Consider the following 144,179-nt stretch of genomic DNA (forward strand, 5'->3'; position numbering starts at 1 on the left):
TCTTGATTTGACTAGACATGGTGAAAGGGTTTTTCTTCACCAATGGCCGAATTCTGTGGACTATAGCTGGCTCCCATGGACCTCCAGGCTTATTGGTGATGCTGAGCTTGCCAGTTAATTCTTTCGTTTTAAGAAAGTTTCAAACTGTTGTTTTGGCCAGTCACAGTGTTTTTGCTACCTCTCTGGTGGGTTTATTTTGCTTTTTTCAGACTAATGACGGCCTCTTTCACTTGCATATACATCTCTTTGGACCTAGAGTTGTTCCAATGAACAGCTACCAAATGCAAATGTAACACTCAGAACCAACTCCAGACCTTTATCTGCATGATTTGTCATGGACTAATGAGGGAACAGGTCATACCTGGCCATGAAACTGTTTGTCAGCCATTTATCCCATCATTTATGACTAACCAAAAATGGGGGTGGGTATATAAAAAGGTCTGCAATTTATAAATTGTCAATGCTACACTTTTGTCAAACCCCTTGAATTAAAGATGAACATCATGAGTGTTTCATTTCAGATTCAGCGTGGTGGTGTACAGAGGCTAAATGCAAAAGGATTACAGTATACCTGTCCCAATACATATGCGCATAACTGTACCTCATACTGTGCTGTAAAGTCAAACTTATAACAATAAACTAAAGTAAAAAAAGAAACAAAACACTGATCTGAGTCAAATCCCAACACATATCACCGCTGAACCAATTTCATGACAGCTACATCCACTGATGAAGACCATGACATGCAGCTGAAAGAAAAATACGTGTTCTATATGTGTTCTTATATTATAAATTGTACAAATTACAATCATAGAAATGCTATGAATATAATAAATTAAAAAAGAAGAAAATGAAATATCTTACAAATAAATTAAATAACTTTAAGTGCCTTGCTCAAGGGCACATCAGCTGGCTAATGGAGGGAGAGAAAAGTGATTCATTACTTCACGCATCCGGTAACAAGCTGCATTGCCAACCTCTACCACGGCTGCCCCGACTGCTGCAGCTCAGAAACTGTGGACTGCTTCAGCTCGGCAGGAAGGAGGACCAATGCAGTGCGAATCAGAAGCAGTTATGGGCTGGGTTTCCGACTGAATGACTTGCAGGCTGGAAAACATGCTGCTGGTTGGCTTACGTGAAGGCTGGAAATCAGGATAGGATGCAAGATAAATTGGCAGAGACAAAAGGGAACATTTGGACTTAACACAACAGCAGTAAAGTGGACAGTAACAAAAAAAAAAAACAAAAAAAAACAAAAAACCAATATCTAGAGCACTGATTTATTTTTTATGACTTAAGACTTTTACTCCACTTCATTTCAATGAACATTCCTGTTACATATTACTTTGAAGGATAGCTTTTTAGTGAGCAGATCAATTTTTTTTTTGTTGTATCTGCAGTCCATATTTGAGATTTTTGAAGTAATGAAATTTTCATACTGTTTAAATGTTTTCTCTGTTTACTGAACACAAACTGCAGACAAAAAAAAAACCCCATTCCAATCCTAGAAATATTTCAAAGTACGTAAACCTTTAATTCCAAATGTACACTTTAAGCAAAGTTTTCTGTGCCTGTAGTAGCTGAAGTCATTATGACATGGTTGCTCAAGTTAAATGACTTTTCCATGGAATTTTATGGATTCTTGGGACCAGATTCTGTGTGAATCTACTGCTGACACACACTAATAGCTAGCTGGGATTATCTACAGCCAGAGGCACCTATACTCATTCAAGTAATGAAGTGATGCACTTTGTCCACCACTGATAAATGTACCAAGGTGGGAAGGCTAATGTGGGACAAGCAGTCACAGAAGTGGGGAAATACACAAAGGAAGGGAGTAAAATCACAGAAATAAGAAGAGAGTCTTTCAAACCAAAACAGGATGGAAAGATGAGTGACATAAAACAAATAAATAAAGATAACCTAAGGAGCTGGGTATAGGACATTAAGCAGTGTTGTGACACTGGTGACCTGTCTAGGATGTACCCTGTTTCTCATTCAGTGTGTGCTGGGACAAACTCCAGCTCTCCACATCCTGGAACAGGACAAATGGGTGTGGAACGTCATGGAGGAATTTCAAATCCGGAGTACAATCAAACTGACTATCAAACAGCTGAGTATTACTGAGAAAAAGCAGAAGATTTAGAAGATTTATGGAGAAAATCAGCTGTACACTGTGCACTCTGGATCACAGGCATACAGTTCAACAGGACTATGATGGGAAGACGGCAGCGAAAGGGCAGCGAGAGGTTGTCAGAACAAGTAGAACTGAATATCCATTAAAACTGAGATGCAAAAGAGAAAATGTTGCTGAGAGTAACTGATTAGTGTCCACAATGTACAGTATAGTGATGCTGACTGGGGATGAGGAGCAGATGTTTGGGCAGATTCCTGGGTCAGCCGATGAGATAAGGTGGGAAATGAAATAGCGATGGCTCGAGGACATCTGTGCAGGTCTGGAATGACAGGAGAGGTTAGTATGCACAATATATTAATCAGATGAGAGAGAGAGACAAGCTGAAAAGTGAAGACAGGAAGATGGAGCAGCTGTTGCCATGACGGCAGACACTAATTTTGATTCTAAATTATTTTCTTTATTTTTTTTTTTTTCAGCTACAAAAATGTCTCTGTCAAAGTTTAAGGTAATGGCTTCTTTGCCATTTACAGGGAGTTTATGACATTTTTATTTATCAGTAGTTTTTCAATTTATTTGAAACATGAACTAATTATCAGAATGAGAGAAATCCTGGTGGCCAGGCACATGGTAAGACCCAGAGGTATTCAGCTGCTATTAAATATGGCTCTGTCATTTTAATGTGGAAAAGTTTTGGTCTGTTCAGTCCACAAAGTGCCGGAACAGTTTGTTCCTCTGGAATCTGAAAGTAAATAAACAAAAGTCGATAGGATCACTGTTGGTAATGAGCGCATCCAGCAGCAAGGTTCTGTTATGCTTCCCACAGAGACAAACCTTGCAGGAATCTGATAAAAGTCCTCCACTCACGTCCCTTCAGCCAGCTTCTACTCCGATCAACTGTTACCCTCGTCGTGGATTTCAGTCTTATTTTTGCTTTTTTTTTTTTTTAAGCTTTTATTGGCACTTTATTAAAGAATTTTGAATGCACAACTCACATGGCAACTATGTGCTACACGGAACCATGAGTAAGCAAGTTTCCTGCCAAAACCTTACAACAACTGCCTGCCGAGGTAAATTAATTCTATTAAAACATTTATACTTCAAATATTAGTTTAATATTATCCCCCTGTGGTATTTTATTTTTGTGTGTGTGTGCGTGTGATTTCTCTGTCTACCTTTTATATGGTTAAGGTGATTTCACTGTGACTGAAACAGCTGCTCAATGAATCAACATCATCTAGAGATAATATCATATGCGTATTCTAGCTACTTTCATGAGAAAAGGGTTGGCAGAGTTCAGTTCAGTTTATTTATATAGCGCCAAGTCACAACAGCAGTTGTCTCACGACACTTTCCAATTAAAGCAGGTCTGCACCAAACTCTTTAATTAAATTGTACTACAGAGAACCCAACATTCTCCCTTGAGCAAGCACTTGGCGACAGTGGCTTTTAGAAGGCAGAAACCTCGGAGCAGACCCCGGCTCAAGATGGCCGGCCATCTGCCTTGACCGGTTGGGTTGAGAGAGAGGGAAGGATAGAGAGAGAGGGGGGGGCGTGAGAGAAGGAGTAATCGCAGTGAGTTTTGAGCAGGACCGCAGCAGGAGGTCCAACCACGATCCATGGGAACCTGTTTTATCTACATCACCCTGATCCGCTGCATAAAACTCCTACCAAATCCATATTTCTGCAGAATACTGAACACAAAGGGCCATTCCACTCTATCATAGGCTTTTTCGGAAACCAGCGTACATGCTGCCGCTGAGTGAGGGAGCTTTGCAGCACGCTGAATGAGACCGAGCCATTTTCTCGTATTATCAGATGAATATCGGCTTTTCATAAAATCTGTCTGGGTAGCATGTATAAACTTTCCAGTTCCATGGAATAATCTTCTCACAATAATTTTGGCTTGAATCCTATTGTCTATGTTTGCTCATGATATTGGATGATAATGGTTCCATAGTGGGTCTTTTTTATGTATTAGAGTTAGATATAGTTATCTGTTTTCAAATGATGTTTGGTGTACCTGTAGAAGCAGAGCGGATAGATCCTCGCTGAATGTTTGGTAGAGCATAACATCCATCAGGCTGTGGAAATTTATTTTTAGCAAACAAGTTCATCCCTTCTGTTATTTCTCCTATAGTTATAGAATTTTTCAGTGCATTGTTTTCCTCCTCTGACAGGCATGGAAGCTTAATATTATTTAGGAATTCTTCTATTAGTTCAGAGTTACCATTACTGTCAGTCTAACACAGATTTTCATAAAAGTTTGTAAAGCTTTTATTGATTCGATCTGTCGATGGCTGCAGTTTACGTTGCATCAGCGGCCTCTCAGCACTCCTGAGCGGCCATTGTTAAAAATGTATGCAGGGATTCCAACATTATCTATATATAATAACTACTAATTCTTTATTGCAATTCCTTGTTCCACAATACTGCTGTAAATAGTAAATAACTGAGGTTATTTTCATAAAACATTAATGCTGGTGTAAATCTGTAATATGGTAGCCGTGGGCACACTCACACACCGTGAGAGTGAAAGGAGGAGAGTTGAGGAGTTTCTTCTGCTCACCAAGTTTCTGTTTGCCAGCAGAAACAGAAGCGAAGCTACACCCACACCTGTCGGGCCTGTTGGCCTGGTCAATCCAGGTGTTGTGCCAAAAAAGTCATGGTATTGTTTCTATACATCTGAAGGCTGCTCTTATCTGGATCACAACATGAAAATACACAATACAATATAAAAGCTTGGCCGTGTATTTTTGTGAAACTTTCTCATGATCAAGCAATTGCAGTTGTTATAGGAGCTTAGTCTACTACAAGCTACTGAGGGGTTTGACCCCGGAGCGACCTATCTGACACGTTAAGTTGTCCAAATTTTCTTTCTAGATCAGGAATGAGTCCGCACGTCTCCATCGACTGTTCCATCGTTCGAGGTTTATTCTCGGTGCAACAAAAAATGTGTCCATTCATCCTCCAACATACAACACCTGTGCCTTCGCGGTCAAAAACCGTTTGCCCTTCCGGGGTCACACAACACCTGCGGCCCCAGATTTCCCGTATGGCCTGAATGACCACAGCGCCCCCTATGGTACCCACAACAAATACAGTCACCCTGCTTCCCCATGACATTGCATTTGGCTCCTACAGCAATTGTGGGCCAAAGAAGCACTGTGAATAAGGAGTTAATGTGGTTCCAGTGTGATAGTATAGCAGTGATGGTTCCTGCAACATTTGATGGTAAGTCTTCACTTATAACAAACATTATTATGAATGTTAAAGCAGGAAATGAGTTTTCAAACTAATTAATTAATTTATATTTTAGCTTTTTTTTTTTTATTCTGTTCAAACTGCCTTCAGCATTGACTAGACTGTCCCTCACTGTCCCTCAGAATTAAAACTTTTTAAAAAATGTTTTGACACTGTAGCCAGTCTCTATTTATCTTTGTGAGACAACATTGCAGTAACCCTTACAATGACCTTTAACATTCCGCACAACTTTTCACTATTGAGTTTTGTTCATGTGTCTTTCTTCCAGCGTTGAATACTCGATAAGGTGCTCATTGTACTGCGATGTACGGCAGGAGTGAATAAGAAATATGTGCTGGGGGGGAGGTTGAGGGTAAGATTTCTATTAACCTCTAAGAAAGGTATGACTCACTTGAATTTCTACGCCTGACCTTAACCAGATGTGTTAAGATGAGTCTAAAGAGCTGGGAAATGTTTTTCATTTCATGAAAATGCATACAGATGGTAATTTCACTGAGCAATAACTTCCTTTCAGCCTTCATAAACCCCTGATAAACAACACGAGTCAAACAGCAGAGTTTATGTCTTCCATCACTTGCGCCCTGCCTTGACCATTTCATTGATCCAGATTGAGTGATATATTTCCCAGTGAAAGATGACCACCTTGTTTACGTTTTGATGAGCCTTTGGATTGGGACTTGTGGGTAATTAAGTCTTGAAATACAGACCTCATGGGAGGAGTTTCCTCCGTTTGGAGCCAGTACTGTGTCTGGGTCATGGTGACTTGGTAAATGTTTCTGTACAGTTAGCCACAGATTGTCACTGCTTTGGGTTCATGGTCCATCATGAATATTCTCCAAGCAGTCTTTGCTGTTGATTAGACACTCACGTACTCACATTGTACCACATTCAATCAAACACTGGATGTTTAATGCTTTTTTAATTATGAAAGTGTTTGATTTGACCATGTTATTTGATTTGAGTTCGGCAAAGTTTGTTGAAGTACGTCTTGAATTAGCAAATCACATCTGCAGATGTCTCACTGATTTGAATGTACTGAAACTATATGATTCCTATAATGAAGACGTGCTGTATTGGGCCTACTTATTTTATACTTTGTGTGTGCATTACTGTTTTACTGTATTAACGGTAGTGGACAACTTTGTCACATGGAGCGGGAAAAACCACCTACAGCTCAATGTGACAAAGACCAAGGAACTGGTGGTGGACCTGAGGAGGACTAAGGCTCCAGTGACCCCTATCAACATCAAAGGGGACACTGTGGAGGTGGTGGAGGAGTACCAATACCTGGGGGTGTACTTGAACCACAAACTGGACTGGTGCAAGAACGTGGACACTGTTTACAGAAAGGTCCAGAGCCGCCTCTATTTTCTGAGGCTGCTGAGGTCCTTCAACATCTGCAGGACGATGCTGAGGATGTTCTATGAGTCGGTGGTGTCCAGTGCCATCACATATGCTGTTGCCTGCTGGGGCAGCTGCCTGAGGGTGAGGGACACCAACAGACTCAATAGAATCATTAAGAAGGCCAGCCATGTTGTGGGAGAGGAACTGGACTCTCTGACAGTGGTGTCTGAGAGGAGGATGTTGTCCAAAATAAGAACTATACTGGACTTTCCCTCTCACCCTCTCCACAATGTGCTGATCAGCTACAGGAGCTCGTTCAGCAACAGACTCATACTCCCACGATGCACCACAGAGCGACACAGGAAATCATTCCTGCCTGTCACCATCAAACTGTTAAACTCTGCACTGTGACCGACACACACACTCACTTTATATATACAATGTATATATTGGTTTTTTAGACATGTACATACCTGCATTTTAAATTTTCTTAAAAAACTTGAATACACTTGTAAATACCTGTACTTTGAGATTTTAGTTTTTTGTTTATCCTATCCTTATTTGTTTATCCTATTTTTATACTCCGCACTTTTCTCCTTTCTTGGTCGGGAATACTGCATGTGCAATGTCTGTAAGTACAAGAATTTCCCTTCAGGGATAAATAAAGGAATTTCTGATTCTCTGATTCTCTAACAACTATAGATACATTTCAGTCTGATAAACTGAGGCACCATTACAGTGCATCGTCTCGTCTGGCTTTCCTGCACTAATCCAGGTCTGGGTTGCGGGAGCAGCAGCAGTCTCAGTTGGAAAGCCCACACTGTTTTCTCCCCGGCCACTTCCACCAGCTTGTCTAGGGGGGACAAAGCGTTCCCAGGCCAGGCGAGAGGTATAACCCCTCCATCATGTCCTGGGTCCACCCCGGGCTCTCCTCCCAGCTGGATATGCCCGAAACAACCCCCCCGGGAGACGTCCAAGAGGCAACCTGGCCAGATGCCCAAACCACCTCAACTGGCTCCTCTAAATTTTTTAATAGCTTGCTTTATAAATACTGGAAATGAATCTTGACACCACTGAAATCACATTTTTAGAAATATTAAGAAAATATTTTTTTTTCTCAATAAAATATATTTTGATTGCACCCAAGTTCTATTTCTACATAATACTGATTTTAAAATATTGTATTAATGATGTGGAAGTAGTACAACATAAAAAGTGCTTGACAGTGTGTGTCTGTCACTGTAACTCCCAGGCGAGAGTCAGAGGAAGGAAGTTGGCTATCGTGACTGAATGTAATGTGAGCAAAACTTTAAGCTGAAGTGGGAACTGGGAAATTAATGACCAATTATTCATTCAACCAAGCTGGTAACTAACATGCAGCCGGTCATTAGTTTTCTGAAGCTGGTAATAGTGTTCCAAGTCTAGTTAGATTAGCAACTGACTTCCATCATCATCTTTGGTCAAGTGGAATCAGCTGTATGTGGACTGTCACCGCCACCAACTATACCAAAATAGGAATCATTCCAGATTCTTTCAGTAAGTCTGTTTTCTATTATTATTATTATTATTGTTTTGTATGTCGTGTGTGTGCACAAAAATATCTTGACTTCAAAATATGTTGTAGACCGTAGTCTCCATTCCAGACTGTTCCGATTATCTCGGGAACCCATTACGAGATGCACCCATCACATTTAAGCCTGTGCAGTGGAGCTCAGCCGTCAAGTTGCCTTTTCCTACCTGAGAGTTATGAAGATCAGCATACAGCCCGGATGATTATGCCTGAGAAGGCAGGGTTCTCCTGCAGACAGGCCTTCAGATCTGCATTGGACATGTTGTGCTACCCGGGCCTAAAGAGAAGTCTGAAAAAGCTCAGTAATGCTGTGCTCACTGAGAGCTACAATAATCATAAAATTCATTAAAATTAACAGCGTTTCATCATCATATTAAAAGAAAAATCCTTCCTTCGAAATGCATTCGCTGCTGTCAAAATGGTTGCATATAAATGTAAGACTGGGATTGAAAGATGACTGGGACTGACAGAGGATGCATGAGTAAATTAGGCCTGAGAGGGACGCAAGGTTGGCAGCAGACCCTTTCATGTGAGGCTGATACCCAGGCTTGATTCCCCCTTCTCAAGCGGCTGCAGCGACCCTACCCAGGGTGCGTACAGGTAGATTTATAGGTGTGTATTAAGAGGTTAAGGCGTAGCAACACAGCCAATGCATGTAGTTGCTGTAGCTACCACCACATGCTCAACTTGATGCATTGTCACACTAGCGGAGAGCAGAAGTCACAGAGAGTAAGATTTAATTTTGAAATAAAAAAAAAAGACAATTGTAATTTTCTTTTATGTTAATGATGATTGAAATACAACATGGCAATTATTTCAACCCCTTTTCCTCCGACATGTTTATTGGGAGAAATCAGGTTAAGGCAAGAAGTTGACTTTGACGTGATGACTCTAAAACATATACAACAGGTCAGTAATTACACCTCACTTTCATATTGTTTAGCCAAAGTGAGCATATTTTAAATGTATGACTGATATGCCACTGCGGCTGAACGTGTTTTCTCCTTCCTTTCATTTCTGTTTTTGATCCGGCGTTGCATGAGAGAACAGGCTGTTATGAGGCAGAACGCAGTTTCCCTGACTGTGGCAATTTGTCTGAATAATTTAAGAGTCTACTGCTTGTGCGGAAAAACAATTTCCCCATCTGCAGTACTTCACAAGTACATGTGGAGAAAACTAAGAGAGTTAACTAAATCTACAAAAGTTAATCCCGTCACTGGTAATCAGGTCATACTGGTGACCGGTTAGAGCAAAGTTGTGTCGAAATCTGAAGTGAACGACACACTTGGTGAACTGAACACTAAAATATATTGCGATATATTGCATGTACATCTTTGGTGGTGGTTTATTCCTGCTTAATATCGTATGTGGCTGCATGGATCTGTGTGGTTTGGAGATAAGATGAGTTTGATCCAGGGGCTTTAAATTTTTTTTAAAGCTTTTTAAAGCTAACCCTAGCTCTCTAAGATCGAAAACATCTTTTTCTTCTTGTTCTTTGACTTGAGATTGTTGAGCTTCGCTGACTTCACGAGTGAAGTTAAAGGCACCACGTGTCCAGTAGTTAAACTTTTAAAATGTTTCGATTTACATTAGGAGACAATGTTTACGATTTTTTTTGATGAACTTGGTTATGTACTTCCTGTTTGAGCTTTATTTTTGTAGGTAAAAACCGTCAGACCCAAATTACAGAATTACTGAGAGCTAAAGTGTTCTTTTTAAGTCTTTAAGAATTTTTAAGCTGATGGGCACCCACATTAGGACTGCAACAAACGTCCTCATCTGTGGGATGTCTTGTTGGTGAAAAGAGGAAAGAAAAATATTCAGGCTACCTACCAGGGGAACTTCTCAAAAATTTCTCTCAATTAAAGAGTTTCCGTTTCATCGCTGTAACAATCACGAGTACACAATCTGTCCTACTCCTCTCCCTCTCTCTCCTTCTTCTCTCCATTCTTCTCACACCTTCTTTGCACACAGAAAAATGTTTTATGAGGCTAAGAATATCTGATTAAAGCAAAGCATCAAAGAGGAGGGCAGGACAGCAGCTGACCTTTGCACAGTGGCTATTGGTCCACCTCTTCACCTGGTTCTTCCTCTCTCTCTATCTATGCTCACTCCATTTTGTCTTTTCTTTTTCCCTCCCCATCTGCCTCTTTGTGCTGTCAGCACAAACAAAACATGAGAACCTGGCTGTTTTGATGAAAAACAAAACAAAACAACAAAAAAAAGTATATAAAAATCGACGTTTCTTCTTTTCAATAAACTGAAAAAGCGCTTTAGTATAGCAAACATTATTTCCCCCCTGCCTTTAAACGCATCAGAACAACAACAACAACAACAGAACGAACAGAGAAAGAAGCACTGAGACGAGGCCTGTCCACAGCACAGGAGAGAGAAACAAAGCGTGACTGTAAATGACAGAAGAAACACAGAGGCGTCTCACGTTGAGCTGGAACGAACAAAATGAACCAAATATAAATGCAACACTCTTTTCTTTTCTTTTCACAAGTTGGTTTGAAAGATCTTTTCTAAGCTTACTGATTTCTCTCAGAATTCAAGGACAAACCCGTTCAAATCCGTGTTAGTGAAGTCAATCATCCACCCGCCCATTTGTGGCATATTACGATATGATACGACATTAAACATCGTGATTAGTGCACGCTTATGCTTTGGACTGGAAAGACTTTTGCGTCTTAGCCTGCAATACCTACTGCTCAAATGAATTGTGCAGTGCATTCTGCTGCAAATAATACACTCTCACAGTGGATAGAAATACCACAAACACCCACTAACATCTGGCTTTTGTTATCAGTTGGAAAGGGTGCGGTTGGCATTCATCAAAATGACTTCGGTCAAATTACTGTTGCAGTAGTCATGGCGATTTACCCCGTCCAGCTCCGGTCGACTGTGATGGAAACATGTCATCCAGGTGGTCACGCTAATTATCGCATCTTTACCGGTGCGGCTCTGTGACGCGCGTCGAATTCGAGCACGGCAGCTTGTAAAAACTTCTCCGTAATCCTCCGCTCAAGCTGCACTCAATCGTCATTCAGCCAGTGTTGAGTTAGAAACAAAAAGTAACAAGTGTAACCGTCACCGCTGCAAACTGTGGATCGCTCATTAGATCATTTCCGCCATCAGCTCCGGGAAGAAAACAGTGTGTTTAATTCCCAGTAAAACTAAAGTTTAACCTGTGGGTGAGGCCTGATGAAGCGTATGAACCTCGCTTTGTGCTGTCGCCTGTTCTGCAGCAAATAAAACAAACAGGAAGGCAAACTTGCCTTCCTGTAATGGGAAAGTAGTCAGTTGCCTATTGTAGTATTGGTCATATACTATCGTGTATATTATGATATTGCGTAATTTATCCAGTGGCTGTATTGGATGTGGGTGTACATTTACTTCCCTTTCTCCTCTCTGTCTCTCCTCTGTCCTTCCTCCCTTGCGTCCTTCCTGTCTCTGTGACGACGAGGGACGTGTTGGCGCCAGATGGCATTCGGGAAGCACAAGTGGCTCCTGATGGGGCACATGGAAACGCTGGTCCCATTAATTGTCGCCTGGTCACCTGCACGCACAGAGGACACACAGGTGGGAAGAGGAGAGAGGAAAGACAAGAATCACAGATGACAAGGGAAAGAGGAAAGAGGATGGTCATAAGACGGAGCTGTGGCAACACCACGGGGAAACTGATTCACGGCAGCGGCGGAGCGCGATACAGCAAAGATGACATATGAGTAATGAGACAGATGATTTGAGGGGGGGGGGGACTCTGAAGGTGCAGTGACTTTTATTGTCCTTCACGTGGAACACAGAGGCCTCTGGTCAGCTGATGGGTGTCTGAAGTAACAACAACGATGACAAAAAAGTCAGCACGCTGAGGAAGACAAGTAAAGACGGAATGCAATCATCTACATTACAAACTGTGTTTACTGACAGCAGTTTTACAAAGTGTTCCTAAGCCCATGCAGGAACATCCTTTAGACATTCATGTGGATCCTCGCCCAGTCCTTACTGATGAACGACTGAGCCCGGGGACGCCCCTTTCATACCCAGTCACGATACTGTCACCTGGTACCAATGAGCCTGTTTACCAAACACACTCTTTTATTGCTCCTTCCTCTGTGTCCATTGCAGACATTTTTTCCCTTCATCACATATATATTACAATATGTTGTGCAATGGAGACATGTTGGCTTTGATGCATTTCTCATATAAGACTGACTGGTTTAGCTGCTCCTGAACAAACAGAGCACAGATAAGGTGAAAGAGAGATAAAGAGTGGTCAAATATACTATTACTATGTAGAAAGTCACGTAGCTGATTCATGACTGTTCTCTCAAGTATCTTGGAGAGAAATGGAAGGTTAGATATTGGTCTATAGTTGTTTAAAACTTCTGGGTCAAGTGTGTGCTTTTTAAGAGAGGTTTGACTGCAGCTACTTTAAAGGACTGGGGTACATAGCCTGTTATCAGGGACAGACTGATCATGTCTAATAGACAGGTGTTACACGTTTCAAATGAGAACAGGCAAGAATATGTTACATTGGTGCACTAACATTAGGAAAATGTCTGACAGTCATGAGCTGAATATCGTTGTCTCCCTTATTATCATTACAGGCTTGTGGCAGATTAGTGTTCCTGCTAAATTGCTTTTTTGTTAGGAAGAAAAAGTCTCAGAAACAGTCAGCTATTATAGAAAATGTAATTCAAACCAACTCCTACACACTAAAATGCAAACTCTGATATAAAACTTCTAAAAACTGTCTAAACACTCCACTGTGATCTACACTGTATTTAAAGGCTCAAACATGCCCTCATGAGTGCGGTCCTTCAAGCTGCATTCAAGAGAGCTGCATTCAAGCAGCTAAAAAGAGCTCTTCAGCTGATAGTTAAAAGATTGTTTGTTACATGTCTCCATTGCTTTTTGTGCTTTTTGTTTTCTGACAAACAGATAGCCGTGACGCAGTTGCTCCATGTCTGTGTACATTAAGGTGAAAATACAGCTGATAATTCCACTCGTGAATGCTGCAGTGAACTGAAATCCAAGGCCAGGTCCAAGGTCAGGGCCAAGGCCGTCGCTGAGCTGAACATGAGCAGCTCTGCCCTCCTCAGATCAGAATTTTAATTGCAAAGATTTCCTAAATCCGGACATTCATTTAGTTGTTTTTATCGTATCTTGCAAGAACCTATGCAACTATCATCTCACAGTGTCCTTCAAATGTTGCATCTTGTAAAATAAAATATCTATTCTGAGAGCTATGGTTTATTATACCGAGGACAGGAGACTGCATTGAATTTAGACAATATCTGTCCCTGGATATCAAATATTAGCATTGCTCCTTTAATGAAATTCATTTGTGTCATTTTAGCAGAGTATTTTAGAATTTCTGGAACAAATGAATAAAAATTATCTGATAAGTTATTAAAAGATAATTCTGGTTTATCACAACTTTTCCTATTTTCTTATTTTTGTAACGTTGACCGATCTGTAAAGATAAAAGTGTATATACTGAAGTTATAACCAAATCCTTAGAATACAGGCTGTTTCAGATGATCAGAAACAAACCTCCAGATGAGACAAATTATAAGAGAGAAATCAAAGAAATATACAAACATCCATCATGGTTTACTGATGTTATGTGTTTCCACAGTTTGGCTGTGCAAGATGGATTATTAACAGCATTTCAGCATTGGCTTGTTAAGAACCTTGTCTGACTGCTCATGTTGCCACATCTGATTATAGATAAGATAGATAAGAAATTTTTTGTCTGACACGTAGTAGACGAAAAAGAAAATCTGACAAACCATATTGTTCAAAAGCTTTTTTCAGTGAACCAAAATGATACTTAAATAATAAATCAATCACAGTTGTTCCATGTCTATGTACATTAAGGTGAAAATATGACTGACAACGCTACATTCTTAGTGTTCCCCAGCAGCCATTCAGCCTCAAACCCTCAGGCCCAGGTTCCCAGCCATCAGCCCAAGTCTTGGCCTGCTAGCCTCCAGTACGCTAGCACCCAGCCTGCTCAAGCCAACTCTCACTACTATCGCTCCTGGCTTCTTATCAGTGGCCACGAGATACCAGTCCTCAGTTCTCAGTCCTCACACAGCATCTGTTTCTGGTTCCCTATTTGCGGTCCAGTGGAATTGTACTCCGGTTCCCAGTTGGCATACCAACCAACACCTGTTCCCGGTCTCTAGTTGGGACTCAGGTCGACTCCCGCTCCTTGTTGTCAGCCAACCGGCCCTGTCAAACCACAGCAGCAACCAGTGCTGGGCAACATCCAGACCTTCCAGATCATCAGTCAGCCATCTTCATCAAAATACAGCCAGACATCCAGGTCCTGCTCCAGAGTAGCTCCTTCTGCCTTGCCCGTATCCAAGCCTGCGCTATCCTGACTTGCCTTGACTTTCTTCGATCCCACATCCATTTTTCTTGCCCCTAAACCACTCTCCTGGGGTCTGTGGCTCTGACTCCTGCGCTCAGGTTGTCCAATTTAATTCTATTCAGTCTATTTATATAGCATCAATTCACAATAATCTCTTGTCACTTTCCAGTTACAGCAGGTCTAGACCAAACACTGCGTGAGGTTTCCCGCTCCACCTCTGTTCTGCCACCAGACCACCTGTCTGAGGGGTCCAACCAATCGTCTAACCAGCCCCTGAGCATGAAGCTCACAGGTATATTAATGACTGATGCAGGGAGTCCTGCTATTGTGCATTGTGGTTCACTGTCACTGTTGCTAGGACACTTACTGGAACTGAGATGTTGTTGCTGTTATGAAGTCCACCTGTGTTTTGCTGCTGTAACAAGTCAAAATGTTTGGTGTGTAACCAGCCCATTCCCATTTGAATTTGACCAAACTATTAAACTCCTTACAGCTGACTGAAAACAGTTTGTAGAAACATTCAACTAGATTTGAGTTTGGACATCGAAATATTTTGAACAAGGATGCCACAGTTACTGTGAGAGCGCTGGACTTCATCCTCACCAAAAAACTGTACATGTGTAGACTATCTCTGCAAACATGGACTATGCTCTGTTTGCACTATTGAAGTCCTATCTCATTGAAGCCAAACTCTTCACCTAAATGTCCCATGGCTTTGTGAACTGTTGTACCATGTATTATGTATTTGTTTTTGAAAACCACAGTTTAGGCTGTAATATTGCAACTGCAACATGACTGCTAATGTCTTCAAATTCTGTCCAATAAACAAGCATTCATATGAGACCAAAGAGAACAATCTGCAGGTGTGATCACACCCTACTGCATTGTTTAAAGCACAGCGTTGGCAACCCTAAATTGCAATGTCCACAGCTTGAAAGTTCACACTTGTTTACTACGATGTGGGTCTTATATTTATGATTTGTGCTTTGAGGTGATTAATATTTTCTATGAGTTATGTTAATGTACTTGAAATGAATTGAGATCTGGGCAAATTCTGATATACAAAATCCACTGGATACTTGTTTCAAAATCTCAACAGCAACAGTAATTTACAAAAATGAAAAACATAACCAGTGTTGTAATGAACCGGAATGTCCCATGAAGGAATCAAATACCTAGAATGTTATATTACTTTCAGGTGGACAGTCGAAGTGAGAAAAGCTGAAATTTAACACAGTTTGAGGTTGCCAAATTTCAAATCTGTCATGATTATCTGGTCTTTTATGCAACACTTTTCTATGTGAAGTAAAATAAATCCTGTGGACGGTCAGCCTACAACCTAGGTACATTTTCTCTCACTAAATGGGTGAGTACTAAATGCTCACTTAAGAGTTATGCAGTGAGAGAAAACCATTTCCACTGTACCTTGAACCCATCTGGAATAAAACAAAAATGGGAGCAATCAGAAAAACCTCATCTCTAAAAATATGTCAGCTATGAGCAGTAGGAGATTGAAAAGGAGGTATCTGAGGTCAGAAGGCAGAAAAGTATTCTTTTTGGCTAGGATTTTAGGTTATACAAAGCTCTTTGAGTTAAATGTTTTAGTGAGATAGCAAGCATTTGCTGATTAGCACTGAACAAAAGGAAAAAAAAAGTTTAAGATGATGATGGCACTAGACAATACAAGACAACTTTATTTGTATAGCCCATTTTTACAAGCAGTGTGTCTCAAAGGGCTTAACATAACATCAGCAACATCCTCTGCCCTTCGACCCTCACATCGACTAAGGAAAAACTCCCAGAAAAACCTTTAACAGGAAAAAATGGAAGAAACCTCAGGGTGAGCAACAGAGGAGGGATCCCTCACCCAGGACGGGCAGACGTGCAATGGATGTTGTACAGGCAGGAAAGCAGTTAACAACATGAGATATGGGATAGATGGGGGATGTTCAGTCAGGGGAGAGCTGATGGAGGCTGATGGAGGCAGCTCCTGGTGGGCAGGCTGGGCCATGAACAGGGAAAGCAGGAGCAGCAGGTTGGTTGATGAGCAGGGATGGCAGGCAGGATAGAAGCACAGGGAAGGAGGTGAATCAGAATCAGAATTCCTTTATTTATTTCTTCTTCCTCTCCCCTCATCAGATCAACACATAATTCATTATTTTATGTCACTAACTGTGTGTCCAGTTCTCCTCGTAGTTTTGTGTCTCTCCATCCCTTTCTTTCTCTCTCTGTATCTTTCTGCAGGTCTCTCTCCATCCAGATCTACATTGAACTGTGCCCTCATGTACTGTGGATAGTCGGTGAGGTTGTCCAACAGCCACATTGTAAGGTGCTGGTCCACACCTTAGTGATCCAACTTGTCCCTCAGGTTGTATGGTGCTGAAAGCACTGGAGAAATCAAAAAACATGATTCTCACAGTGCTGCCAGGCTTGTTGAGGTGAGAGAGGGTCCTGTGCAGGAGGAAGGTGCATGCATCATCCACACCATTGCCGGACTGGTAGGCGAACTGAAGTGGGTGCATTGATAAGCTCATCAAGTGGCGAAGGTGTACAAAGGCCAACCTCTCCAGGGTCTTCACGAGATGTCAGCGTAACCAGGCTGTAGCTCTTCAGGTCCTTGGGGTGCGGCGTCTTCGGCACCGGTACCACACAGGATCTTCTCCACAGCTGCGGCACTCTTGCCAGCCTCAGGCTCACGGTGAAGACGCACTCCACTACAGCTGGTCTGCACAGCACTTGAGGAGCCTGGAGATTGGACAGTGCACTGAGAGTAGGTTGCAGCAGAGATGGCTGGGGGTGTGTGTGTGAGTGGGTGGGTGGTGGGGACTGAAACTGATAAAACCTGTTAAAGAATAGGTTTAGATCATTCACCCACTTCAGGTCCCCAGCAGCATGGGAGTCGGTATCCTTGTGTGAGATGGTTTAAATTCCTTTCCAGACTCTGTTGATACTTCCTTCCTGTGGCCGGCTTTCCCCTCGAAATGCTCAGCCGTTCACAAGGACGCACAGGTCGAGGTTTCCCGCTTTGTGAAACACATGATTGTGTAAAGGGCGTTTCTACATGGGCTCAGGGACACCTCGTGAAACCGTTACTGGTAAACACTGTTTGTAAATGATTGCATTCTGTCTTTATGCTTTATACAGGGTCCCAACATTTTTTGCAACCATGGTTGTAATTTTCTTTGCAACACAGTTGACAAGTGCTAAAATTAGTAGTCAACCCTCAATTTTGTTGTTTAGCCGTCTGGCTCACTAGCCTACACTTGGCTCTGACTGTAGTTATATCTGTGTGTGTAGGTGTGGTTACAGGTTCTATGTAGTCAGGTTGGCGGTGATGATGGATCTTTGAAGGAGGCAGAGCACTTAGGAAAACAGGTTGCTGCTGCTGTGTACTCATGCTGCTTTCTATTCACGTGTTGCCACGTCCCTTTCATCTGCGGCTTTATTATCTACGTTCTCTTATTTATTTTCCACCATGGATAGAGTAATCCTCGGTAAATGTATTGCCCTTGAACATTTTGAGGTGAAGCAGACAAGTTTTTAAACACAAATGGCAGCGGCATAGAAGTGAGTGAATAAGTCATAAGAATATTTTTTATTTATTTATTTTTTTTGTTGTTGTTGCATGTTTGGTTTGAATGAAAAACTGCAGTTTTGGGCCATAAATACACACAATTAAATGTCCTACATGTGCCGCAAATGATTAGCTGATATAAAACACAACGCAGTTAGAACTAAATGTACAATAATGCAAAACTGCTTCGTAAAATGATGCCATTTTTCCCCCACACTGTTTTTCAACAAAGCTGCTGAGTCATCCTTGTTATGTCTGACACATTACTTGAAACAATGTGCAGCAGAGGGTGGATTTACACCTGATGGGTTCCATCATTGATCATTCACTTCAGGTGCTCATCTGAGAAAGTGTGTATGCGCGAGGGAACATTAGTTCCCAGCTGTATTTGTATCTTGGAGGATTAAAGATTAATGCTTTGGCCCTCTAGTACACACCGGGCTCACACACCTTATATTTTGAGAAGTTTTGTGCTGTAAGCAGAGAGGTTTTGCTAACTTTGCTAACTCTCTTCTCTTCTCTCCAGCCCTCAGGCCAGTCTGCAAACACATAAGTAAGCGATACAATTGCTGGATCTTATTTGTTGTTGTATCAGACTGTTTTAAAAAAAATTAGTCAGATTAAAAAAGTCAAATCTGCTCAGGTTTTAAGTAGTGAGGCTATATTTGCTGTATTTGTATTTCAGATGTGAATGCTGAACAGTAGCTTGTGATGAAAGATACAAGTAAAACAATTCTTTTGGTTGTGGTATTGCGTTTTTATATTTCATGAAATATGCATCCTGTTTTTTTTTTTGTTTGTTTTTTTTTTTTTAAATCCATGGCACTTTTACAAAGTCAAACACAGTGATAATACAATGGAAAGAACAACACTCATTGGACCTGACAAACGAGACAATTTGGTAAGAAGTATCAAACAAAAACCAACTGACAATATGACTGAAAAACACAGTATGACTGTGAACAGTCCCAGGTGTTATTATGTAAAAACCATCTCAGCTCCTCCAACAAGCCTGAGGGTTTACATGCAAACAGGTGATTGGTTCAATAACACTCCATAAGACTGCTTTTACTTTGAAAGGTACAAATACACTTGCTCTTGGTTTCCAGAGAGCTACGCTAGCTGTGACAAACAAACAAACAAAAATCATCATAATGTATAAGCAGTTTAACATTTTGAGAAATTCATTGATTAGTTTCCTTTCTGAGGGTGAGATGAGGTGAAGGATACTGAGAATTTCTAGAGTTCAGAGGGTAGTGTCTTTTTGAACATAAGCAGCTAATTTTAGCATGTCTTGTCCCCTAGTTACCTCGACAACCTAACGTTAGTGTCACTTTAACAGCCAGGAGTGGGCATGTTTTGGTCTAACTACATTCAGGGTTCAGGGTTAACTGCTATATCAGAGTTTAAGAAATGACTGCACACTGGTGGCTGCATACAGTTGCTTGGAACATGTGGGTTTAGTTTCGCTCAGTTTGAAACTCACTGTGCCAATTATAATCTTTGCAATCTTTGGTCAAGATATGACTCAAACAAGTATCTATTTCTAAAACCTTGCAACCTTGAAGAGGTTTTTTTTTTTTTTTTGTTAATGTTTCTCTTCGAGCATGGGTGAATAAAATAAACAAGATACAAGGTGCTCAGTAGTCAACTTAAGTGGTGTTTGTACATGTATTTTTGAACTTTGGACAGGGGCAGGCTAGCTAAGCTAAGCTAACAGACAGTCTAGACTGAACATACAGATATCCACTCAATATCCATCTTCCAATCTCACACGATTTCCCCAAAATGTTAAACCACTCTTTTAGCTGAGAAATAATTCATCAGGAGCAGGAAACTTCAGTCTTTAGTCTGAATGTGTGAGCTCTTTCATCTTTAGTTTTTTTTTCCTAATGTGACATTAAAATTTAATAATAATAAAAATAACAATAATAATAATTATTATAATAGATGGAGGAGCCATGGCGAGGTCCCCCTGCTACAGAGCTGCCTAGCACAGTAATACTGTTAAAAGACGGGGACGCATTGTGCTGTATAGGCAGACAGACAAACACAGATAGACGGAACAACACACTATAATACATTCTGGAGTAAAAAAAAAAAACAAAAACAAAAACAAAAAAGACCAAAAAACTTCATAATTGTCATCATGCAATAAAGAATAACAGCTATTTGTTTAAAAAACATGGCACATAGGTAATCATCGTCGAATCCCATTATCAGATACATATCAAATATAGAGATATTTCTTAACAAATATAAAGTTATTGCATTCTCATTATTACTTCATATAAGACACTATATGCAAGGCATACTGTGGAAATTGTCTCTACCCAAAGGGGACTGTGGGTATTGACTAGCTGATTGTCCTTCTGTTATTAAATGGCTTCTAGTTCATAAAGCCTCCCTTTTCCTGCTTTTCAGAGCTACTGGCCTGACACAAAGCGAAAGGTGATCCAGGCTTTTCTGTTGTTTTGTATCAGCATGGACCATTCACCTGTTATCGGGGAACATCCTGGTAGCACTTTATTAGAAGTGGTGCTCATGAGATACTCCACCACAGTGTTTCTCTAACACTCCCGACACAGCAACACACCGGTTCATGTGACTGCGATTCCTTTAGCGCACATCCTAATCCCATTTAAAACCCACATGATGAAATGTAACCATTTGTCATGTTTCGCTACCCCGATTTTGTTTTATGCATCAATCAATCTACGAGTCAAGGGGAGTACGACTCAAGTCTGTAGAAACGGTATGTCCTCTGTGGCTTCGAGAAAATAGTCCTGATGATGTCAAGGGCTTTCCACCTCCTTAGACCGTGTGCTACGGATTGTTTGTGCACCGTAGAACTGTTTTGTTTGTTAAATGGCGTATAGTCTGATCTGATTAATGCACCCTTTAAATGCTTGCTTCATTTTAACACCAACACTGGCGCATAAATGGGCACAAGAACATCTGCTACTTACATAACGTGAGTGTTTCAATGACTAAATGGACCTAAGTGAAGCTAGCAATGACACTTGTGCTGTGCGCCGTTTCCTGTTGGAGTTTTAGTCAGGAATGTAAAAGTTTAGCAAGAAACCCGTGTTATAAAGCAGGGACACAGACTGCTGGTGTTTATCGGGGCAATAGTCATTCAAGTTGCACCATGGGAAGCGGTATCAGGGTATCTCTGTCTCTGGTGGGTCAAAGTTGACCATTTCTGTGTCGGACTTTACGGAAGAGCAGCACTAAATGACGGTGGCGGACTACCCCTTTAACTACAAATCAGACATGCTTAGTGTTTTTCAAAGCATACAGTCAGTTTTCATTCAACGATTGATTTCATCCCTGTGAGGAAGCTGTTGGTTTCACCTCATTTCAGTGAGCTTTAAAAGCAACTTGTAGAGTTGACATGGACGTGCGTTCAGCCTAATGAACACAGCAGGGACTTAACCTATTGCCAGATTAAAAGATGCTGTGACATTCTCTAAAGTTCAGCTGCTGAACAACATGCAAAAACAACCTAAAAATCACATTTTCCTTTTCATACTGTTAGAATGTTTTTTGTTTTTCATTTTCGTGACATCGCAACATATTCTGTCATATTTTCTATCTTGTTAATTATTTTAGGAGGGAAGAGTTGCGACGTTGTGCTCTGGAAATTGCTTGTAGCTTAGGGTTGGATCAGGCTATGGTGCAACATTGGTACAGTCTATAAACTGCTCTTTTTAACACACTCGGAATTCTAACAGATTAATGACACTTTGTGAAGACCAGATCACATAAAGTGCTACCAGGTTTGTTTTGGCGAAAAGCTCGATGTGATTGGGCGAAACTGACACCTAACTGATCCTTGATCAGTGTTTCATCTCCTCTCCAGTACACTGCTGTAGACACAACAGAACCTGGGCTCTCTTAATCTTTGAACTTTTTGATTGGCTTTTGGACGAATCGTTTGGTCCGTAGTTAAAAACCGACTATTGAAGGTGGATTAGTTTCGTCTGCCCTGGCTCGGTCCATGAGCAAGGCACTAACACTGCTGAGGTTAGAGGTTCAAACACTAGGTCCATATGCGCCACACATGTTTATACGTCATGCGCTCGGGTACGGACTGTGCAGTCTTGTTTACTGGCGGCCGGAGAAGCGTCACTTAAGCGGTTCACGCCGAACAGAGAGCTCTGTCTCGGCGACGCCGATCTCTGTGCGCGAGTGTGTGCGTAAGTGTGTGAGGCCAAGGGAATTTCAAGTAATCTGTCAGACAGATGTGCTGCCAGACAAGGATGTTTTGTCCTTGTCTGCCTCTGAAATCCAGTTGGACACACACAAACATGCACAAATGCACAAAAACGCACACACACAAAGCCTCAGAGCAAGACAGAGCGAGTCATGAAATTTCCATTCCCACTTAACAGCTGTCAGAGGAGAGTTTGCTGCTGGGGCTAATGGGTAAACACTGCTGGTATGAAGTCAAATGCTTCTTAAAGGTCACACATGCACACACACTTACACACACACACACACTTCACGCTTCAGAATCTCATCCACTGAATAACACTGATCACACAAAAGCTTTCCATAGTAATAGCTTTTCCACCTCCTTGATTGTTTGACGCGCAGGTGAGGCAATAGGAATGATTGTCGGAAGACGTCACCGCCGCTTCTACTTCCTGCTCCACCACCGCCCAAAACTCACTCACCTCATGACACCCATGTCATCCCAGGAAGAGGGGAGGATACTTTGGAACATTTAACAGTTAGTGGGGGGGGAGAGGCTGGGTGGGGATACTACACATTTAGAGCAGCGGCGAGGAGGAGGCCCAACAGGAAGCACAGGCTGGGGTGCGGAGGTGAGGGAGGACAGCTCCCGGACGACTGGATGGAGGAAGTCTTGAGCTCAGAGGCGAGGAAGGCAGAAAGGGGGACGTGGGAAACCAGCGTGGGGCTGGCATAGTTGATGAGGGAATCGATCTTCTCGGCCTCCTTACTGCAGGCTTCGATCTGGAAAACACAAGAGCAGGCCGAGCACATGTAGTCGCACTTTGGCTTTAAAATATTTTTATTACAAGCTAGATTTTTTTGACTTTTAGTCTGGACGTTCACAGGTTTTAACACAGAGATGTAACAATCATTGTGCTATAGGAGTGTCATTTCCCTGTGATTCCTAAGTACATTTATAGGCATTTATTTGCTGAATTATGTGATGAGTGTGAGCCACATTAATTTAAAAAAATATGTGTATCATGTTTGTTCAGATGTCCAAATTAGTTATGACTGAGAGTGAATGTTCATGCAAATTGTTTTGTTAATTGCAACCCGGACCCAGCCGGAAAATAATTGCTCCGATTAACTGACTGCAGTTCTTTGTTCAAAATTGAATTCACGGTGAGAAAATCCTGAGGGCGTCAGAAAATGACTGAGAAATACTGATTATGAAATCACTGGAAGGCTTTCAGACTAAAACCAGACGCATTTTAGCTGTGATTTACAGACGCTCGTCGCACAAGCGCCGGCTGCATACGTACAAGGTAAACTAAGAGAAGATTAATGAAAACGACAAGCACAAAATGGCGTGGACCAACATCATTCCCACACATGAATACCTAAACACAGTACGCCACGTTTGAACTTTTTCAAAAAGGCATTAGCTCAATAATATAAACACATCGAATACAAACAGTTACTTTCTCACCTCAAATATAGACTGTAAAATCAACAGCGGAGTGAGAGTGACATCATCCATTAGTTTGTGGACTACCGCTTTGAAGCGCCAAGTCCGGCATCGTGTTTTTCAAAGCCTGGTGAGGAGACACGTTTCTGTGCTTCTACCCTGATTGGACCCGATAGAGAAACCAAGGACATGCCTTGGTAGCAACTTGTCACCCAGAAGATAGCAACAGCCTAAAGCATACTTCGCTTTATGCTCTATTGTACTCGTACTGTATAAATGAGACCATAAATACAAAATAAGATCCTTTATTAGTCCCATAACTGGGAAATTACAGAAGGAATCCTTCCAGAGATGGGAGAGTTCAAAGACCCAAAATGAACATCACGCTGTACTGAAGAAAACTTCAAACTATCGACTGAGATCATAAACTCATTATGAAAGCGCTCACTGTGGTAATACATCAAGTGAGAACCCTACTGTGGCATTAGTTATTTTAATGTGAATTGGTACTCTTCAACTGGTACCCTTTGAAAGTCCAATGGGGAACAATGGGGAAAGTGTCAGAATAGAGATTATCCATACAACTTTAAACTGTGAAGGTTACATTTTTAACGCAGGTAAGGCGACAACCTTTGTGAATGGACAAAAATTGTATTGTGTGCTTCATAATTCAGTTTTTGAATAACCTGCTGAGAGTTTCACTGAAAAAATGGTCTACACGTCCTCAGATGTGATTAACAATGTAGAATCTTTGTTTTGGCACTGGTTTCATTAACCTGAGGATAAATATTATTTTGCTTCTCGAACAAATGGGAGAAGCTGTTGCCTAGTAACAGCTAAAACTAAAAGTCTACCAGAAGAAGCTTTTATAAACCACTGAGACTCGCTACATCTTTCTTACTTGGATATCCTCTTTTTTTTTTTCCTTCAGCTGCTTTTCTGTCTAAATCTAATGTCATCTTACAATCTGCGAGAGATTGCGTCTTGCCCTGCTTTCTTTGAAATGTTTTTTGTTCCCCAAAAAGGTTGAAATTTATTTTAAAAGTTTTCCCAAACATTATTTGAATTGAATACTTTGCTTTTTCAGAATCGGGAGTCACAACAGCTATACAGTTCTAACTATCGGTCCTTATTGAGCTCTAAAATGTATTTCAGTTAGCTGGATTCTTAAAGGTAGGATTTCTATTTTGATGGAATTCTAACTCCTATCTAAAGAAATATTCAAGTTACTACACGGAGTCTTCTTCAGGTTACAGTCTCATCAGGCTTTTGCTTAGCTTGCCATGAATTTTAAGGTATAAAAGCGTAAATGATTAATTGTAAACCTTTCAATCTGACCGCTTTGGTTCATTACTGCCATGGCCTTGAGCGACAGTGAAGTTAGAAAAGAAGTGCACTTTATAAGAAACGACGGACTTGAATCAGCCCTGATAAAAAAGACGGGATTGCTGGAGTGAAGGGCAGAAATGGTTCTTTTCACGTCAACTGAAAAAGAGACCATATCGACCTATTTAAATAACTTTCACATTCCTGCAATGCGCAGACAGCAAGCAGTGAATCTGCAGAGGCACAGGCAATCCAAGGCAAGTGAAACACTGACTGAAAATCAAGTTGCACAACTCTGCTCCCCATGTGCTGTGTTTATTCCCACAATGTTTTCAGCGACATTAGCACCCTGATGAAAGCAGTGAAGCTGGAAACATGTGGGGGGGGGATTGAACCTTGCATATGGTAGGAGTGCTGTTTTCATAAAACACTGACCACATTCATCAACCTTCTGTTTATATCAACCTGGTACCAATACTAAACAGTGATGCATGTTTTATCTTCCAGGATCCTTCCAGGTTTTAATATGCAATCTGGATATCCTACCTGGACAAAGAAAACCTCATTACTGTGGGTACCGATGCATGCAGAATGCTTTGTGACGTCTGGTTCAACCTTAAAGGAGCAGTTGACCCAAAAAATGAGATTTTAGTCACAACCTACTCATCCCAATGCTGAAGGTAAGTCAGATTTAGTTTCTTAGTCCAAAGAGCATTTTTGGAGCTTCATCACCAAACAGCACTGCAGCATTCTGCTGAAAATATGAAGCAGATGGGGACTTGTTTGAGAACAACCAATAAAGAAATAATCAATCGGCAATTAACTGGATCACGCCAGATGAGCTGTGTGTTATTTTTATTTATTTAATTGTTTTGACATGTTTTTTAAACTGTTGCATGCAGCATCTCTACTATCTTCCCTCTATTAGAGCACAGCACATACAATCCTATTTTATGTACATGTATTATCTGTTTTATATATATATGAGGTATAAAAAAACAAAATATTTGTGATGTCGTAACTGTGCGCTGTCACCAGTAGTCGGCTCAGTACAGCAGCTGATGTTTGAATTCAGCTGCTGTACTATTACTCTAACTATTCCCTTCAACAAAAATGTTGCCGTTTGTTTTCCATTTTATTTTTATTCAGGTGAAAATTTTTAAGATTTTCTTCTTTCTTGTTGTTTTATTTCCTTCATGCCTTCATTTCTCTGTTACTTCCCTCCATCCCATCCTTAAATGATCCCACCACATAGTATCAGTCTATCAGCATGAACAGTGCTTTTGGCCATGAACTGATTCTGGTCTAAGATTAGATTAGATTGCTAGCAGCAGTATTTAAAAACCAGCCTGAAGACATGTCAGCTCCAGATACAATGCAGCTGTACTTGTACACTGTTCTTAACCCACTTACTGGGTGACACACATAAACCTCTCTCTATTGTAATAACTGAACACTGTCCTCAAGACTTGAGGGTGTAATATGTGTTTTTATGTCATTCACAATTGAAATTAATGAGATCACTTCTCTAAGGATACAATAAAGTTGGTCTTATGACTGAATAGCTGCCTGAGACACAAGTTTGGTTCCATCTTAGCAGCCCTGTAATGAACTGATCGCTTCATCATCAGAAAATAAGAACACTATAATAAACCAGGAAACATCTTTAATGAGTTTAATGAGAATCGTCTCATTTAACATCTTATAAAATGTTTTGTTTTTCCTTCTCAAAGTGCAAGAGGTTAAAAGACACCTCTTTTAGTATGTAAATACACAATACAGACAAAAGTATTGGGGCACTTCAAAGGGACTTTAATGACATTGCCTTCTAAATATACAGACAGCTTTGCAGCTGTAGCAGCTTTTGGAGTGTTTTTGTGGGAATTTTTGCACGTTCATGCAGTAGTGAGGTCAGGCACTGATGTTGGACCAAAAGGCCTGGCTCGCAGTCTCTGTTCAGGTTCATTCCAAACGTGTTGTTCGATGGGGTTGAGGTCAGGCGCAGTGCTAACCACTACACTGCTGTGCCACCGGACCAAAAACGATCAGACCACGGCAAACCCTTGATATTTATACTCCCGGACTATTACTCAGAAAGAAAAATGGATGAAACATTGGATGTGATTGATTAGACTAATTAAATATGTCACTGATGCTTTGTTGCATTATGGATATTTTGTCATGTGGCAAATATGTTTATTTTAAATGTGAATGCTGCATTTATCAATACTCTCTCTCACTCTATATATATATATATATATATATACATATATATATATAAATCATGACCATAAAATAAGTAGAGAGTAGCACTAGAGAGTAGAGGAGTGACAGATGTGTCTTCAGCTTCAGTTTACTGCTGTCTTTAAACATGAATATTTGTATCCAGAAGTAGCAAAGTAGATAATTAGCAGAGCTAAACATGGCTGTGTTTGGGAGAGTGTGTGCGTAGCTCTTTGTGTGTATGTGTAAAAAGCAACGGGAAGATTAAAGAGCTCCCGTAGTCAGACAAGAACTGGAATACCAACTTCCTCTGTGATTATACAACATATTTTGAATTCATATTTATGCAAATGATGGACAGATCAGATCCCGCAGTGGAGCTTATAAAAAACCAAAAAACAAACATGAGGCTGAGTGCCTTGGCCCTCACTCCACAAACGCTTTAATGTTAACGACCGCCATGCTTCTGATTCTCACCATGACGTTGAGCTCCTCTTGTATTTTTAGACTGCACCAAATTAAATCTTAAAGCAACAGTTCAGTCCAAGATCAAAAATATGTGTGCAACCTCTTACATGTAGTGCTGTTTATCCATCTAGATTGTGTTTAGACATCAGCTACAGAAATGTCTGCCTTCTCTTGAGTATAATGGAACTAGATGTCACTTCTCTTGTGCTGCACAAAGCACCAAAAAATACAACTGAAAAAAACTCAACAGCAATGTCTCTTTCCACAAATTATGAGCAGGCTTTTCAAGGTAATCCGCAGACCTTGTTGTGAGCAGTTTGATGTAGGAACTACTTTGTTTTTCCACCACATTGCTGTGCTGGTCAAAAAGCTTCTGCATCCGCTCACGGACAAACAGCTCGTCCTTGTGACGGGGTGAGATGTTAACATCGGCTGAGCTGTAACGTTAGCCAGCGTCGCTAACTTAGTTAGCTAGCTTCTTATCCATGGGTAGATGCACACACACTGCATCAACTGTGTGTGTGTGTGTGTGTGTGTGTGTGTGCATACGTTACCTGCAGTGGTGTCGGCTGCAGGTCCACTGGAGCAATAAGGACGACCAGCTCATGGTCGATGCTCAAGTAGCCAAAGACGTCGCACTGTGGCACTGAGATGTGAAGCCGCAGGATCTGCAGGACGTCGTGGACCGTCACCGGCTGGTTCTTGTTCAACTGCACACAGGGGTCAAAGGTCAAACACAGTTCAAAGTCAACTCAGATATGCAACCTTTACAGGCTGGATTCATTATTGTGCTGAACTATTGCTATTGACATACTTCCTCAGGTATTAGAAATTGCTAAAAATGCTGTTCTAAAGAGAAATTTTATTTCATAGAAATATTATGACATATTATGACATTTTTTGATTTTGCCTTTTTTTCAAGTTACATAACTATAAATTGGTATTAATGAAAATACTGACATTTAATGTCTGGGATTAAAATGAGTAAGGAGACTATTCTAGCATCAAGGAGAAAGCCACGTTTTGAGAAAACAATAACTGCATAACTCTTTACTATTACCACTTTATTTTCAACATAATCAGAGTTATGTCTTAACATTATGACTTCAGTCCTTTGCCTCAGAAAAATGTCTCTGTGTCTTTTTGAGTGTTTTCTTATTGATGATGATATTCTAAGTGCATAAGCAACAGAATCCTGAGAAAATGGAATGGAATATTAACTATAACATGTACAGCACCTGTTGGGCAGGAAAAAATTTGGGTGTGGTGGAGTGATTAATGCCCCCCCCCCATTAGCCAGCTGATGTGCCCTTGAGCAAGGCACTTAATTTGCTCACCGGGCGCTTGATGCTGCCCACTGCTCCTGTGTGTGTTTCACTGCATGTAATTTGCTGGGTGTTGCATGTGTGTGTTCAACTAAGGATGGGTCAAATGCAGAAGACAAATTCAGTGTGTGTATGTAAAAATATATATACTGTCAATAAAGCTGATTCTGATTCTTCTTCTTCTTCTTCTTCTTGTTAAACAAGTACTCCACTGATTTAGCCTCACTAACATTGTCTTGATGGACAGTTAAGATATTTTTTAGTCCACACATTCGACCCAGAATATGGTCTAGCGATGTGGAGACAGTGGCTTTGACGAAAAGACACGAGGAAGAGCTGGAGGTAGCAGAGCTGAAGATGTTGAGTTTTTCTTTGGGCGCGACCAGGCTGGATAGGATCAGCTGATGTGAGATGTTTCAGAGATAAAGTTAGAGAGGCCAGGTTGAGATGGTTTGGACATTTTCAGTGGAGGGATAGTGAATATGTTGGTCGAAGGATGCTGATGTTAGAGCTGCCAGGCAGGAGGTCTAGAGGAAGACCAAAGAGGTTTATGGATGTAGTGAAGGAGGACATGAAGGTAGTTGGTGTGAGGGAAGAGGATACACAGGATAGAGTGAGACGGAAGCAGATGATTCGCTGTGGCGACCCCTGAAAGGAACATCCGAAAGGAAAAGAATACAACGAGAATGTTGGCAGTTCAGTTAGTTCGGCCCATGCAGCCTTGAGCCTCTAGCCTGCAGCAGAAATGAGGAGCAGGCTCCATAGGTCTGGTAACCTCACTCCACTCCAACTAATCCTTTTTATTTTCTAACAAGTGGTCTTGACTCAAGTGACATCACTCGAGGACCTTTATCAGACTTCACACAGCTTCCTCTGGAGACTTATTTTTCACATAGTACACATAATATATCTCCAACACCTGGAGAAACACTTTAATGCGTCTTCTCTCTTAATAGCAAATGGCTCCAGACCTTAAGTTCTATTTCATGAGTCAAGATCAATAAATGAAGAAATGAAAGGTAACCTAATGGACAGGTGCTATAAAAGCAACCTGTTGTTGAATAAACAGGGTAGAGGGGCTCTTTGCAGGCCAAGCCGTAGCTTTAGTACAGTAACACAAGGTCCACTCATATTCTCATGTATGTAAGCAGCTGTGGATCTAATCAGCTCGGCTTGTGTTTGGTATTAAAAGGCTTAATGCTGAGTCTTACTATGATGTGCTTGTTCTGGGGATTGCAGCCAAGTTGACTAACAGCCAAAGAGGCTTTGTTGTACAATTAAGCTTATCAGAATGAGAAGCCAGTGGGACTTATTAGCTGCTAACATGTCAGCGTTTAGGCGTCAGTGGGCTCCAGGCTTTACTGCTGTTCAACAGGCTGGGCACACATCCAGGAGAGCTCAGGGGAGGCATGTGAGAGGATGCTGTGGCCAAACCACCTCTGATTAGTGTGTTATGAATGGTAAGTCAGTCAGTTTTCTTTTGGAGTATACACAAAACAGGCACAACAATTAACCCACTGACAGGTGGGGTGAATAGCACTCAATTAACAATTCTAAATCAACTACTAAGGCTTTTATCTGCTGTGGCGAAAACCAAGTTCGGATACACAACTGTATCATTATATTTTGGACTTTTCTAAGCAGAGAATGCTATTTGTTCCCATACTTTTCCAGATTCAGATTTCTTGACTTCCTGTCACGTCCACGTCACTGGCTGCTTGCATTTACCCAGTATAGCCAAAGTATGTGCAAGCAGAACAAAATGATCAACTAAAAGTAGCTCAAAACTCACAAACTCCAAAAAAATGCACCTTTTTGATACTGTATGTACCTAAACTGCTAAGCCTTTAAATATAGTCTTGACTGTAAAGTTAGCATTTTGGCAGCATTGCTTAATACTTAGTTTGCACATGCTCTGATCACCTGAAGAAGTACGAGCTGTAACCATTTACGTTATATATCAGAGGTGCTCATCGAGATGCTTATTTTGTAGTCCAGGTCTGGTTCTTACGTTGTAATGACCCTTCTATAAGCCGCTGCATGTCATCAGGTCAGCTCAGAACAATGCCTAGCTATTTTCAAGGAATTCAAAGCATGTACTGTATCATCTTTTATTATTACCCCTTTATCTATTAGCATACAGTATCAGCATTATTAGTATATGATCACTTTAACCAGGCTATGCAACACAACATGAAATTATACCCAGACAGTGTTGGGGACTCTTTAGATTTATAGCTCCCCTAAGTGGTCAACACCTGTAATTACAGCTAATATTATCAGCAGCATAAAGAACGCAAAGCTCTAAACGTTGCCTTTTTTTATTGACGACCTTTATGGTTCTCAAACTGTTCTTTGGGATCTGCACACCATTCAAAAGTGGACGGTGAATAAATGCCAACTTTGTCATGTGAATGATACACATGAAGCATTCATACCTTAGAGAAAGAGTTCATCTGCTCTTTGTTCCAGAGGATCTGCAGCATGCTGGCACATATTGGACAACAGGCTCCTGGGAAGGGGTCAGAGGCTGCAGATTAGTTCAACATGAACTCCAGAAATGCTGTGTACTCGTAAGAAAAGATCCATCAAGTGAGTAGTACTCAGTGCCCATTGTATATCAACAGCGCGCTCACCAGGCGGGGTGACAGGTCGGCAGCCTGGCGAGGACAGAGGCGGACAGGGGATCACACTGCACGCGGAGTCAGGGGCCACGTCAGACACGGCCCCCACAGCATGGCAGAGGCCCTCGTAGTCCACAGCCACACGGTCAGAGAAGGCGTCACACACCGTGTTGTAGGTCTCACCATTATGGCCACAAACTTGCTGAGGCTTCCTACAGGCATCCTGAGAAGACCCACACGTGGATATCATTAGTGTGGAGAGAACCCTCATAGTGTGATCTCGGAACAGACACAGTATTATTTTTTTATATGTGCGTTTATTGACTGAAAAATTGGTTTATTCATTCTGAAAAAAATTAGGATTAGATTCTATAAAGTTGGAACTGTGTCCATAGCAACTGCATCCACAGCAAGGTAAACTCTGTAACCTTTTCAAGATTAGTGTAGTGTTATAATTCACATTACACTGAACGTTTCCTTTCACGATGAAGTGACAGAAGATGAATGGGACTTCTTCTGTGTATACTGACACTGACATGTCCGTCCTCATTCATCTTAAGACACTCTGTTGCCACTGAGTCCACGTTAAATTCACCGAACGGCTTCCATAACAATTTCTGAATTATTTCTCAATAACAGACCATAGAGTGCTATAAATGAAAAATCAGAAAACAGTATTTAATTAAGTTGAGTATCTTCATCTGGCAAATGGCTAACAGGACTAAGAGGAATTTGTCGTACACTGTGTATAAACACAGAACTGCATCTGCACTGTAGTTGTAAGGACACTTGTTGTAAGGACCATCACTTCTCTGTACATTCCGGCTCACAGCAAGAATAAAGGTGCTGATTTTTCGTTAGAACATTACAGTGTCTGTCTGTCACATTCGGTGCTGTCCTTCATATGTGTTTTTTTTTTCTCCTCACACAGATGCATGACACAAAACAAATGAAACAAACAAACAAAAAACAAAAACAACAACAACAGCTAAGCACCTGCGAACAGCAAGGTCTGCACTTAGCACAGCTTTTTGTGTTTGTCAAGACAGCAGCCACTGAGCCTTGTCGCCTCCTGCTCTACTGAGTAACATACCTGGCAGTGGCCCATATAGGCCAGGGCTTTCCCAGCCTGCTGCAGGTGGCACAAACTGGGGTGGGACAGGCCATCAGTGTCACAGGCTGGCTCCACACTGTTCTTATCACAGGCTGCCGGCCGGCCAACACACTCGTACTGCGGGCAGTCTGACGAGTCACTCAGACACACACGATACTTCGGGATGCACCTGGAAATACACGCAACATTCCTTTATCTATATACTGCTCTCCTTTCTTATGTGAGGAGAGCAAGTGAGAGGACAAGTGATAGCACATAAATACTTCATGTGCAGGTTCATATTGTACAGTGCACATTCACTCAGTGATAGAGGTAAACAGCACACATTTAGGAGCATATCTTGGCTGCAATACAAGAAAACTTCTTTTATGCAAACACACAAAGAGACCCTGCTCTATCACCATGGCAACCACCAAGTCTCCACACAAATGTTAATGTTAATAAAAAAAAAAACATGTTAAAAAAGTGGTAACAAATTAAACATGTTTAGAGGGGATACACGCAACATGTCTCACAGTTTCATTTTGATAGACAACTAGGAATGTGAAGGATGTGCACATTCACAGCAAAACTGAACCAATCACTGAATGAAAACTGAGTTTGGGAAATTGAGCAGCAGAGTGGTGACCATGATGCCATGGAAATGTACATTACACTGAATTTGCAGTGAATAAATATGGGGGGAAATACTGAGTTTGCATCAACAGCAAATCAGAAAGCAGAGAGGCGTGACATTAATCATTAGGGTTGTGCAAGTACGCGGATGAAACGAGTATCCGCTACAGATAATGTACTTTCATGTGAGTAAAATACATCAATGTTCATACTGGTGATGAAGGAAAGTCCCCATTGGACGACAGAAGTTTATTCATTGAAGTTTATGAAAAACGTCGTAAACAGTTCTCTTACTGTCATGAGCAAAAAAGCTGATCTGAAGCTCAGTTCTGAGGCTGTTCTGTAAATAGTAGTTTTCCAAAAAACTATAGGAGCTTCTGATCTGAAATGAACTCCTTCTGGTTACTCATATGCAGTACTGGTTCAAGCACTACCCTTTCCGAGTACGGATATGGATACAAATCATTCTGTTCAGATAATAATGTACTTGCTCATCCTTACTAATTGCATCTTAAACGGAGACAAGACAAACTTAGAAAAAGGGAAGAACGCTTCAAATTTTTAAATATAAGCATTTTTAAACATTTTTTTGTACCTTGACTTTGTGCTTATTTGTATGTGATAAATAAAGTGTTTAACACATGTTAATCCACCAAAACAGCAGAGGTTAGAATACAAGCCCACAAGTTTTAGTAAGGCTAACTACAACAGGAATCAACAGGAAGTTTAGCTCGCTTTTGGTGTTTGAATATGCTAAGCCATGTTAATCTGCCTGCTGGTTCACTTGATTTGTATTCCTGACAGGGTGAACAAGCCTCCAGAACAGCATTTAGACCACGGGTGAGGGTGGATTTAGGGGGTGATGATGATCTGTGAATGAAATGACATGGCAAACCCCATACTGGCAAGGGATTTTCACTCCAGCTTACCACAATCACAGCCAACTGAAACAACAACCTGACTTGTCAGTCAGATGGGGAGGAAAGAGCTTTGCCACAGCATTGATGAGCTGGTGCTCACTGTTAACAGCAGCTACATTGATTGTACAGTTAAACCTACCTCTGGTTTCTCTGGCAGGGTTTGTTGGCGCAGGGGTTACTGAGGCGGCACAAGCCAAAGACAAACTGGTGGTCCTTGAATCCCAAACAGCGAGCCACACATGCACTGGGGTAAGTCCGTCCATTAGACGCACACACTGGAACAAAGCGGTCCGGACAACTACAGGGAAGACCTGGAGGATGGCAAGGGGGTGGCGAGGAGGAAGATGACAACAAGTATGAGGAAGAAGTGTTCATGCAATCAAAACATGGAAGACAATGACTGAGGTACGCCGTGAGCACAAGTCATTGGTTCTTTCGGTTGTGATTACATGTACACACCAAAGTAAGAGCTTTACTTATCATTACTATTATTATTAATGTAGGTAATTAAAGAAGGATTTCTGGGCAACACTCAGTGTCGTTCATGTAGGATAGCCCAGATCAAGGCCTCTGTCCCCAGTTTCAGATTTGTTTGCTGATTCAAATCAACTACTGTTGTGCCAACGAGTTCTGACAAGAGAGAAACTGTCAACCAACCAGAGCTCTGGAGGTTGGGTTAAGAGTAAAAATGGTGTGTTTATTTTACCAGCAAACACCATGACAAAAAATGTTTGTCAATGACCTTTTTCACAGTGGAAACAAGATCAAACTAAATAAAAAGTAACCATTGGAAACACGATATAAAAGACAGAATACTTAAAAAATTGCTGTTTTATTGCATAAAGCCTCACTCCACATCCTGACGTGTGTCTGCAGAATCACACACTACGGCTCCTGATCACTTAAAGCACTTTGTTCTGTATCTCTTGCTCACAAGTTGATTGAGCCGCTTGATCTTGCATTTTGTAACATTTTCTGTCAGTAATGTCACGGGGGGAGGGGTACATCCAGTGACATTTAGTGAAGAAGCACCAACAAATCAGCTGAAATCAGCTAACACAAACATCATGTCAGTCTGAATGCTTTAAGTGAAACAAAATTGCAGTTCAGGTGAAATATCAGGCCAGGCAAATCACTTAACATGCCCTGTTCAACAGTGTTCAGCTCCTCAGAGGGCTCAGACCAAACACGTCATAGTTCACCATGTTTTTGAATGCATGTTATCTGCTACACATTCAGCTAACTGTTTCTCTTTTCTTAATCTGGCTTCCCCACTCTAACCTTGAATGTCCCAAACTGCATACAACAGAAAAGGTTCCAGTGAATGAACGTTGATCAAGCTGGAATGTGGAAAGACACAGGGTTGTTTTGCAGTATGTGAGTATGAAATCCGATTGAAAGGCACCTCGTCCCATCAGGAATCTATTAAGCGACCTTTCAGTTTTTAGACTCAAAACCTGTTCGACCAAAGATACGTGAACACAAGGCATGCGACAAAACAAACACACTCAGATACACGCATACGGACCGGTGAAGTGTCTGCGGTCCTCATCGGAACTGTCGAAGCTGAGACATTCCCTTGTGGAGCAGATGGTGTCACCAGCGAAGCAGGAACAGGCGTGACATTCCACCCTGAAAGACGTCCCGTGGCCTGGCAGATTCAAACAACACATCAACAATATATGACTGCATGTTTAGGATGTAATGTTTAGGGAAGTGCACGATTAGTTCGCTAGTTGATTAAACGTTTGCTAACCGAACTGGCATACCAAAATACTCCACGTTTAAACATCAACAGAATTAGGTACAGTAATGTAGTCCCAGTAATGATGGAAATGGTGATATGGGGAACACAGTGGTCTTTAAATGAGAACCCACTGTTTTAGTGACCTAAGGATTTAGCTATGGAAAACTATTACTGGTGGATAGTTTCCATGGCTTCTGCCTAAAAGTTGGTGATTCAAGTCATCAGTCAAAAAGACCAAGAGTCGACTTATATTTTAGAATCACTGGATTTTCCTCCTCTAACTTCATCACTATAAACACAACACAAGTATGGCAGGCTTCAAAACTTTACAAACCAAGTCTTCTTTCAAGACGACCTCATCACGAAACTGTGATGAAGGTAGGAAAGGGCGATGAACGCAGAGGGGAATTCGAGGCAGGACACGGCCCATTCATGTCTGTTAGCAGCCTTGACTCGCTGCTGTTGCCTGCCAATGAAGTCGGGTAAAATACCGCTGCTACCTCCTCATCCCCAAGTGACTTCATCTGCGTGGCGTTCATGTTCTGTCCACACCAGTTCCGTCTCGTGAAACCAAAGTAAGCAGCCAAACCCTCTGTGCAGCATTCACAGTGACCATTCCTGATCTATTTTTCCATCAATTTGAAATGCAAATAAACAAGTCAATTTGATGAAGAGGAAAACTAATAAATGAATCAGGCTAATGGAATGCAAATAAGGGCTTGGTTTTATAAGGTCATTGGCAGGCACTTAACACTTAATTGATTCCATGGTCAGCGACAAAGAGCTTTAAATATTTAAAAAATGGACATGCTATACATGTTTCTTATACATGTTACTTTCTTATTTGTGGATGTTGCAAAATTAGGTCCTGTCAGGGCACATTAAAGAGCTGCAGTCACGCCAACCAAAGTTAGGAGGACTTGGACTTTAAGGCAACCGAAACCTGATTCAGACAGAATCAAATCATTCGCGCGGATCACAGTTTTATAGTTTCAGTGTGATTTACAGTGACAGGAGCTGATAAACATGCAACTATAAAGCATTAACAACAACAACAAGTCCATTGTTTTCCTTTTGCCCTAGGTTTCACTTCTCACACTTCCCACAGGCTGCCTTAAAGCTCCCCACTAACCACAGCATCACGCACTGAAAGGGCTGCAGGAAACTCTAAAAGGCACTCTCACCCTTGCCACAGTATGCTTTGCAGTGTCTGAACTTACCTTAGAAACTAAAAGCAAAGAAAGAAAAAAAGGCAGTTCTTCAGCCTTAAATTAAAAATTGAGCTTTTTTTTTTTTTGATATTATAACTTTTATCACATTTTCACTATAATTAAGAATTAGAAAATGGTCTTGCTGAACTTCCTTCAGCAAGGACTATTTCATTCTCATTACATTCTCTGCTCCGAACCCACCACAGGGTGTCTTGGAGGAAACTGCTGTGGTAATGACGAGAAATAATCACAGAAAGCAAAAAATGCTTCCTCACGACATGACTTACCTGCAGAGCAATCTCATTCAAAAGACTGACCTAGGAAGAGTGGATAATGGCAAAGCATTTATCATCCTTGGCTACCTTTTCTCCCACACTTGCTACGAACAAACCAACCATTTCAGTGATTACAATCGAAATGCGAACTGCTTGTTGAAATATAAACCTGCTGAAAAGGCAAGTCAAGTACTGCGATTTGTTTATCTTTGTTGTTAGGCAACGGAACATTAAACTGCATGACTTTTGAATTGAGTTTGGCTCCATACAAAAGAGAACAGCACGTGTCCAATTCAAACCAACCACCTGTCTTTGATAAAAGCATAGAAGCTCATTCCTCCTTTCAAGTGCAGGCGAACTGCAAAGGTATCAGAACAATAAACCTGTGAAGAACCTGAGCTGGTGAGAGAAATAGATTATTATTTCAATGGAATGGCTAAGAGACTGTGTACTGATTATAAGAAGCTCATAATGTAAAGTTTCTGAAAGTTTTGGACTCCTCCCCCCCAAGTGGCAGGTTCCATAATGAGCAATGTGTGATAATTTCCCCTCTTTTCTAAACTTGACATATCCAAATGAGAGACACTTTGACTTGGACTGTTTCATTTTTTCTGAAAAAAAAAAAACAAAAAAAAAAACTTCCTACAAATTTGAAAGATACGACAATCATGTATCATTCTACATTTAAGACATTAAAATGTTAATTTTTGTTTGTTATATTTCTACTTCAAATGTTAACAATAAGCAAATGCAAACGCGAGCAGTGTCATTAATAATAATGATCTGAAGAGGTGAAGGTGCAATAAATGTTGAGATCCTGTGTGTGAGGCACTCAGAAAATGGCAAGTGCCTGAGGGCTCCCCTGCAGAAATGTTCAACCCACACTTCATCAGATGGTGTGCCATATGTCAACAGTGTGAATTTGCATACGAACTCCAAGTAAAGATGCCTGCGGATGTGAATTCTATGAAGTTCTGCAGCTATGATTCTGCAGTATAACCAAACGTCATCTAATTATATTCAGGACATCATACATCATACACTATATAGATAGAAGTATTCCTGTGAGGTGGTTTTGCTGTGGCTGGGCTGGGCCAGGAAATCTTAATGCTTCAGCATACCAAGACATTTTGGACAATACAAAATACACAATAAAATTTGGTGTGAAAGGACCTGAGTGGTCTGCACATAGCCCTGACCTCAACCCCATCCAACACCCTCGGGATGAACTGGAATGGTGATTGTGAACCAAGCCTTTGGGTCCAACACCAGTGCCTGACCTCACTACTGAATGGGCTGCATGAATACTGGATGAACGGACAAAAAGCTGTTACAGCTGCGAAGCTGTCCACGTATTTAGAATGTAATGTCATTAAAGTCCCTGTTGGTGTAATGGATGACATAACCTGGGCAGTTTTACTGTTATAAAAACCTGTAATATGAGATAATCTTTTATATAAACCCTCACTGCTGTCAAAGCTATAGGAATTCTCCATGTGATAAAGTGGAACTTGTGCTGTTGCCTCTAAGAAGTCCTGCTTGTCTACACAGACAGAGTCTACCAATGACTCAGTGAGGTTCCTGCTCTGATCCATATGCAGCTAACTGACGTCCCTGACATGGTCTGTAGGACAGATTAAACAATTCTGCCTAAAGTGACCACCTTAGAGGGCAGCTTCAGTGCCTAGTTTGAAAAGAACCAGAATTCACTCACCTCCACTAGAACATTACTGTCTCATCTGTAAATTCACTGATGTGGTGTCTCAAGGTAATTGGTTTTGCAGATTCTGATAATATGTGTTAAAGTCAGCCAGCAGTTCACCACAGCCTTGTAACTTTTAATGAAACTAAATAGCATGCTCCAATGCTGTAATTGAGATGCTGTAGATAAATCATACTGGTCCAAATCTAATTCTCTTCTCCACAGGAGGTGATAAACCTAGTGGCTTATATCATGAGGGTCATGCAGAAATGTCAGTTCATCAATGGTGGCTTAAATTTCTCACCACTGCCATCCACATCACACACACAGGAGATTAAGTCATTAAATTAAGACTTTTTAAGATTTTTTTTTTGTCTGTAGAGGCGTGTGGAAACTCTTTGCACACGCATACAAACAGAGTGGCCTTACTCTTCCTCTGTCCTCCTACGATGCAGGGCTTGTTGATGTCCACACAGGGCATCTCCACACAGTTTTCCAGACGACCACTGGGACCGCAGGTGCAGACCTCATAACACCCAGCAGGACCAGTGCGAGTTGGCACCTGGATACGAGCGTCCTGCTGCACCAGAAACTCTGAGGCCTCGCCCAGTTTACAGCCTGAAGACACACACACACACACACACACACACACATTCAGAATGACTGCCACGCTGCAGTGCTTACACTCTAACACAAACACAGTTAAGCTGTGAACTGTGGAAGTAGCTGGTCATACCTGGGATGCAGAGGTATGGCTGACAGTTGAGCTCATCAAAGCAGCCTTTCCTGTTGACCTGGCATAAGTGGTTGCTTGGACAAGGATTGGGGTTGCATGGATGGATGACCTCCTCAACAATGTTGTTTCCAAGGGAACTGGGAGCTGGAGGGTGTGCAGAAGGAGCAGGGGTGTGTAGGTGACAGGTGGATATGGAATGACATGTAAAACGGGATTTAACACTAATCAGACAGCGTTTGATAGATGGCAGTGCATGCGACTGCAGTTCACAGCAGGTCCTTCAAACTTGCTGCATTTTTATTATTATCTTCTTTTTTTTCCTTTATTGCTATAACATGCATTACCTAAGACAGAAACACACAGCTGATTTTTTTGGGGGACGATCATTACTACACAGTGTCTTTTGTGAAAACTGTGAAACAACAAAAAAAATCACTACAACATCCCGGAACGAGCTGCCGCACTTGACGCGTGGAATTGTGTCTCTGAGAGAGAGAGACAGCATTCTGACAGAGCGAAGGGAGGTGGACTCTGTGTTTACATCGGTCATGACTGGTGCTCAAACATTGCCTTGCTGATGGACAATGTTTCCCAGATGACTTTAATGTCAAGATGCTGACCATATTATCATCATCATCTTATTTCTGGTGTTTACAGTCACCCAGATACAGATTCAAAAATTGCACACAATTAGTACCTGGGTGTATACATATACCTTTATATGTACAAGTGTATTTATTATTTTATTATTTATAATTTCCATCCCATACTATTCTACATATGAAGGGGACCACCAACCTTTTGTTGTGCCACCCAGCGTGGTACGAGGACAAGACAAGACAAGACAACTTTATTTGTATAGCCCATTTTTACAAGCAGTTTGTCTCAAAGGGCTTAACATAACATCAGCAACATCCTCTGCCCTTCGACCCTCACATCGACTAAGGAAAAACTCCCAGAAAAACCTTTAACAGGAAAAAATGGGAGAAACCTCAGGGTGATCAACAGAGGAGGGATCCCTCACCCAGGACGGGCAGACGTGCAATGGATGTTGTACAGGCAGGAAAGCAGTTAACAACAAATACATTGCACACTATGCTAGCTGTCACCCTGTTTATAATGAAATTCTATTTGTTGAAAGGCACACAGGAACTTGTTTAGCACTCACAACATAAAGCTTAGGGACTTGGATTTCACTCTGCACTTACTTTTGATTAATAAAGCAAAGTTTTTCCTCTTTTAGCTCACTGTACACTAACTGCCAAGCACCAAACAACACACACAATTAAAAGGTTGGTTACTGCTGGTTTTAAACTTGCCCTGTGTTTGTTGAATGCAGCCAAGTGTTTGGTAAAATCTTAGCCATAACTGCTTCATTAGACCATGTCTCTGTGTTCTGTGTGCCCCCTAGTGGCCACAAATAAACCTACAAGCAGATTTGGACTAAAAGCAGTATGGATACAAAATCTTGTGTGGGGTATGGGTTTTTAAAACGTTCCTTTCTTGTTACTTTATGATTTTGAAATGTCCATCTGTAACTGACCTCCTCTACATCTTCACCGCTACATGAGATAGTGACTGCGGCTCAACACTGAAGCTTCACAGACACAGACAGATGAATGAGCCCTCCTGTTCGTTGTGACTCACTGAGGTATCTGTGGAGGGGGATGCAACGTTCAGGGTCATCAATAGGCGACAGCAGCTCACAGATCCTCTCTGGGGTTTGTCCTTCATGGAAACGTTTCCTGTCCCCACACTGGGTCAGGATGTCCACACAATCTGACCTGAGGACAGATAAGAGATAACAGAACACTGCTTAAAACAAATCTATTATCAGTCAGCCAGCATAAAGTGTAACTTCTGTGTCAACAACTGTATAATTTTGAAGGTGAAAAGGGGTGTAAGCTAAGCTGGGTGCTCTGCCAACACAGCCTGAAGCTGGATGTGGACAATGTGTGATGGTGTAATATCATTCAGGACAAGTGGGAGATTAAAACTTGAGAGGAAGGTTGGATCTGACAAATGACAGAGCAAGATATATAGCCTAAGGGGCTACACAGACACACAGATACACACACACGCACACACATAGAGACGCATACACACTCCAGACATGACACAGCAGATTCTGAGTGAAGGGCAGGGCCTCCACCTGTCCATCAAAGCCCAGATATATGTATTTATGTTTTCATCAATCATTACTGACTGCACAGCTTTCTTCTGACAAGGAAGAACGAAGCGTTTATGGGAAGACCTAGGTAACTGAGGTACCACACCAAGACGCATGTAAACCACAAAAGTTATGTAGAAGACAAATAATTAAGAGCTCATTACGGCAAAATCCACAAAATGAGTCCTCTGAAGCTGATCTGTTGATCATGGATAGGTTTAACCAGGTTTATAGTGTGCAAGTACACCTACGCAAAACAAAGGTAAGTGAGCAGCTGAGCAGTTTACTCAGCAAAAACCCAAAGAATAAGCTGGCTATTGATAGAAAGGTGTCCTCTGCCAGCAGAACAGACATGTTGCTGTTGCGTAGATCCATATACTGCAGTTGTGAGTCTTGACCTGTAGAAAATACTGACTGCAGTTGTACATAATAGTTAAAAAGGTACTAGTTATTGGTTCTTATGCTCCCATTTGAAAGACATTGTTCTTTAAATGACGCAAATTAGAGAGGAAGAAAAAAAAATAATGTTATTTTGAAATAACATTATCAAGAACATTAACTGCATGTGTCTCTTCATCTTTCTCATTAGACTCTCCAGCTTCATCACATTCGAGATTCGACTCACGTGCATTATGAGTATCACCAGTTTTACTTTTCTTGAACAAGTCTGACTAGACTTCAAACAACCCTAACATAACAGGTAACATTGCAGTATGAAATATTCACTGTGGCTTTTAGTCAATAATTGATACAATGTACATGCCAGGTATGTAATGTACATCATAATGCGCATTTCTATCACTTTAATTTAATAATTTCAACAATAGAACCTGCTGCTTTCAACATTTTTTTATGGAGTACTCATCTTAAGTGTTAGTGTTGCATTTCAGTCACTGCAGGTGTGTGTGCGTGTGTGTGTTAATGTCCCAGCCAAACTATACATTGTAATATTAAGAGCATGCAATAACAAAAGTTTAACAGGGAAAATGGGAACAGATTAGTCAACATGGAGGCTTCAGACTAAAATATGACCAAATACAGGCATGTGAGAAAATTAGGACACCCCATTAAATAATCAGCTCTTTATTTAGAAATGGTTCACATACCAATATCCAGTCATGTTTATATGTATTTTTCAAAAAGAAAGTGATTTGATTGCAATTTAACAACAAAAATGAACATTGTTTGACAAATCCAAAAAAAGAAAAAAAATAAAGTATGTATTTTAATGGAGGAAAAAGTTAGGACACCCTACCCCCTAATAGCTAGTGTTGCCCCCTTTGGCATAACTTCAACGAGACGCTTTTTGTAGCCTTTTACCAGTCTCTGACATCGATCAGGAGAAAGTTTGGCCCACTCCTCAATGCAGAATTCTTTTAGTTGTGAGATGTTTGAGGGGTGTCTTGCATGTACAGCCCGTTTCAAGTCACCCCACAGCATTTCGATGGGATTAAGATCAGGGCTTTGACTTGGCCATTCCAGGACTCTCCACTTCTTCTTTTTTAGCCAGTCCTTGGTGGATTTGCTGGTATGCTTTGGGTCATTGTCTTGTTGCAGTATCCAGTTACGCTTCAGCTTTAATTTTTTGACAGATGGTTTCACATTTTCTTCAAGCACCCTCTGATACACAGTAGAATTCATGGTAGATTCTATGATGGTGAGCTGGCCAGGTCCTGCTGCAGCAAAGCAACCCCAAACCATGACACTGCCCCCTCCATGCTTTACAGTTGGTATGAGGTTCTTTTCTTGGAAGGCTGTATTTGGTTTACGCCAAACATGTCTTCTGTTCTGGTGTCCAAATAATTCAATTTTAGACTCATCTGTCCAAAGAACCTTATTCCAGAAGTCGTGGTCTTTGTCTATGTTCTCTCTGGCAAACTTCAGTCTGGCCTCGATGTTTTTTTTAGAGAGCAAAGGTTTCTTCCTTGCACACCTCCCATGCAAGTCACACTTGTGCAGTCTCTTTCTGATCGTAGAGTCATGCACTTTCACATCGACAGTTGCCAGAACCTGCTGTAATTCCCTTGATGACACTTTAGGATTTTTCAGGACCTCTTTGAGCATCTTGCGTTCTGCTCTGGGGGTAAACTTGCCCGGACGGCCAGATCTTGGCATGGTGGCAGTTGTTTTAAATGTCCTCCACTTGTAAATAATTTTGCGAATGGTGGAATGGCTGATGTTAAATTCTTTTGAAATCTTTTTAAATCCTTTACCAGACTCGTAAGCGGCCACAATCTTCTTTCTGAGGGCATCAGGAAGCTCTTTAGACCTCACCATGGCGCTCACCTCAACATCTCAACTGTCAGGGCCACACCAAACTAAATCTGAGGTTTAAATAGGGCAAGGCTCCATTCAAATGCTGGGTAACGATGTACTAATCATGTGCACCTGACGTGATGCACCTGTTTGGGATTTTCAACATTTTAAGAGGGATAATATAGGGGGTGTCCTAATTTATTCCTCACCAGAAATTGCATTATTTTTTAATTAAATTTTACAGAAAGTTTTAAAAAGGCTTTTCTTATTTTTTTATTGTTTAGTTATATTACTTGGATCCCTGAGTTTAATTAAAATTGACATTAACTACCCATATGTCCAAATATATTTTAAAATACACAGGATTTCATAAGATGTCCTAATTTTTTCACATGCCTGTATACTTATGAAAAAGAGGACATTAGAAACAAAGGCCTGTCTGGAATGTAAACTTCCAATAAAAGGCTGGTGACCAAACCTTTCCTCCTGTCATGTCCCACCTTGTTACTAGTTACTACCTCATAGTAACATGTCGCTTTTAGGAAGGCAATAGACATACTTGCATATGACACTCCCTCTGGACTTGCTGTGACAGGGTTTGATCTGCAGAGAACAGGCCACGGCCTTCCACATGTCCGGCAGACACTTCCTGATGTCCAGCACAGGTATGTTCATGAAAGGCATCTTGATCGTCCCATTGGACCACAACTTGATGTCGTTCATGGCGCCTTGGTCTGACTGGACATTACAGCTGCGGAACAGCTCTGTAGGCCTGTGGACAGACACAACAGTTCACAGTGAAATAAAAGTTGTTTTTAAAAATGACTATGCTTTGAATGAAAGCAACAGTTGTGTGGTGGGTTACACTTGTAATTGGCTAATCGTAGAACAAGGTGTGCTGGCAAATGGCAATTTGCCTTGTAGCCATCTGCTCTTCAGGACTCTCAGAGGGAGCTCAAGTCCCTCTGGGTAATGTGAGGATAGCTCCAGTCACTGTTTTTGATGTCAGACTGCTGGGTTTGGCCTCAACTGACTCAACTAATTGGTGGTTTAAAGGAAGAAGGTTCCAGGCGGGTGTGGTTCCATAATTTCATTTGTTGCTGATGAGTGGATGCTTTGTTTACCTTGAAGCAACTGTGTTTGTGTGCGTGTGTGTGTGTGTGTGTGTGTCTGTATGGAAAACCAAGAACCCTTAACTTGTTTCAAATCCAAAAACGGTCATTAGAGGTTTTCCTCTCAAACCAAAACTAAATGATTCTTTTGGAGAGTAACTCACTAAAGTTCTTTCCTGCCTTGACTTCAGTAATCAATCAGCATTGTGTATTCTTATTTCAAACAAAGATCCAAAGGAGACATATAGTCTACAGTCTATCACAACTTGACTGTTCATCAAATTTGTTATGTATTATGACTGACATGCAAGTTGCAACTGATCAAATAAACAGCTTACAGCTTCTTTCCATCACCTTTCTTCACCTTTCCACCCAGAGAACAATATTTCAAAGGAGCACCTTTCCATCTGTTTCATCACTGCAGTGATGAGTTACTGTGATCAGCTTCACCCAGTCCTTCTGCGCTTTATTCTGCTGAAAATACATGAACCAAAACAGCACGTGCACTTGGATACGTGCATACAGCCTGAGACCAACTACTAAATGCTTGTCATTGACCTTGTATGATTAGGGGCCCACAGAGTTCTTGTAATGATATCAGAGAGACAGTGGAATGCAGCCAGGGGGAGGCTATAACGCCAGGCTCTTCATCCTCCCTTTGAGTGCGACTGCTGGTAGAAGGTAGAGCAACTATTGTCTACTACGTGATATATGTAAATAAGTTGGACAAGCACGTTACATTTCATTCATAAGAAGCCACCTAATGTTCACAGTTTCATGCACTACATAACCGATACTACCTAAATGTCTCTGTGCGGGCTAGAGGTTTTGGTAGGCTTGAGCCTTTGAGGGACCAAATGTAACCAGCCCTTGAACTGGGACACAGCCACGGTCATATCTGCTACGCATTCAGAGATAATGAGGCACTACTTACTAAGGGTTCTGTCAAACAATACCACAATACTTCATAATAACATTTAAGCAGACAAGCTAACCATTAGTCAAGTAAATACTTCATTACTGAATGGATGGTAGAATTATTGAGTATGAGAGTGAGGTACTTTCTGGATCAGTAAGGTGACTTGTGTCTGAAAAGACACACACTGTCTTGCATGTTTGGATAGTTTTGCACAGTATTCTTAACAAGGGCTGGCATGATGGATTTAAGGATTTGTTACCTTAAGGTTCCAGAACTTTTGTTTGCCTTGCACTCACACTCAGACATGGATGCAACACACCACCTCCAGACCAATGTTTGTCTTACATGCTGCTCTCGGCTACATAGCCCAGCGTTTGAACCCTACAGGGGAGGAGAAACCCATGCAAGGCTCCCCAGGAGCTCATCAAAGGAAGCTCAAGGAGTCTTACACACAGTTTGTGTGTGTGACCGTCAAATCCCACAGTGTCACAGCATGAACTCCATGCCATCATGGGCTGAAACCGCAATTTGTGAAATTATTTTCTTTGTCAGTAATAACAGACAGCTTAGAGTCAACAACAAAGATGAAATCAGTGATCATGAACTACTTTTGTCCAAGGGCCAGATTTTTTGCTTATCTGCATTTGCAAAAAAAAAAAAACAAACTCTGCTTCAGTATCTCAAAAAGGAAACAAAAATACTAGCTAGAGACCCAATACAACAGTTGGCCAACAAAAATAAAGCAAATATCTAACACATAATCTTACCATATCTTACTACCTCCTGGAGTCTAATTACAGATTATATAGAACAAAATTTTTAAATGACATCTATTTAAAAGGTTTGATATTCTAACGTAAGCGAACCTTGTCATTTAAAACAAACCCACATCTTATCTCCGGTGCAAAACATGACCTAACCCTTTCAGAATGCTTTTCACTATCAAGTGGCTGTAAGCTTTTGTGGCTGCCTCTCTCAACAGGTGACCCGCAGACCGCTGTGTATATGTGTGAAGCATATTTTGAGTTTGTTTTGATGTGTGTGTGTGTGTGTGTGTGTGTGTGAGAGTGTGTATGTGTGCTAATGCGGCTTCCCAGTGCAGCCTTTGAAGCTGCTCCATTTGGCCTTTGGCCCCATCTGCAGACAGTGTGTAAAACATGCTGTGGTTCTGATAACTCCAGGGTCACACTGGGTTCAATGTAAATCAGTCTTTTGTTTCCCCTCTCTGCCTCTTTCTTTATTTTCTGCTCTATGATAAATTTTCACACAAACGTTCAGTAGCACAGCTGAAAGATTAAGGAATGAGTATGATGATACAAATATAAAATAGTAAAGACTATATATCCTAAACAAACTGTACTTGCAATAGCTGGTGCTGACTGCAAATGTAAATACTGTAAAACAAAATAAAATTTGAAAAAACACTGAAAGGGTCTGTAAGAGCTTAAAGCAGTTAAAATAAGATGAAATGAAATGATTTAAAACATTAGTAATCTGGTTTCTGTAGGCAGAAACCTGAGAAACCTGATGCAGCGCTGCATTTGTTTGAAATGTGTGCTGTAAATGTCAACATGTGAACAGATACAGCAGCTGAGATGTCAGCTGAAGTGGTTAAAGCGTTAGCTGAACAATCAGTTCAAGTTGACCTATAGATAGTGGAAGCAGTGGAAATGACAGGTGAACTGGAAGTGGAAACACAGGTAAGTTACTATTATTCATCATTTTTAACACAACAAAACTTTTTTTCTTTTCTTTTTTGGTGGTTTTGGTGATATATCAGTACAACCATGTTGAGTATCCAAGAGTCTAACCTGTTGTTGAAGTTGGTGCAGTAGGTGAGGTCCTTACAGCCCAGCTGACAGGGCTCCCTGACATCGGCCAGGCAGTTGATGAGCTCCGTCTCCACTGGGTTGTACTCACAGAGCTGGTCGAAGTCCTGCCATGTCTGGCTGCCCCAGTTAGTGCTGATCTCCTGACACATGTCCCTGTCAGAGCAGAGCACAGTCTGCAGTTAAACACACATTTCACCTCAAATGGCGTCCTGCCTCAGAATATGTGAGCTAAATGCTCTGGCTTCCGCTAAGCTGCACCTGCAGAGTGAGGTGTTAGCCTTGGAGCAGCAGTGTAGCTTGGCGCAGTCCATCTTAGCTGGATGGGGGGTCTCCTCTTCAGGTGGAGAAGGAGGGTGGGCGCTGCCCAGAAAGCACTGCCACATGGGTTCCTGAGGGAGAGGCTGGGAGCCACACTCCTCAATTAAACCCTCCATGATCTCATGCTCTGTGCTCATGGTGCGAAGGATTCGCCGGCAAGCCACCTGGCAGTGGGTGGCCTCCGCCCGGTCACAGCAGTACAGACCTGGAAGGGACAGATTGACTTGTCAAGTGCAGGAAAATGTAGTGTATCAGAATGTAAATGATACCCACTATAGAAAATTACATTATGCAGTTAGCACTGTTTCGACGTGGATCAAGAGCGTTTGATGTCACAATTTATGATGTTAAAGTTTCTAGTCAGAGTAGGAGGCTCCACTGACTTTCCTAAGTGTACTGAATTCATTAAGAATGCTGGATTAAATGAGTTGAGATGGACTGATATCAAAAAGAGAAACATGTAGCATGTCTGAAGGACCCGCCACTTGACTCGGACTTGAGCACTGTTGACTTGGACTTGGACTTGTGCGTTAAACCGGAGATGAGTCCTCAGATTTTTATTTTATTTTATGCAATATGTAGTAATTTGGCATTTTATGTAATATATAGTAATTTGGCATGAGATAATATCTATATCTATATTATAGAATAATTATACAGTAATATATTTGGAACAGACTTGACTTGGACTTGAATTGGAACAGTAGTGGACTCGACTTGGACTCGATTCAGATTTTTCTCGAAACACAAAACTGGACCCAGACTCAAAGTTTGATGACTCGACTACAACACTGTGTAATACCACACTGTACTGTATGTTGTAAAGTTAAGTATGCGCTGTTCAAAAAAGTCCTGTTATTACTGAATAAATAGGATTCAACTATGTATCAGAAAAGGAAACTTTGAAAAGGAAGACAACATTTTAGACAGTAAATCTGGTCTTATAAGGAAGATCGTGAACACTCACAGCACATGCCAAAGCATGAAGGGGATTTCCTAAGATCCCTGCAGTTTTCATTGTCTTTAAGGAAGGTGTGTTAGCTGTAAGTTCTGTTTTTAATGGATGACCCATCTGATAACCCCAGCTACACGCATTACATGATGTGTTCTGTGCTCAGAATACAGAGGATGATTAGTTTATAGCAATATTTATGTCATGATTTCCATTAATTCACTTTTCATTGATGTATTTCTTTTCCTATTTATCTTTCACCATTTAATTTTTACTTTTTTTTCTTTATATAATTTTTCATTATTTTTGTTTTGATTTTATTATTGACATTGACAGTTAAGGTGGTTAGTGTTGTGAACGTCCTGAGATATGTGATGATATGTGATAACACGACACGGAGGCAGAACATTCATTGTAACTCCTTGCATTCAGATATCTGTACTGCACAGCAAACTTTAATTGAGCTGTTAAAGTCAGATAAAACAAAACACATGCGGTTCTCGAGAAAACAGCTCTTTTGAAGGTGAATAAAAAAAAGAAAAACCTCTCATACAATTGGTTTCTCGCTCAGTGTCATGTTGTATTAATGATCTGACTAAGTCCTTAAAAGCATAACTGACATTCTTTTATAAAAATGAGTCATAAATCTGTCAGAACGGCAGAAAGCGAACCGTTCAGTCAACCCTTTTAACCGTCATGGACTGTGATGATGTAATTTATCTGCGCTCAATGACTCTGCTCTTAGGCTCCTACCCTGGAATGGCTTTAGAATGTATTGCTGCCTGCAATGTGAGAAAGTTGGGTAGTTGTCATTGGCAGTGTGGAGGGACCTGTACAAAAACATTTGTATATACATATATGGAGAGAGAGAGAGAGAGAGAGAGAGAGAGAGAGAGAGAGAGAGAGAGAGAGAGAGAGAGAGAGAGAGAGAGAGAGAGACATGGTGACCCTAATTGGTTGGAAGGAACGTGAGTGTTTACGTATTGTGTCTTATTGTTGAGGGCTATGAGTGTAACTTTTCAAAACTACTTTTAAAGCCTACAAGGTTGTCTTTAAAACATAAAACTCCACTCTGTGTGTGGATTGTTTGTGTAACGCCAGTCATCTGAACAACGATTAAAAACTGCCCTAGCAACCACAATAAATAATGCAACAGCAAACAGGGAACAGCTTTACTGGAAAGAACTGTTGAGTGTTTGTTCGTTTTTTACTGTATAGAAATAAATAAAAAGATTCAAATATTTTCTTTGCAGCGGGTAAACTTACACCACCCACGGCACAAGAAAAATGCACCTGCGTCTGACTAATGAATTCCTGTAGAAAGCAGTTAGAGGGAGCGGACAGCGCAGATGGACTCACTGTCTATAGGGCTGCGTATGGGGTAGGACTTGGTGAAGTTGCTGACGCAGCTGAGCAGCTGAGTGTTGTGACTCTGACAGTAATCTTTGACTGCGTTGATCTGGGACACGGTGGGGGTCGAGTCAGTCCTGAAGATGGCCTGGCAGTACTCCCTACAGGTGGTGTGACGTCCTGCATAGCTGCAGCATGTGGAGCCCACTGAAGGAACACACACACACAAAATAAAACACACATACAGGTTAAACACAACGATAAACACCAGGGGGCTTCTGTCAGTAAGCAGCTCAAGTTTGGAGGTTTTAAAGAAGACGCAGCGAGTGTCATCTTGTTGGTAAATGATTGGGTCTGGTTGAAAATCAACCATCAGGCCTATGATTGAAAATCCCAAACTAAGTTTTCATTTGCTTATTTACTTTAAGTCCCAAGTACTGTTTCACTGACCCATTGGCTGAGCTGTACTATACTGTAGGGTCAATTCAGTTGTCTAACCCTCTATCAGACAAACACAGCTCAAATTTCATTATTTTGGCTAAAGCTGACTAACAAACATCAGACCTCCGAACAGGAAGTTCACCTCACACCCTGTCTGGGAAACAACATGGCTCTGCTGTGTGTGTGTGTGTGTGTGCAGTGTATTTACAGTCTGTGAGGCACAGTGCAAGAATGAGACACAGAGAGAAAGAGAAACAGAGAAAGAATACAAACAAGCCCATCTATTTGTTCAGGGAGATAGCGGCGTGCTCAAGGGGTTTATTTATTTATTGGCTGGAAGGAGAGATGAGATCAATGTTTGCCATTGTTGGCTCTTCATTGTTCATCTTGTGTATGTCTAAAGGACTAACTACTTACTTTCGTTTTTGGTGATGCAGCTGTACAGGGAGTTCTGGAACGAGAAGGGAAAAGCTTTTGTGATTCTGAACTCAGTACTGAATTGGTTATGTAGTAACAAAGCAAAAGCATGCTAACGCTCTGTCTCTGTGGCTCCCAACCCTTTGGCTAGCGACTGCTTATGGTGACTAAATCAGAAGGAGTTCACAGAAAGCCTTGTTTTATCTGATTTTTACAGGCCTTAAGATGTGGATATATGTAACAGGTACAGGAAAGCCTGCAAAATTTGAGGGAAGCCATAAAAATAAACACAATACTGAGCAGTACAAATGTGTTTGAACCATCTTGTGACTCTCAGGTTGGGAACCACTCTCTCCTTTATCTCCTTTACCTATATCCTTTATCCTTTCCCAGCTGACACAACCAGCAGCTACTGAATCACTTGGACTTACCTCTGTGACCTTTTTGCATACTTTTGTTATGTCATTTTTAGATGATGCCTATAAAGGAAAAAAGCAGGGAAGCTCATGAACACAGAACAGGTGGAAATAAATATTAAAATTAATGTCGCGGTTGTCATTCTGCATAAGAAAGCTGAACATAATCTGTTTACAATATCTCACCTGTCTGCATTCTCTGCGACACTCAGCTGAGATAGCTAGCTCACAGCAGCCAAGTCCCACCCACCCATCAGACTTTTTGGATACTCCTGGAGAGAAATCAAACATCACAAAAATCAACCATATAAAATGCACATAAATTTATGGGGTAGCTTTTAACCTTGTGAATTCATTCAGCGGGACAGCACAGGCCGTTCTCAAAAGCTGCATATATGCCATTCCGTGTGTAGGTTTTGTGCTAACATTTTGGGAGTCAAACGTTTCATTTTTTGTGTTTTTTTTGTTTTGTTTTAAAACACGTCAATTTTTGCGTTTTCTGCAGCGATTCGTGTTCTGTTATGTCTGTTTATGGAGGGGGAAAGGCACTAGGTTGCAATTCAAAGTATAATGAAATATAATAAAATCTTTTGCTACTTCGACAAATGCACCTGATCTTCTGAATACTCACCTGTCCCCATGAGCCCATGATGTATGTGCTTTCCACTGCTTATAAGATGCAAATCCTTTACTAAACAGTTCCATGAGTCCTGCAATTGACTGATCTCCAGCACCAATCAGTGTTCCCCCAAGGCTGACTGCTCGCATTAAACTAACTTTCGTTCTGTCAAACAAAAACCGAACTGAGCTGGCCATCAAAAAGTTTAAACTCTCAGCTGGCTTTAATATCTGGTTTAGGGTAAATTCATTATAAATATCCCCGGTGTACATGGCAATATACCAATCTTAATGGATTTTTTAAAATTTATTTATATTTATTTTCTAATATAAGGTTGGAGTTTTGCTTGTTTGCTTATTAACACAAGATTAAGCATGTTATGTTACATGACATGACTGTTTAATATTTACTTTAAAAAAAAAAAATGTTTTATGTTCATTGCAGTTCTCACACCACAAAGAAAGGATTTTTCTAAATGTGCTATATGCCGAGTTCCAGTAAGTTCCACTGCACTTTGCACGAAATGAAGAAACACATTCTTCACAATGAAGGAAATCATTAATTGGAGCTGGCATGCTGAGGAGAAGCGGTTACACCGACAGAGTAAATCCCCGAAAGCCGCTGGAATGCAGTGAACATCAGAGAATCGATGATATCTCAGAGCCTGGGAGGATCTGAGGGAGGCTTGCTCCTTCACAAGTCCAATCTTTACAGACTCCCGAGGCTGTCGGGACGCCAGCGTTCGGAGGGTACAAAAAGGTAAGAATAACAATACCTCCCAATCTGGAGGCCATTAGGCTTCTGACAGGTAGATCTGTTCCAAGCACAGGCGGCGTGATTTAGGCCTTTGATCTCCTTGCCTGCTGTCTGCTCTGGTCAGAGCCAGCTGTCCTCACAACTTTAACAACTTTACTCTCTACCACGTCTTCTCATGCAACCACATACACGCGGCAGATCCAGCTTAGACTGGATGTCATGTTTCATATCGGTCCTAAAGTCAAGGCGTCATGTTGTGATTTCTAGTTTTCAAGTGCATCTGCACAGCTGTTCTGCTGTGACCTTTTGACCTTGATTCTTTCCTTTATGATGGCGATTTTAATATTAGAATAAACGCGAGAATTAAAAACAATCTAAATCATTTTTCACGTGACAAGAAATACCTCACAGGATTTAGAAAACTAAGTTAGACTTCTTACATTATTATAGTAAGTATTAATATAGTATATTATTGTATCATTTGATACATTGTTTAGGCAAACATTATCAATGAGAGTATTTTATGATAATACAACAACAAGGAGCCAAAATCAGAAACTTTAAAATGCTACACATAGAGGGTTTAATGTCAGTGCTCTTCTCTTACCTGGAAGTGTTGAATTGATGCACCTCCAAAGCTCATTCTGGAAGACAAAGGAAATGAAAAGGTTAAGGTCACATGTCTGTTTTTAAAGCAAAACTCGCCAATATTCCATTGGACCGCCATGGGACCCTGTTTCAGGGGCATTGGAATTGGGAAGGGAATTAAAAAGAATCTGTCCTTCAAACTGCAACTTTATTGACCTGCAAATTAAAAAAAAACAAAAAACAAAAAACTAACAAACATAACACGTAATTCATGGAACAATTCGAGCATGATTAAAAAATGTTGTCTCAGTTAATGGTGATTAACTATCGCGAATGTTTTCTTTCAAAATAAAGTCAGAAACATACTTGATGTTGTGTACTTGGCTTTTTGTGAGACCCGTTTTATGTCAGTGGCTTTCCAGTCTGCTTGGTGTACATTTGTCCATAGTACAAACTCCATTGTAGATGAGAGCGCCAGTGTGAGTGCAACCGTGTAATAATTGCTGTGATTTCACTTGCCGTTCTCCCGTTGTTATTTTCCATTGTTTTAGCTTTCCATGGGGCTGTGAGATAATATGCCCTCTGTGGGGGGCTGTGCAGACTGGGGGGAGAAACCCTCTTACATGACTTTGGTTGTGATTTTATTTTATTCTTGCTGCTGTAGTTGATGAATAGAGCTCACTTCATGTATGGGATTTTGTTAGCTTGAGTTCGTCTCTCAGATGGTGAAAATGCTAACAGCTCGTCACTTATTTCCTTTTTGTATTCTGGTATTTTAAGCTGTGGAGCCTATTACGACAAGCTGTCTGTGAGACATTCTCTGTTGTTTCTCCAGCGTTGGACACCCGTTAACAAACAACGAGCGGAGCCAAACGAGAGATGAGTCGTGTCTAATTTATTACACAACACAAGAATGAAAAAAAGAAGTTAGAGAGTACGCACCCTCTACATGTGCACATCAATGGCTGTGGACGGTACACACGCCCCATTGGCTCCTGCTTTCAGATAAGGTAGTGGACTTTATGGAGCTTTATAGAGTAGATGTCATATTAGCACTTCAACAAGTTTAGTTACTGTATATGTAAGATGATGAGAAAACCTGTTCCAGAGTTAGGAGCAGACTCACGATCTCAGAATTCTTTAGCTGATATTTAAAATAAATAAATAAAAGAAATCTCTTAAAAAAATATCCTAAACAATCGACAGAGAAGTTGAAAAGCTGCTAAAGAAGACGAGAGACGGTTCACCAATTTCACACAGAACAAACATTACATTCCGCCGACCAAAAACAGTGTTGAAAAACAGGAAAACACATGAATTCTACGAAACGCCCATTGGGTTTGTGGTGAAATGTTGTGGGATTAATCATCACAAACAAGCTTGTCTGTCTCCACTGCCTACGGGACAGAGACACAGACAGAAACAGCAGCAGCAAAAAAAAAAGAGACCCCTTTCATGTTTTTATCCTTTGCAGGATAGTCGTTTGTACAAACGCGCGTCACTGTTAACACATCCCTCTGTGTCTCTTGGCTGGAGAACAGAGGTTCCCGTCAGCAGACGTCAAAATCATTTATGAGGCAGGCCCAGGAGTAACAGTGTCTTTACATGAGGCATAAACATGATTTGTGATGAAGCAGGGGCCAATAAGGCAAGAACATGACAGAAAGAATAATGCTGCAGTTTAGATGAGCCAAAGCAGAAAGCCCTCTAGTCTACCCAGTAAGCTTTTGGGTATTCGTGTGTCTGATAAAAGTTCTTTTTTTTCCTTTCATGTGTTTAAAGCTGACATGATTGAGAATTCATTATCTTTACATTAAACCGACTAAACCGCATTTCTCACAGTTTTCTTATAGTCAAGTCAGAGAAGGTCTGAACAGAAATGTTATAAATAAAGTACAGTATCTGTGCATATATGGACATGTGGAATGAAACCCTGATGCTTTACTATCATGGATGCGGGGCGCAAATTTGCTAGTGCGCCCCTATTCACCCCATTCTCCTTGTCCTCTGTGTGCAGTATGCAGTTTTCTTATTACAGATTTATCAGTTTTACTACATACCGTGGTAAAAAAATTTTTTTAAAAAGTATACCTTTTAAGGGTCCAATATAACTGTATAATCTAACTATTAACATCAAGCAGGAAACGCCTGGTACAAAGTTACTTAAGAAAGATTTACAGACGGCTGGGGTGCATTGGAAACTGTGAAAGAACCCATAAGTTCCACACACTGACAATTCAGCTCATGAATTTTTTTTGGAGAAGACATGAGGGCCAAAACACTGTATATCAAGTGATCGACGGCTTGCACACATGCTCATTTTGCTTTAGCATTAATACAGTAAACTGCACTAAAAAGCACTTTTTACTTTCCTGTTATCTAATGTTAGCTACTTGTGAATGTTCGTGAGCACTTGGCTAATATTTGCCAAGAGCAGCCGTAGCAGCTGATAACAACCTGTGAAATGGTAACCAATGTGACCATGTACAAATAGCTGGTGTTGTTGTGACAGAGGGAGTGGACTCACCATCGTCTCCGGACAGTAACTGGGTAACCTCTGCAGGAGATGCTTTAGACGAGACTCACTCTTTATAGTAGCGAGCTGCAAGGAGGAGTAAAACACAAAGTTATTACAGCACATTCTAAATCCAAGTTTAAGGATGATTTCTGAGCAACTGGTGGCATTAAATTACCATATATGATGTGAGTATAAGATGTGTAGTGACTGCTGTAGGCGTGACGGAGTGAAAAATCCAGAATTACTGTCTTGCTATTCCTCCACCAGCCAGACAAACCGTAGTTTATATCACTTTGAAATTGCAATTTGCAATGGGCGTCACACTTGTAAAGTCTATTACTGAGTCACTGGTACTGGCAAAGATCACTAGATGCAGTATGCTGTATTCACTTTGATCCATGAGACAGTAAAATGTACATGTTGCACCTTTAGCCATGTACAGTATTTTTTTCTACACAGAGGAATGTGTTCTGGTCATGTGAAAGTATTACATAATGTAGTCATTCCCAATACTTCTGAGATATGCTCACTTTGACACCAATAAGGCTTCCAAGTTTGCGGCGTGTGTCCCCACACATACTTAGCCATAACCCGTCCGAGTGTTGTGTGAACATACAAGGCGGGAGCCTGGGAGAATGCAGCCACTGCCAACAGTCTCTGGCTGAAGTGTGAAGTCATGAAACCAAGTGAGTGAGATTTACAGCTTCAGACCCTCAGACTGCCGGGAGGTCTACATGTTTTTGTGGATCATCTCTGCTTTCCACAGCTATTAGACATTACAGTCATTCTAAATACTGCCTGTGAAAATGAACAGGCAAAGAATACCTTTGCTTGATGGCCTGCAATGCCATGATTTTTATCTCCTCCAAGGAATGTGAAGTGATTTTTTCATCTAGTCTTTTCACTCCTGTCTGCTTTTGTAAAATTCCTCATTGTGGGACTAATAAAGGATTATCTTATCTTATCTTAAAACTGTAAGACTAACAATAAACACAAGGATTAAAACAACAATCAATTGTGAGCTTGAAAAGTAGTCTAGGAGAAAATGTACTGAATCAGAATCAGAATGCCTTTACTTATATAATTCCTATATGTATTGCCTGATGTAACCCATATGTTTGTAGTAAGGTAAAAGCTACAGGTGCATGTCAGTGTCCTTGAAAACAAGGAAAGTTAGTTTGGTAGCACTAGTTACTCATCAACATGGTCAGCAGAGGGCGCTGCAGCGGTGGCTGAGACACACATCTCATGGAGGCAGTTAAGTTACTGTACAACTCTTAGTGGCAGATTGACAGAATTTGTGTCAAATATCCCACTCTCGCACACAATAAGTTACACTTTCCAAGAACTTCATTATCTTCAGCTTCCATTGTGAGTAAATATACATAAATCAGAAAAAAGAAAACAAAACGCTCCTTTGAACTCCAGAACTTGCCTGGAAATCATCATGCTTTTGTTTGGTTCACTGTCAAAATAATTTACTAATAGTTGTCCGTACATTCATGGGCACAAGCAGGAACTGCTAATGGTTAATTCAACATACTTTCAATGGTTCCAGTTTGCCAAAATGTAAACACATATGGGCAAAAAACAACAACAACAAAAAAAAACCAACGCAATAAAGGCCAACGTGCTACATTACTCCAAGCGTTACGGAAACAACAGCTTAAAAACCTATGATTATTCCACAGACAAATGTTAGACAAAGAATAATAATAATAGGAATAAGAAACTTTCATAATTCCATTACTTTTTATGCTGCGCCATCAATGTTTTTTTGACTAAGGGAACAGGGAACATTTCTGTCACGCCAGATTGAAGTGTTCATTCATAATACGTTTGTAACTGAATCAGAGGAATGAAATGCAACAACAACTTTATCCGCTTTTTTTTTTTTTTTTTTCCCAAAATGCCCTTAGATCCCTGCTAAACCAAGAGAAAAACGCAACACAAAACGGAACGACGGCGATTTGTTGGCAGATAATCAAAGAGGAAATCTCTCTGATGCAACAAAAGACCAGCTCTGAAAACCAACCAGACAAGCAGGCTATTTGTAAGACTCTCTCAGACTGAATGAAAGGTAGCGGCTGGCACACTGATGGGCTCTTTCGCCTCCTGATGGGCTCATCAAGCAGTTCACATCTACCAAAAAAAAAAAAAAGAATTTTACAGCCATGTGCCACGAAGGCCTGACTGACTCATTTATACCAGGGTTTGTCTAATGGTAAAAATGTGTACACAGGTAGAGATTTGGCAATACAGCTACCACAAACATGTAGTAGTTCTATTCATGCTGTTTTTCTGGAGTTTGCTTAGAAAACCTGTCCCACGCATTCACAGAATGCATTCAATTCAGGAGCTTGCTGTAGTATAGCAGCCAGAGAGACAACAATACAAGGTCATAAAGAAATGGAAAAACACAAACGTCATTTAAGAGCCTACACATACACCCTCTGATGATTAAAATTTATGTTGTGAACCATGTGCAAACTTGGAAAGCACACATCAGCTTTAGTGTAACATCGGTGGACAGTTTAAGGTGAAATGACAATGACAAATGACAGAGCAGGTGGAGTTAACTGATAATTGGTTATCAGAATAAGCTCTCTTTTCAATTAAGTTATGAGTGGAAAGTGCTGTTCCTGAAACTGCTGCCCTGTAACACAGCAGATTCTTGCCAACACACAGCCATCCCACAGAGAAAAGCACAATGATGATGATATTGTTGTTGGGGGAATCAAAATGTTGTGATATGGTAGAGGGCACAGTAATCGATGACGACACTGTCTTAATAGATTAGGAATTTGAACAAATGGCTGAAAAGAGTCATTTTCAAATTTGGGGCACCACCACTGATAACGATGCAGCAACGTAATTCACCAGACCAAGGCTTCAGTATGCTTCGTTCAACAGTGTGTGACACTCCTTCAAAACCTCACTGCTTCATCAGCACAACTGCTGTCCATTAGTACATTTAGAGACTAGAAATCCAATCAGAAGACACAGAATTGTTAAAGACAGATCAGGGAAGCATGAGGTACAGCCAGCAGGAGGCTATGATGGCAGACTTTTTGCCCTTTCTTTGAATGTAGTGTATGAAAGTAGACCTTTCATATCAAAGTTGTTTCTAGTTGTCATGGAGGAAAAGAAGTTGGATAAGGCCTTTGCTGTCTCCACAGCTGTGAAGTCTGATAAATGTCCTCAAATGACGTCACTTGAAGACTGGTTAAAATACATACACACACATATATATATACCATATATACTGTATATTCTGTTGATGTGGAGTTAGAAGGAAGCAGATAAAAAACCTTAGTGTCCATTCCTTCCTATCTTTCGCAGGAAGGAAACTGATCTTACAGCTGACATGGTGTGTTTGCACTTTCAAAATAAAACAGTGTTAAGATGCTGACAACACTATGACCACATTAAACCCAAATCATATCAGTATATATTAGAACATCTCTTTCATCTATAACATCTCTAAGCAATACCTCACTGGCCTGGTGCTGACATTTGGGACCTTCAAAGTTTACTTACTTTTATTCCACTTTAATATGAATGTAACTTACCAGCAGTATCAAACCAGTTTGGAACTACCTTATGATCTTTATCCTCATTCATTCATTTATTTGAAAGAAAGCAGATTATTGGAGCCATTTCGGTTCTACAAATAGGTCCTTTGATGAACCCGCTCATTTTCTGGGTGTAACCAGGCACAAGGCAGCTTCCATTAGAGCTAAAATTGTCCTGGTGATTACAGCGTATGCCTGACACCCATCCCCTCCACCCCTGCACCAAAAGCACACCCACCCACACACTCAAGACCTTAAACACAATCCCTGAAAGGTATTTTGAGGCCATTACACTTTTAAAATGCCATTATACTTCCCTCTCCATCTTTTTTATCTTTATCACTCTCATCTTCTCCTTGTCCGTGCCATTTCTCCACTACATTTTGTCCGTCTTCATCTTTTTCATTATTATTTTCTTATTTAAGGCTTTTTGCTCTCTGTTTTATATTTTTCTTTCTTTCCTTGGCTAGCAAAATGGTGATGTCAACCAATAGGAGCACAGTGAGTTCCAAACAACATCCCTCTTCAATGTTCCACCACTTCAAAAGCAGGAGGAAGGCTTGAACTCTCTGCTTGCAGCGAAAAGCTTCTTTTACATCTGTTGTGTCTCTTTGCCAGAAAGAAGGACATGTGGGCTTGAATGAGAGAGAGAGAGAGAGAGAGCATCACCTGCTCCCAATTGAAACAGGGTGAGACAGAACTTTTATTCTATACTTCAAAGAGCCAAGAGACAAAAAACTTTACACCACTCCCCCTTCAAAAAACTCTATTCACAGACCGACTATAACAGGCTGAAAAGTGGGCTTCTGTGTGAGTCTCTAATTGTGTGTGTGTGTGTGTGTGTGTGTGTGTGTTTATACCTGGTCACAGGCTTCTTTGCAAGGCGAAAACTCAGTAACATGGTGGCAACAGGAGGGATCTGCAGACAGATGCACCAAGTCAGTTGTGGCATTACCTTTAGAACATTGTCATACATTAAACAGATCGGTGGACTGTTTGTCCAACCAAAAGACACAATCACAGCACTGAATCTTTTTAAAAGTTTAACTAGAAATTGGGAAAACAGTCAAAGTCATCTTATACATACTGACAGTAGCCCCTTTTACACAGTCTGATTCGAAAAAAGTGCAAAGACCCAATGAGGGTCATTGTTGATCCACCTCTGAGCTGGCAGTCTGTGTAGAAGATTGAGCCTTTAGCCAGCAGAATGAGACAGGAGCGTGATACGTTGACGTGTTAAGTGTGCCGTCCACGAGATGGAGAGATTTAAAAAACAGCTAAGCAGCAGACAGCAGCTGACCCAAAGGAGAACAGCAACCAAAAATGTCGGCAAATTTTTGCGTCAATGCAAGGTGCTCCTTGAGAGGATGAGATCAAGCACCACATGACAGGAATAGCAAAGGACTGTTAACGTCATGTTAAAGCGCTGGCTGATGCATGTGTTATACATCACGTGAAACACCGTTAATGTTACACATCACACTGCTTTTGCTTGCTTAAAATCACGCACTGTTGTTTTGTTAATAATAAAAAGAAGGGTCTTTGTTGCAGGACTACTGTACGATATCTGTGTAAGAAGGTCAAACTCATCCATATGTACACACAGAGTTTCAAGGTGACACCACCCATATGCTGTAAATAATACCTGTGTGTGTCTCATAGCTGAACAGGATAATAAACACACACACAGGGATCTAAACCACAGCCCAGCTCTGGGTCCCTGGAAGTGACTTGACTCAGTTTGCTGTCAAAAATAAATAAAAAGAAAAACAAAGAAAAATAGAAAAACAAAAGCATCCACCCCCTCATATGTCAGATTCACTTACTTAAACACAGTAACACTGAGCTTCACTTTTCTAGTAAGGGGTGGAAAGATACAGTCAGTGCGACAGAGGACGATTTTATGTCTTTTATTCACCCTAAAAATTAACATCTACTCTAAAATTAACATAATAAATAAAGTAGTCCAGGGATTTTAGCATTGCATTTAGCATTGTGACAGAGCTCACAGCTCCCTAAAACATGAAAAGTGAATTTTTCATCTGTTGAGAGGAGGTACTGGTAGAGATCTCTAAAGTCAGGATGTGTTTTCAAATGAGAACATGGTCCAAATAGTTTATTACACTAATGTAAAACTGAAGTGTAAAAGTAATAGGAGGAATAGGAGTAATAGGCAATAGGAAACATAAGTCAGCGTACAAGACAGGCCTGACATAGGCCGATGAAAACCATAATACCTGCTTATCAGTATGTTCATGTATGTGGAGAAGTGCACATGACTACATTTGTCAGTATGTTTGTGTTAGAGAGAGAGAGAGAGAGAGAGAAAGAGAGAGAGAGAGTTGGAGAGAGTGCAGAATGAATAGAATGAGTAAAACTTTAGTTACTACTGTAACCCTGGTTCTCTGATTAGCATGCATAAGACGTCTCATTATGGAATACTCCCTCTTGTGTAGTGAACTTGTACAATTATGATCACTCAGAACAGCATGAGCAAGGCTCAGAGACGTGACATCAAACTTCTGAAACTTTGTAAATGTGAGGGCCATTGACCAGCTAGCTAAAGTGCAAAAATCCTGGTGGGCCATTACTGCCCACCACTGGCTTTTCACCATGCAAATTTAGCATGTTCACATTCATAATTGCAACAAAAACACACAGTAGTCAAGGCTGATGGGAATGTTATTAGTTTTACAGGCAATTGTCCATAATTCAATTTACTAGACAAAATGTTTCAAGATGGCACAAATGATACTGATGTCATATTGTTACATTTTTTCTGAAAATCACTACTGGCTACACTATTATTTTGTTTTTCTCAGTTTTCCTAAAACGCACACAAAACATTAAAAATAATCACTAATTTTTACTCTATTTTTACATAATTCTATTGTATTTAATCTATTTGCTAGATTCTTACACATTTTATTGTAAGATTCATCGTTCATATTTGTCTATTACTTGTTGTGGAGGATGGCACCTAAATTCCATACAACACACTGATACTAGTACTGTAGTACTGTAGTACTATCATACTACATATGATTAAAAGTCAGAGATCACCAGCAGTATGTGCAAACATAATGCTGTGTCCATCCAGTTGGCAGGTGCTGAGATATTTTATAGGATAAGAGAAAACTTGGTCCTGACGATGGTACTGGAGAAGTCAGGGACCACCTAAGTTAGTAGGATTCATCCTCTCAGCTCCATGAATGACAGTACCAAATGTCATGTCAAGCCATGCAACAGCTGTTAAGATATTTCACTCGGGATCAAAGTGGTCCAACAGACTGGCATTGTCATCTCTAGTGACACACTTTCTAACAGTCAAGTTCGGCTGTCCTTATTTTGCTGATTTTGTTAATCTGTCAGTGCACCTTGTGCTCTGAATGAACTGGGAACAAATGAACAGTCCCTGTCTTTCTCCTTCTCTCTCTCACACACACACTCACATACACAAACACAGGAACAGCTTTTGCGAACAATGGCAGGTGACATAATAATTTGAGGGACGGGGAGGGCTGATGGAGGCCATTCAGTCATGTACAGTATGAGGCCCCTGGCTAGCTGCTAATGAGCACTGGCCCCATTCTGCCTCAGCGTACACACAACAGGAACAAGAGCACCCTCTCAGCTACATTGTTACATTCAGTCACTGAGAGCACAGGGCTTCACTTACCAGTAAGGACTGCAGGAATTTCAAAGTCTGTTTTGGCCTCATTTCTATCTGTTCTGTTGGATCTGTTACTGAACTTATCATTATTATCATTATTATTCTATTAAAGTACATACAGAAGCCATTTCTAAAGCTAAGAGAATGTAGAACACCACACTGTTCAAGCAGGTGTCATCTTCTGGGCTTTATTGGCTATGTTGGCTCGCTTATAATATACCTATATTGTAAGTGTGTAACAGTTGCTGCTGGTCTGAGGAGCACAAATAGCTTTTGAACAATAACCCAGGTAAACACTGCATTGTTGTATTGGTCACCGGCATTGTCCACAAGGACAGTGTTTATAGATTCCTGCATGTAAAACAACATTTAACCCTAAAGATTAAAGTCTAAGTTTGTACTTCCCATTTAAACATCAGGGAAATTAGCTACAACAGCGGGCTTAGTAACATTTCCAAAAAACTTTCAGCACATCTGAAGTGTGAATTGCGTCTTCACAGTTACATGAGAGCAAATGAGAGTAAACTAATGTTTAATTCCATCTTCTTAAAAACAATATAATTAATCTATCACTACAAGATACTGTGAAAAGGCTAATGTCATGTTGTTGATTTTGTTCATATCTTTTTCTCTTTGTAGTTTTACTGTATGCTTGGGTACTGCTTGAAGTCTAACACACTCTACTTTAACACACACTCTCTGTTCAAAGCAGGATTTACCAGGGCTGTGTAACATGGTATATAATAAATGATGACACTGATTTAAAGACTGCATCAGGACTCTGGCATCACTTCAACAGACAGATGAAGCCAGCAATGTTGCATACTGCATGCATAAATTGGCCTCTTGAAACTTCTAATAACTCTAATCTAATCCTGAGGTCCTTTGAAAACAAACACACACACACACATCCCTTATTCCCAGAGATAAGGGATGGCATGAGGTCTGAGATCTCCCCAGGGGGAACATGTGGCCCCACAGTGGGAGGTTACTCAAACCATTGGGGGGTAAATTGTGTCTTTTGTGTCTATGTTCAAAGTCCCAGCAGAAAATCACATTAGAAGTATTTTTTTGTTCAGCACCTGATGGTCAAATGGGGTCTGTGGCTTTGAACCACAAATATCAGTATCAGTCCCTCCATTGTCTGCGTACACGTCTGAACGCTTCAGTGCTATTTGTGAAGAGATGTTATGAATCCAAAAACATCACAAACCATGTGACACCAAGGCATGGATTATACTCCCAAATTCAACATGCAATTTGGTTTTCCAGTGCATGCTCGGTTGGTTCCCATGAAGTGTAGTGGCTGCACGGAGAAGTCTGCAAAATGGAGGTACACATAGAGCCTCGGTGTGATTTATTTCCCCGACTTTGTATATTTGATATATGATTCTTTAAATTTTAGACCTCTTTTACCTGATGTAAAATATTTGTTAGGTGTGGTTTGGTTTGCATTGGTGTTCTGGCTGTATACATAGCTACTGGATGCTTTAAATTTCCTTCAAGGTCAATGAAGTATCTATCTATCTATCTAACAATAATGATAGTAATAGCGCTTTGTATGCCCAGTGTTCCATTAATGGTTCAAATTGCAGATATTCACAATAAACTTCAGTTCTGTTCGGTGGTCTACACAGCTATTAAACATGAACTGGATAAAAAAATTACAAACTTATGACAAAACAAAATCATGCATTTTTTTATTTCTGCTTTTCCACAGTTCTTCTCAGTTTTCAAGTTTTCATCTAAAAGTCAAATGTCTTAGAATGTAATGAGTGGTTTGTTAAATCCCTTCTACACAAATGTATATTTTTTGTACTGTAAATATAACCTATTGCTTTATTTTTAGTTTTTGTTTCTTTTAGAATCTTTTATATCTTTTTATACATATTTTCTGTACTTTTGCACTGTCTTGTCCTGCTAGCTGCTGTAACAACCAAATTCCAAAGTCTTATCTTAAATAACTCAAACAACCATGAAAATCAGCTACATAGTTGTCTTTGAATGCTAATTAGGGTTGTTGCAATACTAATGTCAGTATCAGAAATGCGTCAGATGCTAAAATGCTGGATTGGACTTTCGGTGAGTACACGTTCATCATTCTGATATCATGGAATTCCAGTAGTTTCCTGTACACCTGCTTGCAACTCAACAGATGTTTTACTGCTCAAGTGACCAAATATGGTAAGTACATCCATCCACTGGTATACAGCTGTTAAATAAAAATATATGGCCACTGTCATTCATTTGTTAAACAACTGCTAGCCACAAATACTGCACACTTGCAATACAAAGCAAGGCCAACATACCCAGCAGTCTTTTCTTCATCTGTCTTCACTAAGCGTTCTCGTGAAGGTGGTTACGCACTCGATAAGCCAGGAATTCTCAATGTAGCTCTGAGAATGTTAATATAAAAGAGGACCTGTTTGCAGGATACGTCAGAGATTGATAATATAGGAAGAGACTCATCACTCGGTTAATCGTTTTTGAGCAGTTTCAATCCAGTGTCTGCGTAGAAAGTTTAGCGGTTCATAACACAGACACCAGCAGACTGCATATTAACCAGAAAACAGTGGAGAGTCTCATCTGAGTTCAGTAGCCTGAATGTGATTCTATCTGCCTCTGGTGATGTCTGAACATGGACCCATTTCCATACCTTTTCTTTTCTCCTTACGGGTACCTTCCTCTGTAACTCCTGTTTGACAAAAAGTCCATAACTACAGAGTTAGTTTAATGGAACAGCTAAACTCAGAAGAAGCTGCACACAATTTAAACTGAGTCACCTCATTAGCTACAAATAAAAAAAAAAAACTGATACTTGACAGCTCTGATTTACACCACACATTTACAGTCAACCACAACCTAATTGGTTCCGTAAACTGAATACTGAAAGGATCCTCATTAACATTCCAGATGCCGCTTAGTGTTCCCTGCCTGTTGATTCCCAGTTCAGCAAAATCATCTGTCTTCCTGTTCCTTTGCCACTGTCACCACACAATATCTTATTAAATATTAAATGGGATCATAAATTACAGGCACTTATCAGGAAATGAGACATGGTCAAAGAAACAATAGCATCCTCAGGCTAAGAACATGGTGCTGTCAAGACAGGTCAACTCCCGGACAGTTGTGCCACAGCACTAATAGCTAGTTGGCATCTTACCATTGCCTCCATGACTTAAAGAGGGCACATCAGGGACTTAGCATTTGCATACATACAGAGAGCCTTTGAACACTGTGGAGCATTTAACAGCTGAAAATCCAGATGTTGAACCTCAGGAGTTGGTAGAGATCAAACCAGAGCAAAAAAGAGAGTGAACATTAAATTTCGATTCATCAGACGGACACAAACCACAAACACCACTCCAGTGAAATTATAATGTCCAAGTCTGCCCTGACTCCATGGGCACAGTGAGTCTACATTAACATTACTGCATAAACATTACTCAAGTTTATCACTGTAGAGAGAGACATGCAAGACATTAGAGCAAAGTCCAAAATTAACAGAGCTTGACATAAGGCACAGAGACTTCATGATGCATTCAAGTGCACCTTGTGAATGCTGTAATCCAGCAGAGTTGCTGACAGAGACTTCATGATGCATTCAATATATATACTATACTCAAATGGCCAAGGGGGGTTCTTCTAAACAAGAAAATATAGATTTTTATTTTTTTTTAATTTTCCTTTGTTGAAAGCCCCACACGTATAACTGCTTTCTGATTTGACAGATGACATTAGTGTGTCATTGCAGCATTTTTAATAAATCTTAGCAACACCCTTTTCACTTCTATTTGGGTAGACTTTACAAATTGTATAGAAATCTAATAAAAATAGTATCAGGGAACTGACAGATAATGCGTTTGGTCAGCAAATTCTTTTATCTACCAGTCAAAGTTAATTTCGGGCACACACAGCTTGTAATGACTGGTGCAGTATGCCTCATCAAGTATAAGCTAACTTTGATATGGAAAAGTGATGTCGTTCCTTTCCTACAGAAACGCTGTGAACAAAATATTACAAATTAAAGTCACAAAAGAGGATAATTCAGCTACACCAGGACAGAACAAGAAAGAAACAGGAGCAGGGCGACGGTAAGCAAACGACGTCAAAAAGAAACACAGAAATAAGAACAGAGGAGATTTTCCACTTGATCTTCTGAATGTGCGGTAACCAGCTTCAACTTCTCATAGCTCGCCGACTATTAGCAAAAGCTACTTTCTTCCGTTTTGCTTTCCCTCCACTGAAGTGCCATCTAGACCGCTGGGCTTCCCCACTTCAAATGGTCAGGTTAAAACAGCATCTCAGCTACGACAAACACTCTGGAAATAACAGCCACGCTCCGCTCATGACTGAGAGCCAGCTGCTGGGATGATAAGGAGAGGAATTTCAGTGCAACCCCCCTTTCTACTTAAATGTAACATTACTCTGGGTTTCCTGCCAGCCAGTTTCCTGTTGTGTGTGTGTGTGTATAAGGAAGGAGTGGACATAAGGAAGTGCCTTGGCGCTATCTTTTAGGGCTTTTGAGGTGGCTTCAGAAAGGACTAAATTTTTTTAAGATGAAAATAAGTTTATGTTCAATTAATTCATGACATGACCTTTTTTTGCTGAAGTATCAATGGGCTGAATGGTACAGAAGTGTGCTGCATATTAATCAACGAGAAGAAATAATTCTCAACCAACACAGACTGGACAGAGGCCTCAACCACAGCAAATGTGTCAAATAATGTTCTTTACCATAATAAAACTTCTTTAAAGAACTGTGACTTTTCAGTTTCGATATCATTCTCCCCTTAACTGCAGTACAGTTCATGAATTTGAGCAGTTGGTCATGTAAAAGCACCACTGTGGTTTTGCCCACTTACTCCACACTGCCTATATGTTACACCACTGCCGGGCCTTTTTCCAGACTACGTAGTGTTTCAAGCTCTTTCTGTTTGTTTGTTTTCCTTCCTTCCAGGCAGGTTTCGGTTTAGCTTCCTTCCACTACAGGATTTTGAACAACAGCGCTGGCTTGTGACTTTCTGAAATTGGGCTGATCCAACAGATCAGATCAGATCAGATCAGAATTCCTTTATTAATCCCTGGAGGGAAATTCTTGAAACACACACACACAAAAAAAAAACCCCATCACATCTGCTTTAAAGTCGTGCAACATGCCAACAGCAGAGTTGCCAACATTATTTTCTCTGTTAAGGACGGTGCTGCTTTCACAAATTTTTCAGTTTTTGTCAAGGCTGGATTAACGACCGGGAAAAGTGGCCAGCTCTCCCTGCATGGGCCTCAGACGCCCAGGGGCCTTTAACCCAGGTTTCTCATATGGTTTGCAGTATCTAAATGATTGCAAATTTGTTCTCTAAAGCTGGAATATGGGCCACTAAAGCATAACATTAAGTGATAAAAAGATTTCTTTTGGCAATAATTTAATATCAGGTTGCAGATTCTTAAATAAAAGTGTGTTTTGCCTGAAAAACAACTCAACAGGTACTAGTGGTTACTTAATGGGCTTCAGGTGAAATATAAGACATTAGTGTAGTCTGCAAAGTCCACTTCATGCATATTTAGAGGTGACAGGGTATAAAAATGGCAGGCCAGTCCAGTCTTGGTCTCTGCAAGTTAAGGAATCAAATGAATAAAAACATAAAAAATGTCTCACCATACCATCACCATACAGATGACAAAATATCTGAAAGGACTATGTGATAGATTTCATCCTTAAACTTTCAGCAGTGGTGGTAAATAAAACAGCCCACAGTCGGTTCTGTTGAACAGAATGAACATCAGTGTCACGTTTGTGCGTAGGACACACAAAGCCATACGCGCAGGGCAGAGAAGCCCAGTGCAGCCATTCTCCTTCCTGAATTCCTCACAGCCACTGCAAACTCGGCGGGGGGAGAATTTAATGGACGGAGGTCAAAGGTCACTTCCTGTGCACTGATTAATTGAGAAATGCCATAAGGAACATTAAACAGACAGCGTTTTTCCTATGAATTGCCATTTATCATATAAGAAGATAAGCTGGTAAATTACAAGTATGTCATCTTCACAATGAGAGGAATTCAGGGCGTTCCATAAAATCAGTAAACTCTGTAATTAGTAATCCCTATCTCAGAATATTAAGATATAAGTATTCATAGTGATTCACACTGAGTCCACATTTGGTATTTGGTAACATCTGGTGAATGTGAATGTGAGACTGAAAATCTTCACATCCTCACTGAAGGCACTTCAAACAGCCTTTGTGACAGTGTTGAGTGGGACACACTGATGAATGGAACTTTTACTTGTTCCTGATGCAGAACTGACATCATGTGCCAGATTGCCTCGGACTGACATCTGGGGCATAGACTTAAAGCAGTCCTGCTCTGTTTAAATACCCTCCTGTTTTGGACTTTTACATGACTTGAGTGAGAGGGAAAGTTGGGAATCTCTCAACAGAATCGCAGTACAGTTATCAAAAACTTTAGACAGGGTACGTTCACGCGTTGTACTACCTGTTCCAACCTTTAACGCTGCTGGATGTCAGATCAGTTTGCTACCGCTTCATCAGTCACTCAGTGTTGACAGATGAGAGGGTGAAAAGCACATTACAAGACACTTCCATCAAGGACTGTGCAGAGCCACAGCTCAGCTGATTCTAATCGTCACGAAAACGAGTTTAGGCCTTAAATCATGTCTTTACAGCTGTCATTTCAACAGACTGCTGCACATATGATCGAGGTTTATTGTTTAATGATGGATGGACTGGTATGAGTATTTGAGATGTGAGCTCGAAGGACAACATAGTACTAATTGTTGTCTTCATGTCAAGTGTGTTTTCTATTGCCTTTACTTAAAGCGGGTCCAAGCAATCGACTTTAAAGCATAAAGCATTTCCCATCCCTCTGGTTGGCCTGTAGTTGTACTCAAGTGTAACACAGTACCTTGGGTTTAAAAATGATGTTAAGTCTCTGCTAGGGAAACAAACATGAGAAACAAAATAGTGTACATTATTTTATGGCTTTCAGTGACTGAGAAATGTTTGTGCGTGTGTATATGGTTATGTAAAGAGCTGGAGTGACCAGTCCAGCCACATGCTGACCAGGTGTGTACCAGTTAACATACACACACACCAGCCATACATCCACTAAACTGTAACACCTGAGCCCTGTCATAGACAGAGCAGATGTCTCACACACACACATCTCTAGATGGTGGAGTGTGTCTTTCCCCCTCATTTCATATTCAATTAGCAGAATCAAAGGAGGATGCAGACCCGACCTACTGTTGCCTGTGTGAGTAATGGGAAATGACATAATGAAGCACATATGGCCACAGAGAGTGAGGAATGGGGGGAGAAAACCAAAGGAGGGGGAAGGAAGGGGAGGGGGAAGGAAGAGGAGGTATTTGCCAACAGAAAAACTACTCTACGTTTCCACTACATTCAGTCAGGTGTTTAAGGTGCATCTCTGTTAGCTGACAAGTGACTTCTGTCTTGTATTTGCAGGTAAACTGGCTCTCTGCTCTTAGAGCGACATGCATCCTCTCTTCTGCAGTAAGCAGAGCAGTCTGGGCACACACAGCTACAACATGCACACCAGCACATACTTGCTCGCACTCACACAATAACTACATATCTAAAACATCAAACATCTCATCCAAATGGCTCCCATTCAGTCATTTCTACAAACAGAAACACAAACACACGCTGGAATTCTTGAAAATGGAAAAAGATTATGGAGCTTATTTCGTTAAACAGTAACTAAACCCCTTTTTTCAAATCAATCTAAATAGGTATTAAGTAACGTCACTCATTGATTCAGGTCCAAATCTTGACATTTTAGTGGAAAGTATTTGAATTTTCTGTTTTGTATTATAAATATGCATAGCAACTGCCCTCTACAGGTTGAAACCCGGCTATTACAACTGAGCAGCTGAGCTGGAGGCACCAACCACGCCATGCGCCCCACCCCGCACTCCCACCACCACCCAACCCCACCCCTCGCTCCTCCTCTGCACTATGCCGAATGACGTGGATTTAAAATGTGACTTGTTTCATCGTAATGTTAGCATAGATACTTTGTTGTTCATTTTATAGTTAGTTCTGTGTTTATAGCATGCAGTAGGTTAGTTAGCGACTTTAGGCAGTTGTTAGGTAAGAGGCTAGCTTCAGCTAGTCTATCATATGGTCCATAGACACTGTTGTGAAATTATAACAGAAAAGACAAAGAAGAACAAGAAGATGACTGACTAACTCTTTAAAGAAATTTTTCTGTGTTTTAATACAGCCAAATTCACGACATCGTAGTCAATATTTTTCTGTTTCTGTTGTCAGTATGAAATAGTTATTTAATGGTCTGATAAACACATATGAAAAACAGCAGTCACTTCCAAGTCAAACAAGTGCAACATCATCTGATAAAAATCAACATAAATCCAGGTCCATGACAACAACTCTGCTATTTCTTTGTCTATACTAATAAATAACGACTAACCTTTTTAACTTCACAGCCAGTCATACACGACCCTAACTGAGCAGCTTATGTCGTCATTTCACAAAAGCTCTGCTTACAAAGTACACACTGAAACGCCAAGCAGAGCAGTTTTAAGATTGATACACTCTGGAGCCATTTTAGAAAAGATACATGACAGAGGGAAAAACACAATGTTTTTGTTTGGACAGAATGCTGTAAGAAAGAGAAAAAACTAACTAGCATAAAGTTGACATACTCTAAAAATGTGTAGTTCTGATGTGGTACTCAGATGTCCAACAGCTAACTGGACTTTTATTAAACTGGTTACAAAACAGTAGCAGGTGCACGCAGTATACGTTCAAGTATCAGCGATCAGTATCACCACACGGATATGAAGCGTCAAACACAACGTATCTGCAGCTAAACCTGCACTCTGAGAGTCGTCTTGCTGCTCTGCTAATGTGTGTGTGCTGTTTACTAGCACGTAAACCTCAACTATGACAAGACTGCTGATGCTGCTTTCGATAGCAGCATTGCTTTGAACTCAGAGTCTCCAGGGAACGCAGTCGAGGGAGCAGCATCCATCAAAGCAAAAGTCGAGAATGTTCTGAAACATTCCTATTCTACATCAAACACATCTGGTCAGAAAGAGAAATTATCAGCTGACCCTAACTCTTTTTATAATTTCGCTCGGTGTATTTCTATTTCTTAACAAAACACAAGCGCAGGACTGCTTGTTGTATTTCATAGTCAATTCAACAATCACTATACCATGGGATAGCCAAGCAATTCAGCTGTGCATGCTGCACTTTAATCTTGCGTTCACAAAACTATAATTAGGTTTGCGGGACTCAGGCCCATGTCTGCTCACAGTGGACATGGAAAGAAAAGGGCTGCCGTTCACTTCCCTCCTTCCCCTCCTCTACCCCCTCTGCTTTGAGGAGTCAAATTGGTTCCAGATGCATTCTCTCACGGCTAGCCTCCACAACCAAATCGCAACATGAAAGAAATGGAGAAAAGTTTAGCACAACTCGACAGGGGAAAAAAAATGTATGGAATTTCTACACAAAGTAAGCGGAGGAAAGAAGTTGGAGATGTAGCCATTATCTTCCAAAGGCCAAACCCATCTGATCGCTTTCTCACATGGTGCCATTTATCACACCTTTTCAGATTTTCAGAGACCTTTATGACTGTCACGAGACTTTGACAGACAATGTGCACCCCAAATGAGGATCTAAGAGCTGTGCTTCTTTCATGTTCTTGGCAGATGTGTGAGAGAAAAAAAAACACTGATATTTAGCCAGAGCAAATCCACATCCTGCACCCATGTGGACTGAACATCAAAGACCTACCCACCAGCATGATAGACCAATTTATAACCCAACCCATGGAGCCCCATAAATGTATGGCTAAAGGAGGCTAGGCTACACATTGGCCAAAATGATATTATAGAGTGACAACAGCTGAAAGTCTGTAGAGATGACGCCTTCACAAATGGCTCAAAAACATAGCACCAAAGTACAAAGTGGCAGCTCCATGTTGACTCAGCCAATTAACAAGTGATAGCAATTTAAAGGCCAGTTGTCATACAACACCCACACACACACCTGTGTGTTTGCCGAACTGCCTTAATAAATCCAAGTGAATTAATTAGCACCTTGAAAACATAATACAGCATTCATTCCGACACATTTTGTTTACAGGCTGCTCTCTCTTTTAAAAGCCAGACTCCATTAAAACCAGACGGGTTTATTTCCAAGTTTCCTTACCGTAAACTAGCTAGTGAAATTTAATTTAGGAATAAATCCCGAGCCACACACACGCAACGTGCAGCTGAGATACTTTAATCCATCTATCAATACCTGTCGAGAATTAAAATGACTGTGGTCGAAGCTTGCCATAATATTAGAAAAAACTATGACGTATTTTTGGAATTCAACCTGATTTGAGGATATGGGATGGATGCCGAATTGCAAAATCGGTCCTAATGATTGAGAGAAGATCTTAAATTAATCATAGCTTATTTACAATAATCGAGAAGAAGTAAAAGTTCTAAATAGTTCATGACGTTTGCCATGGCGGTTTTAGTCACTTCTCACTTTTCCCCCGATCCGCTATGTCTACCACTAGTTCCTTCCTATAACCGGCTACTTGTCACACGGGGAACCGAACAAATGAAGTTTCGAAACTATTAAACCTTACCAGCGGTCATACATTAGAAGAAGGGATTCTAGAGGGGGAATTTGTTTTAACTACGCGACTGTCGTTCCTGAAACTTAAAAGCCTCATTTAAAATATTTTGTTGTTCTGAGAAAACGCTACACAGGATGCTAACACCGTACGTCGCGTTCTCCGACACAGATAGAGGGTCATGCTAACTTTCATTCCAATAATGGATTAACTCCAGATATTGCTGCAGTTGACGGCAAATATACAAACCTAAAATTCACCATTAAAAACCGTTCGTGAATTTAAAGGGTGCACTTTTTAATTCGGCGCTCAGCAAATACCCTCAGAATGATCAAATTTTAACTTTTACAATTGTTTCTTTCCCGTTATTCCCACAGTCATTTCACAATTAGACTCCGTGGTGGGCGGCAGCTAGCGCTGGTAACTACTTTAAATGTATAGATTATGTTGCAAAACGTGATGGCTGCCGGACATTTCGATGCCCGAATTTACCACAGGGCTTTTAGTATTCAGGATACATTTTAATGACTAGTCTGCGATTTGTTCAAGTTCACTAATAAGCAAATGAATGTCACATTGTAGGGTTTATAAAGGGAGTTTGGGGTGATGTTCTCACCGCGTAAGAGCGAAATCTTTCGGGGCAGTAGGATACCAACTGTCACCGAATCAACAAGTTAATCTCGACCTAAAGCATACAAACGAGCAGTAGCTTTAAGCTTGAGCGATACACTGTTCTGATATTTTTCAGCAAGTCTGCCAGTGCATGAAAGCATATACTAACGGCAATATGGACATACAGACGTTCACTTCTGAAGTTGAAATCACAGACACGGTCAGACTTACCCTGAGCTTGGAGCGGCTGGCAGTAAAAGTTTACGGCAAGGAGGAAACTGATTATCTGGAAACACACACGCATCTTATTGAAATCCTAAAGTGCATCGTGGACAAGAAGACATAGAAAATACTGGTGTTGTGAGTTGCTCCATGGATCCCCAGTTAACACTCTCTCACTCTCTCTCTCTCTCTCTCTCTCCCTCCCTCCCTCCCTCCCTCTCTCACAGTCCACAGCCCCTGGAGTTGTGTAGGGAGCGCACAGGACATGCGCAGAACGAAGAACGAGACCGGTTAACGGTGACAATAGCAGAAAACAATAGTTTAAAAACAGTATTAACAAAACAGGTGACAGGTGACTCGTCATCCAATATAGTTTTAATCCTAGGGAGTAACTTGTGCCCCCACTACCCTTTAGATGATATCAACCTTTAGATGATATCAAATAGACATCACAAGTTTTTGATTTTGACCTCCAATGGGATGGAGGCAGTTTAGTGGATAAGTTAGCTGTTGTGATTGTAGTATGATTTTATTTTGTTCAAATACACAAGGAGTGAAAGAACTTTCAAAGAACAGAGAGCACAATCTCCAGGCATCTAATGCCCCCCACTCAGCCTGTCCACTCGGGCCCGTGATACCACCCACAAGGCCAAAAGTGAAATCACTAAAACAAATAGACAAACAGAGCAGGGTTATAAGGCCAAGAGAAAAGAGAAGATATACTACATGACTTTAACCACGTCACAAAGATATTACTCTCATATACTTCTAATTTGATACAGTTATGTGAGACATGCAGCATTTAGTGCACTTTCTATGGTTTGTCACTCGCTTAAAACGAAACAACGTCTACATTTAGAGCCATCGTTACAGGCTGCGTTTATCTCCAAGTTGTGAACAGTTCAGCTGAAGATTTATTCTTCTTCATTTTATTCTATTCATTTTTAGATGCCTCAAGAATTCTCAAGTATAAAAACTGTTCTGAATGAAGTGTGAAATACCTCATTTGTGTGCAGAAATATGTTTATTTGACCTCATGATCTGTTAGATTTACAGTCCACTGGGGATGTCCTGACACCAAAAGTTGGGACCTGTTCAAGAGAGAGAAAAAGTTGCACTAGGTTGCAGATAATGTATCAATAGTTAGCTCATAAACATCCATCCATCCACTTTCTATACCGCTTATCCGTCAGGGTCGCGGGGGAGCTGGAGCCTATCCCAGCTGACTACGGGCGAGAGGCGGGGTTCACCCTGGACTGGTCACCAGTCAATCACAGCGCCAACACACAAAGACAGACAACCACACACTCTCACACTCACACCTAGGGGCAATGTAGAGTAGCCAATTAACCTAATGTGCATGTTTTTGGGATTGTGGGAGGAAGCCGGAGTACCTGGAGAAAACCACAGGGAGACACAGGGAGAACATGCAAACTCCACATAGAAGGGCCCAGACTGGGATTTGAACCTGGAACCCTCTTGCTATGAGGTGGCAGTGTTAACCACTGCACCACCGTGCCGCCCTCATAAACATTTAAAATGTAAAAATACAATTACTAAATGTTTGCAGTCAATAAAGCAATGGAAAAAAATTACACCTTCGCTGCTTCAAAACATAACTGTAATGAGAGTTTTATTAAATCTAATTGGTCTGTCTGTGAAGAATATAAAGGTGGTTCAACCATAACCTGTGGTCAGTGATCAGTATCATATATGGTAAGTTATTTTATTTTTTTGTTTTTTACTAGTAGTTTGAGTATAAAAGAAAAGAAAAGCTTGTATCAAGGTCTGCTTAGTATCTTTTATTATAACATCTTAATTGTAGCCACTGAACCAAATGCGTTAGCCCACACGCCTGTCTGAAGCGGGTGCACAAGCACGGACGCTCTTACATGCAGTATAAATAATGTCTTCGAATCAACTTGGGATCCAAGGGGCTTCTGGAGAGTTTGATTACACATCGTAAGTTGCATGGATTGCCATTTTATGTTGTTTTTATTATTATTTTGTTCTCCTGCTGCTTAGCAGAAGGCTGCGATGCTGTTTGGCTGTGTGTTCCACAAATGTTTTGTGGATTAAGAAACTGCGCCTGACTCTGTCGGTGAGTGTAGATAATGGCCGAATTTTCATTTTTTGGATGAACCGTTCTATGTATGGAAGCACACAGACGCAAGTATGAAACTTGGGTCTCATGATAACAGCATTCACATTTAAACCCCAAACCATCCTTAAACATCCATGGCAACTGAACCAAGTCCATCTGCTGTAGGCCATGAGGTGTGCTTGAATGGTCTGGAAACAGAACTTGGGCCCTGTATTCATGCAACCTGCAACACATATATTATACCTTTGCTGTATAATATACCCAATAAACTACAAAGTATCAACCGAGAAAGCCATGAAAAAATCTTTCCTCTATACCAATCCCGTCTACTTATACAATAATCTAATTTTCAGCGTAAGAAGGCAAACATTCAGGTAAAGCAGATATGTTTATTTGACAGTATATTCATGCAGTGACAGGAAGTGTAGATTTCCAGGGGGCCTCCCAGCCTGTCCCCTCATTGTCCCTCTTAATGCCCATGTCAACAGGGCCAGGCGGCTTTTTGTGCTGCACAGCCGTCAAACAGCAGGGAAATCTCTGTCCAGGGAGACATCCCTTTTTGCAATGGGTCAAAGGTCCTGAGTGAGGAGGATGTCAGGAGATGGAGTCAGCACTTTGGCCCCATGTGGCTACATCATGCTGTTGACAGGCATGACTAGTGAGGGGCCGGTGAGAGAGAGAGAGGGCCTGTTGGCTGCAGAGAGGAGGAGAATGAATCATTTATTCATTCATACAGATGTACTGAGGTCATCTGGGATAGATAGATAGATAGATAGATAGATAGATAGATAGATAGATAGATAGATAGATCTGTATATTCTCCAATGTCCAATGTTTGGACTTTTACTTATTTAACTGGTCACTTCTGGCTCTGAAAAACCAAGATGACTACTGCCATAACGCCAGACTCAAGGCCTCAGGACAGCAGTTCACCAACGAGTTGGTGATATCATGATAGTTATGATAGTATCATGATAGTTCACACTTGCTTTCAGGTTGGTGGGTCCCATTACCATATTTCATTTGTTGTAGAAAACAGTGTGCGACTAGAAAAAGAGCGGCTATAAAATGGTAACGGTTGCGGTTAATGGTTGCTCTCGTGCCTTAGTTTTTATTTACTTCCAGGTTTTTTGTGTGGAAAAAAAAAGGTCATTGACGAAAACCATGAATTTGTCAACGAAATTTGTTAATGAAATTAGCAGCCCTTCCTCTAACATGTCTTGAATTTCCCTCGGGATCAATAAAGTATCTATCTATCTATCTATCTATCTATGTGACTGGGTTTCTGCTTGTTCTCTCTCTCTCTCTCTCTCTCTTTCATTGCAGCCTTGAAGAATTGCTGCTCTCAAAACTTTGCTATTTCGGTGTTAAACTCATTTAATTTCTGATTCTGACACATTAAAGGTACCCTGCTATTTTATTATTTAAAGGTTTTTCATTATGAAGCAGGAATATCAAATGATGGGTTTTCATCAGCACTGACTTAACGCGGCTACAGCTGAAAGTGAACAAGAGGAAAGAGAAAATTAAGCAGAAACAGGAAGAGAAGAGAAACTAAACTCACACACGGAGACCTTAAAAAAGAAGAAGAATTCTTTTCAAATGGAAAGCTACCAGTCCACCATCGCTTTAAGGTTGGATGGAGGAGGACATGCTCATCTAAGCTTGCAACACCCATCTCATTGTTCTACCACAGCATTTTTAGGGTTTGGCAAGAGTTTTAAAATGACTTTGAATAGGAATTCCCCTCTGCTGATGCTGTACCACCACTACCACCACTCAGCCCTTACCAGCTCTGGTTATTTGTTTTTTAGTTTTAAATTCAGTTCTGTTGCAATCTTTGGTTGGTGTTTTGTATGTTAGGTGGTGTACTATATTTACCTGTCAATATTTTGTACTTTGTACTAAAATTGCTAGAAACCGTATGTGAGCTCGCATCTTCCCACAGCAGCTGCTCGCTGACCAGCAGTCGGGAAGAATGAAGCGTCTGTTGAAGAGAGAGTCCCTTGTCTGCAGGAAGACCTACAGTGCAAACCCGGAGGCCAGAGGCTCCATCCGTCACTGACTGGCCAACCGGCTCACAGCTTCAGCATAAAGCTTCATTGTCATGGCAGATGTAGTTAGACACCATGATAAATTCAGTGTTGTTGTTTTTCATTAGGCCTGTCGCTGTCTCCTCGAATCAGATGTTTCATTTCTGTTATTACACAGCTTTACAGATGTATGCATGAGTTTGTGTGTGCGTATGGACTGTGTGTTGGGCTCAATTAAATTCATATATAAAGCCAGTTACAGGCTTTGAATTATATGTAGCTGTAGCTCTTTGAAATGAAGAAAATAATGTTTTGTGGAACTTATTTTTAGTTGGAATGTTCATGTCTCCTAAGAGGTGCAGTGGTCAGCACTGTCGCCTCACAGCAAGAGGGTTCCAGGTTCAAATCCCAGTCTGGGTCCTTGCATGTTTTCCCTGTGTCTGCATGGGTTTTCTCCGGGTACTCCAGCTTCCTTCCACAATCCCAAAAACATACACATTAGGTTAACCGGCTGCTCATCCCACATATTAGATCAATATATGTGGGCAGGGCTGTGGACAAACAGCAATTTATTTTTGGCATCAATTTTATGTTTGTGCTTGTATAATTGGAAAAAAAAAATAGACTTGAAGCATGCATGAACACACTCACAGTCGTGCAGCGGTTAGCACTGGCACTTCAGACCCACTGACTGCCGTTTACATGTCCTTCCTGTGTTTTCATGAGTTCCCTCTGGCTTCCTCCCACAGAACAAAAACATGCAGGTTATTGCTACTTGGTGACTCTGCCCATTGATGTGAATGTGTATATGAATGGTTGTTTCTCTCAATATGTCAGCCCACTAATGAACCGGTGACATGTCCAAGGTGTACTCCGCCTCTTGCCCAAAAAGACAAGTGGTGATAGATAGATAATGGGAGGTGAAGAGCTGCTGAAATGTGAGCTGGCACGAAGGTGGTGCAAACAGCTGCAAAAGTTAAAATGAGAGAATATCTGTTGTGTAAGATGTGCAAGCAGTGGGCAGTGGATTGTAATTATGAAAAAAACAAAGAAAGAAGTCAGGTGACGTTGTTAATGTACCCCATATTAACAACATCACCTGACTTGCTTGCTTTCTTTTCATTGCTGTTTGTCTCCACTATCTTTTCAACTGTAAATGTGTGCTTTAAAGCATGACAATTCCCTAACTTTGACAACGAAGCTGCCCTAACCTTAATGATATTATCCCAAACCATGATCCTTCCCTAAATCTAACCAAACGTAAATGGAGTACTTGCATCAAAAGTGATTTCTAACAGTACTGGAAGGCACAGACATGTAATGTGGTCCTGTTGATAAAGGCAGAAAACCCTTCTATGTGTCACCACAAATGATACTTTGTCCTTTAATTTGGAGGAATTGCTTTAGCTTTAGCTGTTTCTGTGCTTCAGAGCTGAGGATCTCCATTATGACCTCTAGAAGGTGTGTCCATCAGCTGAAATCCCTCAGTTAGAACTTACTGTAATGGGTTAAAAACACTTCACTGCTATCCCATATGTTGACTAGTGAAGGCTTGTTAGTGACCGAAGCCACATTCTCTGCCTTTTCAATGGAGATGCTCCATGTGATGTGTTGGTGTGTGGGGTTTCCATTCGTACCTGTGCTGTAACCAAGGTGACTGTACAGCTGTGTGTGTGTGCGTGCACAGACAACCTCAACGCTATGTTTTTGTGTGTGTCCCTCCGGCAACGCTGCATGGCTTTCCACCACCTGTCAGTTTGTGGAAACACATGCACACATAGTCTCAGGCCTGGGATACGGTGAAGGTGTGAATGGAAACCCTACATTTCCCAAAGCAAACAACATCTGTCGAGTTCACACAAGCTGCTCATGTACAGTATGCGTTCATACTAGCTTGACAGTTCAGAGTAGCACACACACAAGTGCACATGTAAGGTGCCCTGCATTGAAAAGTGTGTGTGTGAGAAGGAGAAGGAGAAAGAGAATGGAAAGAGAAAAGAGGAGGCTCTGCCAGTGTTTCGGTGTCAGCCATGATGGATGGGAAACAGGAACATATGGTTTGCTATTATTACCCAGTAAATCCCCGTTTACTATTGAGCTGTTTGCTTGGTTTCCTGATACTGGGTTTGACATGGCTTAGATAGGCCATGACTCACAATGCCACTGAATGTTGAATGAAGGAAAATAACATGAGCCACCTGTGGCCTATGACAGAGCCAAGACTGTCAGCTGAGAGCACTGTGTGTGTGTGTGTGTGTGTGTATGTGTGTGTGTGTGTATACATGTATTCCTGTAGTTGTGGGGACAAAAATATATTACACAGTCATATTGTGAAGACCCACCTTACTTACGGGGACAAAACAGTCCCCACAACATTAAATATTAGAGTTGCTTTAAGGTTAGTTTGAGGTTAGGGTTAGGTTAAGGTAAGGGTTAGGATTAGGCAAGTAATGTTTATTGTTATGGTTAGGTGGTGGTTAAGCCTCCAGGAAATGAATGGAAGTCTATGTAATGTCCTCAGAAGTGATGGAAACACATCTTTCTAGCTTTTTTTTTCCATCTTCCATCTGTTTTGGTAGGTGTTGGTTGCTTGATTGTTTTGTAGTTGGAGGAATGTACAACTTATTCAACTACTGCACTGAAGTGCAAAGTTGTGGGACTTGTACTTTACTTGAGTATTTAAGTTTTATACAGCTTAAAAATGAAATTATGTGTTTGTGAGGGTCAGCATGACATGAATTTTTGCATTAGAGGGTGTACATGTAGGCTCTGTGCAGACGTCTGTGGACTTTTCAGTGTCTTGACGTGTGTGTGTGTCCTCCACGAGAAGATACAGAATATGTCTGCATTTGTTTGACAGCTTTAGTTACTACTAGTTCCTTTTCAGTCTACAGTTTTTCTTATTCCCTTTCTGTATAGTTAAATCCATATCACCAGTTGTGTTGATGTTGAATGTTTGTGATAAACTGAAAAGTGAAGTGTACCTTTATGTGTTAATAATACACCCACTTCCCACTACTTCCCACTTCTTTAGCTAATTAAACTAAAAAAAAAAAATAACTAAAACCCTCTTGGATTGGATGAAAAATGCACAAAGCTGAAAACCTGGCACTTTTTTTTTATTTGAGCTCATGAAAAGTGAGCATCATTCAAAACAATAAACAATAAATTAGGATAAATACATAGATTTATTTAGAGTTTTATCATTTCAATTATTTGTACTCTTGTGGTGACTTCTGTTCTGCTGCCTTTTATCTTGAAAGAGACTGAAATCTTGTTTTGTTTCAACTCCAACATTTTAAAGACCATAAAATCACCTAAAGTCACTCTATCCACAACATAAATTCATTTAGAGAACATAAATAATAACGCCACAGATGAAAGGAATGTACCAACCGCAGTCCAACATGGTGCATAGAACACCACAGTGTGGACAGCAACCTGTTTTCCTAAGTGCTCTGCCTCCTTCAAAGATCCATCATCACCGCCAACCTGACTACATAGAACCTGTAACCACACCTACACACACTGATATAACTAGAGGGAGAGCCAAGTGTAGGGTTTTAATGCCAACCTCAACATCAGTCTGCTAGACTCCAGGATCAACAACCAGCTCTGCAGAAGTTCACTCCCTGGACTCTCTATCAAAAAAAAAAACAAGAGTGAAGGAGGGCTACAAACTTTATTTGGCACTAGCCAACTATGTGGCAAAGAAAACTATGTCTAATTTTCTTTTCTTCACACATTTGAAAAAAGGGATTGATGCTCTCGTTGCCTCTTCAGCAACACACTTGTTAAACTGGATCAGAACTGTGTGTCTGCATCTCCTCCAGCAATGATGCACAGCGGTGAGCGTGGCTGTTGTGAATTTCATCCTGACACATATCATGGCGAGCAGTTGTGACTTCGATGATCCCATAATTAGAACATATCTGACTCAAGATCCATCCATCCATTTTCTATACCGCTTATCCGTCAGGGTCACAGGGGAGCTGGAGCCTATCCCAGCTGACTACGGGCGAGAGGCGGGGTTCACCCTGGACTGGTCGCCAGTCAATCGCAGGGCCAACACACAAAGACAGACAACCACACACTCTCACACTCACACCTAGGGGCAATTTAGAGTAGCCAATTAACCTAATGTGCATGTTTTTGGTATTGTGGGAGGAAGCCGGAGAACCCGGAGAAAACCCACGCAGGCACAAGGAGAACATGCAAACTCTGACTCATGATAATAATAATAAAAAGATCATATTCTATAAAATAATAGTTGCAGATATAGACTATTAAAATATCCAGACATCAAAAATCTTACAGTTCATTACCATGCAGGTACGACTACGATATTCACCTTTATTTTATAAGGTGTTAATATGTCAAAGTCAAGCTTCCATTTTCCAAATGTGTATTATTGCTGCTTCCAAACATTTTCCTTCAAACATTCTTATAAAGTAGATCTGGTTAACATGTTATCATTTGTTTGCCAATTCACACATTAAGCTGATACGAGCAGCTTTATTATCCAGTGGGAGACATGTTTCTGTCCACCTGGTGAAGGTAAATCTAATTTTCAGCACCACCAACTCAGATTTTTGTTTCATCAACTAACTGTTGAGGTAGCATGGCTTTTCAGACATGCAGTTTGTGACTGTGAGTGACACTTTTCACATTGCACCTTACCAGTTGTTCATATAAAGATGCTGATTATTTCAGCTTTAGTATTATAAATCGGTGGTTAGTATGAACAAAGCTGAAGAGTTTCTTTTCACTTCAAGATCCTTAAAGTAATCCCAGGCAGATGTGTGGAGGTATCGTATGTATGTGTGTTGCAGGGTGGGGGGTGGGGGGGGTGGAGTACACCTTGAGGCCATATGTGAAGGAAATGTGCTCAGAAAAGCTGTAGTAGGAAGAAAAAAGAAAAAAAAACATGCACTCACATAGGTAGAGACCGCCCACATACCATCATATGGCCTCTGTACTTTGTGGTTACAGGATGCCAATAAATGAGCCAGAACTCAGTAATTGAGTCTCATTTCATCTGACACCAGAATGAGTTGAGGTCTACTCACATGTGCATCAACTTCCTCTTCCTGGTCTTATTTGGGATTATGGATCAATCTGTTTCTTTCCTCTGTGCTTACCAGATGATGTATAACTGCTGATCTGATCTGAATGACGCTTGAATGAATTTCTTCGTATTTCTTTGTATTTTGTGCATATGTTACTGCCTCTAAGGTTAAAGATTAAGTAAAATAAAGAAAATCCTACTGGACGCTGCAATGGTAAAACTAATGTTTCCTTCTGAGGCTTTTATTGCTATCTGGTACTACAGTAATTATAGGCAGTCATCAGTAAATGAGATGATAAGCTGTTGGGAATTTCCTTCCCTCCCTGTGCACTTGCATGCCATCAGTGCTTATAATTTTGTTCTTTGAACCACTGGATTATGAAACTAAAAATCTGCAACATTTTCAGATAAATACATGTTGTGTAAACACAGGGAAATCTCACTGAGATCAAGATCTCTTTTACAAAATAGACAACTAATGACATGAAAATATGTCATGTCAGCAGAAACAGACACACGCTTAAAACGTTTAATATTGAAAATATCAAAAAGTACAACTTTCAAGTTGCTAAGAAATGTCCCCAGCTTGAACACCATTTAGCTTCTCTTTATTTCTAATAAACACAGTGGTGAGCAGAGTTACTGTCAGAGGTGCAAGGTCATATCTGACTTAGAACTGCTGTTTTACAGGTAATAACCCATGTGTCTGCATTCGTCTTTACCACGTGTAACACATATATCATCTGTAAACCATGCACCATTTGATTGCGCAGTGCAAACCAACGCCACATTGCTGACGCTTGCAAATTCTCAAATTAGCTTTAAGCTATCTGTTTCTTTACCCCATTGCTAGGGCTCAAAATTCCCATGATTCCCGCAATTAGTTGTCAAATTGTCAATAGAATTAAGGGAGCTCCAGATGGATTATGTAGTATGGATGACACATTATATGTGGAAAGAGTTTAATTCATTTTTATAGTGAAATGTATGAGATATAATGAAATATTATAACTGTGCAAACTTCCCACTGGCCCACCTGCATTTGAAGTTATCCAGCATGGCATTTTAACCCCGTGGTTAAGAAGCTCTGCTGTAGGCAGCTGATGATGGTGTTTACATTTCCTCATGTAAAGTCCTAGTGTCTGGGAGGTCTTTCCTGGGCAAAATCGTCTGACAATGATTTTTTTGTTCCCTGGCTCAGGAGAATGGAACATATTTGCCTCCTTTTAGTCTTCTTTGAAGTCTGCCACTACTGCAAACGTGAGATGGCAGAGATACCTATAAATACCTGTAAATACTACCTGGTGATGATTTTTACTTAATTTGCAATACTTTTTTTTTTCTTAAAAAATGAAACCATTTCTAAATTTCTATATTTTTCAGTTTTTGGAACTGTTTTCCTGTCAATTTAGTGCAGCGAGGATATTTCTGAACATCTTTAAATACACTGGCATTACAGTTACAACAAACATTCATTTACAAAAACTCAAACACTATGGGCCATCTTATAGAAGTGATTCTACCCTGTATTAAAGGCCCACATGACCTCAACAGACATTTAACTTTGATCACCACTGATCATGACTGATCAAATTAAACCCTCGAGCGCAGACTCTGAAACCCAGCATGCAGCACTTTTGGCAACACGCCAGTCAGTGAAGTCACAGCAGGTGGTGTCCGTCAGCTGAACACCTGCTGTGACCTCAGTGGAGGTGAGCTCACCCCTTCATTTAAATGTCTTAGAGAAACAAGGATGTATGACTATGTGAACGGTGTTATCATTGTTATCAGCAGTGAACGAACTGCCAGATATTGCTGTCACATGGTTAGGAGTATTATCAAGCTTCAAAAAAGACATATTGGAGATAATATCAAGCCTTGTTTCTATTTGTCTTCTACTCTTCTGAGTTGAAAACACCACAGGCTCATGAAAGCCATGAAAACATTCTGACCACATTTTATATTAACTGGGAACAGAGACACAAGTGATCTACCCTCTGTGTGCCTTTTCAGTTGACATTTAGCTGATCCCAGAGAAAAACACAAACACAAATAAGATCTGGCACCGTCTGAAATGTCCCGTCTCAGTTGTTTTGTCTTTATTTTGTGTCCATGTGAAGTGATCTGATGATCATGATAACCATTTTCCAAAAATCTATACCTGTCAAAATGATTGTATTCCTCTGGAGGGTATGGATTAAACCCAACACAGTGATTTGACAAGGAAGAAGAATGTGTGGAATTAAAAAAAAACAACCCTAATATCTCTTTATTTGCCTCTTTGATTTTGAAAAACTGTTCATGGTGGACAATGTTATAGGAGTGCAATGCAATGAAACTATAAATCTTACTAAGCCAGTGTTCAAGTCTCCATACAGTGAGGGAAAATTTTGAGCACATCTCCCCGTAGAGGTGGCTCTCCAGGCCTGGACAGTGGCAGAAGAAAACACCTCCATCTTGATTTTTGCAACTTTTACGGACAATGCAATGAGTTTCACACAACACACAACCTAAACACAGCACGTCTTTCCTTTTTCCCTTAAAGAGATGACTCTTTCGGGCACTGTCGCCTCATAGCAAGAGGGTTCCAGGTTCGAATCCCGGTCTGGGCCCTTCTATGTGGAGTTTGCATGTTCTCCCTGTGCCTGCGTGGGTTTTCCCCAGGTACTGCGGCTTCCTCCTACAATACCAAAAATTAGATTAAAATTAAAACCCATTAGGTTAATTGGCTACTCTAAATTGCCCCTAGGTGTGAGTGTGAGAGTGTGTGGTTGTCTGTCTTTGTGTGTTGGCCCTGTGATTGACTGGCGACCAGTCCAGGGTGAACCCTGCCTCTCACCCATAGTCAGCTGGGATAGGCTCCAGCTTCCCCGCGACCCTGACGGATAAGCAGTATAGAAAATGGATGGATGAAGATGACTCTTTCCTCTGAAAGGGTAAGTGCACTGTAAATGATTTGCGGTTTTGTGGTTATAAAGTCTTCTTTTCAGTCTTCAGTTTTCTGTAAACTGAACTTGAGAAAACATGTTCAAGTATAGCTGCATTTGCTAGTGGAGCTCTATTGTTCCACCACTGGTACAAAGAAAATATCTGTCACTGCAGGATTCAGTGCCAATCTTCATCATGGTTTGCAGTGTTTTTATTACTGTGAAAACAATCATGATTTATCTGTTTATTTAGAGTCTCAGGAGAGCTTTAACTCACACAGTGCATCCTGGGAAGTTCAACTTTGTACAGTACATTCATCCAACTTATCATTTCAAGTCAAAGACTTTGAGTTAGAAGAACATGGGTTCTGAAGAAGTCTGAAATTAAAAGCTTGAATTTTTAAACTTAATTAACTTGAAAAAAACTTGTTTTACAGTGAATAACAACTCTTCTTTTCTCGCAATGATTTTTACATTTCTTTTTATTAATATCATTGTTCTTATTTTGCGTAGTTGTCTTGTAAATATGTCTGCTTTCTTTCCTTAAGTATTTTTGGGTTGTAACATCCCTTTATTCCTTTGTAATGAAGATAAAACTTCAGGTTCCAAAATGCAACTAAACACAGACACATCTTAATGCCTGACTAGATTAAAAGGAAATGAATTGTTCCAAACCAAGCAAATAAGAGGCTAACTAAAACCACCATCACACTCTGTGTTGGACTTACCAACAGGTCAATATCACAACTCTCAGGAAGCCTCCTAGCAGAAGGAACATCATGTAGAAAGATTGAAGGCCCACATCTGCTTGCGTGTGTGTGTCTGTGTATGTGTGTATGTCTTTGTGCGGGAGGCACACTTAATAAATACCTCCTTACATGTGCGTGCAAGACTCCAAAACGGCAATGTGGGCAGCACATATGTACATGCACATGGCGATCAGAGGTTGTCCACTTCTTTTTTCTATTAACAGAGCGCAAACTGCATGTAATTCTCCCAGTACAACAGTAATGAATGGCAGAAATGAAGCTTGTGGAAGTCAGTACAGTTTTCTTGGTACCAGCTCACAAAGAGCATATTTCTAACCATTAGCCGCTAGCACGACGACAGCTGCTATCAACAGTGTGTACAGCCTTTCACATGCAGCGTGCAGGCAGCATGCATGCAATTCAAAGAGTGTTTTGCGTTTGACCAGCTCTATCCATCATTGCCTTTAAAAAGGCCGCAGAATATTTTGCTGCTGTGCCAGAGGAGGATGGTCTATGGCTCAGCTAACTCTCCAAGTAATCATATGTTGGTCCTCCAGTCTCTGCTGTTGTGGCTCTCGATTTGTTAGCAAAATATTGCTCATTACACTAAAAAATGGAGTCAGCCACAAAAGCTCCACAAATATTCTTTTGTTCTTCTTTAAACACACAAAACAATTTCAATGCAAATACAATGCATTTTGCATATTCAGCACTGGTCAACTCAAAGCACCCTTAGAAAAATAGTAATGGCAGAAACAACAGGCACAACTCTGTTTGTGTAAGATTTTGTTTGTTTATTGTTTGTTTGTTATAATTATAGGCCACATGGAGGTTTTTGCTCTTATCACTCAAGTGGAGCACCTTTGTAATCAAATAATCCTTGACAATGTGACAAAGATTATAGTTACTTTTTCTGATTAAGTGACCCAGTTAAATGTAATCTGTCACTATGTAATGCTGATAGCATGGATGTCTACCCTTCTGTGAGTCTGTCTACAACTACAAAAGTATCCAGACACACCTCTTTATGGGGCTGTTTTGGACAATGCTATGATTCCAACTGTTTGGGAAAGGCCCTTTTCTTTTCCAGCATGACTGTGCTGCAGTGCACAAAGCAAGGTCCACAAAGACATGTTTGGAAAGGTTTGGTGTGGAAGAACTTGACTGGCATGGAGTTTGGCCAACCAGTCCACATGTGTTTTGTGGACTTGGAAAAGAAGTGGAGGAGTTGAAGTATCTCGGGGTCTTGTTCATGAGTGTGGGAAAAATGGAGTGAGAGATTGACAGGCCGATTGGGGCAGCAGCTGCTGTACCAGTCTGTTGTGGTGAAGAGATAGCTGAGCCGAAAGGTGAAACTCATGTTTTACCCATCAATCTACATTCCAAAGCAAACAAGATTGCGAATACAAGCAGCCGAAATGAGTTTCCTCCACAGGGTGGCTGGGATCAGCCTTAGAGACATGGACATCCAGGAGGAGCTCAGAGTAGAGCCACTGCTCCTCCGTACCGAGAGGAGACAGTTGAGGTGGTTCAGGTATCTGGTCAGCATGCCCCCCGGATGTCTCCCTGGGGAGTTGTTTTGGGCATGTCCATCTGGGAGGAGGCCCTGTGGCAGACTCATGACAAGATGGAGAGAGAATGCCTCAGTGTCCCCCCAGACAAGCTAGTGGAAGTGGCTGAGAATCAGACAGTCTGGTTTTCCCTGCTGAGACTGTGACAATGGATCAGATGACCAGAGGTGGAAGGAGTACTCAGGTATTGTACGAATAAGCAAAACAAATAGTATGGAAATACTGTTGTTACAAGTAAAAGTTTTGCATTTAAATTTTTCACTTAAGTAAAAGTACAAAAGTATGAGCATCAAAATATAAGGTACCAAAAGTAAAAGTACTTATCAGAATAACATGATTGATTGATTTATGAGTATTGATGCAGTAATGTACTCATCACTCTAATGTTGAAGCTGATCAAGGTTGTTTAACTACTTTATCTGCTGGATAACTTTATTAACCTTTATTAGATTTTATCCTAAAAGACAATATCCGTAATAATATAATAAGCTGGGATACCTGGAGGGAACCCGCGCAGACATGGGGAGAAGATGCAAACCAGGAGCCCTCTTGCAGTGAGGTGACATTTTGTATAATTAAGCTAGATATATAAAGTAACTTGTAAAGGTCCAATTTGTCAAATAAATATAGTAGAGTAGGAAGTACAATATTTGCCTCCAGATACCTCAGGATTGCACTAATTTCCACTAAAGCAGACGTTACCTATATCAAGACAATCTGTCTTCTACCGTCAAACTATCAGTCTCCTGTGTCTACTATCAATCAATAAATCAAACTTTATTTCTATAGTACTTTTCATCCTACAACCTCTGATATTCTACTATAAAGAATGATGCATCTTAGATGTGTCCCATTACATGGAAGTTTTCTTGACATTAACTAAAATGTGAAAGTGTTCATTGTTCAGTTGGCCTAAGGGCCAAGACAGCCGATGCCTTAGCTTTCCACCCCTATACAAAACTGTCTCAGCTTTATCATAACAGATGACATCAACAGCATGTCTGTTATATGTATTCAGTGTAGCAAATAATACTTCTTGCCACAGAGTCTTTACCCTCTGTTTGAAAGCATCTATAAAAAGATGCTTATAAAGCCACAATTACCAGTTCCCTGCGCTGTATGTGGCTATATTTAACCCGTCACTGTATAAATAGGGTGGATACAGCTGGCTACATGTCTTGGTGGCAAACATTTTAACTGCAGTAGTGTTGAATGTGGATGGTACATGTTTAATGTCTGCTGTATATACTTCTTACCTCTCAAATGAAATGATGCCTTAAAACCAATGTGAGGGCTAGACAGCTGCCTGAGACAAAACAAATGAGCCCGAGACTTTGAACAACAGCCTATACTGGCTTTCTAGCTAATACCTCCTTCTTATGTATAAGCATGGACATGTTATTATGTTTACACCTTGGCTTTTTTTGGCTTTAACTTTAATTTATTTATTTATGGATTGCGACATAAGCATTCAGCTAAGTGAAAGCATGTTGGTGTCCATCTGACAGTGCAATTCGCTTTCCTTTTAGCTCTGGTTTTGGTTTCAACCAGCTCCTGAGAACATCTGTGTCTCTTTAAACTACTTAATGTTTAATGTAGGGTTTACCATCTAACTTGGTAGGTTCGTTAATGGGCATGTAGTGATACAGTGCATTTATCAGAGCTTGTATAAATCAAATAGGAACAATGAACAGAAAGATCCTAAAAATCTCTGAGCACTGCGGAGATGCTAACAATTTTCTGTGACATTACAAGTTCCACATTTCACACAGATAATCAGGTTACCCGTTTGAGATGTAAAATATTGATTTGTGCAGCTTTTCACTTTCGGTTGGCAGCCATGTGTTCCCGAACGTTGACAGTCTTTTACTGTTGGCTTGTGAGTATTTTCTTTCATTTTTGTTTTCCTTTAAATCAACAATAGTTACGGTAAACAGTTGTGCCCACATTGCCATGCTTAAGTGCTATGGTTGCTATGATGCTGCACCATTTCTTCTCAGCCAAACCCTTCACAGGGCTGCCCTCCACTGACAGCACATAAGCTGTAATTTCCAGCTAAAACCAGGATGATCCAAGCCACGGAAACAGAGAGAGAGAGAGAGGGAGGGAGAGAGAGAGAGAGAGAGCGAGAGAGAGAGAAACACATTTAGAACCAACACTCAGTTTGTGGTGTGAAGCCATTGCCAGGCCACTTTAACCCAAAAATAACCTAAAGACAGATCATTGTTTTCACTTTGCATTCTTCTTCTTCTGAGTTTATACTCAGAGGAGGTCAGTGGGAACTATGAAAATTTTGGATGAGCTGACAGAACAGATCAGAAAACTGTAACTTGAAATTTTCCACGACCATTTGGATCACAATAATAATAATAATATAATAAAAGTGTTTCTTAATGACACAGCATCAAGCGTATTTGATAAATATTTTTGACATATTTGCAAAAAAAAGATTGACAGAACGTGCTGGGAAATTGTAATCATACTAAGCTTGACATAAAACTGGGGATGAGCTGGAATCACTGCAGTGAGACAACCAAATTTGGATGAAATATTTAAGTAAGTAAGCTTTTAATATTGCCGGGTGCACACTGTGACGCACTGCAAAAGATGTCGGAGCATGCGTGTTTATTAAGTTTTCAAGACATGATCAATAAAGATTTTAACGTTATAGGTAATGACAAAATAACAAGAAACAATTTAAACAGGACAGTCCATTACAACATGACAGAGACAAATAAAAGATGAGTCAGCAAAGTAGAATGAAGGAGGAGACTCGTGTAGCTTCTCTAGTGATTGGCATGCAGATTCAGATTTTGCAGCTATAGGACAGGACAACTTTGCTTGTCGGGGAGTTTACCCTCGTTTGTGTCATACAGGATACGTGAACATATGATGCAGGCTGTGAAGAAATTTCTTCTCTTATTTCAGAATGCCTTGCTCAGTCAGTGAACTGTCTGTATGTGTATTACGTTTTGATATATTAGATTTTTTTTTTTTTTTTTTAATATGCGGACGATTTTTCCAGCCCTAAGAAATGTCTGCAGATGCTCCTCTCAGGTCACCTTCAGTCGGATGCAACCTACCTACTCTTTCTAAATGGCAATGAAAAATCAAATCAAATTGAGCAACGAGCGCAGCAGGTATTGCACGTTGTTGGAAATGGATTTAATGGACATCCGCAGCGTATTGGTGGCATAATTCACCCATAGTCTAACTTTATTGGATGTGACATTGGCAACATCATAATATTTCACTGTGGTTCTCATCTCCTGAGGTGTCACTCAGCTTTATATAGCACACCGCTAAAGCACACAAGAGGAAAGAAATTTTCATAAGCCTCTAAGCAGACACAGAAAAAAGCTTCTTGAAGAAGGGAAATTAAAACCAGAGTCATGCAATATTCAGGCAAGAGATGATGCAAACCCCTCAGAAGAATTATTAAGGGGCTTTCAAGCTGTGAAAATATCATTAGAGGCCCCAGGCAAGGCAGAGGAAGAAATAATAAAATAGAATAAATCTAATTCAAAAAATAAATAAATTGTGCAAATTTGCTAACAAGCCCAATACATTTTTGGACAGCCTACCTGAAAGGCAAAATCCTGGCTGAAAAGTTTATTGTTTCAACTTGTGAAGGCTATTGCTGTAAGCACAGGTAACAGGATAAAAAAAAACCCCTGAAAGTATAGGGGAGACAGAGAGAGAAATAGAATTTTAAAAGCAGCAAGGAAATTTAGTAGTGTAATGTTTGTTAATTCTTATGTGTGCAGTCAAACACACCTGGCCTGGGGGATAAATATCCTCTGGTATGCAATATATTTCAGTATGGGAGCTACACAGTTCTGAGCTTGCATAAATCAAGTTATTAGCATTACACTGGAATAAACACTGTCATTTGACTTATATAATCACAAACCAGCTCAATGTGGACTACACCACAGACTTCACTGTGGTGTCTTGTGAAATCTATGCAGCCACAGCCTATATTGGTGCACACACATCTGTGACCTATGAGGATTTTACATGACAATGCCAATAATGTAGCTTCTGAGTTCTGATTTTAACTTAGAGACAGAAACTAACAGAAGCCATATGTAGCAGATTTATTTTTGGGTAAATAGACCGAATCTAGAGCAATTTAGGGGATGGGGTATAAATGCAATCCATTTACATTGTTCTAGTGTAGACAATGCATGATTGCATAAATTATATACATGACCAAAAAAGAAGTTGTGTCAGCCAGACATATGCACTATTACATTCTTGTTCTTGATTTTGACATATTATGTATTAACTTATACATAAAATGCATCAGGAAGGAGTTTTCTGGGCCTTGCATGGTGGAGCGCGCCTGTACAGGGTCTGGATCCTGCTGCGGGAGCCGGGTTCAGTTCTGGCCCTTCTCTATCCCCCTTCTCTCCTCTGCTTCTCTGTCTGTCCTCGCCTGTGACTTTATAATAAAATTGTAAAGCTGAAAAAACAGCCATTTGCCTGTGATGCTCCCACAGTAATCAGTAGCCCCCCCTCTAAAGGGCTACTCTGTATAAATGCAGGCTCCAGTTGCGTTTCTCCAGGAGAAAGGCAATTGCAGCCAGTTCTTATCCCCTCATGTGTCTGATTAAGAGTCAGCCAGAGTTAGGGAAAACAAAAACAGATAAAAGAAAGGCTGATTGAAGGAAACATCTCAAAAACAGCGAGCTGAAAATAACACATTCATCATCATTGCAGTCACATCTGTGGATGCACTGGAATTAATCAGGACTACAAAGCAATGCAGAAACAGTCTGTGATGTAGGCCAAAAGAGGCCTGCTAAGCTTTAACTGAATCCCACTGTGTTTACAGACTGGCTCCAAACACTGACATTTCCCAAATACACCTGATCTGGTGACATGGCAGGAAGAAGCATTAAAGGTCTAACTAACAAGCCACCTTATTAAATTTTGCATTCATGCAGTTCATATATTCTAAAATGCACTAATCCAAATATCAAATAACATAATATGTAATGTGAAAAGGTTTTGCTCTAAGGGTCATCATTGCAGTTTCACTCCGCTCTTAAGCTTGTTGTTTGGGTTTTAAAACCTGTGCTCAGTCTTGTAAAAACGTAGCAAAGCAATGCTTCAGATGGCTTTAGAATCATGCACATGCATGAGGTCAAATTTAAGTGTGTTTGAGATAGTAAAATGGCCAATAGGCTTTTAGGATTGTGAGGTGGGGCAAAGCCATTGTGGAGAAAATGTGATGCAGTATCATACATGTTATGAAATTTGTTGTCCCTCCCCATGTGGGAAATGGTTAAACCGTTAATCTGAGTCATGTAATTAATTCATTTTAATCTTAACACAGGTTTGTAACTGCTTCACTAAAAATGCATCATGACTTTCTGGTGTACATCCTCCTAGACAACCTGGGTCCTCCATGAACACAGGTCTCAAGTCAAGACCAACCAGTCCCAAGCTGAGTCCCATGTAAAGAGCAGCAGGTTTCATGGTGCGGTTTTTTTTTTGTACTCATAAGTCATTTTCAGGGTTGTTTTTCATCTTCTGAACCTTGAAGTGACAGATCTATGCCACCCTAAGTCAGATTTCCAACTCGGCCAACCTCAGAGGACACCGAGTTCGCAAACCAAGATGGCTGCCCGGAGCATCAACTGTAAATAAAAGCTGTGATTTTGCATGTTTTTAGCGCTTTTGTCTTTTTTTGTGTCCAATATAGTAAGTTGTATACACAAAACTGTCTTATTGCTGCCTGTAGGCATATGGCTATGGTCTTGTTAGGTGTGAAATACCACACAATGTGCTGCTCGTAACTGGTCAATGTTGCTATGACAAGAATGGCTGAATAACGTTACCAGCTGTCTTGTGTTGTGCCAAATAGAATGCATGCAAGTCGGTCTTTAATGGAAGCGATGTCACTCTGGAGAGTCTGGAGTTACGACTTACGAGTACAAATGGAACACAGCATCAGTATCAAGTCAACACTGTCGTGGTTTGGTGCTTCAGCTTGTATTACCTCAATGAGAGCCGCCTGCTCCATCTCGTTTGTTTTCCTCCACTAGTGTTTTCAGTCTTTATGCTCCCTCCTCAGTTTGCCAGTTTGTCTGACTTTTCTGTGTGTTTTCCTGCGTGTTGCCATTATCTCTGTGTTTCCCCTTGGTTTTGTGCTTCTGGCTTCTTGGTTCTTTGAGTTCTTTTTAGGTCTTTGGTTTCCTTGCCTGCTTTAGTTGCCACTTCATGTTTATTAAAGTTTCTTTTGTCCATTGTGTCTCTTTTTGTGTCTATTTCTGCATTTTGTGTTCTGTATTTTGATTTCTACCAACATAGCTAAGTCAAGTTAGGCAAGTCCCAAGTCGAATACCAAGTCACAACATTTGGTATTCTGTGTTTTTTCACTGTTTCCTCCCTCCCCCCCAGAGGACATTAAAATGTGTTACTTTTGTTAACCGTGTTCTCTGCCTCGGGTGTCTGCCTTTTAGGGGTTCAAATTGTAGCATTCTTAACATTTCCAGTCGAGACAAACAAGTTCTAAGTCAGCACTGGTAATTTCTAAGTCAAGTCCAAAGTCAAGACCAACAAGTTCTAAGTAAACATGGAAAAGTCTCAAGTAAAGACAAGAGAGTCCCAAGTCAAGCGGAAGCCTTAATCTTTGTGTTTTGAGTCCTCATGAGAAATAATTTATCAGACTCATGACTTGAATCTGACACAAATCCAACTCGTGTTAGTTGAGTCCACACATTTATTTGATGCCTTAACATTATGAACTTCATCCCTGTGAATATGGACTGTATTGTAATAAAACTGTGTAAAAAAATGTACTTCAACTGTCCTCTAATAGGTGAAGTTTGGTTCATTTGGTTTTCTCTAGTATAAAAAGTTGCTTTGTTTTTTTTTTTGCTTTTCCTTTCAAGCACGCTTGAAAACACTTTGAGTGAAAGCAAATGGGGCAACCTATAAGCAGATGGCAGATGTGTGAGTGAACACTGGCTGTTTGTGTTGGTTGAGGGTAATTATGAAACTTTTACTACAATAACATCATAGGAATACATGACACAGCTGTGAGGAAATCATAATCACACGCAGAACCTCGAGAATACACATTCACTTATACGTCTAATGAGCAATACCTCTACAACTCTGGGCACTGACTCGCTGTGTCTGTCTTGTATATGTGTTGGAGTTCTGGAAGAAATTAGAAAAGTCTTCCCCCTCAATACGTTCAATATGAAAGAAGCAACCTGCGTGAAAAGCCAGGACTTAATCAGTGACACAGGGGTTACGTTTCCCATACTCTTCATTAATTACAGTCTGGAGGGTTTCACTCAGTCTTTAAGGACAGGAAAAAGGCCTTTGGTATAATCAAAACCTTAATTGTTGGTTTCTAGAATTCAAATTTATAGACTTGGTTATTTTCTGATAACAGGCAGCCATTTAGCCTCTATTGAAAATACAACTCTATGCAAGATAAATGAAATATGTCACAACAAACACGCTTTCAACCAGAACGCTTGGAGGAGACTGGTACTGTGCTTGAAGCGTATTTTCTCATTCCAGGCACAAGAATAATTACAGATACAAACGACTCGTATAGCCAAAACCAAAGCAATATGTATTGGCGTCCAAGTAATGTCACAATGTTGTCAGTGTGAGTGTTTACACCCACAAGAACACAGAAGCATAACAGAGCTATGAATTGCAAACATTTGGAGCAGTATACTTGGGAAAATTCTTATAAAAGTACAATAAATATTCAAAGTGTAATAATTAAAGATTAACAAGGTGGTAAACTGCCTTGCAAAAACTCATGGAATGTGTTGATCATTTCACTTTCTATTGTGGTTGCCTGATTAATTCCAAATTTGTTGTTGTGGATAACTACATTAACACACTAGTGGGGGAGAGACCCACCTCTGTAGTGTTATTCATCCATGTTATGGATCTTGTCAGTGGTCTCCTGTGTGATGACAGTGACCAGCCTTCCAGAATGAAGGTCATCCTCCTGGCTCTCTCTGCCATGATTGTATTCAGCAGCCCACCTCTGCATCATCATCATCATGCTGAAGAAGGGGCAGAATCTCCCAGTGCTGCCGCCATGTCCTCGTGGACCTTCTTGAGTCCCTGAGACCGAGGTGGCGGATGATTGCGCGAAGGCTTATGTTATCCATGCAATCATCAAGTCATACAATTTGCATTACAATTTCAAGAGCACCAGAACAGAGTTGTTCATCTGTGTATTGTGAACCCTGACCACGACAGCTTCTCTGAGTCATTATCACCAGCGTCACCAGTGTTAGCCACATAATTAGCCACTGCTTTTTCATTGAAGAAAATCCTGTCAATCAGTGTCTAAATTGAAATGTCCATAAACTAAATTAAAATAACATTAGCAGTTTATGACCAAGGAAATATTCATTTCTAGGAAGGAAGCAACCAGAAAATTGTTGCTTTTTTGTTTGTTTGTTTGTTCGTTTTCTGGGCCTAACATCATAAAGACAAGTTCAATTATATATGGCTATTTGTAAATCGGATTTCACAGCTCAAATGTGCTTTAGCAAACTGTTTAGAATTAGGGCAAGATAGAGGCCTTGTGTCAAAATCTAGTTTTCAGATTATTATTTTACGTAGCTTTCCTACACAAGGCTAAACTTCAAATGCACTTGTGTGTAATGAGATTATGGCATTTCTCTCAAAAAATCTCTCAAATCTGGACCTTTGCAGGGAAAAAAACTGTCATTTGTACCCTGCATGTGAACTGCTGATGGGTCCTGAAGGAAACAAGATGCATTCACAAATGAACTCAGAGGTACATATTGTGGGGGTCAGTTAGATAGATAGATAGATAGATAGATAGATACTTTATTGATCCCGAGGGAAATTCAAGCTGGCATGTTAATCCAGCCAGTGATATGGTTGGTAGACATGTAAAATGATTTGATGGTCAAATAAAGTTCAGTACTGAAACATAGGATGAAAAGAAATAAAATCTAATCCCGTTTTTCTTATAATCAATACAAACCCCCATACAACATTTCACTACTCATACATAAATCAGCGAGCACAACATCATGACCGTGAACACAGAAACAACACAATCGAATTGAATTGGACTGAGTTATACAGGTGGTAGGAGAAATGGAGTATGAGAATGAAGATGGTGACTTTTCTAAATTACTTTGAGTCACAGAATTTACTATGACATGCTGATCTTTAGATTTTTTTTTTTTTTTTTTTTTTAAAGGCAAAATCCAAAAATTGGCTAATATTTTGGCACCATCTAGTGGCTCACAGGATGAATAAGCATGTAACAAGCATATTTATCCTACAGTGCTTGGTAACAACGAGTAATTATTGTGCCATAAAGCCAATAAGTACTTAAAAGTAGGTTACAAAGCGTTGGTTTATAAATCTTACTATACAGTGTCTTTAGACAGTAGAACTGTCAGGGGCTGACAACACACAGCAGTATTTGTAACAGTATTTGCACAGCAGATCATACTGAAGTTAGTTTCGTTCATGTTATTAAAGGTGTTAAAGGTGGTGGACAAAATATCAAAAATGGTAAAAATAAAAAATAAATAAATAACACTGAATGGTAATTATCGCTGATGTAACGATCTTAGGTTATATATCGTCTCTCTTCGGTTACGTCATTTTGTCTATTTCGACGTAATGACGTAAACGGTTACGAACAGCACACGTAACACACAGTTGCGCAACTGCTTTTGGGTAACATATTCGGGTCTGTCCTGCACGTTGACATTGGAACAGTAACCTGACAGGAGAACACTGAGCTGACTTCTACAGGTTCGTTCGTTTTCTCGCTCTTGATATTACCTTAGACAACACAATTAGACTGAACTTGACGAGGCGTGCTGAATTTATATAGTGATAAAATGATGAAAAGACGTAAAATCTAAAAGCAACGAAGCCAGCCCATCAGCTAACGTTAGCATAGCTGCTAGGTAGTGTGGCTAACAGTTTACGAAAGTAACGTTAGCTAATGCTAGTAGCTACTTACTTGCCTGATGAGCAGAATTATTATCTGTCTCGTTTCACGTTTTTCTTTTCTTTTTATTTGAATGGTGGCCTAAATTGGAGATGTTTGGAGGGATTCATGGATTTGAAACCAGGCTTTCAACAATATTAAGTTAGGCAGGTGAAGTTGTAACGGAGCTCTGATGCTAATGTGAACCGGTGGGGGTAATCAAGGATACATTCTGTCAGGATAGACTGTCAGCCATTCAGACGGCTGTAACTTTAATAGCCATAGGAAGTTACTTCAGAAATAATCTGTTGACATCTGCATTTATCCCACATGCTTTCTTCCTCATTTAACTTACTGCGTTGTTAAATGTTGTCCTGATGCTACTCTTTTCCTGTGGAAAAGCACGCTGTATTGTGTTTGTCATTGAAAGGTGACAAACGCACTTTCCTCGACCTTCAAACTGCCTATCTGCTCTCATGGATGTGGCTACTCAGAGCTAAGTTTGGTTCAGAAATACTAGATATAAGGAAGATACAACAATGTTTCCTATGTGTCTTGTCACAGGGAGTGAGAATGCAGAACGTCTTAAGTCTTAAGCATGCAACAAGGCCAACTCTCAGTATATAACATATGCACAAAGCATACCACATCACTAAATGTCATGTGTGTTTGTTTCCATGTCGAACAGGGCAGTATGGGAGCCTCCTCATCCGCACCTGCTGCTCCTTCAGTCAGGGCAGAGGCCATGATGGCTGCCCCTCCTCAGGGTTGCCCCATGCACCAAGAATCAAAGCCTGCCAAAGGTGCTGCTGCAGGAAGGATGAAACTCTTAACTACATTCATATTGTTCTGTCATGCTATGTCACATGACACCATTTTTAGTGGAGTAATAGAATAACCGAAATTGCGTATCTTTCTGTATGTGCTCTTTTTAGTGTCTCCACCTTCCGAGTGTCCCATGCATCAAGCTCAGCCTGTAAAAGGTATCAGTTTTAAGATCAGTGCAATGCAGACCTGTTCAGTTATTCGTGACGTGCCTTTACCACTTTAGCAAATACATTTATCGGATAATGACAGATGCCTCAATCAGACGCTCTTGTTTCCTGTAACGTCTCCTCCATCAGAATGTCCGATGCATCAAGCAACAGCAGGTCCAGCTCACCAAGAACGGGCCTATGAGTTTGTGGAGTGTCCCATGAGAGCTTCTGCGAGCGCGAAGAGTGACATTGACCCAGCAAATATGGTACCTGTGACATTTTAGTGTGGGAACAAAATATCCAAAACAGAAAACAAACAAGAGAGACCTTTTCATTCATGATGCAGTTTGTACGTGCACTGGCAAACTGGCAGCAACATCTGCGCTGCTCTGAAACGAGCACAACAAGCTAGACATTTAATTCAGTTTACGTTTTTGGTTTTGTTTTTTTTTTTCAATTTAAAGCTTTATTGTTTTCACATTGTCATAAACATCACTCCTCAGATGAAAGTGTGAATTGTGTTTTTACTCCCTGTGTGTGTGTGTGTATGTACAGATGCCTCCTCCCAACCAAAGTCCAGCTCCTGACCAGCCCTTCAAGCTGTCCACCACCCGAGAGGAGTCCACCATTCCCCGCCACAACGCAGACAAGAACTGGGTTTACCCGTCGGAGCAGATGTTCTGGAACGCCATGCTGCGGAAAGGGTCAGTCCAAGCTGTGTGCCTTTCCTGTGCTGGTTCATCACCAGACGTGTAGAAATGTAGCTAGTTACAGGTGTTCGGGTGGGGCATACCGCAGTGCTGAGGCAGTAAAGTAATGGGTTTGGTTTTTAGGGGCTCTTTCTTTGGTTTGACAGTCTTGTTTATTCTGCAGGTGGCGCTGGCGTGAAGATGACCTCGCTGCTGGAGATATGACCAACATCATTAAAATCCACAACATCAACAACGAGCAGGCTTGGCAGGAGATCCTCAAATGGGAGGCCATGCATGCAGGGTGAGTTTACAAACTGTCCAATTGGCCTACAGAAAAAAGCCTACAGTGTTCTCCGCTGTACTTGTTAGTGGGCAGGCTGCTCCACATTCATTCCCCTTCACAACCTCCATAGCAACTGAAACACAAATGTGCAATGGTGGTTTGTTCTCAAAATCCATTTTTTATGCACCGTGTGCCCTTATTATTATTTGGACTAAAGTAGACGACTTCCAGTGCAGAAGGTTTTGCCCAGCTATTTATTATTATTTTAAAAATATATTTCAAGAAAGGTTAACTTTACTGCATGTCAAATGCTTCCATCCTCTACATTGTCCATTAATTTCTGATAATGGACATGTCGTTGAGCATTGTCCCATTTATACCATGGTCACTTACCAAAGGAAAAAATAAAGTATTATTAGTAGTACTTTATAATTTTATGCATTCTGCAGTCAGAATTTAAAGTAAACAACATATGGTTTGACTAGAACCTGGAAATATCATTCCCATCTTAGATACTGTTGATGCTGTCTTTCAGGGGTTGGGCTCAGGCCCTTACTCCCAGTGAATGGAAATCTTAATACTTCAGCATACTAAGACATTTTGGACAATGCTATGCTTCCACCTTTGTGGCAGTTTGTTTGTTGAAGGCCCTTTTCTATTCCAGCATGACTGCGCATCAGTGCACAAAGCAAAGTCCATAAAGACATGGTTGGATGAGTTTGGTGTGGAAGAAGGTGACTGGCCCAACATCAGTGACTGAACTCACAAATGCTCTACTACATGAATGGGCAAAAGTTCTCACAGAAACACTCCAAAAGCAGAAAGCCTTCCCAGCTGACAAGGCTGCAAAGATGTCTATGTATTTAGAATGCGGTGTCATAAAAGTCGCTGTTTGTGTAATGGTGAGGTGCCCCAATACTTTTGTCTATATAGTTTATTTCTAGTCTGAAGTACAGCTGGGATATGGTATGGGATAGGATGTCGCCCTGTGATGGCCCAGAAAGTAAATTCAGTGTGGGCTGCTTGCGCTTTGTGTGTTACAGTCGCCATCCTGTGGTGAGGATGGGTCACTGAAGGACTGGATTCATTGTTGGTTCTTTTTGTCATTTCATTTATTTCTAAAGTTAATTTGGAGCAGTAAACAAACAGTTTTGACTGGAACTAAACAGTAGGTGTCCATTATCAGGATTTATTTGATTATTTATTCGTGTGGCGAGTCAGAATGAAGTTCAACCAGACCATGATATAATGTAAGCATAATTAAGAATAACCTGCTAACATTCCATATATGCATATACAGATATATAAACATATATATTCTTCCACTGGCTCACATTGTCCCTTGTGCTTTACATCACTCCAAAACAATCATGACACTGAGTAAAATGTAAATTAAAACATAAGGCAGAGGTTGTAAATACTTTTTGTCCTTTTTTCAGCTGAATGTACTACGAAGACACGATATGTAGTGTGACCTTTTTTTTTTTTTTTTGTAAATACTGTCAAAGTGGCAGTTATTGAACTTCTCTGTTGTTGTGGAGCTGTGGATAATGGACCTCGGTAGAGGTCGCCGCTCTTCCCTTCTAATTTGACCAGTATTCTGTCTTGTGTTCTCTTGAAGTGAATGTCCATGTGGGCCTACCTTGAAGAGGTTTGGTGGGAAAGCCAAAGAGTATTCACCCAGGGCTCGCTTCCGCCACTGGATGGGGTGAGCTCCTTCACAGTCAAACTGCCTGAAACTTTAATCCATAACTGATGTGTTCACTTCAGATATGCAGTTTATTAGTGTTTTTTCTCATGTGGTGTGAATCAAAACTAAGGGACGGTGTGTGTGTGTGTGTGTGTCAGCGTCAGTCCCATTATGTGCTCAGTGCTCTAGTGATGGCCTTGCAGCTGCTTGATGTCACTGAAGTGTTCAAATCAGCTTATGCGTCAGTCAGATAGTCTGAACACAAAGTACCCCTGAGTCCAGCATCTCGTTTTACAGTCAGTCTTGTCTTGCTGCTGTTCGTAACCCCCGGTTCACAGAATTACTAAACGCTGCTTTAAAGCACCACACACCAGCCATCCATATCCTGTTTCATTGGAATAATTTCTCTGATGCTTCTCCTCATCAGCTATGAGCTGCCTTTTGATCGCCACGACTGGATCATTGACCGCTGCGGGAAGGAGGTGCGCTACGTCATTGACTACTATGATGGTGAGATCAACAAGGACACCTACCAGTTCTCCATCCTGGATGTACGCCCCGCTTTTGACTCCATAGAAGCCGTCTGGGACCGCATGAAGGTGGCCTGGTGGCGCTGGACCTCCTAAAGGACTCATGCACACACGTAGTTTGCTGTGTGAATTCAAACACACACGCATACGAGGACTGTGAAACCGGCCGCCCCCACTTATTTCAGCTCCATACAAGAAACGTGATGCTGTAAAAAGAAAATGTAAACAGGACTCATGAAGCAAATGACATGGACTGAGACTTTGTTAGTGTTATCAGAACCTCAGGCTATATGAAGCTTCATCTGCTAATCATATTCAATTCTGTGGATTTTTGGGTTTGCATTGCAGATCTTTAAAACGACATGTCCATTTAAGCCAGTGGAAGTGTTCCTCAGACAGATCACATGTATATTGCACTGCCTGAAGGAACACTCTACCACTTTTCGAAATGAACTGAAAGTTAAGAGAAATACCACGTGACAGATGTGTAATGTCCTGTGTAGCCTTGGATGAGCTTTGCCAGGTCTGAGAAAATGTCCCTCATGTTATCATTGTGACATCATTAGGGTTATTTCAGCTTGGAGACTACAGCATAGCAAACTGCACATGCTGAGTTTAAAATGTGTGGGTCAGATGGGGAAGGTCGAAAGACACATGCTGTTGTTTTGTATTATGGGAACTGTAGGATCCAGTACTTTTGGTCTCGTTTTATACTAGGGACTAAACATTAGGATACTGTATCCTCTTGGAATCACACATTGCATATAAGGAATTACAAGACTAAATTGCTGGACTACCCCTTTAATTTGAAAGTAGTGAACTGGTGTCCACATGTTTTAAATTTTAAAGCTGTGGAGACTTCATTCTTGTGGTTTATGCAGACCCCTGTGATCACAGTGTGGCTTATGATTACAGGAGCTCATTCATTAGGAGTGAAAATCTAATTTCATAACTCTGTAGGAATGTAATTGTTGATGATATCGGACAAATGTAAACATTTTAAAGAGATTTGCTTGTACTGCTAGTGCGATTAAATGATATGTCACTTAAACACTTGGCCATCCCAATTTTAGACATTTTGAAGGGTGATTCTTGCCTGCCATGTTTTCCTTTCGATGTGACTGCTGATTATGACCTGGTAACTGTTTCTTATATATGCATAGACAGCCCACACATACATTTGTGTTTCTGCAGAAATGGGCCAAAAATTCTCAAATGTCATTATCGGTGAGATGGGTTTGACAGGTTACCATGATGACTGTGTGCTGGGAATGGAAATGTTACTCTGGTTTTGGTAGACTGTGTGGATTTTTATATATTTTTGAAAAGGGACAAGATTGGCTATGAGGCTTTTGCCATTTGGACATCACATGCAGGTGACAGGAGTGTGTTTGGAGGTAAAACGTAAATCCAACCGAGCTGTTCATATACTGTATCATCAGGCTCTTATGTACGGTTACTTCTCTATTTCATGTTGCAAACAGATAAAAGCTCTAAATGAACTTAGTGTGAATATCCAGATGTGCCTGGGTTTAAATTTACATTCGCTCTTACATTGTTCATCTGCTTCAGCTTCAAAACTGTCGGATTTCTGTATTTCAGCCTCGGAATGTACGTTTTGCTGTGCTAATATTGAGATTTTTATTTATTGTTTTGTTTCATGAATGACTTCTGTGTGGAAAATCTTGGATGTTTTTGTGCCCAGAAGTAGTGTTGTGTCTTGTATCTGTATTGATATTACTGGCTCTGGTGGTCAACTAAACTATTAGCAGGATTGGTCCTCTTTGCTGAACATTCTGTACAATCTCAAAAAAAAAAAAAAAAAAAAGCAGGAAATCTTGGTTAAAAAGTAGAAACAACACATGATGGAAGATTACTGACCAACAGTTGCATAGAAACCTAAATTTTTACATAGACTACATGTCAAAATGTGGCTGTAGGGCTTCACTTGACAAAAGCATTAGCCAGGTGCTGAGATGCTGTGCAGTAAGGACTGTCTTCAGTTCATCCAGAAAGATGTTTTATGGGGTTGAGGTCAGGGCCCTGCACAGTTCTTCAGCACCAAACTGGGAAAACCATTTCTGTACAGAGCTGTCTTTGTACCAGGAAAAACAGCCACAGGCCACCTTGCCCTTGTGGTCTAACACCATCTGCTGGACATGATGCAACATTACAGTTATCAATAATGACTGAATGACTCCTATCTTGTTTGTCTTAGCTGCCTGACTGACTATATAAAGATTTTACCGATTTAAAGAAAGCAAAAATAGACGCATTACTCATGACTGGTTTTTTTGCCCCTCACAACTTTATTTCACAACTTTGAGACACAGACCAAAATGTTCACAAAGCTCACAAGTACATGTCAGCCTGTTGTAATGGGAGGAAAATTCAGCTAAAGTGCTGAAATTGAACACACACAGGAAACAGCATGACATTAAACAACCTTGATGTTAAGGCCTCTGAGAGTTTCAAAAAAAAAAACAAATTTTATTTTATTTTTATTTTATACTAATTTGACTGTGCTGCAATTGTAAATCTGTGCCATATACTATTATATGATGATGGATGTTGATACTACAACAAGTGGGTAGAATGGGATGATGGTGGACTGTGGCACTATGTGGCACTGTTGATGCAGTTTTGCAACTGAACACAAGAGAGAGGTGTTTCACTAGAATTGGCATTTTTAATTTGTAAAGGAGCAGCAATATAAAACATCCCAGGTGAATATCCATCCATCCATTTTCTATACCGCTTATCCATCAGGGTCGCGGGGGAGCTGGAGCCTATCCCAGCTGACTACGGGCGAGAGGCGGGGTTCACCCTGGACTGGTCGCCAGTCAATCGCAGGGCCGACACACAAAGACAGACAACCTCACACTCACACCTAGGGGCAATGTAGAGTAGCCAATTAACCTAATGTGCATGTTTTTGGTATTGTGGAAGGAATACCAAATCTTTCTGTCATTATTCCTTTGAGTGTTTGCAAGACAAAAATGTGTAAATTCAAGGCATACTTATTTGATTTAAATAATATATTATTTATCTGTGTTATTCGCCTGTTTAGTATTTGTTTTGTATTGTATTTATTTGTAAGGTTATTCAGCTTCATTGCAGCCCCAGGCACAGGTCATGTAGTCTGGTACAGAACAAAGCATAATACCCTCAGTTTGCATGCTGCTCTTTGCACGTGGGCTAATATTAGGGTTTTACACGTTAGTCAAATGTGTCATGTTAATCAGTGAGCTTTAGAGGTGCTGGTGGATGTTAGCTTTAGAAGAGTCCAGCCTTTATTAGCCTCAGGAAATAAACAGGTGAGCTCATTTACTCAGGTCCCCCTTCCACTAGATCCACCCGATCTGGTCCGTATCTGGCCAGTCACAACCATTTATGGACCAGGTTTGATAGGATGACTGACAGAGGAGCATTACCAGACCGGATTTGAAAAGTCCTATGGCACGTATTTGGCTGATCAAATATGAATCGTGATTCTGTAACTGATTTCTTACCTTTAATATTTTTAGAAACACATTTCGCTGTACTCTTTAGCAGTAATACGGAGCTTGTTTTGACCAAGTCTAAGAACCGCCCAGGCTTAGTCTTTATGCTCAGCTAAGTGGCTGCTGGCTGATACACTGGCCATGCACATGTGAGAGTTAAAGTGAATGAGCATATTTCCTAAAATGTCAAACTTCCTTTTAGGCAAGTGAGCTGATATGTGTTGGTGCATTTTTCTAACGCATTAGCCAAGGCTTTTCATTGTTATCCGTCCACTTACGTGGATTTTGTACACCTCTTGCTTCTCATGGATGTTAGAAGTCATTTTGAGGAGAATGAGAATTTACTGACTCTCTGCCTAAGCCTGCCTCGTTTATTTTTACTTCAGGTATATTTTCTTTGTCCTCAAATGCCTTCAGACAAACCTTAAAAATTTAAAAATCAGTACCAACTGGATGCGTTCCAGCCAAAGTGCACATATGGCTTGAATTTCTGATCAGCTGTGGGTTATTCATGTAGGTGGACAAAGCAAGAGCTGAAAACAAAGTGAGGGTGGCAAACGCGACGTGTCTCGTGGCTGCCGCTTTGCTAATCTCTATAAACAGACGGATGCAAATGAATGCAGAGTCTGCACAGTCTGGGGGAAAAGGACTCGGTAAAGGATGTGCTCTTGTTTCCTTTTGTGGTCCGAGTATTACGTTTGAGTCGGCTTTGGCTGCTTAGTCCATACGGAGAGCAAAAGAGGTGAACGCCTTGGCTGAAACACAATCTTGGAGCCCGTTAGCTACTGCAAGCTTTGTATTTTTTTTCCCTTTTCTTTTTATATTTATTTACCTGCATTCATATGCAGTCAAATTAGCCAAGTTGTCATCAGACGATAGCCGATGGCCTCAGAGATTGCTAATCGGACCATTGCCCCCACATACTAAATTGTTGCGAAAGGCTGTCGGTGGAGAAGCAGGCCTGTCTGCCTTTGGAATGATGCCTTCCTGTGTGTATGATTTTTAAAAGCTAGCACATGAGGAAACATTACTATTTAAATCCAAAGGAGACCAATGCCTGACATTTACCGTCCATGATGAAGACAACATGATGCCTCAACATGACATCTCATTGACTATAATTGGCCAGTCATGTGTGGGAAGGAGAACAGAATGGATCCGGGACGCATCAAACGTCACCAGTTGCTCTTTTGGGCGGATTTGTCCTTTAAATACATGACGGTGTGGGTTGACCGCAGAGCCATGCGTATGTTGCCTGAACTAATGTGCGCATGATGATTTCCCATGTGTGTCAGACAGGCCAGATAGCTGCACAGCACACAGCAGATGTCCAAACAGCCTCTGGCATTCTGTGTGAAAGTCAGATATTTTATCATATCTGCTCTCTGCAGTTCCCATTTCCATACCAAAGAAGGGCTTTCTGCAGCCCGCCACCCACTACCCCACCATTAACCAAGCTTTGTCCACACGTCCACTCGCTATCAGCATCACGAATCGTCACGCTACGGAGAAATGGCGCTCTCTTTGCTGTTTTACATCGACTCGTGCTGGCTTATCTGCTAATCAGTGCGAACATGCAATCATTCATATGTATTTCTCTCTGTGTGTGTGTGTGTGTGTGTGTGTTTGTGTCAATTCTCAAATGTTTCTGCTCAAGCTATTATTTCAACTCTGTATTGATTTGAAACAGCTTGAAGTGGAGAGGCCTACATTCGCTTTCAGGTTAATCACAGTTATTATGATTTGGCTATGGTTATTTAAATAAAACCAAAACCTATCTGATAACCCAGGAATGCCACTCAACAATCACCTAGCTTTCTCTAAAATCCCGTACTGCTCCTTTAAAGGAGATCATAAAGCTGGTAAGATATTTATTTTAATATTGTGGCGTAATTACAAGTAGACAAAGAGAATGGGGAGGGGAGCCCGTGAGCACAAGTTGACATTTAACATCAACAGATAATAATTAAAGCTGCACTACTCAATATTTTTCTATTAATAACAGATCCAATTACTCTGCGTAATGTGAAATGTGTTTGCTCATAACAAGAGCGCAAAGAAGCACAAAGAAACTCAGCTCTAAAACACTCACATTTTTAGGTCATTGTTTTGGCAACAGGCTTAGTCGTTCAGCATCAGGCGGGAAGCCGTTCCCTGTGAGAAAGAGCTCTACAGGGAACACGTTTCAAATCTCAGGTGTGAGCGTTCACAGCAGGTCACACTTCGTTTATTTGAACTTGAAACTGTCCACCTTGACTGCTGTGTTTTGTCAGTCACCAGTGGTCTTTTCCATAAAGTTCAACCGGCCTTACATACACTTATTTTCAGTTGATCTGGTTCCATAAAGCAAGTTCATTATAGTTCAAGCTCAGTTACTATAGCAACTTATGATGGAGATGCAACCCAGACCAGGGCAGGCTAACTGTCAGCCCAAGTATGAGATTTCACTGACAGAACAGAAAAGAGGTGGTTGTACAGCTGATTCTAATATTGGATTTTATTAACCGCTATCTGTCAAAACATTAAAGTTTAGAGAAAATCTACTTAAAGACTAAACCCCTTCTGCAATAGAATGTTGTGAGTGGCTGATCTTGAGGCAGTAGACGTTTTAGATGCAGCCTACGTCAGAAAGATTGTTGCTTGATTTAGCATCAGTTAGTTTTAGTTTTAGTATTTTATTAGCTAGTGACCAGAACAGGTTGGCACAGATGCTTTCCCGGCTGTAAAAACACCACCACACTGTAGTATGATGACTTCACATGATCTACAGTGCTGTATCTGAAAATGATCCCTCGTTTTTCCAAGTCCAGCTGATCTACGGCCTGTAAAGTAACGTAATGGTAAACAAATTGCAGCAGTGTCATGATGCCATCTACAGCAGGAAGGTCTAAAGACAGGAAGGTTTTATTTCTCTGTTATTTGTGGTGATGTATAATATGGATAGAGGACTAGATTACTCTTGAATCTGTGAAATGTAAAATAATTGATTTTATTGAGAGGTAATCTCCATTGTCATTATGAAGATCAAGGTTTGTCACAATCTTTTCATTTTCTTTTTGATTCTCAGCTTCACATCTCAACATGCATACGCTTATACAAATGAGCTTATATTTTCATTTTATCCATCCATCCATCCATTTTCTATACCGCTTATCCGTCAGGGTCGCGGGGGAACTGGAGCCTATCCCAGCTGACTACGGGCGAGAGGCGGGGTACACCCTGGACTGGTCGCCAGTCAATCGCAGGGCCAACACACAAAGACAGACAACCACACACTCTCACACTCACACCTAGGGGCAATTTAGAGTTAGCAATTAACCTAATGTGCATGTTTTTGGTATTGTGGGAGGAAGCCGGAGAACCCGGAGAAAACCCACGCAGGCACAGGGAGAACATGCAAACTCCACATAGAAGGGTCCAGACCGGAATTCGAACCTGGAACCCTCTTGCTATGAGGCGACAGTGTTAACCACTGCACCACCGTGCCGCCCTTCATTTTATCTGAATAATGAAATTAAAATGAGGGCAGCTTAGACACATTTCAGCACAGTGACTAAACAAATACATTTTACAAGTCTGTATATATCAGGAAAATAAAGAAATGTTGGACTGGATAAATGTAAAGCATGTAAACAATCATAAACAATCATTATCCAGTACCACAACTTGCTAAACCTCCCTGCACTTCTGGAAGTGCAGTGTCAAGCAGCACACTCCAATGTCTCCCTTGGATTGTATGTTTTGTAAGTTTTTTCATACTTTTGTTATTATGTCTGTGTGTATGATTTGCAACAAGTGCAGGGAGGCAAATCAGCAAACACTCTAGGATTCATGTCAACATTGCTCTCCGTGGTCTGAAAAAGTGCCTCCATTTGTGTCAGGGGTAACAAATACTTTTTTCTGTTAGTAAAAAGCTCCATAAGTTAGTGCTGCATGTGGCTGCATTGTCATGGATCCTCCGTTTTATGAAGACATATGCTTAATAGACAAAGGTATTCAGACAGGGGTTGTTTTTCAGGGGTTGGGCTTGGCCCCTTACTTCCAGTGAAGGGAAATCTTAATGCTTCAGCATATCAAGACATTCTGGACAATGTTATGCTTCTAACAGTTGGGGGAAGGCCTTTTTCTATTCCAGCATGACTGTGCCCCAGTACACAAAGCAAAGCTCTATAAAGACATGGTTGGATGAGTTTGGTGTGGAAGAACTTGACTGGCCCACACATAGCTCTGACCTCAACCCCATCCAACACCTTTGGGATGAACTGGAACAGGGATTATGAGCCAGGCCTTGTCATCCAACAGCAGTACCTGACCTCACAAATGCTCTACTGAATGAACAAAAATGAATTCTCAATTTTTCCTAGTCGTTGGGCATTTTAACATGCGGTCCTATGAATACTGACTCGCTATTGGAGCCAACTTCAAGTGGCCATTTGAGGAACTGCTGTTTTCATCACTTCAAACTTCAGTGTCAAATTGTTTGAAATATGTTGCTCACATTCTTCAAAAGCATATATTTACATAACTCAATGAATGAAGATGATGAGGTAAAACATATATTGTATTGTAAATATATTGTCTTTGGACTGAGTATATATTGAGTCTTTTTTTTCTAGATCTAGGCAACAAAAAGAATCAAATGCAATCAAATACATTCTGTTCACAAGCTAGGGGGAGAGCATGGCTTACACAAACGTTACTGGAGGAAGTGTATCTGATTATTGTCTTTCACTTTGCTCATTAGCTGAAATAGAGCACTTAGGGAGGGGAAAAACAGCAACATAAAGCTCTGTGGGAGGCTAATTCACCCAAGAATGAACTGAACTCAGTGGATGACAGTTGAATTTGGTGGGCTAATTGGCCCTCCATAAAGGAGTGAGCCTGTCATTTCTTTTTGTCTTTTTTTTTTTTTTTTTTTTTTTTTGGTCATTAGGGAGGGAAAAAGTTAAGTTGATTAAGTTTTCTTTAAGAAATAAACACATACAACCAAAGTTGTAATCACAGCATTTTTATGAACATAATAGAATAAACAGTTACATGTGTTCCTATTAATGCATTCATATTCTGCCATGTTGTACATTCTTTGGAATTTGTTCAGACGCCTGGTGTTCATCTATAAAGCCCTGCATGGTGTACTTGTGTACAGACTTTGACAAAGTAGTTTTGTGTTAATCAAACAGTGTAACATTCTGGTAATTCTAGTTTCAAGCTGTCAAAAAGGTGAGGCGTCGCTGACACAGAGGGCTGAACCCCGATGCAGAGTCCATAAAGGGCAGACAGTCCAAAATAATATTCTTTTATTTAAATCAAAGAACTCAGAACAGGCACACACTGTGGCACAAGGATCAACAACAAAAAAAAAAAAAACTGAAGCAAACAATTCCTGACAAGAAGACAAAACAACAACCTGACAAAGAGTGACGGGGAAGACGAGGACTAAATAGACAACATAACGAGAGACAGGTGAAACACATTAAGGGAGGAGAAAGCAATCAGGATGACCAAAAGCAAAGTTACATGAAACAGACACACAGGGGAAGTGACGCTTTCAAAATAAAACAGGACATGACAAAAACTTAGAACCTAATACATGGAAACACATGACAAGACGCACAAGAAAAAAAGACAAAAGCATAAATTAAAGACAAGACGTGACACAAGCATGAAGTTACTCAAAAACCAGCCAAGGAAAGATAATAATAATAATAATAATAATAAATGTGCATTAGATTAAAATATACATACAGTATATTGTGTATTTTATTTATTAATATTATCACACACTTTCAAGCTTGTTTTTAGATACAGAACTCTTTGCAAAATGCACACAGGGTAACGCAGTCTTAAGCATTATGCACCCACAAATTTTGGGGGATTTATCTTCAGAGATGAAACAAGTTTCACAACAAGAATTTAAAGTCCTCAGGTATCTAATAATAGTGTTCAGTTACTCTGATGTGTAATAACATACTACATATAATTTTTTGTTCATGATTTCACACTATTCTGAAAACCCCAATTTCTGAATTACTGAATTTTCCACCTTTGTTTTTAATGTTAAAAGTGTAATTTCCTTCCTTGGCAAATGATACAGCTGGATGTAGATCAGTTAATTTTAACAGATAAACTACACATACATGAACAATGACTAAGCAATATTTATTGAAAAGAAACAAAAACATGCATCTGACGACATGGATAATCACAATCACTAATCATTAATCAACACAGTTTAAGTCAATTTAAGTATACTAACAAAAACAAATTAAAAACACACCTGATGGAAGTGGTAACAGATTATTCTAACATAAATTTAACAAATTTTTGTCATATTAAATGTAATCAACATTGGCCTTGCAGGTGTGCGTTCTCTTTTGGGGCTGCAATTGCAACTGTCAGAAAAATATTTTAATATTGTGACAGTGGTTCTCTCGATTCACTGTAGTGTTCTTATGACTCAATTTGGACATTCTTCTGACATTCTTTAACAACAATACTTCTGCATTAAATGAAACCTGCACCCTATGTTTTGAAAACGTAAGATTTTATTTTTGACCTGCATGACTTAAGGCATTAGGCAGCAGGCGGCGAACATGCTCGCCCACTGTGAAGCTGATTAAATCAGGGGCTATGCTGTAGATTTATCTTGTACTACTTGATTGGAACGGTGATGCCTTCTCCATTAGTTTCAGTAGAATGATTTCAGCTGAACTGAAACAGACATCCTTCCTGCCAAGCTTAGGGTGAACATTTGCTGCAGGACCATGGGGATGCATAAGCTCCACTTCAACATCTTGGTGCTTAGTTTCCACAGCAATAGCCTTTGCTAAGCAACTAGTACCCATTATACACCACTGATAGCTAGTCTCCACTGTTAATTCTGTTGACAGTAGTTACTGTAGTAATGCCCTCAGGACCACTCTGAGGCTCCTCCCCTCTCTCCCCTTCCACATCCTCCTCCATCTCCTCTTTATCTCTCTTCCATCTCCTCCATCAACTGGGCCAAAGGACTTATCTTTCTTGCCTGTCCTGCCTCTCTCGCTGTCCTTCTTCTCCCTCTGTTCGTCCTCTCCCCCTGTCCTTCCTCTCCTTGTGCTCTGCTTGTCCCCCATCCTTCCTTTTGCCCGTCCTGCGTCTCCCCTGTCCTTCCTCTCGCTCTGTCCTGCTTATCCCCCTGTTCTGCCCCTTTATTCCTATTAGATTCTGGAACATGATTTTCATTTACTTCACATGATTCAAATTATTTATTTATGATTTAAAATCATACATTTAATAAATAATTATAGAATTTTAAAGCTTATTATGTACAATCAAAAGAAAGGCACACCTGTCCATGCTCTACAAACCAAAGTGTATGGTATACAAAGTTAATTAATGTAATATGTGTATTTGTGCGTAAACAGAACTATGAAATAACATTGGAATATTTTACCATGTTCTTAGGTGATATTATATTACCACATTAAGAGGTTATAGGAAGGTTTGTCAACTACATCAGCTAGGACATCACCACCGTCAGGCACTGTGTTTCCCTTCTGTCATATAATGCCACCTTTTCCACAGGGTACTGCATGGAACCCATCCAAATGACAAATGTTTTCTTGGGGTGTCCATTTGGATAAAGTTTTCCTCCAGCCATGTCAACAACTCTAATTAGAAACCATAATAGCAACACTTACCGGTTTACCTTTGCTAAATGTGATACAGCCAAAACCAAAAGGTGGTATTCACGATTCTAGTTTAAAGTGAACAGATTAATTAGAGAATGAGTCAGTATGAGAGAGAGAGAGAGACTGAGGTCCGAAAGCAGCTGCAGACAGAACGAAGGCAGAGTTAACTGAACAGTGATAGAGGAAAGCTAAAAGAGATGGAGTGCTAGATGAAATAGAAGTAGACAGCTCGGATGGAGCCGAGAGCTTCATCACACATCTCCTCAGGGATGTAATCAGTCCTCCTCCAATTTGGCGCACACCGCTTATCGCACTACCGGGAGCCATGACCCACCGACTTTTACGGTGTGGTCGACTGGCAAATGGAGAGATAGGCCCCGTCTGCCTGCCAATGTCTTTTAATGAGGGCGCTGATAAACAGCGAGGAGGAGGACCACTGCTGAGGCCCTTTATAATTACTTCTCCAATGATCACCCTATTTCACCCTGTATACCAGATCAATATTACAAGACATGGCCTTGATGACTTACAAAGTCACTTAATCTCACTTGATACTGCCTTCACTGAGGGAGAATGGGAGGTCTTTATACAGGAAGAATTGCTGGAGCGGGGGCAGGGGCAGGGAGAAAAAGGGAATAATTTGGTTCCACATTTTGCTTTGATTTCTCCCATGGAAAACTGTTGATCAAGTGCAGATCAAGAACACAAAATAATACAGACGAAGAGGACTTTCAGGAAAAAGGGAAGGACGGAGAAATTTAGTAGCTAATGGAGAAGACAGGGCAAAAAGAATGTCAGGCCTGAGACAGATTTCAGTTCAGCATGTACAAACCCCAGCCACTTCACACTGCGAGGTGGAAGTCACTCTTCACCAATAAGACCAAGTCCTAAGGTCACCAAAAGTGACATCCTCTGCCACTTGGCCGCCCCTAGAAATTCTGTCCATAAGGATTATTCGCAGAACCAGTGACGAAGGGCAGCTCTGGTGGAGTCCAACATTACAAAGGTCTCACTTCAACAATACAGAGATTGGGCAGTCCATAGCAACGGGACATCCACCCCATATTCCCAAAGAACCCCACACAGGATAGTGTACATCTGTGTGCTTGAGGATTGCCACCATGACTAGCACCTGCAACCATCTGATCGTAGCTCCTAAACAGCCACCTCAGCACTGATCATGAACATGGCCCACTCAGATTCCATGTCCCCACCACCCCCGGAATGCCGAAGTCAAAGATCTGCCTTAGGTGGGAGTTGAAGACCATCCCGACAGAATCATCAGTCAGATGTTCCCAGCAAGCCTTGATCGTTCATTTAGGTCTGCCGGGTTTATTCGACATCCTCCCCTGCAGCTCACCACCAGGTAGTGATCAGCTGACAGCTCTTTCTGTGTCCAGAACATATGACTGCAGATCCACTGATACAACTACAAAGCTGATCATCAACCTGCAACCTAGGCTGTCCTGGTGCCAAATGCACTTATGGACACCCTTAGGTTTGAACATTGGTGTTCGTTATGGACCAACTGTGACTAGCACAGAAGTTCAAAAACTGAACAGCACTTCAGATCAGGGTTCAGATCAGGCAGGCTGTTCCTCCCAATCACACACCTTTAAAAAAAACTCTGCTGCATGGACTGCAGTCCAGTCCTGTAGAGTTCCAGTCCAGGATTCAGGTAGAGCTGTTTAATTTCAGCTCCGAATACATTTTTATCTTCTTTTGTGCTGAAACGAGTCAAATCCCCGTCAAATAGATGCCAGGACAAAAAGAAGTCCTTGACATGTTAAGGGCGGACTGAAGACTGGCCTCAAGTACAAAAAGTAGATTTTTTTTCCCTGCCTACTATCACACATCTATTTCTACAGCGCTTATTGTCCTGAGAGGGTTTTATAAACCAGTGAAAAAGCAGTAAACACCTCCAAACAAGTACACTTCACCTCATGGGAGAGGAGCTCCACTCCAGCAGTGCTCCTAGGAACAGTAATTAGACAGCAATGTTCCAGTGAACAATAGAAGGACTGTTAGGCATGCACAACATACTGTATACCTCATACACACATGACTATTCATTAATGTACTTTTTCTTCATATTCCAATTTGTTGTCACTATGATCCCTGTGCTCTGCCTATGCATGCATGATGAGCGGTGCATTCACCCAGCGTCCATTCACATCACCGTTAGCCATTGTTTCTGCTCAAGCAGAAAGCGCTTGTCTGGCAAGCACTAATTACATCCTTGATTAGGAGGAGAAGCAATGAAAGAAATAGTACACTCAGTAAGAGATAGGAGAGGTAACCCCAACCCCCTGCCTCTTTGTTTGGAGGGATGAAGACACTCGCCAATGACGTACTTATGTGTGTGTGTCTGAGAAAGACACACACAGAAAGCAAGCAATTATGTTTGTCTGCCTATCTATAAATATATACTATGATGTGCTATTTTGTTGTACCATTACCGATATCAGTGTATATGTGTGTGTGTGTGTCTGTGGGTGGGTTCATGTTCCCCTTTTTTTGCGGACTGTTCAAAACAGCAGCATAGTATAATCGGTGGCTATAATAAAGTCCAGCAGTGATGTCACCATCCAGCCCTGAATGCCTTATAGTAGGAGGGAAGCAGTGAACCATTTGTGCAATGACAACCTCTGAATCCAACAAGCGACCAGTCGCTTTTTCTGCTGATTAGCGCTGTTCACTAGCAACAATCTGGAGATATGCAACATATCAAAGCACAGGGCTTACGATACAATACACTGCAATATATTGTTTTATTTGTCACATTGTTTCATAAGTGCCATGGGCTTATTTATTCATCCTCACCATCTTCTTGAATCTATAAAGTAAAGTATATTCTGCTACTTATCTTGGACGTTACACACTAGTGGGTTTGTAATTTTAAACAGCCAAATTTCTTTCTCACAGATGACATGGGGAAATCTCCCCAAAATACAACATGACTTTTTGGAAACTCTGCAATAGCCAATTAAATACCTGGGGCTTGAAAGACAGCCTTTAAAAATGTTTCACCTGCTTGCTTTTCCCATTTGGTAACGGTCTTCCAAATGTAGTTAGATTAAAATATGACAGAAGCTCAGTGTGTCCAGTCTTTGTAGTTACCGTTATAAGAAATTATGAAAGAACAATCATTTTTTCCAGCCTCGTCAGTGGCTTTGCAGATCTGTAGGATGAGTTGTGATGGAGAAAAGGGTCGGTTTGCTAGGAGTGCTTGATGGAACTTGTCTTTCAAACCTCTGCTTTTAGGAGCTTCCTGGTGCTTTCTGTTTATTTTGTGTGTATGCTCAAATCAATTTTTGAATTCCATCAAAATCACACTGTGACATATTTCAGAATAAGGGTGCTACCATTTTCCGTTCAGCCACTTCCTCTTTAAGCAGCTGGAATTGGGTGAGAGGCAGGATACACCATACAGGTCACCATGCATATTCCACACAGAACAGACCGAGTCATCAGGGCTCATCAGCCAATCGGCTCATCAGTCAGGCCAGGGTGCTAACCACTGTAATACTGATTTTGACCAAGTAGTTTTGTGTTAATCAAACAACTCTAAAATTCTGGTAATTCTAGATTCATGCATGAAGTTACTCGGATCCAGTCAAAATATCTAAAAGTAATAAGTAAAAAAGCCTAATAAGTTTTTGCAGTACACACAATAAATGTGTATTAGATAAAAACATATACAGTCACACACTGATACGTGTATACTGTGTATTATATTTATAAATGTTATTACACACTTTCAAGCTTGTTTTTAGATAGAGAACTCTTTGCAAAAAGCTAACAAGGCACACAGGGTAACACAGCCTTATGCATTATGCACTTTGTTTGCTATTTGTATGCAGACCACTTGGCTTTTATCTTGTCACACCAGACTACTGCACAATCAGGGAGCAATACCTTTGGAAAAGGGTCTTGAAAGGACCAGCAACAATAGCAGCTATTCAGTTCAACTTTACACAGTGCAAATGGTAGATGTTCCCCACACCATCAAAGGCAGACATACTGCATGTGTCCAAAGTGCTTCCAGACATGAGAGAAAATGGCAAAGGCACTTGCCCAGTATGCTAATCAAATTCGAGCGATTTAGTATTCCCCGCTGCTGCCTGAGGGATTTTTTTCCTAGATTAAAAAATAAAAAGAAAACATGATTGTGCCCCCACACCTGATTTGCTGAAAACTTTAAACTCCTAATCAAATCCCGCATCACCTGATGCAGCATCTCCAGCACGCTCCAAGTATTAATTCCACTAATACAGAGGGATGGTGGAATATCATGGGAGGATATTGGAAAATAATTTCTTGCTTGGTTATTCATTGCAGAATTCATTAAAATCCAATTTTGTGAAATTGAAATAAAAACAGCCATTTGCTGTGATAGACTGGCAAGATTCAGCTGAAAATATGAGAACATGGCAGGGTGGGGGTGGGGGGGCAGAATGGGGAAAAGGATGCAGGGTGGGGGAGTGGAGGGGGGAGCAATGTTTTAATAAGAGAAGATAGAGAAAGGAAGAGAAAAGGGGACAACAGAACAAAAGACAATAGGCAGAGGGGCTAGCGAGTTTATTTCCTTCCTCTTTGCAGTGCATTGTGGGATAGGCTTAAGGTTTCTGTAAATGTGTTTGTGTTAGCCACAGTACATCTTTTAGATGTTACCATCCCTTCCATCTTGTACAAAGAGCAACAGCAGACCCTTGTTTCATTAGCCCTTAATGCTAGCCACCACTTCCCCACATTAGCCACTGTACACCCTCCTAATTGCAGTAACAGTGGGACTGCATTAGCTCATTAGCATGCTGCACCACATGCTCAGACATAAAGGCAGAGAAACACACAACGCTGCTGTGATTAAGCCAGAATGGTTGTTTCGTGACAAAAACGCACAGCCTTGCAATTAAATCAAAGAGGCTGGCTGTACTTGTTAGTTGATGAATGTTTCACCGTTGAGAGGTAGCAAAAGCAGTGAGCAGTGCTGATGTTTTTGAATCTGATGCTAGCATTTTATGCTAATGTCAAATGCTAATGCCAGTGATTATATATACTATACATGTGCCCATTTTAATGCAAAAATAATGCAAATATTGAATGCTTACTGAAAATTATATACTTGACAGTCAGAAATGTATTCTTTACGTGTGTGGAAAGAAAATGAAAAGCATCAACATAACACACAGTGGCCTCCAGCAGCACCCATTCAATGAAATACTGGGACACAGTAATGTTATGACAAATGAATCTGTTTAATTCAAATTCATTTTCATCTGATGTTGTCCATATTGTTTATGTCAGTATCGTCAGGAAGGAACTGCAATCACAGCATGCATCAGTATGACAGACCTACTTTTAATATGTAACAAGAGGCTCTCAGCTCCAAAAAGATGGCCCCACATTGTAATAAGACAGGGCTCAACCACAGGGATTGGCCGATGCTTTAAAATTGTTACCATGCATGATTCAACCAAGATTTCATCATCCCACGCTTTGGCACGCAGAGATCATATTCCATGTTATGTTTCCTAACATAATTGCTTTGATGAGAACAGTGTTATTATACCCAACGCAAATAATGGTACAAATAAAGTACAAATATAAGATCAAAGTTAATAAATCAGTGTCATGCAAATATGAAGTTGAATTAATCTGGAAAACAGCATAGCAGTTAATTTGAATGGCAGTCTCCACAGCCACCACCTCCTCCTCAGTCCTGTGTTGTTTAGGATGCTGTGAGCTAATAGGACTGAAGCACTTCTGGTCCTCAGGCAACTTCCAGTGGGGTCAATCAGAGTGGACTGACATAGGGTCAGCATCGCGCTCACACACGACTCTCCCAGGCCTTCATTAATATTATTTTCCTGCTGAGCTCTGTCGCTGGCTTATTGCTCTCTTCCATGCTTCACATTTCAATGAGGGCTACCTTGTTGTATTTTTAGGTGTATCTTTTTTGAGAGGGAATCATTCATTTTTGATGAAGAGCTTTGATATGCACATGAAAGCTTGGATGGAAAATGAAGCTGGGCTGTTAGAACCATCACAAGCCTTGTGTTAGCTCTGCATACCTGCAGGATTGGAAGGCTCTGGGTGAAGGGACACATAAAGAGACATCACTGTCATTGCTATAGCCACAGTATTCACATAAAGGTGCTATTTGGTGGTGGCTCTTATAGAAATTTCCTGTACTGCAATAATAAAATGTATTTTCAAGCAAACATTTGTTCTTTGTGAATTTGTTCAGCTGTATTTGGATTAAACCGACTAAAGCTTTGCTCCACTGAAAAACTGAAAATAGGCAGTAGCATTAAAAATAATGTTACTGCCTATTTCCCAAAGCATACAGTGGTGTGGTATAGTACTGAATATGTGTTTGTTGTTCCCAGACTCACTGTTTCATCTTAAAAAGCATAGACACATAGACACACCGTGCTAAACTTAACTGAGTGAAGTAAGTTGAACAGGCTGCTGTTGATGATGCATGATGATTCATGATGCATTCATGTGCTGGTGTGAGCCTCTAGTATCTAACATGTTAGCTGTGTTGTTGCTGTGAGGAGAAATTCATATTTGAGAAGTGCTTATGCTGCATCAATGTGTTCAGTACTGAAAAATAAATGATTAAAGAATTGAACACATATATAGTCATATATAATAAATACAGCCAATATATGTAACAAAAATAATCCAATAATCATAAAGTCAGGTAATTCGTGTTATATATAATATATATATAATATTTATGCTTTAAAGTATAGCCATGCTAGGAAACGGCTGCTCTAAAATAAAAGACTGGGTTCATGTCACAGTGGGCAAAAAAAACAACAACAAAATATTTTCAGGACTGATGAACAATGATTCCTAACAGATAAGATCTGGTTCCCCGGGCCCCTGGACAGAGGTTTGGGGCTCCTGTTCTCATAGGATGCTGATTACAAATTACAGTTACAGTAATGAGAACAGTATAGTGGTAACATAAAGCTCAGAGAGCACAAAGATAAATCTGTAGGGCACCAAGATGATAAACAAGTTAGGAAATAAGCGGAGAAAACACACTTTTCTCTATGTAGTGTTTTTTATTTATTTATTTATTTGTAAAAGCTCTCTAAAAGCTTTTTCTCTAGAACAGTTAAAGAAAGGAACATGTCTCTTAGGGTGAACTATTCAGAGTTTGTGAATGAACGCATGCCAAAATCATAAATCCATGATCAGTGGACATGGAACCCTCAGCTCTGGCTCTGTAGTGCCTTGCTCTGAGGAACAGGAACCCTCACCTAGCTGTCTCAGTATCTAAGTGTTGGCAGTGAAACTCTGAACTCTGCTAGAGCCACTACTTGGCTCTGCTCTGAACAGCTTGAGAGCAAGGCACAAATCAGACACTGAGTTATTTGTGGAGTAGATTGCTCCTTCCTGACACCTGAAAAGCCTAAAAAATCCAGTGTGACAGCAGTGAAATTAGCCTTTGACACATTGCTACATGTTTGACCCCTGATTCAAGATCATTCCAGCCCAATTAAAGGCTCTGCAGCCCAGCCCAGCATGCCGCCAGTAGAGGCTGCTGTTGCATTGCGCAGGAGCCCTGATTGGCTGGAACTATCGGAGGCGTGGGAGGTCCCTGTCAGCGCTCGTCTCGCCTGCCTTTCTATAGAAACGCAAGTTAATGAAAGTGGAGAGAGAGATTATGTTGAGCATTACATTTAATTGGACTTCTTTAAATAACACTGGAACATGTGTGTTCCTCTGACAGTGTGTGTGTGCATGTGTGTGTGTGTTTGTCGAACGGCCAGTGTACTCAGAACATATGTTTGTGCATCACTGTGTGATAACCTGTGTGTCACCATATGTTTGTCATCTCACACACATACAATATATACATGTACGATCTTTGTGTGTGTGTGTGTGTGTGTGCAACTTAATTTCCCTATGGGGACATTGTTACAGCAGCAAAACTAAAGAAAGGAAAGACCATAAATGTGAATAATAGCATATAATAATAATAACAGAATAATAATAGAATAATTTGACTTCTTTGTTTGCTGGTTGTTACCTCACAGCTATAATTCTTGCCAACATATTTACCCCTCTGGGGTGAAACTGAGTTTTATATATGCTATAGGTACCACAGTTATAGTATATGTACCACTACAAATAGTACCTTCCAGTAGTAACAAGACTTACGTCTAGGTTTATTTAGTCCTGCTCTAGATGAGAAATAATTCAAGTGCTCAGAAAAAATGAATTTGAAAATCCACAGTTCCAAAAAATAGACCTTTATGAGAGCCAGATGGATTGAAGATGAGCAGAAGAATCAGAGGTATAACAGATGTGACAAATGGATCTAATAGATATGTTTATTAGTCTGACAAAAATATTGTCTTGCTTTAAAGGGTCAAAAACCAAAAAGGCTGCATTGCGCAAAATTCAATTTGGATTTAAATATTTGACCCTAAATATATTATGGGAAAAATACAAGATCACACAAGATGAAATGATGGTAAAGGATCATAAATATGTGCATAATTTACTATATATGACTGCATAATAGAATATATTCACTGGGAATGCCGCAAAGATTATTGACTCAGTTTTTACTTTATAAAGTTTGGGTGTCAGTCATAGTATAAATGCTGGATTGAGGATATTGTTCTGCAATTCAACCCAAGTCAGAGACATGGTTTCATACTGTCGCTCTTATTAAACCCCCCGCTCTCCACACACCCCTGTGTGACACCAAAGGGAGGTCATTGTGTGCCTGCTCTGTTTGAAAGAGGACTCTTTTTATGGCTGTGTTTGTGTGTGTGTGTGTGTGTGGAGAATATTGTGTTTGTTTTTGGCATTTGCTAAGCTCTGACTCGTGGCTTGAGGGCTCCCCGATCAATTCTGTCTCTTCCTTTTCCTCTAAACAGACAAAAGTCTAAGCTTTAATTGCTACAGCAATGAGGGTGACTGACCCTTTAATGTTGCTGCCTGTCAGGGTCTCTGTCAAGGTTTTTTTTTTTTTTTTTTTTAACTTTCCCCATTAATCTTGTTCTGTCTTGCTCTCCATGTGTTTTACCCCCTTGCCTTCTCCAGGGTATCTTGGTCCCTAACAATGTCAACAAAGTTACTTTCAACATCTGTTACATGTTAATTAGTTTCTTTCATTCGAAAGTAATAAGTTACTTTACTATACTAGTATTGTCTGTGCAGAGAAATGATTTCACTACAGGCATTATGAAATAGAAGAGGGTGATGTTTCACAGCAGGCAATCAAATCACAGAGGCTCAGGTTTATTGTCGTTCACTACAGATCCAGAGTGATTTTGTATGCCTTATGAATTGGCTGACAAGCTCAACCCACAGCAAATTTAGTAAAGTTTACCACATTTCCATTAGTAATGCCTATAGCAGTTTGTTAATGGTAAAAGTAACATATTACTGTAATGTGTTACTTTTACATTGCATTACCGTCAACGCTGGTCATTAAAGCGAACTATGTGACATTTTTCTACTTTTGTGCCATCAAGAAGACAAAAAAAGAATCTGAAATTCCATAATCTTTCACCAAAGAGCTTTATTCATCTGTAGTCCTAAAAGAGCACTAATGTCCACTAATCTGTGTACGCCCTGCAGGTGCATTGGTGTAATCTCCAATACCCCACAGGGCAAACACAGGCTTCAACATATGAAACCAGACAGCGATTACACCACAACCTTTAACACACTTAGACAATTATACAGCCAACCTGTCTGCTATCCTGTTAAGGTACATTAAAGGCTGCGTTCAAGTGACATCAGATGGTCTGTGAATACAAATAACCGACAGTGGAAGCATGTTGAGGTGAACTTTCTCCTGGTGGTTACGATAAGGGAGACTGTGAGACTGTGTTTGCTGTCCCACCAGCTGACACAGAATTAAGAATCAACTTTATTGACAGTATATATATTTTTACATACACACACTGAATTCGTCTTCTGCAGTTGAACACACACATGCAACACCCAGCAAATTACATGCAGTGAAACACACACAGGAGCAGTGGGCAGCATCAAGCGCCCGGGGAGCATATTGGGGGGTTAAGTGCCTTGCTCAAGGGCACATCAGCCGGCTAATGGAGGGGGGGGCATTTTTTGCATTAATCACTCCACCACACCCAAATTTTTCCTGCCCGTTCGGTAGGAGAATTGAACCTGTGACCCTCCGATCACAAGCCGCTTCTCCAACCTCTAGGCCACGGCTGCCCCCAGTAGCTTTCTAGGTATGCCAAACAGTTGCAGCGATTAATAATTAATTCATGGTATCAGATTTTTCTAAAAGTTACTCTTACTGGAGAATGTTGTGTTTTTTTAGTTTTACATGAACCTGAAGAAATGCATTAAGTGAAACACATTACTAATGCAAATGTCGCCAACAGCAGAGGAGGAAGACGTACTCAGAGGTTTGATGTCAAATTAAAACAACAACAACAACAACAAAAACAAACAAACAAACAAAAAAAACAAGTAATACCACAATCTAGAAATAAGTTGACCCAAGTTGGAATTAGTTTATATACTGCTGTGTAGCTTATGAGCTACTTAGTGTTTCTTTTCCCCAGACAATGTGCTGACCGTCGTCTGTAAGCTAGCTAGCAACAGACACGCTAACACGTGTGTGTGAGCGAGTCCGCGTTCAGGTCAGCCTCTGACTGAAAATCAAGCCACCTGTAAAAGTCAATTCAAGTTTGGTCTGAACATACAAATTTTCATCAAGACACTTTTTAAAATTTTAAAGGATGGTGACACATAACTCTGACACAAGCTCTAGTCCAAATTAACTGTGGAGAACTGGACTTTGGTCTAGAATTTAAGAAGTCAATCCAAAATCCCCAGCTCCTAAGGAAAATAGGTGTGACCAACACGGCTGGCACAAAAAAATCACCCCATACGGAAAGGAAATATATGAACATATATCCAAATATATGCAGAATATATGTTGCATATGTTGCAGGGTCATATATGTGCATGTATGGGGATAGGAAATATGTGTGTCATATATGACTTATACATACACATATATGCCACAGTCAGGTGCTGTGTCGTTAACTGCCATATTCCATATAGCCATATAGATTTTTCTCATTTCCAATGTGGAAGCAAAGCCAAGGACCTTGGCTGGTATCTCCATGCAGCTGGCCGGTGTTTACATTCAGAAAAGTTTTTTCTCTTTCTTGCTACATCCCAGCTTGACAAAATGAGTTCATTACAGTAAGTGGACTTTAGAATATTTTATGCAGCCTAAAATCGTAGTGTTGTCATATATTCCCACCAGTGTATGATAAAGAACATTTTAAAAAGTATCCCCATATGGTTGACAAAACAGAAGTATGTTGTTCAGTAAGGATGTTCATTCTAGCCCTTGAAAACACTATGCATAATGTAACAGATTTAAAGGTGCAATTACTACATTTTTGGAGCTTTCAACTACATCTCATATCTGTAACAGGAAGTGGAATAAGATTAAATAATCAAACAACCTAATGTCTGTATCTTATTCAGTCCCCTGAAATGGTAACTTATTCTTCCAGCTTGTCAGACTGGATGGATAGATGTACATGCTGTTTACACCTTTTTCACCATACAATCCCACATGGAAAGAAAATATATTAACATATTTTTTTTTGGTTTTTATGCTATATATTTATATATAAATATAGTGTGCATATATGGATATATATGTACATATAGTTGAAAGACATATATGTAGAGGGTGCAATTTCAAGTATGTGCATATATGTTTGAAAATATATGTGGCATAGATAAAAAACATATATGTTCATTTATCTTCTTTCCGTGCTGGACCAGCTTCGGTTTCGACTAATCAGCTCCTCTCGTCCATTTCAAAAGAAGCAATGGAATGAAATGGAGGAAGAGAGACAAAAGTTAACCTCCATGAAGTTCAAAAAAGAAGATAAAAGTACACAACATCCCTAATATATATATCACTAAAATATGCTATCAATGGTAGAATAAACAGGCATTGACGTTTATTGGTGCAGCAGCTGCTGCAATATCAGTGTAGCTGATTATAGTTGTGCAAACAATTAATAAAGGAACAGCAGCAGCTCTGAGGCTATATTTAATTATGTGTCAGGTCAGTCTTATGGCTCTGATTAACAGGTTGGATCGTGTCTGCTGATTTAGAGATAATTACAGGTAACAGATGGGTTCATGTTGAGCTTTGAGGGTGTGGGTACAGGTTTGAAACCTGGACCCCTGCAGGATCAGCATTCTACAATTCTTAGGCAACTCATTCATCAAATAGAACATCGGAGCTAAAATTTCTTTTAAGCTGCGGTCAAAGGATCATACTCATGGTAAGATCAGTTGATTCTCACATCAATCTTCAGTCAATCAACAAAAGTTTAGCAAATGGAAAGAGGCAACACGAACATAAATAAAAGGTGTTAAGTGTGTTGTGGAGGTATGTGTGCTGCCATTGCCAACTAAAGCTAGGAAAATTGCCCTGCATCTGTGATACGAGGTGGTCTGAGCAAGTTTTAATGCAAATGCAATTTTGTGCCAAAATGAGCACAAAAATTGCACTGTGTTGCCCAATCAGCATAAACACATCCCAGCTGTACCTCTCCTGTAACCTTGTCACGTTCATTTGGTGCCAGGAAATTACCAAAAAAGGGCAGATGCAAAAAAAATAGACTTACTCCTGAGGAAAACTGAACAAAAACTGTTACCGAAGCATCAACGGCTGTACGCTATACAGGTGAAAACCACCATTACATAGTACACACAGAATGTACAGCAGATCTTTTTCACAGCAGAAAATTGCAGTTGGAATAACAGGAAAAGCACAGGTGAGACAAATCTTGTTAACAATGACCAGAAAAGCTTAGCAGTTAGCTAGCATACACAATGCCAGAACCCTGGAAGCAGCTCACCTAAAGTGAACACAGTTGTTATTAATGTTATTAATTATACCTGTTCTTTTCCTACTATTATGTTCCAAAATGTTAATTAAATCCTCTGTCATCGCTCACAATCAGTCACAAGAGGGTGAAATATCAAGCAGCTCCTCACAGTGTGAAGCTGGATACGGTGATGTCTTTAAACTCTATTATATTGATTCATCTCACTTTTATGTATTTGAATTACTCCATTAAGTGAGATAAATGAAATACTCGAGCCTAAGACACAGCCAGACAATAATTTGTAATGTCACCGTCAAATTTCTGGCGTTGCTAAAATCCTTTCCAGGAGACACGGCTCCATTCTTGAGTGCAAGACTGTAAGTGCTGCTATTAAATGAAGCTATTTTTAAAAGCAGTCCCTTCAAAGTCTTCTCTCAGTCATCAGAGCCGCTGTAGGCTCTGTCTTTTTGAAACTGATGTAGTTCTGGGGGAGAATCTGCATGCTCGCATTCATCAGTCAGACTCTCAGAGATCACAGTAACGTTAACAAAGTGACCAATAACATCTGAAACATGTACAAACCACCACTTATTACAGCACATATGAAATGATCTCCAATAAAACAGTGCCAATATTGTGGAATGAAGTGTGACATATTTCTCCTTCCTCCACCATCCAGTGTTTAAGAGCTTTTTCCCATTCCTCACCTACCACTGCGGCTGGGAAAGGACTGATAGACTTCTCTTAATCCTCCATTTAGGCTTCAAGCCTTACCGAGCCACAGAGTCGCGGGAGAAAAGATTGAATCTTGTCGCCAGCTATTTCCTTGACGGCTGGAGAAGAGCTCTGTCCAGTCAGAGGGGCGTTTCGTTGGTGTCAGGTGCCTAACACCCTGTTAATGGAAGGCAAGAACAACCCAGGGCTTTTCCCTGGACTTGTGGCTTTTCACTTTATGTCTGTCACTCAGGGTTCAACCTGGACTTGTAAACCTGGCGGCAGCAGATCACTGTAAAGGATTTGCGTTTTGGAATTGGGGATAAATGTAAATTGTGGACATCTCTGCATTGGTGGGGTAAAATCTTAATTTTGCATGAACAACAAAGCCCTTTTCATTTTTGAAAAAAAAAGGTTAGACTGTTACAAATTGTTCTTTATGTTGAAGAAATGACAGCCTGTCAACATAGCCTGATAATCGTACTAAAAATCCATTTCTTCTCTTCTTCTTCTTTAAATAATTTATCCAGACATCATGTTTATATATCTGACTAAAGCAGCCAGATGCTTCATCAGAACTGCTTGTCAGATATACTAATAGCTTTGCAGTCTCCATCCCCTAAACATTTCCTATGTCAGGCTGTTGGGGCTGCGTCCAACAATTTCTGTAGCTTTCCAACATCTGACGTGATACCCACTTCATACATTGACTGGTCAGCTGTGCAGAGGGGAGAGAGTAAGTAGGATCTGAACTTCTTTATCTGGTTCTCTTCTTTTATCTGTTATATTATCTGTATCACTTATCACTGTGGTTGTCTTCCAGGAGATATTGCCTGAAAATATGAGCCATTATTTGAATGTCCCCATGTTGAAATGATATCAATTCTGCTGAGATCTCTGAACCTGGGCAGCATCACTATAAAAAGGTCCAACACGGCAGCCACAAAACCTGTTTCTTTTTTTGAGCTGCCTTTTATTGTCTGGACAGAAGAGAATGCATACTGGTCAATAATACAGTCGGCTAACCACAGTCAGGTGAAAGACAGCACGCTCGAGCATGTAGCAAATGCAATAACATGAAAATACACTATGTGGACAAAACAGGGACTTTAATGAAATCGCATTCTGAATACGCAGCTATAACAGCTTCCACTCTTCTGGGAAGGCTTTTCACAAGATTTTTGATTGTTTTTGCCCAATTTTTGCCCATTCATGCAGTATAGTAGTAGTGAGGTCAGGTGCTATAGGACGAAAAGGTCTGGCTCACAATCCCTGTTCCAGCTCATCCCAAAGGTGTTGGATGGGGTTGAGGTCAACGCTCTGTGTGGGCCAGTCAAGTTCTTCATAGCATTGTCCAAAATGTCATTTGTGAGGTGTGTCTGTGGCTTGCCACCAGCCAGCTCAAAACAGACAAATTATTTTCGCTCAGTGCTAGTTTACGGAAACACAAGCTAGTTTATTCAGTGTACTGTTCCCTGTTATATGTCCAGTTTATCTTCAAAAGGTGCATGACACCCACTTCTAATATGTCTCAGGAGAATTTCAGTAAGTCACATTGCACATGTATTGTTACAGATGACATACTAATATAATGCACTATTTGTACACAGTGCTGAGCATAGCAACCCTCCTCGTTCATGTCTTTTATGAACTAACAAGGTTTCATAATTAAGTAAAAGAAGCAATACTCTTACATGAATATAAGAGTTCATGGTGTTTCTGATGGTGGATTTAGAGATGAGACACAGTTAAAAGAAATTATGGCAAGTTATTTCCACTTGTCCCTAAGACAATAAAGAAAAAAACACAGTAAGACACACCAGGCACAATAATTACAACTATTCCCAAATCAGACATAACATACACAAAAGAGAAAACCTTCTCATGAGCTCACCTACTCATAATTATAGTCACAAATAACCAGCTACCACTACCCTTCAAAACAATCAGATTGAGAAGAGGCTGGCCAGACCTTGTCACCACACAGAGAAAAATATGCCTGTCGCGGATTTCTCGTCAAAGTAGCTGCGCTTCCATTTAAGTGTCAAGCAAATTTGACGTGAACTTTTGAAATGTTGGGGGAAAACAAAGGAAATGGGAATTTCTCACATTTCCATTAACTGTTTTGGAAAGCAGGCCTAATTTTTGGAAGCACAGCTACAATAACAGTGAGATACTTTAATACAGGAATAATAAAACATAAGAGATTCAGTCAAATCCCTCTCAAAATCATTCCATTCTCAACTAAACCTAAGCAGTAAAACTGACTACTACTATTACTGCTGCTCTGTATATGTAATACTTTGCCATCTCTTTTTTAAACATCATCCTGATGAGTCTGCCAACATGTTTCTAGAATCCTCTCGCTCTGGACCTAACACAGCTCCAAACTTCCTCATTCCTAACAGCTGCAGTGTCAGCTGTGATTTGATTTTCTGTGCATGTTAAAGAAACAAGTGATTTGTAAAAGCTATGTTCACGGTTTCTCGTCGGTCTTTCTGTCGTGACCGCACATAGCGATCGTGCTCTGCATCCTCTTAGTTATCATGACAGTGCTGAAGATAATTTCACTGGGCATCCTTGACACTCTCCCAAACATGAGCAAAAACGGTGCCTGTTGTTTCATGGACTGTGCAGTTGTAAATGAATACAAGAGATTTTAGAGCCTCAGAACATCTGAGCTTTGCTCTTGGGGAAATGTTTCCCAATATCCTGTTTATTCTCTCACAGGGGCCATGTACTCTCAGAGGATTCTTCTGGACACCTGCCACACTCAGCAACTTAGCAATCACAGTACTCTCTCTAAGTTAATCAGCGGTCACATTGCCACAGCAGTTATGCTCCTGCTTTTTCCAGTTGGCTGGGGCAAAAGAAAGCATGCAGCATCTTTGTAAAGTGGTCTCTTTGACAACAAACACATCCAAAGACCTGTTGGCAGAACCTTCAGTTGTTCACAACACATCATCATCTTTACCCAGGCCTAGCCAATAGAACCTCTGTGTTGCAAGATGTTTTCTGTAGGCAGTGATGGCTTCATCGTGGACGCCTTTTGAAGGTTTGGAGGGCAAGGAGGACTGGACAGTGTATAGGTAAGTTTTCATTTTCGTTACATTGCAACCCACATGGAAAGAAAATATATGAACATATATGTTTTTTATCTATGCCTCATATATTTTCCAACATATATGCACATATTCGAAATTGGCCCCCTACATATATGTCTTTCAACTATATGTACATATATATCCATATATGCACACATATATTTACATATGCTATACATATATATGTAAATATTTGTGTATAGCATAATATATATATATATATATATATATATATATGTTAATATATTTTCTTTCCATGTGGGACTGTATGGTGAAAAAGGTGTAAACAGCATGATGCAACAACAGTTCCGCTCCGCTGTTGCATCATGTACCCGACATATAGTTCCTATATATCCACATACATGCACACATATGATCCTAAATATGGCATACATGCAGCGTATATTCTGTATATATTTGGATATATGTTCATATATTTCCTCATTGCTAAGTGAGATCATTGCAATGTGCAATGTCATTTTACAGGAGAACACTTAGGCCATACATTTGCCCCCACCACATGCAGGCCAACTAGTTTCCTTCTTGCTGAGCTGTGAGTTTAGAGCCCTTCCTTTTGGCAGCCATAACCCTCAGACATACTCTGCGTGTATGATCTGGTGCGTGGCAGGTAAAGCACTAGTGACTGGCTCTGCAGTGGTAATGAGTAGAGTGTTCAACATCACCACAAACACCACTGGGAAGGAAAGGACTTGGGTCTTAAGGCTGCGTCTAGTATGTACATCAGTCCCACTAAGTAATCTAGTCGTGACTGGTGTTCTAGAACACACTCCAGCATAGCTAATATGTGATTGAGATGACCAGTGGATTTCTCAGCCTGCTGGCCTGGAGATGGAGCAGGATCACTTGTGGTGCCCTAACAAGGTTCCTGTCAGTTGTCATGTGGTGCACACGAGAGTTTAACTCTTGCTGCTGAGAAGCAATGGAAGTGGCCGATATCGGTTCAAGGTACATGTTTCTTTTTTAACCAAGCTTCTCGTGCCTCTGTGCATACACAGGTACTATACAAACTTACATACATACAACTATGGTGGGTCAGTGCTGAAGCAGGAAGTGGGCCCTTGAATGCCCTTTACTTCACAGGTCCAACAGGAAAACAAAAGACAAGTTATGCTATAACAAACTACCCCCGAAAACCAGTTAAGTTATTGTATTCACATGTGGCTGCACCCCTTGTATGTACAGTTTTATCATAACTTCTACAACCATTTATTATTTAGAAAGTTGCCATTTCTCTGAGTCAAATATGTGGGCTTACAGCTGCATCGACTATTTCTGTGGCCAGTTTTGTTTTAAATCAATGAGGCTAGGCTTTAAAAGGATGATTTTAAAGCCCCTGAGCACCAGTGTACACCCACACAGGTGATTTTAATTACTGTGCTTGATTAAAAGTCTTCCCAGGACTGTGTGGGAACGTGCAGACTGTGTTTGATTGACCTCAGTCTCCTTCTATCTTTGTTGCGCCTGTAGAGAAGTGATTTCTGGCACAACTTCACCAAGTTCCAGTGTGCATGGAGAAGGTAAATAGAAGTTAAAACTTCAGAAACCCTATAAGGTATATTAATAACAACTTTGCAACCACTACTTCAGTTTGTGGTCTTCATCTGGGTCATCATTCAACACATTACAAAGAAGACTGAACCCATACCCATGTTATCATTGGCTTGAAACCATGCAGTTTCTTAAAGTAGTAGAGACATAAAGGGTGTACCTATCATTAATAGGCCTTGGAATTGCATAGTATTTGGTTCATACATTTTCCAAAAATCTGACTATACAGCATAACTAAAAACACCAGCTGACCGTCTTTATAAACTGAAACAGGCATCAGTGTGTAGTGACCTGTTTCAGAGAGCAGATTGAATAAACTCTGAATTTAATCCTGAAATCTGGGTTGACTATTCCTGAGATTAACTCAGGATCAGATCAGAATTAGTTCAATCAGGTCTGACTATGTTCACTATGTCAGTGAAGCCCTGGCATTTGAAGTGGAAAAAAAAGCCATTATCAGTGCTCAGATTCAATGATTTACTATGGCAACAGGTAAATAAAGAGCACAGTCTCCATTTTAATCCAGTAGAGCTAGAAATGTGAATGAAAGCCAGCATATATGCTGATATTTATCTTAAAAACAGGAGTGAAGAAAAGGAGTCAACAAGTTAACGCTATTACATTTCATTTAGCATAGCCCACCTACTCAACATTTTAAAACCTGAATTTCCCTAGTCGATGATATAGAGCTGGAAACATACATTTATTCAACCCGACGGAGGCAAAATGCAGCAACTGAAGGCGAAAATATGGATGAAACAGAAGGCCTCAACCAACCGAAAATGTTTATTATATAAAATTTATCTTTCGTTTAAAACTCTTGCTCAGTGGCATTTTTATTTCCGCGTGTATAAATTAAACAAAGTCACTGGAATGCTATCACACCATATTAAGACTGCATATATGCAGAAAAACTCAGTTTTAAGCTACCTTTGGTCCAGGTTTAGAATCTTAAAGTCATTTCAGTCGCACCCCAGATAATCCTCACTCTGTAATATTCATACGTTCTTCCACATGATACGCAGTGTATGACAGGTTCCATCAGTGCGACCAATCACAACACGTCAAATGATTATCCACTGATCGGCGTGCGTCTAGAGCTTCACACAGACGTGTTTGATTTAAACAGTGATTATTACAGTAATGTGAACATTTCAGTGCAGGGGAAGTGACTGACAACCTGACAGCTGCCTGGATGCCCTCACAGTCTCTGCGTTATAAATGCAGCCTATAGAATTTTACTCTGTTCAAATCTGATCGAAAGTTTATTGGAGAAAACCAGCCGGTGAACAGGTTATTTTCACACAGTATGTTGTCACAGTAACTAACTGACAGATAACTAAATAACTAACCAACTCTACAGCAAATGGGCTACGAAAGACAGACGTGTGTTGGAGCGCTCTGCAGGAGGCCGCCTGAGCCTCACAGCAGGGGTCCTGAGTCATCTGCTGTGAGGAGGAGCTGCTGCCTGTAGCATGAGGAAAACGCACTAAATGACAAAATGTTTACCAATGAAGGGAGGATTTATTAGTCCAAGGATATTATCTGTACACCGATGGGATGAACAAGATATGAAGAGGGGAGAGAGACTGTTGTTGAGGTGACAGGATTGATTTTTTTTTTTTTTAATAAAAATTTCTATGCAGTTTTGTCCAAAAATTACTGACAGAAAAAGCAGTTACTATTAAAAACATACCAGCGTGCCACACCATTGCACTGGGTGAACACACTGTGAACACAGACATTGTAGTTTTTTTTTGTCTCAGTCCTACATATGATGTCCTGCTGCCACACTCCCTCAGTACCAAATGTGCATTAATCCACTGTTCAAAATAATCCCTAAAAAATCCACAATATCTTCCTAATATAAAAGCAGCAAGGCAAAATATTATTCAACCTTAACTAATGATTAAAATCAAAACCCGAAGTAGTCGACGAGTGGTCTTTCCATGTTCATACTCAGCAGGTTAAATTTGGTGCAAGTGGACTTTCTGAAGCAGTGCGAGTTTGACCTGAAATTCACAGTCTTAAAGCTGCTTTTCAACCATTACATACATGTTTAGTTTTCCACAGAAGCCAGGACATACATTCAGAAAGTCAAAAGTCAATAGGAAGTGTGTTCCCACAAAATCAATCTGTCTCTCTCAGGTCAAACCCTCTGAGCTACAACCATCAACCTTTAGTGACCATTTAGTCACATTTAAACATAATTTCTCCTCAATACCACACTCTCTGCCTGCACCCACACTCCTCTTGTTTCACTCAGTTTTTTTTTCCCCCTCTACCAAGATTACTGGGCCAGCCTTTAAAAGCACACCTCTGCTCTTTCTGCTTCTAGTCCCATTCCCTCCCATTAAGCCCTGAGAGTCCAGGGCTCTGCTTGTCTTCTCTGCAAGCTATTGATCAGCGTCAGCGTTGGCCGGCTAGAACTCCTCTCCTACAGATAGATCCGGAATGGGTCCAGCCGTCAGCTTTTCATTAAGAAAACACCACAGACGAATGTCAGGGAAGAGGTAAAGGGCATCAGGGCTAAGGGTCTGATAATCAAACTTGATGGTTCTCTGCCAGCCGCTCCTCTGTCTTTCCTGTCGGTTTATTAGTCAGGCTGTTTGTCTACTTTCTTGACCGATCCGGCTTGTTTTGATTGAGGGAACTTGTGAGAAAAAGGTGTTGAAAATAAAGTCACTCATCAACTTTAAGGAAGGTGTTGAGACCATGTTATCAACAACAAGAAAGACTTTATTTTCTTTCTGCTTGAAGGTCTATCTATTCTCATGTGACTTAAGCAAACATTTCAGTCCAGATGGGATTTTGATACAAGCAGATCAGCTTGGTGGCACTTCTGTTTGAAGTCCTACAAACATTGTGCTGAAAGGAAAAACCTAATTTCACTGCAAGGCTAATCCTTAATGACTTTGCGCCATATCAGATTCTTTATTTTATCACAGCCGTCATGCCACTCAGTGCTAATTTGTTAAATAAGAATCAACAAAAGTCCCACGTCAGGCTGATAGATTCGAGCTGAAATCTGAACCTGGAGAAGATAAATGTTCAGTGGTAATATCAGACCGGAGATGTTGACAGCAGGTAAATGGACACAGTGTTTCCGCTTTTTCTGAATCTGTTTGAGCACTCCAATAAATTGCTTCCAGTGAGAGTTAAGCTGCTTGGAATTACTTTGAATCACGCTTTTTATTAACGTGAGAGCAAAATGTAGCACACAATCTCTGTAGTTACTTATTTCCCTGGACTCTGCTTTTCCCTTTCTTCACCTGCTCAGGGTCATCCCTATTAGAGATCATATTTCTCCTGTATTGGCTTCTCTCCACTGGCTTTCTTTAAAATTCAGATAAAATTAAAAATTCTTCTCCATGCATACAAAGCCCTTAATGTTCAGGCATCATTTTATCTTAAAAAGCTCATAGCAACCTATTATCCAACTAGAACTCTACAATCCCAGGAAGCAAGGTCACTTGTGATTCCTCGAGTCTCCAGTGGAAACCAGAGCCTTTAGTTATCAAGCTCCTTTCCTCTGGAACCACCTCTGGGAGGCAGACACCCTCGCTACACCTTTTAGTTAGGGCTGGCCTAGGCCGGTCCCTAATTATGCTGCTATAGGCTTAGACTGCTTGGGGATCTCCCATGATGCACTGAGCTTCTATCTCCTCCTCTAACTCTCGCTTTTCATTGTCATCATCAAGTCAAAACACTTTAAAATTATTAAAAGCACTTAAAATTTTATCCTGCTCTTCTTTGCAAAAATAGTTGTAAGAGGACCTCCTGTGAACACCAGTTCACGTGTGGGTTCAGAACCTGCAGGAAATTTCTGTCGTTCCCTCAGTGTTGCTGCTGGCCTTGTGGTAGCCTTCCTAACAAGAGTTCTTCTCTCATTAACTCTGGAAGGTTGTCCTGATCTTTGAAATGTCTCTGAATTCCCAGCATTTTCTCCATTTACTGATAATGGTTTTGAACGTGCTCCATGGAACAGACAATGGCTTTGATATTCTTCTATATCCCTCTTCTGATCAACAATGGCCAACAATAGCTCTTCCTGTAGGAGCATCCAAGCAAATCCAACAGCAGCAGCAGTTGACTGAAATCTGCTTTTAATCTCTCACAGTGATGACATGCATATTACCTACAGAGATGATTTGAATGTGACTGGTTAAATGTGATCAGAGCTAGAGCCTCCACTGTGAATAGCTGTGCAGATTTATGCAGTCATGGTGCTGACTTTTTTTTTTTTCTTGTTTCATTTAAAATGTTTAATTAACCGTTTTCTTTTCCCTCTGGATTTTTGTTTGCCGAAAGACCACACTGGAAACAAGTCTGACATTTACATTGTGGTTATTTCTGTAAAACCTGCGATTTCAGAAGGGTACTCTGACTTTTTATATCCTCTGTGATCAGATGTTGCTTAAAAAAGTCAAAGCCAAATCCCACATTCAAAATATTACAGTATTAGAAATACAAGTGCATATGTTTTATCAGAATAATCCAGATTATTACAGCTGAGAGGCTTGGGGACCATCACTTGCACAGATTTCTACATGCGAAATCCTTGAAATTGTAGCAATGGAGAGGAAATAAATCAAATATCCATAAATCGTGATATTTGTAACCTTGCAGGAAAATATTGCCATTGAAAAGAAAGGAAAGCAGAAAAATGGAGACTGGAGCGAAGCACTTCAGACCTGCATTTCACCCTGCCCCCCCCCCTCCTTCATCCCTCTTTCAGGCTAAATTGCTTTTTGCTTTTTCCCTGTTGTTGCTCAGCGTAATCCTCCCTGTTGTCTTAATATCAAGTGGAGAAAGGGCGAGATAATGGAGGAACAGGGGAGGAGGTGGTGGAGGAGGAGGAGGAGGAGGCAGAGTGGCCCTGAAGACTGTCCTCCAGGGAAACAGCCCTCCCTTGTGTCAAACACACAATATTATTAAAACCTACCCCCTCCCCATGCCCCCCCTCTTCCTCTCCATCGACTACATTTACTTGCCACACATAATAGCTCATATACATAACAAAAGCCAACCCCGAGCACTCCAAATGCGCGTGTAATGGATGTGTAGTGAGGTATTACGTGGCACTGAATCAACCCTCACCTGTACTTTTAAAAGCAGCGCTCGGACTATACTGCTGACTGATGCTTTAGTGAAAGTGTATATCTTTGTTATTGTTGCTGTCCTGGCTGCTGCTTGTGTGTAAACTGCTTATAAGAAGATGGCAACAAAGCCAGCAGTGATACCAAGCTGCTGTACAGAACGCTGTTTGCATTTTGTTTTTTTTGTTGTTTTTTTTTCACAGACAGATGGCAATACGCTAGCTACCTAACTGCTTATTGTTGTGTGTTAGATATTTTTTCATTGAGAGCATAAGAGGTAAGAGATTCCGTTGGAAGTAACCAATAGGCGCAGAGAACATTTATGTGGTGGAAAAAAAACTTTTTTTAAAATAAAAGACAAAGACACTACATCTGCTACAAAAGTCCAATAAAGGAAAAAAAAAAAAAACATGAGCTGAACTAAGCCCTCAGGTTAGTCACACGTCAAAGAGAAAATGAAGGTGAACAATAAAATTACCTAAACTGTGCAGTAACATCCATCAGAGACTTCCTGCTTCAGCTTTGACTTATCACGGTTGTGCAAACTCACCCTCCTGCTCGATGAGCTCACTTTTAGTCTTACCCAGCATTAATATCCAGACCTGTCTTCAGAGCATTGTGCAGAAAGGTCTGGCTGAATCCATTTGGAATGAAGTTGGTCTATGAAAAGGAAAAAATAGCTTTGAAATAACAAACTGCTGTAAGCTTAGTTAAGCTTAGCTACATTTCTCTCAGGGGCAGCTTCAGTGTAGTGAAGTTTAATTTAATGTAGAGCAAATGTTAGCTCGCTACATTCTTCAAGTACCTTGCCCAGCATTGATTCTGGTGTTGGAGAAAAAAAACCCCCACTCTGGCTTGTTTTTATCCCCCTCATCCAGCTAGAACTATCCTGAGTGGTCTAAGGCCAGGATGTAACAACTGTGCACCTGCACCTTGTCATGGAAAACTCGTTTTGCACATTTGAAAGAAAGCCCTAATTGGTTAAATCCTCCAAAAAGAAAAGATAACAGCTGCTTGCTTGTTATAAGTTCATACTGTTGACGACCAATTTAGGTTCACGTCAACTTGTCATTTATTAGCAACAGGCAAGTTGCTAGCTTGCAGGTTTTTGTTGGTTCCTGTACAGATTTTGAGGACAATATACTACAGATAATAGAACAGAGGAGAATGCCACCTGAATTAGACTCAACAGTCTGGTCTGGTGAGTCACACTATCCCAAAATAAAGCATGTAAATTTTCTACCTGGTTATTTCTTGCTTTTGAGTATATTGGGGCCTTTACTCTGTGAAAGTAGCTGTAGACAAGTGATAGGATCCTTAGAAATGTGTTTGAGTTCCTGGACCACTGGAAGCTAACTGATCCCTGTCGCAGTAACAACAGTCCAGAGAGACTCCCCTCCCATGAAGTGATAAAGCCCAATAGAGGGAGTACGAATTGTGACAAGAACAAAGGAGAACAAAGCCCACAGAGGGAGGAGGTCAGTGTTGATCGATGGGGTGGCAAACCATCACGACTTAGCAGTGGAACTCACCATTGGTTTCCTGTTTTCTAGAAACAGACGGCTGATTTTTTATTAAATTAATGTCTAACTGTGAAGACTCGGCAGTGGATAAGTTAAATGCATGGGGGAGTGATATACATGAAGAAATAGATGAGGTGGATTGGAAAGAGGTTTGTCTGAGGGACCAACAATAAATACACGACTCAAGTTACTGCAATACAAATGGCTGACCAGAACCTACACAACACCTGTTAAACTACATCATATGTCTAGCAATACTCCAGATGTGTGTAGTAAATGTGAGAACTATAAAGGTACCCTCATTCATTGTCTGTGGGAATGTTCAAAGATTCAAAAGTTTTGGAGTGAAGTAATCATTTGTCTGTCACAGGTGTTTAATGTCAAGATTCCTTTTTGTGTTAAACTTTGTGTAATGGGAATTTATCCCGAAGACTTCATACAAACCCGGAAACAGACTAAGCTGTTGGACTTCGGACTATTACATGCCAGGAGAGCGATTGCACTATGTTGGAAAAATATAGAACCTCCTTCTATACAACAATGGATAAAAGTGTCACAAATGGGTCGGCGTCACTGACACAGAAAAATACTGAACCCCGATGCAGAGTCAAAAGTCTTTATTAAAGAAAACAAAACCTAACTAAACAAGCTCACACTTACTGTGATTTGGAAACTATGACTAACTGTGGGACAAAAACTCCTGGCATGGCATGGCATGGCATGGCAAGACAAGGCAAAAAGCTCCTGGCATGACACAAAAGACATACAACGCTCGGACAAAGGTGACTGGGAAGACAAGGACTAAATAGACATCACAACGAGACACAGGTGACACACATCAGGAGGGAGAAAGCAATCAGGAAAACCAAAGCAAAGCCTCATGAGAACAGGGCACACAGGGGAAGAGACACTTTCAAAATAAAACAGGACATGACAAAAACCTTGAACATAATACATGGAAACACAAGACACACATGGAACATGACACATGGACTCAAAAATCAAAAACAAAGCATAACCAAAAACCAGGCATGACAAAAAGAACTCAGAATGCGTTGGCCTAGAAAGGCTAACCTACAGTGCCAAAGGCTAGGAATTTGTTCACCTCTGGGAACCATATATGAGTATAATAGCATCTAGAAATTAGGAGCAGTCATATTTGTTTTATTTATTTATTTTATTTTCTATGCAAGGTTACAGTATGTGTGTGTGAGAGAGAGACAGTGAATGGATTTATTGAGAGCTGTTGTGGGTCTAACTGTCTATGTGTGTTTTGTATTGCGAATTTAAAAACCAGTAAAAATATTGGAAAAAAAAAAAAAAAAAGCATGACCAGTTTCGTTTTCTAAGCTTAACTCGTGCTTGTGGTTTTAACCTTGAAGATTAAGCCCCCCTAGCTTTAACAAAGTAGTCATTTCAACTCAAACTATGATCTTTCCACTCAGTTTAAAGGGAGTTTAAAGAGTGGTTTTTGCTGCCTGTGGCTCCAGAATAAAGACGTTGCTTTTGTGGGTGTGACGTCTATAACTGAAATATAAATGTAAAGATGTTAAATGTTAAAGACTACATGGATAAGTACCTCTGGTTAATTATGACTGATGAATGTAACAACATCAGGTTTGCAACCCGCTACATGTGTTTGTGTATTTCACTGTGACCCAGCAGTCACCTAGAGAACAGTGAGGGAGCTGCTGACCTGCAGCTCACACAAGCCTTCACAAAGACACACACACACACAAACACACTCAGCTGGACCACAGTGGCTCAGGTCTCAAGGATAGTGAGTGAAACCCCTGCCTAAAATGAGATCCACTGTCTGCATACTAATAGAATGGCCTCAGGGCTAACTGTGTGTGTGTGTGTGTGTGTGTGTGTGTGTTCTTCCTTTGCAGTGTAAGAGACTGCCCAAAGAGCAGAGAAAACTATTGATGGTGTGATTTAGAAGAAGTCGGTAGATACCTGTGGTTAAAGTGGCATCCAGCATCCCTCAGGCACCCCTAAGGGTGCCAGAGATGGGTAGGGGTGGGCGGGGTGGGGACACTGGAGGTTTTGCTGTGGTTATTGGTGAGGACACATGCCAAGGCCAATGACAGCAATATAACTTGACCTCAAGTATGAGATTTCTTTTCATATTTTCTGCACAATGCTTTTTGTAATAACAGTGAACTTATGACACAGACAGAGACTTTGGACTTGAAGTCATAATCATTGGTATTCAATATCATCTCTACTTACGTCTTCATACCGCAGGATTTGTAGCCGTGGTTTTCCACTTTCCTACAGTTTTTGGAGATGGCTGACAAAAGCCAGCAAAGAAATAATTGTACTTATTTAATAAAGTTGACTTTAACTTTCCTCCACTAGCACAGATAAAACATGGCTTAACAACAAGAACGCTGATCACAAGTATAAAGTTTGGCTCAATAATAACGGTCAAGGTTCATAGACGAACCAACTGCTTTTGATAGCTGCCATCGTCACCTTAAGCCTATGGCATTTTACACTGCATAAATTTGCCCAGCTGCTAGTGGACATTCCTTCTAATCATAGCTTAACAAATGACATGCATTATTTATACTGTTTTTTACCCACCATTAGTTTAAGTGATTATCTGCAAGTTTTGTCACCCTAACACTGTTGAAACAGAGCAGCTGATATTTCCATAGCGAGAACAACAAGTTAGCAGACTGCTGAGTCAGGTCCTGATCTCCTAATGACCAATTGTTTCCCCGAAATCCAAAATATTTCCACACTTATGATTTATTCAGAAGAGGAGAATAAATAACCTTTTTGTTATCTGTTTCTTGGCTGTTTGTGATTACCTGCCTGCACTGCTTAAATGTGTAAAAATAAGGTGTGCTTTGATGGAAATGGTGACGCAGACCAGTGCCCTGAGAATTTCAAAATAAATGTGGATCTTAAAGATGATGATACGGCTAGATGTTTTCACTTTTCATCAATCATGTTGGACTGCTGATCACTGAACTGATATATTGACCCAGACTGATGGCTCACTGCACACTGACCAGAGAGACTCATGGGAGGTTCCTCTTGCTGAGAGATCTCGGAATATATGACTTTTGCAGACCAGTCATCTAGTGTGCAAACCACTTCAAGATTCCTAATTACTAGACAGAAAGTTATATAATGTGAACAAAACAGCAATCTCATGACTCTAAAAGTCACATAGTGTGACCAAGGCGTTAGCTGTGTAAGCATTTATCATTTACAAGAAAATACTTTCAGTAAAATGTAATTTGTGGGAAATGTGATGTTGTTATGTTCTTCTCTCAGTAATACCTGAGACCTTCTCATGTGCCATTGTTTCTCTTCACCTTGTAGACTGATTGAAATGTAGACCCATAGTTACTGGTGCACCATGTTCTATTGTTCCTTAAAGTATGGAGGCTTTTTACTCTCTAAGGTTGAGTTGATATTATTTATTTGTTATTATGTCTAGGCTGATTCATTCTATCATATACAGACAGTAACTTCAAAGGTCTCAATGTTGATTTATTCTGAAAAATGGACAGTAAATAAAATGTCAGTGGATTGTGTGAAGGGTAATTTGGAATCTTGACCTCAGTATTTCCATTTCCAGGCTTTGGACAATCATTTAGTGTTTCCTGAAATTATAATCAACAGTTTAAGTAAAGTCATGTATCTCAGTAACTGCACCTTTCCATTTCATCCCAAAGGTGTTTGAGAGGGTTGAGGTCAGGGTTCTGTGTTGGCCAGTCGCTTTCTTCCACACCAAACCCATCCAACCATGTCAGTGTAGTGTATGGACCTTGCTTTGTGAGCAAACTGTTACCACAAAGTTGGAAGCATAACATTGACCAAAAGGTGTGCTGAAGCATTACAGTTTCTCTTCACTGGAGGTAAGGGCCCAAGCGCAGTCCCTG

The 144,179-nt window shown here is 40.5% G+C and overlaps 2 protein-coding genes across 3 annotated transcripts; one reads left to right on the plus strand and one right to left on the minus strand.

The window, feature by feature from the left end:
• Positions 1-11,635: 11,635 nt before the first annotated feature.
• On the minus strand, positions 11,636-75,796 carry reck (reversion-inducing-cysteine-rich protein with kazal motifs). Of its 2 annotated transcripts, none has more exons than XM_046370891.1 (21): positions 75,609-75,796; positions 61,310-61,368; positions 56,884-56,958; positions 54,376-54,412; positions 52,580-52,665; positions 52,409-52,456; positions 51,978-52,011; positions 51,129-51,326; positions 48,758-49,022; positions 48,479-48,652; positions 45,196-45,408; positions 41,858-41,994; positions 40,211-40,354; positions 39,904-40,092; positions 36,068-36,190; positions 34,679-34,850; positions 32,984-33,173; positions 31,903-32,113; positions 31,705-31,778; positions 28,496-28,651; positions 11,636-11,871 (listed from the first exon to the last, which is right to left on the minus strand). In XM_046370891.1, the coding sequence occupies exons 1-21, from the start codon at positions 75,679-75,681 to the stop codon at positions 11,671-11,673; spliced, it is 2,859 nt and encodes a 952-aa protein (XP_046226847.1). In that variant the 5' UTR covers positions 75,682-75,796; the 3' UTR covers positions 11,636-11,670. The 2 variants fall into 2 exon arrangements, with proteins under 2 accessions (XP_046226847.1, XP_046226846.1); XM_046370890.1 differs by lacking the exon at positions 11,636-11,871 and adding an exon at positions 19,053-23,254.
• A 23,916-nt stretch (positions 75,797-99,712) lies between these two features.
• LOC124049721 (holocytochrome c-type synthase) lies at positions 99,713-105,090 on the plus strand. The gene is made up of 8 exons (XM_046371664.1): positions 99,713-99,849; positions 100,719-100,833; positions 100,966-101,013; positions 101,140-101,273; positions 101,563-101,711; positions 101,881-102,000; positions 103,604-103,690; positions 104,100-105,090. Exons 2-8 carry the CDS (start codon positions 100,725-100,727, stop codon positions 104,296-104,298), a joined length of 846 nt encoding a protein of 281 aa, XP_046227620.1. The 5' UTR covers positions 99,713-99,849; positions 100,719-100,724; the 3' UTR covers positions 104,299-105,090.
• Positions 105,091-144,179: the final 39,089 nt, after the last annotated feature.

This window comes from Scatophagus argus, chromosome 18 (assembly GCF_020382885.2).
Source record: "Scatophagus argus isolate fScaArg1 chromosome 18, fScaArg1.pri, whole genome shotgun sequence".
Taxonomy (NCBI): Eukaryota; Metazoa; Chordata; class Actinopteri; family Scatophagidae; genus Scatophagus; species Scatophagus argus.

Bases quoted from the DNA above. Each gene is read 5' to 3' on its own strand.
- reck (XM_046370890.1), bottom strand. From the start codon at position 75,681: ATGCGTGTGTGTTTCCAGATAATCAGTTTCCTCCTTGCCGTAAACTTT. The intron at 45,409-48,478 runs GTTAGACTCTTG...GTCTGTCCACAG, and splicing joins TGCACCAACTTCAACAACAG to GCCTACAGAGCTGTTCCGCA. The intron at 31,779-31,902 runs GTGAGCGCGCTG...ACCCCTTCCCAG, and splicing joins CCGACCTGTCACCCCGCCTG to GAGCCTGTTGTCCAATATGT.
- LOC124049721 (XM_046371664.1), top strand. From the start codon at position 100,725: ATGGGAGCCTCCTCATCCGCACCTGCTGCTCCTTCAGTCAGGGCAGAG. The intron at 101,014-101,139 runs GTATCAGTTTTA...TGTTTCCTGTAA, and splicing joins TCAAGCTCAGCCTGTAAAAG to CGTCTCCTCCATCAGAATGT. The intron at 102,001-103,603 runs GTGAGTTTACAA...GTTCTCTTGAAG, and splicing joins TGGGAGGCCATGCATGCAGG to TGAATGTCCATGTGGGCCTA.